Genomic DNA, 144,179 nt, shown 5'->3' with positions numbered 1-144,179 from the left:
CACAAGAATCAGACAAAGGTTTAAGCATCGCTTGTTCTAGATAAAACTGCAAAAAAAAACAACAACCCATAATGTACTTCTTTGCGGCTCTGTTTGCCCAAATCATATATTCACAACGTGAAATTAGAAAATAATATTACGTAACCAAAATCCGCAATATGGAAACAGAACCTGTGTAATTGTTGACAGATGATGTTCTCGTAATATTTTTACAAGACAAACTACAACATTTAAAAAATGACTTGTATGTACTTGATATCTCTAATCAATCCACAGCGATATAGTGAAAGCAGTCCCTGCACAAAACGAAACTAAAACGCCCTGGGCATACCGTTTCGCGCTTCTTATCAGTTGCTCAAAAGTAATTTGACCGTATGAAATGCATAATATAAACCTAGAAACATATACAGTACGTGAGCAGTACTTACGTAATATCGGTGTCAAGACATACCTCTCAAATACTGTAAATCAAGTTAAAAATATCTCAAGACCGATTCTGGTCATAATGAAACCATGTTTCATGTATGTTTTCTTTAAAGTACCGAGACCAGCCATATACTGTATGTTTATGTTCCAAAATTAATATCGTTTATGGCCTTCACACGCGTTGCAGTATGCTCCTATTCTTTTTATGCTCAGCTACTAAGATTTCCCTTCAGTGGTAAAATTAGATATGAATATTCAATACTTAAACGGGCACAGTTAAGACATGAAATATACATATACATACTGTATACATTAGAGTTTTCATACGGTAATATGTTTATGTTCCTAAATCAATCTCTTTTATGAGCATGTGAAAGGCATGGTGAATCGATTCTCAAAAATTACTGTACTTTGCATGATTGGAAACAAATGCGTGATTGCGAAATGCTGTGGTGTTACTTTTACAAAGACGGTCAATGAAAAAAAGAATGTTGACCAGGGCAATACTTTGAGTTTACACTTACAGCTTGTCCAAGGTCATTCATTATTAATACTATTAGTAATATCTTCGTTAAAGACTTTGATGGCCACAGCTCAAACATGAGAGGTTGAGCTTTATTAGCTCCACCTTGCGGAAATTCCGGATACTATTATTTTGCTTGTCGTATTATAGGAGAATTTACGGTAACTAGCGGTATTTACCGGTAACTCGCGGTATTTACCGGTAACTTGCGGTAGACTGCTACAGCGTACCGGAAAATAATGCGGTATCGCCCGCGCATTTTGAATGGCTGCATCTGTAGATAGCTGGGCATTTTTTGCAAGAGATACAGTAAATGAGGTTGCTGGAGGTACAGGATGTCGTCTGGGTGATCTGGAATTGACCTGAGGGCCCTGAATGAGCGTGTTATTAGCACCTTTGCAGGTGATAAAACAAGATCTGTTGCAGGGGAAGGTGCCTGGTGGGGATGATTGCCGAGTGCGGTCAAGGGAGCTGTGAACCACAAGTTTACATAGATTGGGTGGTTGGCAGTATGAGATGATTGGGTGGTTAGAAAAAAGGGTACCGATGGAGGGATCGCCCTGTAAAATGGAGTAGTTATTAATAATGGTCCTGGGGATAGAAAGTGTGTTAGAGTTGTAGTGTCAAACAAAAGACAAAATTCAGGTGTCTGTGAAGCAGAAGTCTCTTTATTCATACTGTATGCATATGGAAGTCTGGCTTGCAACCATCAGACTTAAAAAATAAGTAGCTGAAGATGGTCCTTTATACCTTAAAACACAAAGAGTTTCTATGACATATTCTAAACAAATGATAAAACAGCAACACCTGCCAATTATATCTAAGTTGCAGACTAGGCAACAGTTAGTTCTTTTCATTTTCTGGGCGTACAGCCAGCTTACCAAAATGCTGGCTGTACGCCAAAATGACCGACAGGGGCACTCGTGGTGCATTGGTCGGTAGTGAAAAGATTTAATCATTTAATCTCTTTACTGTGCACATTTTAATCCGCTTAGTATTGAATCTTAAATGGAATTTTACAACTAAAGGGAATTTTTAGTATCTGAGCATATAAAGAAGAGGAGCATAACACATCTGAAGGTCATAAACGATATTAATTTAGGAACATAAACATATTACTGTATGTAAACTTTACTGTATATGGCTGGTCTCGGTAGTTGAAAGGAAAAAATACACGCCAGTATTCCATTTCTCCCTAATCATTTTAAGCATCGAAGTCTTACATGTGGTTATTTCGGAAACATTTTTACGTGCTCCTTCTGACCATATTACTGTATGTTTATTTACTTTGTGAAAATTGATCGTTTTAACCTTTTCTGCGAATATGCTTGTTGTCAGAGTAAACAAAAGCATACTTTTAGAATTTGATTAATAGGGAATATAAAATGGATTCGCATATCTAAAGAAATTAATAACGATATAATTATATTCATGTACTGTTGCAGAAACAGTAGTATAAGACTTTCTATTGATATGCGTATGGCTGTTTCACCACTATGCTATGTCACTGCATCTGTGGCGTAAGAGTTTAAGTGACTGATTTATAAGCGTGAGATCGGTGTTCAAATCCAGCAATCGCTATGAGTTTTCTTTGAACAAATAAACATTTATTTGAAAAACTAAAATAGCAAATATTATGGACACTATATTGACATTTTTTATATTTCTAAATATCACAACATGTTCGAAGCTAAGTCATTTATTAATAACAACGAGTAATTTAAACTGCTACTGATATTATTAATGACAATAAATATTATCGACACTATATTGAATTTGTTAGTCTTTCTAAATATCACAAAACATTCAAAGTTAAGTGATTACCATTTTCCATGAATACTTGTGCTCATTATCACAGTAAAAGTAACTCATACTTTTCAGAATTTAATTATTATTTTGGAAACGTTTTTCCTGTATTGTTTATATACTTTGTGAGAAAAGTGATAGTTTTAACCTTTTCTAGGAATACACTCGCCATAGGAGTAAACAAAAGCATACATTTAGAATTTGATTAATAGGGAATATAATATGGAATCATGTTATCTAAAGAGCATGCTTACCAGCGCGGTGACGTTACCGCTATTCCCTCTGAATAGCTAATCAAATAATAGGCAGTGAAAACATCCGTGGGGGGAAGGGGGACTGTCTTTCATTGGAAGGTACGCCTATTCTACTCTGAGAATGTGGGGGGGAGGAAAAGTGCCCTTGGTCTTTTCATTGATAAAGTTGTTAACAAAAACTACAGTATGCTTAAGAGTTGTTACACCGGTTTTTATTTTTTTTGTCACAGCCAGCCGGCCCGAACCACACAGACACCAGCTAGCCTGCTAGAGCGCCACAATTCACACTCAACCACATCACAGATCTGTCCCAGTGTGAGAGATATTGCTGTTTGATCTTTGATCTGAGCTTTAATAGAGAGCTTATCTCTATTAATATAACTATCGAGTGGTATTAAATGCAACTTTTTTGTATAGATGACACTTTTCTAAAATTTATTTAAAAAATAAAAACGATTACAATCTAATCTTTCCATGTTTGATCCCATGAGGAAGTACTATACTCTCCTGCTTTGTTTAACGATGGTATAAAAATAAATCTAAATGGTGAGAAAGCTATGCTTAAAGTTAATTAAGGGACTTAGAAGGCAAAGATAACGATTTACATTGCATTGTCAGATTGTGAATCAATCAAGGCAATTAATTAAACACACGTTTGCGATTTTAATGAAAATGGGGTTAGACCATTAGACATGCAATACACTTCCTCGTGATCATCTTAGAATCTTTGATAAAGCTGCAAGTTTTTGTTTCTACTTTTGAATTCTACATTTTAAACACTTTAATTTTGAAAATGCAACACACATTCCATACAGATACAGTATAATCACATTCTCTCGTCTCACCTTAGTGTAAAACAAATTAGCAGGTGATTGAGATAACAATGTGGTGCCCACACCGGGGTAAAGTTAGCTTGAAGTTCGAAAATGATTTTGGCACGCCTGTAACTTTTTCACGAAACCTCCTAGAGTTACGAAAACACTTGCTGTGTGTACAAAGTACATTGTGACTGTTTTCACAGCCTTCAGTACGTCATGTTGAAGCCATTTTTTTACCACGTTCGAATATTCTTTTGTTAATATCTTCACAAGGGAAACACAGAAAACCTTCAAACCAAATGCATTTTAAAGACCACGACTTGTGAAAATTTTGAAAATCAGTGAACTAATTCTCTTTTTTTAAACCTCCGGTTTTTCATCGATGCTTAATTAAGCACTAACTGGAACCCGGGGGGACCGCTGTGTACACATGTTCACAACGCGAGAAATACTGCTCAATACGGCTTCATGTGAAAAACCTGTATATCACCATAGGAAGCATAACAGCGCAGCCTCCAATTACCCAGACTGTAAGCACGGGAATAAAGCTTTGTTTGATTTCTGAAACCCTTTCTTTATGTCCTGTTTTCATTCAGGTAAGGGTCAACTATATACACAATACTGCTGACAGCAGGAAAATTCAAATATTCTTTACTCAGCAGCTTATTAAAAACAGCTCCCATGATGTTCAAACTAATTTTTTTACACAGAAGACTGCGTTCTGAATCTCTTTTTCTCGTGCTTTTATTTAATGTGGCACTATGCACCCCTATGAATAGGGGAATGCTGTTCACAAGACAATAACATTTAAACCACAGTACCCACAATGCTGCAAGTAAGTGTTTTACACACTAAGCAGGCCCTCTTATTTTTCACCATCATGATTTCTAATGTGAATCCCTGCCATAATTATTTCTGGTAGATAGCTCCATTGGGCAGGCATTACACTGGGATGGGAGGTGCTTCCAGTAATTTCTGTGTTTCCTGTGTTTTATTTCAGTTTCACATTGGTTCTGAAAGTTAACACTTATGCAAGACATACTGTTTTGGGGGCATATTGAAACTGTTACTTAGCTTTCTTTGTGAGGGGAGTTATCCTGAGAAAAGATGTACTTTTCTTTACTGTTTTCTTGATTTTCCAACATAGCTATTGTGCTATGCTGTGCAGTATGGGGTGGCTGTTTACTTATCAATAGTGCCTGGAATCTAAAACCATTAGAAGGGTTACAAACAACAGGAGGTCATTCACTCAATCTAGCTAATGTAATAGTTGATAATATATTAATCTGAGGAACTTATCCTTCTTTTTTTTTAAAGAAGCCCAAGTAAAATAATCAAAAACACAGTAGGACAGATGTTGAAGTTGACCCACAACCAGCTAAAGAATTGCCCCTTGCTGTCTATATTAAACCTTGTTCACTCAGTAGTTTAAACTAAGTGTAAAGTGCTATGAAGAAGAATGCATGAAGATACTCTCACATTTTTATGAAAGCTATAGTTTTTAAAATCTTTTAAATGATGGGTCCTTCCGTTAAAGGACCCAAATAATCTAAAAGCTTCACAGCTGAAGGGCAAAGTATCCATAGATTTTGCCAAAGCTATTTAAATCAAATGACTTTTTTATTCATTTTTAGGATCATACTGTACTTGAGGGCTGTAAGACCATCATTGTGGGGAATGATGTTGTAGAGAGATGTGATATCTATGGTAGAAATGGAGCATTCTGGACCTTATTATTCAGTATGATTTGGGGTTGTTTTGCATATATGGGGCCTGGAGTCAAGATAGGAGAAATCATAAATGATAATATGTACTAGGATATTTTGGTCAGAAACCATAATCTTTCTGCCAAGAAGCTCAATCTTTGCTGTAAATGGTCATTCCAGTATGACATCAAAGCATATATCAACAATTGACAAAGACATAGTTTAACTACATATTTAAAATCAACTTTTATTACCATTTTGCTACATAAACAGCTAATAAAGATGAAACAACCCATGTCCTAAAGTCAGGTAGAATTGATTGCGGCAAGTATTCCTTTATTCGCTGACATAGCTCTGATAATTAAGGATCAGGCCCGGACTTTGCAGTGGCACAGTATTGATTTAGCTCCACCGGAGATAGTGTTGGGTTTTGTTGACCAGGGCCAATTAAATCTTTGTTGCCTTTAGGATTGTGATGACATCACTGAGGGACATGCCTTAACTTCAAGTGTTGATAAATCTCATGTATATCAGTGCAGAACCTGTAATGTGTCAAATGACCAATAGATTATTTCTTGAGGAAGGGTGTCTGGTCTTGCATTATTATAAAAAAAATAATTGAAACTCCAAATTTAAAAAAAATACATTTTACAATTACAGTACATTGTTTGCATTTAGGTTATAAATTATAGCATACTTTGTATTTAGGGCATTAGTAAACCCAAGCCTCAGAAAAGTATAAGGAACTGCATAGATTGTGGACATGAAGGCAGTAATGGAAAAGGGAATGTTCTAAAGAAAGTAGTGACAACAGCTACCATTTTGGCTCGGAAATTGATACTCACACATGGCAAAGCTACAAAAAATAAAGAACCAATTTACTCACTACTTTTAGTGAACTATTCCCCCAATACTGTTTGAAACATCCAAGAATCTGCATTTGATAAATAAATATAAATAAACATCCTATTATTTTAGCATGCAGTTTTTGAGTTCTGTCAACCAAATAAGTATTTCAAGTTTTTGAGTTCTGTCAACCAAATAAGTATTTCACTAGGAATAAGAACACCCAAGAATTAAACCAGACTATAAGTCAAGAAGTCTAGGAACCCCAGGCAGAGTGAGGAGTGACCAAGGGTCAGCTGCAGAGGTGGAGATGGGGAAAGGAAGGATGCAAAAAACAAATGTAAGGGGGTGAATGGGATTAAATATAATATTTATAAAGTTTAGGTGAGGGAACTACAGTACATCAGGATTAAGAATTACTAACATATGAAGCTGATTGAACTTGGCTGTTTTCATCCCTCCTGAACTTTTGTTATAAACTTAATTTATTATTTGTGATCTACACTTACTGATTTAAATGTTATGATCTTCAGCAGTTAAATGTTTCTATTTCACCATTGTAGAAATAAGTTAATAGTGTTTTATGCCATATTGAAATCTAAATCTTAAAAATTCTGGTAAGCATAATTTTACAAATACTTCACTCTTAGTAAGCAGGTAGAATCTCGTTATAATGTAGGCATAACAAGACAAGACCATTCAGCCCTTTTGATCATTTAGAGGCTATTAGCCTTTCAATATAAGACTTTCAGCAAGCTGTTTTTTATGTAAGCTCTCAGGAAGTCAGCTTCTACAACCCACCAACAGTTTCACATCAAACAGTGATTCATGTGTTCTTTTACTGAAGTGCCTACATACAGATTCCACTTGATTGTTTTTCAGGACCACTTATGACAGCTGAATCTTCTCTGCTGGTGACAGAAAGTTTTGGTTCCTTTTATCTGCCTATGTCTGATATAATTTTTCTGTCAAGGAATTCATTTTGCATTATTATTATTATTATTATTATTATTATTATTATTAATATTATTAATATCATCATTGTTAATAATAATAAAAATAATAATAATTCCTTTAACTTATATGGCACTTTTCTGGACACTCCACTCAAAGCGCTGTACAGGTAGTAGGGACTCCCCTCCACCACCAATGTGCAGCATCCGCCTGGATGATGTGACAGCAGCCGTAGTGCACACAGTACACTCACCACACACCAGCTATCAGTGGGGAGGAGAACAGAGTGATGAAACCAATTCATAGACGGGGATTATTAGGAGGCCATGATTGGTAAACGCCAATGGGAAATTTGGCCAGGACACACCCCTAATCTTTTTGAGAAACACCCTCAGATTTTTTTAATGATCACAGAGAGACAGGACCTTGGTTTTACATCTCATTCGAAGGACGGCACCTTTTTACAGTGTGGTGTCCCCATCACTATACTGGGGTATTCGGGCCCACAGAGACCATGGGGTGAGTGCCCCCTACTGGCTCCACTAATACCTACAACCTTCCAGCAGCAACCTTAGTTTTTCCCAGGTCTCCCATCCAGCTCACACCTGCTTATGAGTTGCAGAATGATATGGCATAACATTACTCTTTGTTAAATTATCTTGAATATTAGCAGCTTTTTTGCTTTGACCAAAAGAGTCACAAAGAAATCCAATGACTGACTGGTTTTATTTTAATTGTGTGCGTTTCGCTATAAATAAAAAAAAGTTTTTCCAAGATCTTCCCCCTATTATTTACAAATGGAAAGTAATGTGTCAACATAAACCTCTAATCTTTCTCAAATGAAATTTTTGTTTTAGTCCCAATATTGTAATGCTCATAAAGTTAATAAATTAGACATAAATTTGGATTAAATTAAGTCTGCCATGTGTTTAGAATTTTATCATGTATGACCAGATACACTATTTTGTTTAAATATTATATACACCAATTAAATATTATATACACCATGTTGTTTAAATAACATATAATGCTAGTGATGCCCCTGCTAAATTATTTGCAACCTCATCCTTTTCGCATACACACACATGCATTACATACTGTACGTCATCTATTTGACCATTGTGCACATCTAGTTTTCAGTTCAGGTGCTTAGATACGTACATAATACTGTACGTTCAGTAATTACTATATATTAGGAGCAGCTGTGGGCCTACAAACTGATCCTTATGGAGCACTCCAATTTTTTTGGCTTTCTGTACCTTTTTGTACTTTGCCTTTTATTAAATGTCTATAATCCCCTTACACTTGTTTTTGTTGCTTCTAAAGTTATATGCAAGTTATATGGCTATGGCCAAGACTTGCCTTATGTAAATCTATTGTATTTACTTTTTTTTTCTCATGCTATGATATATAGGTGAGACCACTTATTTTATTGTTAAGGAACAATAGGTTTATTTCATGCTGCAAAGAGAAGACAGAAAACCCAACATTTCGGCTGTGAAGCCTTCTTCAGCTTTTTGCAAACATTCCCGATACATAACAACGTTATGTACTCTGCATTGTTCTATTTTATACCATGGCAGGAGAATACACTGTATTAATTATTGTTGCTGCTGGGCTTCGAGCTTTGAGTCGCATACTTAGTTCTTCGACTAGCTTGCAGAGAAAGTCATTGCCCTACTTTTTGTCTATCCCACTGCATTCTGGGGAATCTGGTTTTGACAAGAAACCTCCATCTTGTCTCCATCTATCACTCTCTCACAATTCAACATGCGTGATTGAGTCAAATTAAAAATAAAATGTGTTTACAAAGAAAGTGGATTACAATGATATACTACCAGCTATATAAATAGATATATTTAGATCCTTAAATTAATATCATTATTAATTTCTTTAGATTCCATATTATATTCCCTAATAATTAAATTCTAAAACGTATGCATTACTTTTACTGCGATAACGAGTGCAAGTAGTCATGGAAAAGGTTAATCACTTAACTCACTTAATTTTGAACTTTTGTGATATTTAGAAATGCCAACAAATTCAATATAGTGTCGATATTGACTATTTTAGTTTTTCAAAGAAATGTTTATTTGTTCAAAGAAAACTCATGACGATAGCTGGGTTCGAACCCCCGACCTCAGGCATGCAAGGCACACACCTAAATTATTACACCACACATGTAATCGAGTGGGAATGAGTTAAACTAATGCAGACATTTCCAAAGAAAGTGTATTACTTTGATAATTTGAGCTACAGTACATGAATATAATTATATTATCATTAATTTCTTTAGATGCGCGATTTCATATTATATTCCCTATTAATCCAATTCTAAAAAGTATGCATTTTTTTACTGCTATAACAAGCGCAAATATTCATAGAAAATGTTAAAACATTATAACTTTTTACGAAGTTTATAAACTTAATATAGTCAGAAGGAGCACGTAAAAACTATTCCAAAATAACCACAGTATGTAATCGAATGAAAGACTTTGATTCTTAAAATGTTTAGGAAGAATTTGGAATACTGGTGTGTATTTTTTTTGGAGCAATCTCTGGGAAACCATTATAGGCATGGTGAATCAGAGATTCTCAAAACTTACTTTGTATGATTGGAAATGAATACGTGATCAGATCAACGTAATGCTTAGAAGAAAGAGGCGCTCTTTTCCTCTGGTTTAACAGTCTGTGCAGCAACAAAACAATTCGTTTAAACAAGATAGTGTGGTGTTACTTTTTGTCGATGAAAAAATAAAGTCTTTTTGTGTCGCAACAGTTAAACTGATGCAGACAGTTACAAAGAAAGTAGGCCACGGTAATTCTTTGAGCTTACATTCTGTCCAAGGTCATTCATTATTTATACTATTAGTAATATCTTCCGTAAAGATTTTGATACATAAAATATTTCTGCATAATTAAAATATTTAGGATAAAGGTGGAAGGTTGTGTACTTTTGTCCAACTGAGCAATCTTGCTTTTATAAAATATGCCGACTTTTTAATGTTTAATGATTAACATGCTGAAATACACAGTTTATAATTATTAAAAGTCTAAAGAGTATACAACTTAAATTCATAATTGGAAAAAGATTGTTTCTCAGCAGTGACCAGGATTCGAAACCGGACGTTTTCTGGTGACAGCTCAAATGCTGTATATGAGACAATAAGCTTTATTAGCTCCACTTGGCGGTTTCACAAGGTGATTCCAGATACTATTATCATAACATGCGGTATGATGTGGTATGACGCGTTATGACGAGTTGGGACGCACCATGCCTACCACATTTTAACACAGCGTACTCCACGCATTTAGATTGGCTGGATATGTACATAGGTTTAAATGATTCTTTTATTTTAAATATCTTACTTTCTTTAACTTACTTATTTTACTATGTGTGAAGCACTTCTCCCTTTGTGTCAGATTTTGGTACGGAGACACCTCCTGTTTTCGTGTGAAGGACCCAAGCCAAGCCACAGGCTTTTAGACTAACTATATCCTGACTGAATCAGGGCACACATGCGCATTACTGCAAAATGGAAGTGTAGTGGCAAGGCTTATTAATAATACAGGAATTAAGTTTGCTGCTCCCTTTTCAGTCTTTCTCTCTTAGTGGTGCTGGACACAGAGAGGCAATTCCATTTGGTTCAGATTTAAGGTGTTTTTCTAGCTGATAGACTTTCTTGATAAGGAACAACTCCCAAGGTGGAGATTCTTCAGCTACCCTAATAAATGGTAATCTCTGGCGCCTTACTGTCTGGGAGACTCCAAGGGAGAGTCTCATCCCAAGGTTTACAACCCTAAGGTCAGAAAGCATGGTTACTCATCCTCGCACCTTGATCAGCCAATCAGGAACTGGTAGGGCAGGGTAACCCCACGTGGGTCTCGAATGCCCGCGGAACTTTCAACCAATGAACAACCGTAGTTCCTCCAGATAAAACAGGCAGCACAGGTCCCAGAAGGTGCCCCTAATGGACATTCTCAGACTCAACTTGGACAATCACGTGACGGCCAGTGTGTCCAAGTGCCAGGACTTTACTTTGTTCTAAGAGTCGAAAACAGAGGTCACCCGAGCGTAACCAAAGGATCCACCTGAGGTAAGCCCAGCAGCAAGCCTCGTGAACCGCCGGTACCCCAACGCGAACGCTCGCCTGATCAACAAGTGAACTACGGTCAGAACTGTTGACAGCTGAATCTCGGTATTCAGGACTAAGCGCTACATAGGGAACGAGCTGGTCTTCTTCCCGTCTAAAGAGCATGACTTGCTTGGATCCGCAGTCACTTTTCATGTGCACAATCTCTGCTAGTTCAGCCAGTACTAACTAGCCGGTCTTCAGAGAATCACTGCCAGCGCGCCGCAGCAGGAATCTCTCCCTCCCACACCTCACGCCGCACCAGGACTGCCTGGCACCAGGCCAGAGGACGCCAATTGGACGCAGCAACAGCCTGACACTGTTCCTTTGTGTCAGCGGGAGATTTGAATCTGAAATCTACATAGATTGGATTCAACATTCAGCATTACAGCTCAAGAATTCAATTGTTACCTCAACCGCAGTTGATATCAATTTAATTCCTATGAGTGACATACTTGCTTTTGAGTATCTAGTGTAGAAGTTGTAATCAAAGCTCATTAACGAAATGGTATAAATTAATGGTATACTGAATGTATGTCTCTCTTAGTATTTGTAACTCTTCGTTATTGAATATATACGTTTTGTATTCTTCTAACCCTCACTATAAGATTTGTTATGTTTATATGCACATTTTATGTATTAATAAATGTATTGTCGTGTATTAGTATCCATGTGTGTGCACTGCTTAGTTATTCCGCAAGGTCGGTTTTCTAATAGCCATTAAAGAATCATTTTGTGACTTACTGCTACAGCTAATAATTATCCCAGTAAATGCACAAAACCCCTGCAGAAGTAACCATTTGGAAGTGGAAGTGCATGTTACCACAAATGGAAGTAACCATTTCTGAATTTAATATAAATTGTATATTGTTTAAAAACACAGTTACAACTAGTGTTCTCTAATAATTATGTAATTAATTATGTAAATAGGAATATATTTTCTGTTATGAACTATGATTCTGTTATGATTTGTTCTCTGTGTATTTAGGTGTTAATTATTTTAGACCTTATTGGTATTGTCCAAAGTGGGAGAGACTTCCAGTAGAAAGGAGCCCACCAGCTCCTTAGTGGTAGAACAATGGCATGTGATTTAGTGAAGTTCTGTCAATTGTTGTTATATAGTTTTCTTATTTACACAAACTGGTGAGTTTTGGTTGTGTCTGGATTAAATATCTTGCACAAATGTGCTTTTTGGCTGAGCTATCCCTTTTTTACCCTTTTGAAGAGGGAGATCCCAAAGGACCCATATAGGCAACATTACCTTACACTGGAGCTTACACTTAGAGCACATACTGTAGAGACATAAACACACACTCACACCAGCACTAAATTTCCAAGAAGCCAATTATCCTACCAGTATAGGTCTTTGGACTGGAGCACGGTATCGGTTCCCCTTTAATTGGAGCTCATTAGCTCAGTGATGTTGTACAGTATTTTGACCACATTCTTTTTGATACTTTGTCTGTCTTTTGAACTAACAACTTCAATTAGTGCTACTCACAAAGATACCCACAGCCATTCAAAATACGCAATGTATGCTGTACTAAAACGCGGTGGACTATCCGCAATGAACTGCAAAGTACCACGTGTGTTTTTTAATTAGGGTGAAATACCTTGTAGAACCACCAGGTGGAGATGGGCTTTGCTGAGCTGAGCTTAATGTCTCATGTGCAGCATTTGTGGCTTTAGGCAGAAACCGCCCAGTTTCGAATCCCGGTCAATGCTGAGGGACAATCTTTTGGCAATTACAGAATTTAAATTGAATACTGTTTAAATTGAAGACTTTTAATCATTTTATACTGTGTATTACAGCATGTTAAACATTAAACTGATTTAAAAGTAGGTATATTTTATCAAAGCAAGATTGCCTAGTTGGACAAAAGTACATAACCTTTCACCTTTTTCATACTGTAAATATTTTAATTAAACATAAATATTTTATGTATCAAAGTTTGTAACTTTGTGACTTACATTGAGTTGTGGTTTTAACATGGTTGTTCTAACATTATAAAGCTTATATACTGTACTACATAAAAAGTTATAACGTTTTATCCTTTTCTAAGAATACGTGGTAAGAACACCACTTGCTGTTATTGTAAAAAAAAGTTAGACTGATTTATTACCTCTTGATAGTAATATTAATATGGAGTTGTGTAAATAAGCAGCTAAAATATCACACAGGGACATTTTGGAACCATTTGACGTTCGTTCTAAAAAATAAATATATTATTGTCCTTATAGTGGTAATAGGCAACGGACTGTCATGTAGTGTGCTGCACTCAGGCAGTTCAAAGCCCAATCAGAGAACTATTTCGTTTCTTACATAGCCGAATATATAAAAATAGTCCACTATTATACCTTGTTGTTGGCTACGGAGTGAGTGTGATGGTTTCATGATTTATGATTTCTTCATGGAATTCTTTAAAGTAGGGAAAAGGGTTATTTTTACACATTGCGTATCGCCTCTTATATTTGTAAAAACATTCCAATTTAAATGCAATACGGAATATATTATTAATAATATCGTAACAAATTCAGATTCTTGGGCTTGTGCCCTCGCTGCTCCTGCCCCAGTTCACCATTCACCACATGGGCTCGAACCCAGGTCTCCTGTGTTACTTAACAGAGGTTTTGCCAGCTGAGCTACAGAAGAGCTCCTTCAGCACCAGCGGCCAGCAGCCCTGTTATGTGCAGGGGAGCAGAGGGCTGTACTGTCACCGCGCTGCACCCGGCTTGTACCATCTGTATACCGGCTGTTTGTTACAATAATTAATAATGAATGACCATGGACGAGTTGTGAACTGAAGAGTTAGAGCAGTCTTGTCTTTTCAGCTTGGAATTTAACTTTTACAGCAATCCTTTTGGCTATATATTTTTTTTTTTACATAGCCGGATGAGTAAAACTAGAATGGATTAATAACTGGAGTAAGAAAAAATATTTCACACATACTTTGAAACCATATGGCTTTGGAACAGTGGGAGGCGAGACCCGGCTGTGGGGAGAGGGGTATTTTGATTCTCCTGTGTGAACTGTATTAGCATTAGCTATAATACTATAATGAGTCCCTGAGGCATATTTTTTAAATTTCAGAATTATAAAAAATAAACCTTTGTTGAGTTTGTACTGCTTGTAAGTCGTGTATTGCTTGTAAAGTAGCTGATTTTGATCAATTTAAAATCTGTCTGTACTGTAGCTTTATTAAAATGAGCAGAAAGTCACCTTGCTTTTACAAGCAGCTCTGTTAAGCAGTTTGTGTTAACACACCGCACCCTTTTGAATGAGTTTTAATTGAGACAACTTTGTCTGTCCAGGGGGGTTGGGCAGCGTGATGGAGAGTGAAATAAATGACTGCTGGCACTTTTCCTTCCCCCCTGGTGCGAGGTGATAATGTGGAAAACTGTTTTTTTTTAATTTACTGGGAGTGTGAACATTGAGTAAGCACTAGGGTGCACAGTGAGATTAACACAGTTTGATTACTGGCATGGATAATTTTAGTAAATATGTTGGCAAATGTCTGAATTTTTGCTTTCACGAGGTAAGATAAAATTGTATCCAGCTGTGAATCAGCTACATGACTTTGCCTCCGTTAAATTTTTGGGAAAGGGGTTTAGTGGACAGCGTTGCTCACAGTGTAGAGTGTTACTCACTCATAGAGTGTTAATTTTAATACACTGTACAGTATAACAGTATAAAGCAACTACGTGTTTTCAAAATGTTTGTAATCACTATTCTTGCAAGTACATTTTGTATTCAGTTTGTTTCTGCATGTTAGCTGGTGGGCAAACATTCGAGGTGAAAATTCTTCCACATGGAGTGTACCTTAAAGCGGAGAAGACCACACCAAACGTTTTCGGCTATGTATGTCACTTAAGCCATTCCTCTTTGACACTTTCTTTAGTCATAGAGGTGGGAAGATGCCTCCCCCTTCCCCTTACCCTCTGCCTTCCTGACCTGTCCTCATTTTTAACCATTCTGTGTCCGAATCGCAGGGTGTGAGAGAGAGTATGGACAGACAGGAAAAAAGTGAACCCTGGTCTAATTTTAAATAAGATTTTGCCTTCATTTTTTATTTTATAACTATGAATTTTACTTATTTTCTGATAGTCAGATTTAATGTATGTTTGAACACAGTCTTGTAAGTTAATGTTTTTACAAGATGTGGAAGAAGTGCAACAATTTATCACAGTGCGAATTTTAATACTAATTATTGATAATACTTTATAAACCTGACACATTTCTTTATTTAGATATATATAAAATAATGAACTAAGTGTGACATAACATTCAGAAATACAATCGAAAATAGCCTGTAATAACTGTACAGATGAAACTTTTCTAAAATGTATTTTTAAAACATGATTAAAATGTGTAATCTTTCCAAAAGTCATTAGAAAGTACAATAAGCCACTGCTTTGTTTAATGGTGGTTTCAAATATAAAACTGATTGATGAGAAAGCTATATTAAATGAGAATTAAAAAGAATTGTTAAAATAAATTATTTACGTTCTATTATTAAATTTTAAAGGCAGATAGACACGCTCAGTGTAAACCTGCAATACGGTCTTGATGTACTGCTGAACTCCACGCCTCCTCTCAGGTCTGCCTCTTTGACAGAGCTGGTAGGTGGTTTGACAACCTGCTGATTGCTGATTGCTTCATACATCAGGAAGAGTTGAGAAGGAATAGAGTTTTGTCTGTACGATATGCGTGTTGCATTTACAAAATCAAAATGTTTTAAATGTTTAGTTAAAAAGTTAAATATACATCTTACACAACGATTCTAAGATGATCATGCATAAAAAGTGTCAATAACTATCTAAACCCATAAATAACTATCTAACCCCATTTTTTCATGGATTTTAAAATCATGCAATTTTAGGTAGGGACCTTATTTTTTAATTTTTGATTTTCTTTCAATTTAAAAGAATCAGTTGTCCATCGTACCAGATAATGTAATATTTTTATGTTTTGATAATTATTTATTGAACACGTTGTGATATATAAAAATAAAACGGCAATTTAATGTACATAATCTTAACTACTTTAAATGCGTAGTTGTTAAAGGAGAACTCGTCCCCTGAGGAGGATTCAAACCCCACCCACTTTCCAGAATGTGAGTCACACACTGAAGCCATTATGCCAACAAGCTGCTCGGCAGCTTAGGCTATAGCTGAAAAGGGCAGGCAAAATGTTTCCATGTAATCAGTGAGTGAATGAATCTTATTGATGCAGAAGTTTACAAAGAATGTGGACTACGGTAATAATTGGCGCTATATGAATATAATTAAAGGAACAAGTAATAGGTTTATTCCATGCTGAAAAGAGAAGAAAGAAAACATAACATTTCTTTCTTTATTTTTCAGCATGAAATAAACCCATTACTTGTTCCTTTGCAGCCTACGCATGCTGACACAGCTACCCACCTGAATATAATTAAATCCTAAAATATCATTATTAATTTCTTTAGATATGTGGTTCCTTACTACATTCCCTATTAATCAAATTCTAAAAAGTATGCAAGTACTTTTGCATTCATACAAAAGGTTAAAACAGGGAATACAGAGGGTGTTTCAGAAGTTAAACAGAGGTCTGGGACACCCTATCTCAAAAATAGACATTTAATAAATTGAAGGTTGTGAAAACAGTGACAAATCACCCTGAACAAAATACAATTTTAAAATACAAGCAGTTTGAAATTATTAGTTGTTATTAATAAATCATTTAACTTTTAACATGTTATACTTTTTAGAAATACCAACAAATTTAATATAGTGTAAATAATATTTACTATTTTAGTTTTTCAAAGAAATGTTTATTTGTTAAAAGAAAATTCATGCCAAGAGCTGGGCTCTTACCCCCAACCTTCAGCATGTGAGTCACACACCAAACCCATCACACCAATGTGCCGCTTAACAACTTAAGCTATCGCTGAAAAGTGCAGGCAAAAAAGAAAGTGTACTAAGATAATAATTTGAGCTATATGAATATAATTATATCCTTAAATATCGTTATTAATTTTTTGATACTTTATGCGATTCCATATAATATTCCCTATTAATCCAATTCTAAAAAGTATGCATTTATATAAACTTACAGTAATATAGACAGGAGGAGCACGTAAAAACTTTTCCAAAACTAACCACAGTAAGTAACCGAATGAAAGACTTTGATGCTTTAAATGTTTATGAAGAAAGTGAAATACTGGTGTGTATTTTTATTTAAACTACTGAAGAAAGATACAAGATGTGAAGAAGGGGTTAACTGATTCCTTTCTGCATGAGGACTGGACTTCTAAGTAACAGGCTAGAGTTATGGCAGGAAAGGGGGATAACTGATAAGGATTCCAGATGCCAGCTAGGAAGCCCCCCAGGGAAGGTAATCTAACACTGACCCTTTGGTTAAAGTCTATAAACTGGCCGAACACCGTGACCTCTCCCCATTACCATAGTACTGAGCTACATCAGAAGTGGCAGAAAAGGGCTATATAAACTGGATGTTTTGTACTGGCACTTTGAACAATACTTCGGTTTTATTGTTCCTTGCGGGAACAAGACTTCGGTTTTATTGTTCCTTGCATGCAATAAAACTCATCTGTTTAACTTCATCTCAGGATCCAGAACTTATGTTTCTGTTACAGCAATTTTTGGCGTAGTCGGCAGGGTTCTCTAGAAGGCGCAGAGCTTTCCATTGGCAGGAGAGACGGTCAGCACGCATATTACTAAGAAGTAAGGACTCCTCTTTTATTAAAAGTCCCGACTCTCTTGTCTGACCGATTGGGAAGTCTCTGCTCCCTGCGTGGACCGCCGGAGATGATGGAGTAAACGTGAGTTCCGGGATACCTCTGGCCCAGGGAAGACACCGGTGTATGTAATGGGTGGATGGCTGTAAGCTCAGAATTTGGTCTGGCAGGCGGTGATCCGCGGTATTGTGTGCAGGCGTTCGATACTGGTGTATACCTTAATTGCGCGTGGAGTTTTCTGAACGAGTTTGGACCCTTACCGTGAGGCTCAGAACTGGTGTGGGCCTTAATTGCGCCCGGGCTTCTGAAGCTTGAGTGATGCTTTAATTGCACATATAATCCAGGACTGGTGTGGGCCTTAATTGCGCCCGGGGTCCTGAGGCTCAGAACCGTTGTGGGCCTTAATTGCGCCCGGGGTTCTGAAGCTTGAGGGGTGCTTTAATTGCACGTATAATCCAGGACTGGTGTGGGCCTTAATTGCGCCCGGGGTCCTGAGATTAGCTATGCCTTGATCGTGCACAGATTGGCGTGGGGTGGTTTTTTTTTTGTTTTAAAGGGAACAGGACAGATGTAGATGATATATGTATGTATTTATGTGTTTTCCTTGTTTGTGAACATATGCACATGCACAACACTAAAATAAACACACCTCATAATAAAAGAGCAAAGCACTAAGTAGCAGGATTTAAAGGACATTGAGATCTGAGAATAGCTCTGACTGGAGCCCAGTGATAAGTCCACCCCGGGGCAAAAGCAGCAATGCTGGCGTTCTGGGGATGGTGAATTACTGATCCAGAAAGGGAGTCCTCGAGGTCTCGTTTCTTGCCTGTGAACAGTGCTGTGTAAGTCCTCTCTAAAGACTCTGAGAGGCATTTAGATCTGGAGGTAACAGACGGCCGTAGTTGCATAAGTGCAGGAATGCACAGGATTTCCAAGTGAAAGCATCCCCCTATGAGCTGTTACCTCACACACGACAAAGTAACTCTTCAAGAAACCGAACGTGTGCTAACTGGGTGCTTGAGAAAGTGGTGGAAGTGTCTGATTATATATCGGAAAAGTGTAAGTTGACAGAAAAGGAAATAAAATATAGGAAGAAGCTGAGCTTGTCAGAAGGAGTTTGGGGCGAAGATGCCTGTAAGAAAGCGTATGAGTATTGGTATAAGCACAAGGATTTAGCTGCAGCCCTGGTGCTCAGCTGACACCTGCGGTGGCAGATAAGCATGAAAGAGAAAACAGAATGGGATAAAAAAGAAAAGGACTTCACAGAAAAAATAAAAGCGTTAAAAGAAAGAAAAGATAATTCATTCGCTGCAAAAGAGGAACTAGAGCAAAAGCTAAAAGAGGCAGTACAGGAGAATCAGAAACTAAAAAAAAATTAGTTCCTGGTCGCACTGCACTAGTTAATGTGTTACAACTGTCAACTAAATTATATCCTGCTCTCCCACAGGGGAACAGACAGGCAGGAAATGAAAATAATTGGGATCAATTCCCACAGTGGCCATATGGAGACGGGGGGTCTGATTGGGATGACACTTGGTACGAGTGTGATAAAGACGGATCAGGGACTCCCCTACTAGAGGGAGGGCGCCCTCAGATCTGTACTCTCACCCGAAGTGGGAAAGGACTTGATGTAGCAGGGGCTGGCGCTGCTGATGACAGCGCTACTCAAACTCCGTCTCGCACCTGTCAAGGGGGTCCGCACTTGCACCTGTCTTCCCTGATCCCCCCATACAATCAAATCCAAAACAGGAAGATATTGACCGGTGGGCTAAAGAAGTACCACATCTGAAATTAGGAATGCAGCGAACCTGGAGTGCGCTTTAGGAATTAAGATACTTATGGCATCACTCCCCTGACTGCCGCTATGATCCTCCGAAGGACAGGGGAAAAGCATGTCGGAGAGCTTAGGCAGTTGTGTGAGGATAGCAGCAGGGGAGGGCGATGGGAATGGGTTTGGCGATGGCTTAAACAAAACTACCCACCAATAACAGAATGGAAAAAGATCTCTGCATATCAGCAGAAAGAAAGCGAGGATGTGGCTGACTTCACTGACTGCTTCGTCTGGCTGGAATGCTCGGGACTTAGTGACGCAGAGGATGTGAATAGCGACACCTCTGCTGTAATTAAACAAATTTATTTGAGTGGCCTAAAGCCTGATATAGTCAAAGCCCTTCAGCTGAAAGAGCCCGAAACAGGGCAAAATACGAGTATGCAGTTCGAGGAAATAGTTAGAATGGCATGACAAATTGAAAGGAATATGTACGCTAAAGTGCGGGCAATACAAACAGGGTGGACACCCCCATACAGAAGGGTGGAGCTGGCCCACGTTGTTACCTGACCCCTCAGAAGCCTATCTGTTAGAACACAGCTGTAATGTTTGGACAATGGGAGAAGATGAGGGCATCAAAATAGCCGAGCACCACTTGGGAATGAAGACCTCATCCTCTTCACTGATGGAACCTCATTTATAAATTTCAGTGGGGAAAGAAAAGCGGGGTGGGCTGTGCCTACGGAATATGATATCCAATGTGGGGGATGATTTGAGGTACCAACATCAGCTCAGCGAGCTGAGCTGAAGGCTTTGGTAGAAGCCTGTAAATTGGCAAAAGGCAAGACCACCACGATATGCACAGACTCACGATATGCGTTTGGAGTATGCCATGACTTTGGAAGGTTATGAAGTAATAGAGATTTTTTTACCTCTGCTGGCACTCCGGTAAAGAACGCTGATTTGGTGTCTGAGGTGCTTGAGGCTCTCCAACTCCCAAAGCAGATAGCTGTGGTCAAATGTAAGGGCCACAGCAGAGAGAACACTCCCGAAGCCAGGGGCAATAAGTTGGCAGACTGGACAGCACGTCAAGCCACCCTGGGGCAATGGAGGGAGTGGTTTATAGAAAGACCTCTTCAGATTATTTCAGTTTGCACAGTGAATATCCAGGTATTCCGTGCGGAACAGCTCAGCGAGCTCCAGGCCCAGGCCCCAAGGACTGAGAAATGGACTTGGATGGAACACAATGTGGGGCTGCAGAAGAATGGGACATGGAGGTGTCAACGAACAAGCAGACCCGCCTGCCCCAAGCAGTTAATGCCCTATCTGGTACAACAAATACACTCCACAGGGCACCCAGGAATTAGCCAAATGACTCGACGCTTTGCTCAGAGCTGGGTAGGGACAGGCTTCGCACCCTTCACGTCTGATTTGGTACGACGCTGTGGAGAGTGCCAGAAAGCCTCTGGAGCACCACCGGTTCGGGCTCCTAATCTACGACGCCCTGCACCTGAGGGACCCTTTAGACACTGGCAAATAGACTATACCTACTGGGGATCAAATGGGACCTGCATTCCCCTCATCACCCGCAGTCCTTTGGCATGGTGGAATGGGTGAACCGAACTTTGAAAGACAAATTGACAAAGTACCACCTGGGAGGAATCCCCTGGGTGGATGCATTGCCCGCCGTACCCTGTAGCATCCATGCGGGGACAAATGGAACTGTGGGGCTGAGCCCGTTTGAGGTGATCACGGGGCACCCCATGAGACTGAGTGACTCCCCAGGACATGATGGAGTAGACTTGAGTATACTAACTGATTCTCTGTTACACTATTGCAAGTTGCTGACAGAAGCCACCCAAGGTCCATGTGAGCAGGTCCTGGAGGCGTGGGGACCGCCACCTGAAGGAGGACACGACCTCATCCCAGGAGAGTGGGTGTGGATCAGGAAATTTCCCTCACAGGTTCTCCAGCCAAGGTGCGTCGGACCCTACCAGATCCTGTTGACAACCGATTCTGCAGTTCGAGTAGATGGAAAAGATTGCTGGATCCACGCCCCGCACTGCCGACGAGCCTCATCTCCAGTGTCAGACACAGGATGAAATCGTTAGTGTTGATGATGTTAATGGTTTCTGTAGGACTATGTCTCACAGGGATTAATGAACATCATTCCCACAAAGGAGAACATGGAGTTAATTCCTTTTTAGGCCTCTCATATTTGACAGCCAAGAATACGAACCAAAGTGCCTGCTGGGTGTGTGCCGCATTATCCAAATATGTACAGGGAGGACTTCCTATGGGGGCCATTCCTTGGCGTCTCGAAGAGGTCATAGGTATGATCATTTGGAGAGATGACATAGGGAATTTTAATATGACAAACTATGGAGGTTGCATTGACACAACTTTAACCTGCACAACATTGCGATATCTACAGGAGCGAGGCCTAGAGCCCACAAGCTTCACAGACTCCTAAATATAACAGAAGCCATACACCACCATACATTACTCTAAATAAGGAACGGGAGGGTAACATATGTTTTCAGCACACTGATGGCCTGCACTTGGTGGGGTGGAGTCGTTGCAACCTTACCATCATTGTAGATATATCAACCGTTACCATTCAAATTCCAGGATGGGATCGGCACACCTCACAGTTCGGTATAAGCTTCTTATTTTCAGAGGCAGGGGGAGTGCCAAATGGACATACTTCATTTGTGGAAAGCGAGCCTACCTATGGTTGCCAGCCCAGTGGTCTGGCTCATGTTAATTAGGATATGTGGTTCCTCATATCCATGTTCAATCTCACAGCCCCTTCGGACCTAACCACAGACCACAAAGGAAACTGGCTGATTGGGAGTATTATTTAGGTATAATATTTCCACAGGCCGGCATGAAATCTCTAGGTCGAGAATTAATTCAAATGGCCTCTACTTTAGAGGAATTAACAAATTCTACCTCATCTAGTCTGAAGGCTGTTAATAATGAGATGGTAGCCCTCAGAACAATAGCCATGCAGAACCGACTAGCCTTAGATTATGTACTGGCTGCCCAAGGAGGAACTTGTGCAGTAATTGGCACTGAATGCTGCACATATATTCCTGATAATTCTGAGCACAACTCAGATCTGGCCCAACACATTTTCAATGAGAGACAGAAATATCATCACTATTACACTGCAAATTGGGAAATTGGGTCTTGGTTAAAGTCTGTGTTTGGGGTCTGGGGTGGAACTTTAGTACAAAATTTATTTGTAGGATTAGTATTGTTTATATGTAAAATTGTAACCATCACTTGCACAAAGACATTAATCACATCTTGTTGTAACCGTGGAATGCACAATGTCATGGCAATGCATGCCTGTTCACCTAGAAAGGAAAGATCTGCCCTGACATTGTTTGTGTAAAAAATAGGCTGCACTGACTTATGGCATATTTTAATAGGGGAGAATGAAGAAAGATACAAGATGTGAAGAAGGGGTTAACTGATTCCTTTCTGCATGAGGACTGGACTTCTAAGTAACAGGCTAGAGTTATGGCAGAAAAGGGGGATAACTGATAAGGATTCCAGATGCCAGCTAGGAAGCCCCCCAGGGAAGGTAATCTAACACTGACCCTTTGGCCAAAGTCTGTAAACTGGCCGAACACCGTGACCTCTCCCCATTACCATAGTACTGAGCTACATCAGAAGCGGCAGAAAAGGGCTATATAAACTGGATGTTTTGTACCGGCACTTTGAACAATACTTCGGTTTTGTTGTTCCTTGCGGGAACAAGACTTCGGTTTTATTGTTCCTTGCATGCAATAAAATTTGTCTGTTTAACTTCATCTCGGGATCCAGAACTTTGCAGAAATTTGAATGGCTGCATCTGTAGAATATTTTAACTGGGCACTCATCTAGACTATATTGAATTATTTGATTCACCTAAAATACACAATGCACACTCTGTCAGTGAAGTTGTTAATACTAATGATGAAGATAAGAGAGATGCCCAGGAAGTGTGATAATAATATAATTTTCTTGTTTTTGTATGTTTTTGCAAACTATGCAGTCTAGTGGCTTGACATAGGCTTTGTGCTCAAATATATATATAAAGATGTTGCCTGTCCTTGGTCACTAAGATAAGGAGCATGTATTTGGTAAGCTGGCTGTATGCCCAGAATATGAAAAGAACTGTTATCTAGTCTGCAACTCAGATATAATTAATTGGCAGGTGTTGCTGTTTTATCATTTGTTTAGAATATGTCATAGTAACTCTTTGTGTTTTAAGGTATAAAGGACCATCTTCAGCTACTTATTTTTTAAGTCTGGTGGTTGCAAGCTAGACTTCCATATGCATATGAATAAAGAGACTTCTGCATCACAGACACCTGAACTTTGTCATTTGTTTGACACTACACTAATGACATCATTAATGAATAATTAAATTGACTGCAAATCTGCAAATTAAGTGCCAGCTCCAAAGAAACACAAAACAACAATAACATGGTCAATTAGGGAAAGCCAATCTAAATTTCAGTATAGGTACCCAGCTGCTTGTGTGATGCACACTTCTAAAATAGTCTTTTAAAACAATTTTCATGTTCAGTTTCCAATAATCTTTGGTTTAACTTTTTTTATAGGAAAATTATCTTCCATCAGATGGTGTGAGTGATGCTTCTTTTCAACCAAAATAAATTGGTTGACACCATCTTGAGGTGAGTCATAACAACTTAAATTAATCTTAATCTTAAATTAAAGTTAATCTCTGTATATTTTCAGGTAAATACTTCAATGTAATGTACAGTATGATGCATAAATACATTACAATTATTTTTAGTCAGTTGTATAATTTATATGTTTGTAATCTGATTACAAAGAGAACTGTTGCATTCAAAAACTACATGCTTGCAATCAATAAACTTTTTTTTTAATTTGGTAAGCCTTCCATAAAGATTATGTAAAATGTTAAGATTTCTACAGTACTAATCAGTATTTTCTATTCCATATTTTGAATTAGGTTTTATTAGTAATATGTAAACATTAGAGAAAAAAAACAGAGCCTAGAAACTGGTAGTACTTCTGGTGAAGTATCTAAGGGTACTGAGTGAAAAAGTCAGAATAATGTAAATCATGTCATTCACTAATATTAGCTAAGTTGATAAAGATTTCTGTTTTGTTGTAATGGGTCCACTATCAAATACTAGTTAAATTTTTGACAAACAAAAAATAAATAAAAAAATCCAAAATTAGTCCATATTAGTTTTACTAATATAAGTGCAAATTTTTACTCTTTTGCTCCACCTAGTGGTAAACATTTAATCAGTTACAAGCTGAAACTGGAAGATCCTTTATTACCTGTTTCATCAGTCTATGGAGATACATTTCTAATGTGTGGTTGTTAAATATTTTGACAACAACTTCTTAATTGTTATAAATGGCACGATAAACAGATCCAAATCCACCTTCACTAAGTGGGGCAAACAAAGCACAGATCTTATATATTAATATTCAATCTAGACAAAATACCAGATACCATTTAAAAAAAAAGAATCAGATCTGGAGCTATCTGGGAAATGGAAATTGATCAGGTTAGGTCAACCTAACCTTTACCGAGTTAAAATGCACTCTAAGAACAGAGAAATCAATTAAAACTTTTATTTTGCTCCCCACAACATTCAATACATAAAATCTATTAGAAAATTCCCTCCTTTAAGAAGTCTCAACAGTAAATCAAAATAAATCTGAGACAGGTGTATTGAAAAGCACCAATTATCAGAGGAATGGTGTAAGGAAATTTCTAAGCATTATATATCTCTCAAAGTACAGTAAAATCAATTATAAAAAATGTAGAGAATATGGGAAAACTGTGAAACTATGAAGAATATAAACTGAGTATCCGAGCAAAAAGAGCACCAATGAGTCTCGAATAAGAATGAAATAGCAATCTTTCACCTTGATTGTTCTTTTCTCTACTGAGTTGTTGCTGAAAAACATTCAGAGAACTAAGGAATACCTAAAATGCAAAAGATATTTCAGCACCCCTATCTAGAGGTCTAGGGTAAGGGGTAGAGAATCACTGATCCTAAATGTTTATAAATGTGGTGAATGTGTTCTTAGTCCAGGTAAAATTAACGTTTTAATGGAAACTTTGAGTTTCTTTGACATTTTTTTTTACTATTTCATTTGAGACATTAGGCATTAGACTATACACTGCTCCAGAAAACAGTATATCAAAAATTTCCAGTCGGGGCCATAAAGACATTGAAACTCCCTTAATTTGGCCCATTTAAAGAAATTGGTCAGCTTCTTTTCATTCTAGCTTTGGTAGAAATGTGAAGCTTTACCCTAAGAAGACCCTCCCTCCTACACTACTCTACTATTCCAAAACAAGAACAAAACAGCACTCCTACGCCTTGATTGTTGTGTTCTCTACTGATTTGTTGATGAAACACATTCTGAAAAATAAGGAATGTCTGAAACGCACAGTGTATGTCAGCACTCCTGTCTATCAGGCTAGGGTTAGGATTAGAGTCCAAGCAGAATTAATGTTTTAATGGAAACTTTGAGTTTCTTTGTCATTTTTATTTTTCAAGTATTTCCTGTTAGTAGCATCAGGTATTAGAGGATGCACTCCCACCAAAAAAAAAACACTATATCAAAAATTTCCAGTTCTGTCTGTAGAGACATTGAAACTTAATTTGGCCCATTTAAAAAAAATGTTATGCATCTTTTCATTCAAACTTCAATAAAAATATTAACCCTAACCCTAGGTCGACCTTACCTCCTACACTACTCTCACTACTGCGACTATAATGATTTGCATGTCAGGAAACATAGAACGTGAAGTCATCACTTGGCCATTCCAAAACAAGAACACAATAGCACTAGACATCCAGGCACCAGCAGTGGACATCCATTTTAAAGGAGTATAGACAATGGATCTAGACTCTCCTGGGAAAGATCGTTATCCAGAAGAAGCTCTTCCTACTGACTTGCTCACACCCAAAGAGCACAAGGTCAACCACTAGGTCAAATCACAGAGAGGGGATTCTTTCACTACGTTCCTGTGACAGGCAACAGGCCGCTTGGTCCAGGGTCACAAAGACCAATATCACTTTAATTCTAAGTGAAATAATAGGCCTTTTCTCAATAAATGATAGGCTAAATTTTTAAGAGAAAATATACATCCTTTATTCATTACTACTGTAGCTCAGAACTGTAAAAAAATAAAGGTAGTATTTTGAGGAATTTTTCACAATATGCAGTGAAACAGGATTGCTGTAATTGTTTCAAAATGATAGAGTGTGCAGAGTATTTAACCTTTCATACAATAAATTCTGGAAAGTTTAAAAAGGGAAGGTGAACCTCAATATTGTGTATTTTGAAGTTGATTAGATGGGCATTGAAGTAATAGCTACAGATGCAGCCATTCAAAATGGGTGGGGTATTTCGCGGTATACCCCAGTGGGCGTGTCGCATCAAAACGCAGTATCACGCAGTATCACGCGGTGTATCGCGTCATTTGACGTCATACCGGAAAAGTATCCGGAATCACCTTGTAAAACCGCCAGGAGGAGCCAATAAAGCTTAACCTCTCATGTACAACATTTGAGCTTTTAAATTTAAACTGTGTATTACAGCATGTTAATCATCAGTCATTAAAAAGTTGGTATATTTTATGAAAGCAAGATTGCTCAGTTGGGCAAAAGTACACAACCTACCTTTATCATAAATATTTTAATTATGCAGAAATATTTTATGCATCAAAGCCTTTACCGAAGATATTACTCATATTATTAATAATGAATGACCTTGGACAAGCTGTAAACTCAAAGTATTACGCTGGTCCACATTATTTGTAACCGTCATTTTAAATGAAAAGACTTTATTTTTTATCGACAAAAAGTAACAACACAGCATTTCGTTGATCTAACTAACAAGGACGGGACATTAGCTAGCCAATATGATAAAGGAATAAATTACTTTTTTTGTTTATTTCTTTAGCACATTTATTTGAACATTTCCATCGATTGTACAAGCACTGAAAAACTGTCCAATCCCTAGTTCGTCGGGCATTTTCTTTTAGTATAAAAGACATAAAAACTCCCTTGCTTTTAACAGAGCGTTTCATAATTTCTAACAACGAAAATTATTTAAACTGCGACACTTATCATTCAACCAGAGCTCAAAATATCACAAGGATCCTCAAGAGCACAACAAAGACTGTTTTAAAAGATACTTGTACCAGATACATGAGAATCCAAACTTTTTTATCTACGTCTAAATTTATTACACAGTAACAAGTCAAATTTCAGGGGCGTCCGTATACCAGAGATTATGGTACCGCTTCAGAAGGGTGTCAGCCAGTCAGATTCCAGGACCGGGATTTATAATCGAGAATATGTAAGCACGTATCTAAATAAATTAATCATGATATTAATTTAAGGATCTAAATTTCCAAATCTATGTATCTATATAGCTGGTAGTATTACTGTATTTCACTTTCTTTGTAAACACGTTTTGTTAACACCCGAATCACAGGTGGATTCTGTTTTTTGGTCTGTTATGGTCTGTAGCTCAAATCCTGCTTAACTAAAAATTAGACGCGAGAAGAGTATTATTGGACAATGTTGTGAGGCTCTGGCGGAATTTCTCTGTAAACTGAACAGTTATAGAGGAGACAGGTTGTGTATCGCTTCTTTTGACACTTGTAAAAAAAAACATTCCAATGTTAATGCGACACAGAAGATAATGTGGTGTATTGATCGTTAGTGAAAAGATTTAATCATTTAATCTCTTTACTGTGACATTTTAATCCGCTTAGTATTGAATATTTATATGGAATTTTTTCCACTAAAGGGAAATTTTAGTAGCTAAGCATAAAACACAGAGGAGCATAACGAAGGTCATAAAGGTCATAAACGATATTAATTTAGGAGCATAAACATATTATGTAAACTGTATGTTGCTGTTATTGGTATTTTAAAGAAAAAATACACACCAATACTCAATTTCTCCTAAAGTATATTGACATTTTTTATATTTCAAAATAACACATGTTCGTACTGTATGTACAGTACACAGCGGTACCGCAGGTTGAACTGTAGGGCGCAAATCCACCCGAACCCAAAAGCCCAACATATTAATGTGCGTTTGCCTGACGCTGTGCGGTTTTCATCACTCTCTGCGGGAGCAGTTTTTAATTCAGTTTGAATTATAACTGTACGTACTGTCTTCATATTTGGCCAGGGCTTTAAAGAGAGGGCACGCCAAAATTTTTCGGTGCCGTCATCTGCGCTTTAAAGGTACCCCTGTCGCAGAAGAATTTGACCTTGGAACGTTCACCCAGCGTAATTATTGTTTCATTGCACTTTGACAGATTGTCTTTAAATCAATTGTTGTCAGAATATCCCCACCTCCAAACAAGAACAAAATTTTATTAACTGGCTGTTTCAGTAACCTAAAGTATATATCTAAAGTAATAATTTAACAATATATGTAAATGTTTTAAGATATGTTTATGTTGTGAATGTCTGTGGATTGTATCTTATTTTTAGTTTTTGTTTTGTTTCAAAAGGCAGCAGCGTTGGGCCAACCTTGCCCGGAGCAGTCCCGGTGCCTCCCCTCTCCTGCCAAAACGCCTCCGGAAGGCCGACGTCAACGCCGCGTAGTTGTACCGCTGGTCCCCGGGTACATCCAGCAACGCCTGACAGGGCTTCCCCTCCAGGACGGCGGCGAGGTAGCCCACCATCTCCACCTGAGACCAGCCGTTTGCCCAGGCCGCCATCTGGAACTGGGCCTCAAACATTTGCCATGGGATCTCCCCATTATAACGGCTCGGTCTCACTGGCGCAGGCTGGAGCAGGGGTGGCGGGCTGGACCCCGCTGGTCTGGCGTCTCTTTCCTGCCACATGGCCTGAGGCGACCCGGGAAAGGGCCCCCCTTCTGCTGAGTAGGTCACCGTGGGGTAGCCCTGATAAGGGCTGTGGCCACTGGCGGTGCTAAGGGGTCATCCCGGCCCCTGGCAGCTGCTGCTCGCCCCCAAAAGGCGTTTTAGGGGGTCACTCGGCTGCTGGGGGAACCGGCGCTTCTCTGAGTCCGACATGATCGGCCATTCACTGTCCATCCTCCCGCTTCTAACACCAATGTAATGAATTTGGGTTCGTTGAGGACGAACACAGAGACTCAAACCTGTGGAGTTAAAAACTGCGCTTTATTTCTTCTACATCACCACCCGCCAGCAGCACTCCCGCACCCAGACGAGAGAGAAGCACAAGACAAGCCAGCCAAGAGTGCAGGCCCAAAAGAGACAGAGAGAGAAAGAGATAGACAGAGAGAGAGACACCAAGGGGTGCGGAACCAGGGAACTATTTACATGGAAAACGAGCGATCTCCCCAGACTGTACGCCCGTTTCACTGTTACCTGGATACCTCTTGGGGGATATCCTCTATATCCTCTTGGGGGGAATATCCTCTTGGGGGATATTCTAACAACAAGTGATTATAAGACGATCTGTCAAAGTGCAATGAAATACAATATGCTGGACAGTATGCTTCTCAAAGCGCTTTACAGGATAACAACAATAACAACAACAATTTTACAAGTCCTGGGAGGAAGAATATCATCAATATTAATAATAATAATAAACTTTATTTTATATAGCGCCTTTAAAGGTGGGTTTTTTTTAAAAAAAACTTTTTTTAAATGCATTTGCATTTGCACACAGAGCAGTGTTTACTTGAACATGGAGATGTCAAACTGAATAATTCCTGCACACAACCATTGCAGCGGAATTTACATCATTTGGCAGGGCTGTGATTCATACAAGTGGTGGTGGATTTGGAGACAAAATGTATTTACATTGGGTTGCTATAAGTGGAGCACTAATAAGCCCAAAGCTCTACTTATTATTTTACAAAAGAATGCACCTGACAAGCTGGACAGTATGCTTCTCAAAGCGCTTTACAGGATAACAACAACAATAACAACAATTTACAAGTTCTGGGAGGAAAAATATGATCAATATTAATAATAATAATAATAAACTTTATTTTATATAGCGCTTTTAAAGGTGGCTCCTCAAAGTGCTTTACAGGATAACAACTGATGAAACAACATTGGTTGGGGGTTGAAAATACCTGTGAAACCGGTTTGTTCACAATGTACTGTAGACACAGAGTGTTACACCAACGCATTAGCATGTTAAAGCGATTCCATTGAGGAGCCGGGCGCGATAATTGTTTTGTTCCTTGATACAGTATCTGCTCTGCAAGGCCATTTGAAACAAAACAAAAACTAAAAATAAGATACAATTTACAGACATTCACAACATAAACATATCTTAAAACATTTACATATATTGTTAAATTATTACTTTAGGTATATACTTTAGGTTACTGAAACAGCCAGTTAATAAAATCGTTGCAATTTTGTTCTTGTTTGGAGGTGGGGATATTCTGACAACAATTGATTTAAAGACAATCTTTCAAAGTGCAATGAAACAATAATTACGCTGGGTGAACGTTCCGAGGTCAAATTCTTCCGCGACAGGGGTACCTTTAAAGCGCAGACGACGGCACCGAAAAATTTTGGCGTGCCCTCTCTTTAAAGCCCTGGCCAAATACGAAGAAAGTACGTACAGTTATAATTCAAACTGAATTAAAAACTACTCCTATTTGGCATTTTAGTTATGGAGGCGGAAAGACGCCCCTCCATCTCTGGGTGCCTGAGTTGTCGTCATCTTTAACCATTCCGTGTCCGAGTCGCAGTAGATAGAGACACGTTCGAAAAAAAGTTCATCCCAGCTACAATACATTATTTTTAATATTTTTGTGGTAAGAGGGAGCAAAACATCAGTATTTACTGCTAGTAATTAGTGTATGATCTATAGTTGAAATCTGAGCCTAAATAAAAAGAAAAAGCATTTTCAGAGAGCAGTTACGCTGTGTTTATGTAGAATAAGTGATTAGGTTTATGAGCAATCTAATTACTTATTCGTTTAAAACGCTATGTAAAATAAAGTTTATTATTAATTTGCTGGACAGAGTGGTGAACATTATTATGCAGAAGACAAAGATAACGATTTACGTTAAAAGACATTTAATTAAACATGGGTTTGTGATTTAAATGGGAATGGGGGTGACGGGAACTCTTTATCTAAATAAAAATAAAATAAAACAGGTTTCGATAGTTAATAACCACTTTTTATGCACGAAACACGGGTGATTTTTCTTCCTCCTGATCAGTTTAGAAATCTATGTACACTGTAAGGTTTTTACTTCTTAATTAAACTTTTTAAAATACAAAAAAAGTAATGTTTATGTTCCTAAATTAATATCGTTTATGACCTTCAGATGCGTTATGCTCCTCTCCTTTTTATGCTCAGCTACTAAAATTTCCCTTTAGTGGTAAAATTTCATATAAATATTCAATATTAAGCGGATTAAAATGTGCACAGTAAAGAGATTAAATGATTAAATCTTTTCACTACCGACCAATGCACCACGAGTGCCCCTGTCGGTCATTTTGGCCAGCCAATCACTTACTGCGGTGCCCTGCGGTGGCTTGTGGGTAGTTTCCCGTACTGCGGGTTTGTACTGTGCATTTTGAATGGCTGCATCTGTATGTATTTATTGAATATTAATAAAACCTATCCAAGAGGCAATCCAGATAGGAGCAATACCCATTCTAGTTTATTTGAAGGTAGAAAATGAAGTACAAAACAAGCTGATGCAATTGTAGAGATGTGACCTGGCAGAAGCACCTGAAGCCTCCTAGGTGAGGACTGACAAAAGGCTTCAAAGCTGCTCAGGAAGAACAGACTATCGGCTAGAGTCATCTGGTGGGTGACTGGAAACTAAACAAGACTGCCAGCACCGGGAAGAGAAAGGAAGCAGAACAGGACTGGAAAATGGAACTCGCAGATCAGGATAGAGAGTGGATGACACTCCGCTGCGGGGCTTAAATACAGCACTAATCAAGGTTAGCGAACAGCAAGTGGTTGGGACAGCCTGCCCAATCTGGGTGGTGTTGAGCTTCTTGTGCGAATGTGACCAGTATCCGAGGAGACAGAGAGCTGAGAGCTATAATCTGCGTAGGCGTAACACTTTCTTTCTAATGATCTTCTCGCTGCTGAGAAGGAACTGAGGATAGAAATGTCTTTCTCCCAAAATATCACAGTAATAATGAGAATGATGGGTGTTTTGTGTCAAGTACATACAGGTATGAACAGCATTAAAATAGAATTCAACTATTAAAAAGTTATATGGGTTAAATCTAACTCTTTCAATAATTTTCTTATTTTCTTATGTTCTTAAAAGGTACTTTTATGGCTCATAACAAAACACAAACATTTTCATCTCTATTTTTTTCCCAAAATCAGAAAAATATTAGTTGTGTTTTCCAACACATTTATGAACAAAATCACTAATAAAAGTTAAAACAAATGTTTTAATGTCATCTTAAAAAGATTGTTTGTAACTAGTATAGATTGACCTTAATGCTTTCCAGCAATTGAATGCACTAACTTCAATATACTGTACAGACACTGTAAATGATGCAATAAAATATTTTATTTTAATTTTGAAAGAAACAGTTATACAGTAGTTCAACTAAAATAGATTCCCCATGAGGGTGTTTGTGATTTAAAGATCCAATAGAACAAATTTAAACAACACCTGAATAAATTTTTAAGTCTGTTTTGAACAAGTTAATGAACCTTTAGCTTTTAAATGAACAAATTATTCATTACAATTATCCCAGAGTACAAGAACATTCAAACTTCTTGTATGAATTACATATAGATGAAAGCTGTTGATAAAATGTATTAACAGACTGAAAATTACAGTGAATTTACCTATTCCATTTTTTAAGATTTGCATATTAAATGTACTGTAATCAAGTTATAGTAGGAAATATACAATTCTAGAAAAATAAATCACTAGAAACCCATTTAGAAAACTTGTAAATTTAAAGTTTAAGCATATGGAAAAATCATTATTTCAGAAGTTGTATTATGACGTGGATGTACTCTAAGTACAAGCTAAACACTTACAACCAGTTATATACTTGTAACTGTACAATTTAGGAGTATTACGATCACAATTCAGAGTTGCATTTCTTGTTTGGATGGTAGTTTCCAGACAACAGTGACATGTTTGCTTCATTCTGAAAATACCTCCAGCACTTTCCAACCTATATTGAAAAGAGATAAATAAAATGATTAACTTTTTCACCTCCCATTATAACAGAATACAACACATGAACTGCAAGGAAGCCACTGTTATAAGACCTACTGAGAATCAGATCCTAGCTTTTGAGGACGTAAGAAAGAATATGGGCTACTGCTAAATGTCAAATCCACTGTCATTTAAATTTTGGCATTCTTTAAACTATGCATAACTGCTTTTTACATTACTTTGATAAATTTACATTAATTGGATTTTCCATATCCATTCCTTATCCACCAAAACAAGTCCTGGGTCTGTGCTGCTGTGAATCTGGACATGGTGGTTTGATAAGGAATCGGGATAGAGCTAAGACGGTACAATGAGCAAATCAAATGACATGCAATACTATCCCCCACCTCTAGTGACTTGTCTATACACATCTTTAAATGACCAGTTATACATGACATATTACATCATTTCTGTGTTGTTGGAGCTACTGGTATATGGCATATGGTATGTTGCTTAAGCAGAAATTGTCTGTTAGATGATGACATAAAATATTATATTGAAATCAAAGAATATTGCAAACGGTAATGTAGGAAATGTTGCCTTTACCCAGATACTAAAAATCAATCGATTATAATTAATTCAAGTGTCATGGTACTTTCTACCTTCTAGCATGAAATGCTATTAAAATTATTAACAACAGAAACTTAAATACAGTATGTAGAGGGTTTCATTGTACTGTGATTTAAAAGGTTCTACAAATTGTATGGTCTATGTTGTGCATGATAAGCACAAAGCTTTTTACCATTTTTCTTTCAGATAAAATTAATATTTAATAATATTCAATCTATCATATAATTTTCTAATAAAGAATAATAGATATTTGGAAGAAATTTCATTTTCTTGTTCAGTATCTAGGTTTTAAAAAGAATGACCATAAACATTTTCATACTGAAATATTTTACGGAATTTTAAACAGATACAGATACTGTATGAATTGAATGCACTTCCCCAACTATAAAAAGTTGCATTGGTTTCTTCTCTTATATTCAACAAAATACTTGTATTATTAAATGTGTTTGATGTCAATTCAGATTGACCTGGTTTTGAATATGGCTAAACACAGTGTTCTGTTTGAAGCAAAAGTAAAAGCAGTAGCTTACTGAGGCTGAGATTCACAATGGCCTTCACATGAAGTCATTTCCACCTGACCGATGCAGTTATCAACAGTTACATTCACAGTGGACTTCTTTGGATAACATGTTTCATTGCCTATAACAAGAGTACAATTGTTAATGCAGGTAATGTGTTATATGTATTTATCTCACTTTGTTTTTGCTTTATTACTTATGCAACTGTTCATCAGTCTCAACTTACACATGTAGCAGCACTTGTCACTATCCAAAATTCGTTGTTCCTAGAAACAAACAAATTCATTAATACATCCCATACTCTTATTTGAAAGCCATTTTAAGAGAAGGATTATGAAGTTTATTACCTCAGGGCAGTTTTGTGCTGGGCAAATTTTTGTTTTCGTAGTAATACCGGACTTTTCACAGACGTAAGAATTACATGGTTGAGAATAATCTTTCCATTCATCTCCAACCTATATTTAGGGAATAATGAATAATGTCTATTAAGGATTTTATATAAGCTATTACAAATTTTCAGAGGGATATTATTTTTTATAGAAACTACTTCTACTTTGTCCATTTGTCATTTTCTGCCAAATCAGTTTGAATAAATACAGATGGATATACTGTATTTGAAATGGTTTAACGCAAAACATGACTGACAGAATTTAAAAAGAGTAGTGTAACGTTGAAATAACAGTTGATGACTGATAATGTAAAATGTTGCTTTTTACAGTGGGTGATTTTTAATATCCCCATTTAATTAATTCATTATCAGTTTAAAGTCGCACAAAAGGCAATGCAAAGCATCTTTTACATATGAATGAAAATAAGTTTTATGTAACTCAATGCTGTACCTTATATTTGGCTCCTCCATACTCACAAGTCTTCTCAACTACAAAGAATTTAAACAGATAATTGATTGAATTTTGGGGATTAAGTTTATTGGAAGCATTTTAACTGTACTTTATTGTAATTCTCTTTTACACGCAATATTACAGTGTCTTTTAAATGACAAGCTTTACGTGGTGCTAACAAGCTCTGTGTTAATTGTAGTATTCTCAAGACAAGAAATGGAATATTGTGCTTTTTGTCAAGATACACATACTGTATGCAATGGCGTTCTGTATTTTGTCTGCCTAGTGACCTGCTTCTACTGCTACAGTACATGCCCTTGTATAGGAACCAGACACATACTGTAGCACCACAAACAGACTGCGGACATAGGCATGCCAAAGAGCAGATAATTGTCAAAACATTAATTGTAAGCATTTGTAAAAAATGATAGCCTGCCTATGTTACACTATCAGTATACTTTTCTGCATTACATTTTAACAATGTTCACAATACTTACCACAGTACTGCATCTGGCAGTAGCCAGTGGCATTGTATGTCACCAATATTTCATTGTCTTTGCAGGCTGGAGGTGGTTTAATTTCTTTAGGTGTACATTCTTCTGTATTTGTGATGTTGCTACAGGTACAGATATGACAGTTGGTTTCCCAGGTCTCACCAGTCTAAAAGGCAAGGAAAGGGTATAGTAAGTGTCAAGTGAAGCAAGTGATATAAAGACAATAATTATTCCAATCACACAGCAGCTTTATAGACAGCAGATTAGGTAGAGAAGTGAGGAATTGCTTCACCAACTTAATTTGTGGTTATAATCCCTACTCTAGTGAATGGTACAGTGGGATTTTATTGACCTTGTAGAATGGACCTCAGCCATATCACTCTGCAACTCACAACTGGCAACCCACTGAAGCTAAGCAGGTGTGAGCCTGGTCAGTACCTGGATGGAAGACCTCCTGGGAAAAACTAAGGTTGCTGCTGGAAGAGGTGTTAGTGGGGTCAGCAGGGGGCACTCACCCTGCAGTCCATGTGGGTCCTAATGCCCCAGTATAGTGATGGGATGAGATGTAAAACCAAGGTCCTGACTCTCTGTGGTTATAAAATCCCAGGGTAGGGGTGTAACTGGCCAAATTTCCCATTGGCCTTACCAATCATGGCCTCCTAATAATCGCCATCTATGAATTTGCTTCATTACTCTGCTCTCCTCCCCACTAATAGCTGATGTGTGGTGAGCATTCCGGCGCACTTTGGCATTGCATCATCCAGGTGGGGGCTGCACATTGGTGGTGGAGGAGGGGAGTCCCCATTACCTGTAAAGCGCTTTGAGTGGAGTGTCCAGAAAAGCTCTATATAGGTGTAAGCAATTATTATTATTATTATTATTAAATAAATCGTTATTGTGAATTACTATAGATAATACTTCAGTTTATAAGGTGTAAAAATAACCTAGTTCAAGACTTGATGACAGGGTCAAGTGCAAAATAATATGTACTTAATTAAACAGCAATCTCCCTAGGTAGAATATATATGTATGTGTAGAATATGTAAGATGGTGACATAACCCATTGTCAATACGGTTCATCCAAAATTCCAGGGGATTTTTTGTGGTTAATGTTTTTCAAATGACAAAGTTTATGTGGTATAAAAAAACATTTGAATGCTACTGGTCTGGATACTCAAATCAAATCTAAGCTGATACTGTACAAGTGATTATAACTTATTGTTTACAGCATTTAGCACCTTTAAACACAGATCTCACAACACAATAAAAAAGTTTAGCACTAACCAACTGCACAAGCTTACAACAGAGAATCACAAACCTTGACACTAAGTATTACTGCTGATCAAAAAGCATCAGTAACTAATACTCACTCATTGCACATGTACCTTGAATAACTAAATTGCAAATGGCAACAATTAAATGCTGTCAACCGTTGGTGCCAAACTATGTGTGGCAGTACAAGGGGTGTGTTCAGTGTGAAGGCGGAGCCCTGAATTAAGGGAGATGTGTTGCCTTAGCAACCACAGCTGACCTGCCTAGTTGTGGATGAGCTGTAGCTGTGAAGGCCTTTTAAGAACACACTGAGCATCCTGGAGGGATGAGCAAGCAAGATTCCAGTATAGTCCTGCAAGGGGGGGAAGAGGAAGAGGAAGAGGAAGAGGAAGAGGAACAGGAACAGGAACATTCCAGTGACATTCCCTGAGGGGCTTGTGAAGAGAGCGTTGAGGCTGCGGTTTTGCTTCTTTTTATTTTCTTTTACTTTTCTCCTGTCCTGCTGTGATGCAGCACTGGGGCAGGTTGAGTTTTCTTTTGTTTTTGGCTTTGCTCCTTTTCTTCCAGGCTGGACCCTGCTAAATAGGGATAATCCAGACTGGATGCAGCTGTTTCAAGCAGTCTCTCTTTTTCCCCTAGACTGGGCCTCACTAGATATAGTCCAGACTGAATACCACTGTGCAAAGCGGTGTGCTTTTTCTTTTTTTCTTTTTTTCTGGTTTGTGCTGACCTTGCACTAGTGCCTTCACACCCTCAAATGGGGTGCTGACTTTTACTGGTGTTTGCCGTGACTCCTCCCACTCCTGCATTGTTACATATGGTTGTTAGAGATAGTGTATATGGAATTGTTTAGTTTATGTGGGAAAAAAAGCACGTGAAACCATTTTGGATATTACCTAAATTAATTTTGAGAGATTTTAACAGTTACACTCCAAAACATAGACTTGTTGTTATGCTGCAGCTGCTGATAAGCTGATGATTGGTCGAAGCCCAAGCACGGGTTTCAGTGCATTGCTAAAGATGTTATAACAGAAGCTGTGAATGGCAAGATCAGAAATTATAAAGAGGATTTGATGCAGGCAGGTGGAAGACAGTATGTAAAGATCTGTCTATAGAAACAAAGAGAAAAAGGTTGGCTCTGTAAAAAATGATTCAAAAAAGGAAAAACCGAAAAGGCCAGGAAAAAATATCAAAATGACAAAAAAGGGGAAATAGATTAAGAAGGATTTCACTGAATTGTTGCGCAGGAAAAAAGAGAATAGAAGGTAGTAGTTTGCTAGCAAGAGAGATGCAAACGCTCACTCTAGTGTTGAGGCTTTAATGACGGAGCAATGATATAGAGGTTCAAGGTGACTTAAATAAGGCGTCTAAATAATGTGATTGAGAACTATATCACAACCCTAATTGTTGATTGGAGCCTGATAGTTGGCATAATTGAAAAGTGTCCCGAACTAGTTTAAGTGGCAGGTTGAGAGCTCCTGGGAATGTTGCCCCTGGCAATAGCAGAACATGAGTGGGTCCTGGCTTGGGCATGACACTTATATAGTACTTGTATTGTAGAACTTATTATCCATTGCAAGATCTCTGTTGGGTAGGACTGTTCACAATACAGTGCTTCACAAGCCAATTTATCAATTACTCTTCAGAAGTTAAAAAACAGAGACCACTTAGGTAAATGTCTGTGACAAAGAAATCTCTGAACAATGATAAGGTTATTTTGACTGTACATAATGGGACATGTTTAAGAGGAGTTGACTATTATCCCATGTAAATAGAATTACAGATGCAGCCATTCAAAATGCATGGTACAAACCCATACCGCATGCAACTACCCACAAACTTGCGGCGTACCGCGGTTCGTGATTGGCTGGCCAAAATGACCAACAGGGGCACTCGTGGTGCATTGGTCGGTAGTGAAAAGATTTAATCATTTAAACTCTTTACTGTGCACATTTTAATCCGCTTAGTATTGAATATTTATATGGAATTTTACAACTAAAGGGAAATTTTAGTTGCTGAGCATAAAAAGAAGAGGAGCATAATGCATCTGAAGGTCATAAACGATATTAATTTAGGAACATAAACATATTATGTAAACTTGTATATTGCTGGTCTTGGTAGTTTAAAAAAAAAATGCACACCAGTATTCCATTTTTCCCTAAACATTTTAAGCATCAAAGTCTTACATGTGGTTATTTCGGAAACGTTTTTACATGCTCCTTCTGACCATATTAAGTTTATATTAAGTTTAAGTGCCTGCGGGCACTTTTCCTGTCCGTGGGGGGAAGGGTGGACTGTCTTTCATTAGAAGGTTAGCCTATTCTATTCTGAGAATGTAGAGGGGGTAGAAACTGCCCGCGGTCATTTAATTAGTATTAAAATTCACACTGATTCCCTTGTGAAGATATGAACATAAGAATATTCGTGCGTGGTAAAAAAAATAGCATAAAAACAACAAAGTGAAGGCTATGAAGACATTCACAATGTACTTTATACACAAAGCAAGTGTTCTCACAACTCTAGGAGGTTTCGTGAAAATGCTACAGGCGTGCCAAAATCGTTTTTGAACTTCAAGCTAACTTTACCCCGGTTTGCATTGTCAGATTGTGAATCAAAAAAGGCATTTAATTAAACACGCGTTTGCGATTTTAATCAAAATGGGGTTAGACCATTAGACATCATCTTAGAATCTTTGTGTAAGCTTTAAGTTTTTTTTACTTTTTAATTATACACTTTAAACACTTTAATTTTGTAAACGCAACACACATTCTGTACAGATACAGTACAATCACATTCTCCTGTCTTCCCGTGGTGTAAAACGAATTAGCAGGTGATTGAGATAACAATGCATCGCCCACTGAGTGGAATGTTCTCATTTGTTCTCAAGTGTAAAAAGAGGTGATAAATCTTAATAATTCCGTGTCGCATTAACTAACTCTTCAGTTTATTCCACCAGACAGTACATTAATATAATTATATCGTTATTAATTTGTTTAGATACATGATTCCATATTATATTCCCTGTTAGTCAAATTCTAAAAGTATGCTTTTGTTTAAGCTGATAACGAGCGAATTCACAGAAAACGTTAAAAGACTATCACTTTTCACAAAGTATATAATCTTAATATGGTCAGAAGGAGCACGTAAAAACGTTTCCAAAATAACCACATGTAAGACTTTAATGCTTAAAATGTTTAGGGAGAAAGTGGAATACTGGTTTGTATTTTTTCTTTAAAATACCAATACCAGCCATATACAGTTTACATGATACGTTTATGTTCCTAAATTAATATTGTTTATGAGCATGTGAAAGGCATGGTGAATCGTAGATTCTCAAAACTTACTTTGTATGGTTGGAAACGAATACATGATCAGATCAACGAAATGCTGTGGTGTTACTTTTTGTCTATGAAAAATTAGTCTTTTCATTTACAAAGACAGTTATAAGGTAGGTGGACCAGGGTAAGACTTTGATCTTACAGCTTGTCCAAGGTCATTCGTTATTAATACTACTAGTAATATCTTTGGTAAATACATTGATGCATAAAATATTTCTGCATAATTAAAATATTTATGATAAAGGTGGTAGGTTGTGTACTTTTGTCCAACTGAGCAATCTTGCTTTTCTAAAATATACCAACTTTTTAATGTTTAATGATTAACATGCTGTAATACAGTTTAAAATTAAAAGTATAAAGAGTATACAGCTTAAATTCTTAATTGGATAAAGATTGTCCCTCAGCAGTGATATACATGAGAGGTTAAACTTTATGATTCCGGATACTATTAACATAATCTAATTTGCATACGATACAAATGCGCGGTTTGACGTGAAAGGACGCGTTTATTTGCGACACGCCCACCGCAGCATACCCTGCTCATTTTGAATGGCTGCATCTGTAGGAAACTGTTTGATCCCTGTGCAATTTCATTTTAGAATCATGTGAAATATTTTTGTACATGCCTAAAATATGTGATGTCCTGAACTCTTTGTTTATGATGGTTGTTGGTTGTTGTGTTGTATTGTCGTTTTGGATTTACATTTGTCTGCAAATTTCTCTACAAAATAATCAATTTTGAATCTAATTGAAGTGATTTGAATCAAATCATAAAAGAACTTTCCCAGCATCATATAGTGGTTCTTACTTATAAATTAAAATATTTATATTAATCCGTCCTTCATCCCGAGTAGGGGTGTAACCCTGGCGTCCTGGCCAAATTTCCCATTGGCCCTTACCAATCATGGCCTCCTAATAATCCCCCTCTATGAATTGGCTACATTACTCTGCTCTCCTCCCCACTGATAGCTGATGTGTGGTGAGCGTTCTGGCGCACTATGGCTGCCGTCGCATCATCCAGGCGGATGCTGCATATTGGTGGTGGTGGAGGGGAGTCCCCATTACCTGTAAAACGCTTTGAGTGGAGTGTCCAGAAAAGTGCTACAGATGCAGCCATTCAAAGTGCGCGTTACAGACACGTACCGCAGGTGACGTCGCTCAGTATGACGCAAGATGACGCGGGGCACCGCAGTACGTGATTGGTTGACCGACAGGGGCACTCGTGGTCCGTTGGTCTGTCGTAGAAAGACAGTAAACGTCTTTGCTGTGCCCGTTGTAGGTATTGAATTTTACCACTGAAGGGAAATCTTAGTAGCTGAGCATAAAAAGAATAGGAGCATACTGTAACGCGTGTGAAGGTCATAAACGATATTAATTTTGGAACATAAACATACAGTGTATAGCTGGTCTTGGTACTTTAAAGAAAAAAATACACACCAGTATTCCATTTCTCCCTAAACATTTTAAGCTTCGAAGTCTTTAACTAACGCGATACCGGAGTCAACAAGCATACTTTTAGAATTTGATTAAAAGGGAATATAATATGGAATCGCGTATCTAAAGAATTTAATAATGGTATTCGTGTGCTGCGACAGGGCTGTGTAGGGCTGTTTCGCCTGCCTGTTCATGTGAGCTGTCTTGTAGACGTGACTACCAGCTGACAGGTTGTGTTTTCGAATCCAGCTGGTGCTGGTCTTTTCTTTTAACAAACATTTCTTCGAAAAAATAGAATAGCGATATTATGGACAATCAATTGACTTTTATATTTCAAAATATCGCAACATGATCGATATTTGCGATATTTTGAACATATCTTCCCTTCTGACAGCGGTGCCTGCTTCTATTGTGTGTGTGTGTGCAACAGAGTAAATTTTTAATAGCGTTTTAAGCGAATAGGTAATTAGATTGCTCGTAAACCTAATCGCTTTTTCTACATAAACACAGCATGATTACTCTCTGAAAATGCTTTTCCTTTATTTTTAAAGTAGGCTCAGATTTCAACTATAGATCGTATTATTATAAACTTTCTTGGAAAAATGTATTTTATGTAAACCATGTTTGCTATTAATTCATTTAGGGCTAAAATACGTTCATTGTCTTCCAATCGAGTCGAGTTGACATTGGAAGCCTGCCACACCCGGACTGTTAAACCAACGCATTAGCACGTCAAAGCCCATTGAGGGTATTGAGCCAGTATTGGCTTTAGTATTCCCCCCCTCTCCCCTCAATTCAATTCAATTCAAGGTGTTTTATTTGCATGACAGATGGGTACAAGCAGTGTTGGGTATGTATATTGTAACGCTTACGGCAGACAGGCACTGTGTAACAGCCGGCGCACCAGAGCAGCGCACCGAGGGAGCGTCTGCATTTATAACTTGGTTTTTAAAATTAGTCAAGCAATATGAAGCATCTTCTTTTACTTTTGAGTCCCTTAAATACATTGAACACAGCTTTCTCACCACTTAAGATTGCTCTTGATACCATCCTTACACAAAGCAGAAGGGAGATTTTAGTGCCTGAGCATAAAAAGAATAGGAGCATACTGCAACGCGTGTGAAGTCCATAAACGATATTAATTTTGGAACTTAAACGTTCAGTATATGGCTGGTCTCGGTACTTTAAAGAAAACATACACACCAGTATTCCATTTCTCCCTAAACATTTTAAGCATCGAAGTCTTTAAGTAACGCGATACCGGAGTCAACAAGCATACTTTTAGAATTTGATTAAAAGGGAATATAATATGGAATCGCGTATCTCAAGAAATTAATATGCAATAACTGAGTCAAGGGACTCAGAGGATCCAAGGCTAGACTGAGTATAATAGGCTTCGGGCTTCTATTGTGACATCTACTGTAAATTACAGAAATGTTAAAAGTAAACAAAATAAAGTAACTAAAATGTGGTCTAAAATCACCCCTTTAGACACCCCTTTTACTTCACTGGTGTCAGATATGAAAGGCAATAGTCTCCCGTTCTGTCTGCTGTGTGTTGCAGCAGAGGGACTCCCTGCCGCTGAAAGGGGCAGAGTAACTTGCATGCCCTCTAGTACAGTTTACACATGCACGACTTTAAAAGCTAGCAAGACAGGTTTCGATTCACATTAGCTGGCGAGCCTTGTTAAAAAAACGAATGATAATGTAACATGCCACTGTTCATGAACAAAGTTATACTGAGATTTCCTAAGATACGCGATTAAAAAATAAATAAATAAAAATTTGAATCTCCCGCGGAACACATTCCATAAGAATCAGTGGTTTTACAGTATATATCGCCTTTAAAGGTGGCTTCTCAAAACGCTTTACGGGATAAAAACAACCAGAACAGCAGCAACAACAATATTGTATTTCGTTGCACTTTGAAAACCAAGTAATAACTTAACTATACAGTACGTGCAAACGTTTCGTATGTTGCTGTCGTGAATGTCTGCGTACCCATAAGTATCTTATTTGCCTTGAGTCTGTCTACAGTATCTCTGTCCCACTACCCCCATCTCTCCCTCAATTCAATTCAAGGTGTTTTATTTGCATGACAGATGGGTACAATTCTTGTTGGGAATGTATACTTTGATATTTACACCCGGCGCGGCACCGAGGGAGCGTCTGCATTTATAACTTGGTTTTTAAAATTAGTCAAGCAATATGAAGCATCTTCTTTTACTTTTGAGTCCCTTAAATACATTGAACACAGCTTTCTCACCACTTAAGATTGCTCTTGATACCATCCTTACACAAAGCAGAAGGGAGATTTTAGTGCCTGAGCATAAAAAGAATAGGAGCATACTGCAACGCGTGTGAAGTCCATAAACGATATTAATTTTGGAACTTAAACGTTCAGTATATGGCTGGTCTCGGTACTTTAAAGAAAACATACACACCAGTATTCCATTTCTCCCTAAACATTTTAAGCATCGAAGTCTTTAAGTAACGCGATACCGGAGTCAACAAGCATACTTTTAGAATTTGATTAAAAGGGAATATAATATGGAATCGCGTATCTCAAGAAATTAATATGCAATAACTGAGTCAAGGGACTCAGAGGATCCAAGGCTAGACTGAGTATAATAGGCTTCGGGCTTCTATTGTGACATCTACTGTAAATTACAGAAATGTTAAAAGTAACCAAAATAAAGTAACTAAAATGTGGTCTAAAATCACCCCTTTAGACACCCCTTTTACTTCACTGGTGTCAGATATGAAAGGCAATAGTCTCCCGTTCTGTCTGCTGTGTGTTGCAGCAGAGGGACTCCCTGCCGCTGAAAGGGGCAGAGTAACTTGCATGCCCTCTAGTACAGTTTACACATGCACGACTTTAAAAGCTAGCAAGACAGGTTTCGATTCACATTAGCTGGCGAGCCTTGTTAAAAAAACGAATGATAATGTAACATGCCACTGTTCATGAACAAAGTTATACTGAGATTTCCTAAGATACGCGATTAAAAAATAAATAAATAAAAATTTGAATCTCCTGCGGAGCACATTCCATAAGAATCAGTGGTTTTACAGTATATATCGCCTTTAAAGGTGGCTTCTCAAAACGCTTTACGGGATAAAAACAACCAGAACAGCAGCAACAACAATATTGTATTTCGTTGCACTTTGAAAACCAAGTAATAACTTAACTATACAGTACGTGCAAACGTTTCGTATGTTGCTGTCGTGAATGCTTGCGTACCCATAAGTATCTTATTTGCCTTGAGTCTGTCTACAGTATCTCTGTCCCACTACCCCCATCTCTCCCTCAATTCAATTCAAGGTGTTTTATTTGTTTGACAGATGGGTACAATTCTTGTTGGGAATGTATACTTTGATATTTACACCCGGCGCGGCACCGAGGGAGCGTCTGCATTTATAACTTGGTTTTTAAAATTAGTCACGCAATATGAAGCATCTTCTTTTACTTCTGAGTCCCTTAAATACATTGAACACAGCTTTCTCACCATCCTTACACAAAGCAGAAACTGTCCGATGACTCACAGTACAAGTGGAAAGATTACAGATTTTAATCGTCTTTAATTTTGTCTTTAATTTTGCCTGTGGAGTGTATCTTATTAAGCTCTAAATTGCATTTTGAGCGCGGTTTTTTACTTTTTTTTAATTGCATTTTGGGCGCGGACAGCACATACAAGGGTTAATGAACTGCGCCAAGAAATTTAAAATAGTATTCTTTAGGTGTGAGGGTAGGAGTGGACCGCAGCAGGCATAATCAGCAAACCAGGAAAACAAAGAACAGGACAGGTGAGATGTGTATCCAGAAAGCGAGTGATCAGAAAAAGGAAATGGAAAACGCAGAAAAAGAAAACGCTTTACAGGATAAAAACAATAACAACAGTAGTGGCTGGGCAAACGATTTTTTTTATCGAAATACAAATTGAGATACTGTACTGTATAATGATGTGCATGAACAAAGGTATACTGCAATTTTCCTTAGATACGCGATTAATGCTTCGTAGGAGGAGGCGGTCTTTTCCTCTTGTCTAACAGTTTGTCCACAAACAAAACATTCCTGTTAGACAAAAGGAATTGAAAAAAAACAATTTTGTCAATGAAAACCGGTGTGTGTGTCTCTCCCTGCTGGATGTTCCTCTCACAAACTGCTGAATGAATAAAATAATTTTATTGAAAATGCGTTTGCGATTGTCTGGTATTTAATCTGGTCCCTTTTAACTGTTTTTCGATCTACTGTATTGCTTTGAGATGCCACTTTTAAAGGCGATATGTAAAATAAAGTTTTTTTTATTATTGTTATAGAGAAACATGATCAGATTTTCCCTGGTTCAGAAAAAAGATCTAAAGTGCTACACATAACTTTCTTAATTCGATGTATTTAAAGCAGTGAACTACTGTAGGTGTCACATAACATTCAGAAATACAATCACGTATTTGACAAATAAAAACGATTATAATCTAATCCTTCCACGTTTGATCCCAAAATCCCAAGAAATATAAATCTTGACGGGTAGAAAGCTATGCTGAAAGTTTATTAAGATGCTTAGAAGACAAAGATACTGTATCAATTTATGTTGCATTAGCCTGATTATGATTAAAAAACACATATAATTAAACACGCGTTTGCGATTTAAATCAGAACACGATTTAAATCAATATCGATTCCATATTATATTAGCAGAAAAGCTTAAAACTACCACTTTTTCACACGCTATTTCACATGCTAGTTAAATACTTCGATGCTTAAAATCGTTAGGGAGAAATGGAATACCGGTGTGTATTTTTCCTTTAAAGTGCCGAATCCTGGAATCTGACTGGCTGACACCCCTCTGAAGTGGTTCCATAAAATCTGGTATACGGAAAAGAAAGCGTTGATAAATACAAGTGTCTTTTAATACACTCTTTGCTGTGCTCTTGAGGATCCTTGTGATATTTTAAGCTCTAGTTGAATGATAAGTGTCGCATTTTAAATCATTTTCGTAGTTAGAAATTATGAAACGCCCTGTTAAAAGCTAGGAAGTTTTTATGCCCGTTGAAGTAAAACAAAATGCCTGACAAAGTATGGCTTGGACAGATTCCAAGTGCTTGTACAAATGTGCTAAAGAAATTATACTTTGAGTATACAGCTTGTCTAAAGTCATCCATTATTAATACTATTAGTAATATCTTCAGTAAAGGCTTTGATGCATAAATATTTATGATAAAGGTAGGCTGTGTACTTTTGTCCAACTGAGCAATCTTGCTTTCATTAAAATAAACCAACATTTTAATGACTGATGATTAACATGCTGTAATACACAGTTCAAAATTAAAGGCTCAAATGCTGTACATGAGAGGTTAAGCTCCCCCTGGCGGTTTTACAAGGCGACGCCGGATAGTTAACCACGTGACACCACGTTAACTGCGTCATACCGCGTGATACTGTGACACGCCCACCGGGGTATGCCGCGAAATACCTCACGCATTTTGAATGGCTGCATCTGTATATAAGTGTAAGCAATTATTATTATTATTATTATTATTAAATATACTGAATGCACGGTTTTCAGTAACTTTTAATTAAATGTAGCGGTCTCACCTTCTTAGGTTCTCCGAGAGGTCCTTTACAGTCTGAAAAATAGGAAAAAATGTATTACGATTGCCTCAAGGAACAAAGAAATCCTCAATTTCAAATTACACTAAACTACCTCAGTATAGATTTTCACATAATCCTGATTACATGTCATATGCAGCACTTTCTACACCTTAATCAAAGTGGACCAATTTATGCACTACTATCATTCTTGAAAACATTAATCTTTACAAGTCACCTTTTTTGAATCAAAAGATATTCAGCGTGTCTAAGATTGTCAACATTTTCCATGTTTAACAAAAAACTGTGATTGCTGTTTTCTCATCTCTACACCTATTCATAGCCACACAACCGAGCAGAATTCATTAAAGATACAGATATTTGACATGTATTATTACCTAAAGTAATCGGTTTGTCCTGACCTTTTTCTAGCAAATTTAACTGTCAAAAGGTGCATTTAACTAGTCAACATTTGATTTATATATCAGTTATTGTTTTAAACAAGTAATTGTGTGTCAACTGAAAGATTTTTGTTGACAAACTATGTATGATGTTTTAATGTATGTATGTCTCCCCTCAGTTTCAGTATTTACTGACAACTAGATAAAAATGTAAATCTGAAGTGATGTATTCTTTGCACCAATATAAATGGAGGAAGTCACGTTTTACTTCCTTGCATTTTCCTACAGTAATTTCACAGTAATAGAGACAAGTAAAAAAATTAACTTCTGACAGTGAAGCTTATCTCAATAAGTGTTCTATGACAGTACCTGAAGTGTAACATGGTATTTATAGATGGCTGTATTTCTTACAATAAGCAAAGCCATTCTGAAATTAATAAGACACTGCAAAGAGTAGATGATAATGTAATTATTTGGTTTAATAATCCACTTACTGGAACAGTCTGAAACACAAATGTCTTTATGTTTTTCTGCATGAAGCATATTGTCAGGGCAGAAACATCCAGATACAAATTCTTTCAGATACTCCCCAGATTTACGTTCTCTAGAAACAGAGTATATTTAAGATTAAATGAAAAATGTAAGCAACATGGCAGTAATGCTAATTAGACTACGTGGCATTTTATATCAAATAACATATAAACTGTGACCTCTAGTAGTTCAAGAAGGTAGCTGCGTCAGCATGCGTAGGCTGCAAAGGAACAAGTAAAGGTTTATTCCTTGCTGAAAAGAGAAGAAAGGAAACACAACTTTTCAACTGTGGAGCCTTCTTCGCTCACACACGAAGAAGTCTTCACAGCTGAAACGTTGTGTTTCCTTTCTTCTCTTTTCAGCATGGAATAAACCTTTACTTGTATCTGCGAACTCTGTTCTCTCCAGCCAAGTCAAGTTGTAGAGCATCAAAAAGATGTTTGATTATATGGTAACCTTCAACCATTTTTTTCCAGAAACTTCTAGCTTGCTATCTCCAATATCTGTTTTTTTATTTAATGTCTTTGAAATTAAGTAACTCAATAATGAGCACTTGATTGTTTGAAAATTATTTTCCATGAATGATCCCTAACCAAACTGATAGATTTTAAGCATGGCTGCATAATTAAAATCACCATTTTGTTGTGCAACATTTGTAGAGAATTTTCCAAAATGATTCACATACTGTACCAAATGTAATTTAAAAACATATTACTCAGGTAGGGATTCCTCATGTAATAAACATATTTAAATTTTGGATTTTTCTTTGCAGTTTTTGCTGACATTTAATTTCCTAAACACAACTGTTCAGTTTGAGCATTTTTATTGAAACTTAAATGAAAAAATCACTTTAAATAAATTTGTATTTCAACAAATGTGGACATTATTGTAAATACTTTTGCAATTCACTGTAATTATTATAAAACACTTACTGTAAGAGCATGCTTATACCTGATGATTCAGCAGCTAGTATCACAGAGTGAAAAAACGGGTGTGGGGGAACCAGGTGTGGGCTGCATTGATTTTAATAATAAAAATAATAATTGCTTACACTTATATAGCACTTTTCTGGATACTCCACTGAAAGCGCTTTACAAGTAATGGGGACTCCCCTCTACCACCACCAATGTGCAGCATCCACCTGGATGATGCGACGGCAGCCATTGTGGGCCAGAACGCTCACCACACATCAGCTATCAGTGGGGAGGAGAGCAGAGTAATGAAGCCAATTCATAGAGGGGGATTATTAGGAGACATTTTTGGTAAGGGCCAATGGGAATCTTGGCCTGGACTGTATTACGGAATTTAAATTTTGTTGATGGGCCAACAACACCCTAGTGTAGTTTTATACCTTATTGTCTGTGCTTCTTCTTCTGATCAAAGGCCTTCTTAGCACAGACACTGGGCACTTACCACACCACTCAGAAGTTGACATGTTGGGGTTGCTAAACAGGTTTGAATGTGCCTGTTATCAAAACAGGAGGTCCTAGAAACAAGGTGTGATTGAACAGTGCATCGTTACACCTGGTTATTTGTATACTGCCATTTGCTGAACAATCCCTGGGCAGTTATCCCTGTCCACACCCAAAACATCACAGGTTCACTGCATTTCCCCTAGAGGAGTCAAGACCCTTGTTAAGAAGGCTTCAGAAAACCCAGAAGGGCTCAAAATTTGACACCAGGGACTGGGAGCATCAGAAGAAGAACCCAGCATCGTCATTCCCCCCCCCACACCAGTATTTCCCCAAGTCCAGTTTTGGGTAGTCCAGGACATATTGTTCAGGATGCTGGGACTGAAGAGGATGCCTGGAACTTCATTGTTTGTTCACTGTGGCATGAAGAGGCATCACAGGTTATCAACTGAATCTGATTCCATAAAATAATGCTGCTAGTCTTTTCCTCTGTGACATTTGGATTTGGTAACTGGGGTCCAATGACATACTTGTGCTTGTCTTGAACGTGTGTCCTTTGGAGTTATCTTAATTCCTTAATTGAATCCCTGCCTATATTTGCAAAGGTAATTTTGACACAAACAACTGATGTACTTACGTCCCTTGACAATAACCATCCGTTGTATTGCGACATTCATGGAGAACTGTTCCATTTGGGCATTTAAGATCTGAAACAAAAAAATGCTTATTAGAACGTACTAATATTATAATAAATCCAATAAATAAAAGTTAATTTAACTAAATTAAACCATTTGGAAATAGGGGCTATGCATATATTTGGTTACTGCCATATATTTAGTTATTGCTTATTGGTTCTTCTATGTATGAATAATTAATACATTCATTTGCACAAAAACACATTTTTTCAAATTATACTTTTGTTGAATTCCATGCAATGATTAAAAAAATAAAAACACTCTGGGCATGGATTACTGTATATAAAATAGCACATTCACACAACGTTATACCTTATAAGGCTTATTATGTACTGTATATGTACTGCATAAAGATTATTGAACAGCTGCTGAACATTCAGAACACTATTCAATTAATCATTACAGGTCAGTTCTGTTAGTCAGGTCTGTATGACAAGAACTGTGGGCCAGGGTACAGTAGGCCACATGCTGACTTGTGTTCTTAGATTTCTATATCAACCTTAGGTCATGCAACCCCAGAAAGTAACTGGGTTATTCCAAGAAAGGATAACGAAACCACTCTTTATACAGAAGTTACAGATACTGTAAGAAGACAACCCATGAAACATGTTCAAAATCATGATTAAATACCAGTAACAGGTGAAGGATTGGTCAAAGAGATCTGCTTGCTGGAGGTTCCCTCTCTTTTACCCAGACAATGAAAGCATATCCTGTGGGTGGATCTCACCTTTTTATGGGCCAAACTACTGCTTTGGTGCATCTCATTGTTGAACAGAAACTTGATCCACCAGGCAAGTGAAACACGTTTGTTGTATTTTGGTGCATTATTTAGTAGAGGAATAATGGTTCTGGTTTAGCATTAGTTTAGAGAGCAGTTTTGGTATTGTAATTTATAAGAAATGGCTTCACAAGTCTTGATATTTTATAAAAGGCTGGACTCGGGTACTCAACCTTAATGCAAATATCAGTCTGCGTGTTTAGTTCATTTTGAGAGACAAGACAAAGAAGCCATGTCCAACATTTTCTTATGAGTACAGTGTATTACTGTGTAACATTTTAAAATGTGTTTGCTAAGCAAGCAGGTATAAGGACTCACTTTCTAGATCTAATTTTAATCTAATTTATTTACACTAGACTTTTCCATCCATCTATGCATTTTGGTTTGATTCCCAGCCAATGGTCAGGTTAACCTTTTAACAAATTGCCCTTGGGGATAATAAAGACTCTTTCTCTTATAAAACAATATGTATACTATATTAACATTTTTATTAATTTCATATATTACAGTATGTCATGTCATGTCATTCGCCAAACCGCTTTATACCATACGATGTCGCGTGAAGGAGGAGTCTACCCGGCTGGAGTTGCTCTAGCAAGCAATGAGCGCAAGGCAAGGTACAACCTGGATGGGGCGCCAGTCCATCGCACATTTTACAGTACGTTAAAGATTAAATTAATATTATTGATAAAAGTAGCAGTAACACAGATGAACCTTCATAGAGTTACTGTAACAAACGTGACACCCTGGAACTATTTCACAAACCAAGATTATTCAGTGGGATATACTAAAAGTAGTTCATTGTATAGTCTGTTGTGAATGAATGAATGGTTAACATATACATTAAAATAATTTATATCTTGTCTTAATGCTAATTTAAGTAACAATGTTACTTAAAATATGCAATAATATATTCCATTATGCCAAGAATATATACAAATATGCATTAGATTTATTATAAAGTCATCATTGTCCGATCATTTCCCTTCTCTGAACTCAAAACTCAGAAGGTGTTTTTATAATGTAAATCAACCTAGAAACCAAATTTTCTCATGGACCATTGGCTGACATTAAAGTAGTTGTCAGCACGGGCATATCATTTTTTTTATATTTGAGATGTCAGTGACACTAACATAAAACAATGATGCTAAGATTGCAGCCAAAAAAAATAATGAAAGCTGGAACTCTGGCTATTTGACAAAGCAACTTAAGTGCAAAACTCTTCAGTCATCTGAGAAGAATATGGTATTCTAATACATGTGCTCCTCTACTAATGTACTGTATTTATGATGCTCCTTTCAGCGTCACTAAATGTATCACTGCTGCAAACCAGGGCAACCAACCAAATACAGCTAACACATTTCTCTTAAAGAAATACACCACCTATTTTTGGAGATAACAAATGATACAATGCATGTTGGTTACACTATACCAAGATACATGTATGACATATTTCATTGCAAAATGTTGATATTACAATTGTTAGAAACAATAGCAATTGTGTTCGTATGAAAAATACTTTTGAAAAGTAACCACTTGACATAATAACAAAGCTTTATGTTACATACTGGGCAGATGTCCTTTATGAATCCTGCCATATACAAGAGGAGAATAAAAAGTAAGTATAGGAGTTAATTAAGTCCTAATAAGAAGAGGAAAAAGTCCTAATCCTACATATAAGTTTATTTTTTAATATTTTTTTCCTCATGACACCACAATGCTGTTGCATAGAGCTAACAATCTTGGAGAAATATTGTTTAAGTTAAAACATATGTACAGATGCAGCCATTCAAAATGCGTGAGGTATTTCGCGGCATACCCCGGTGGGCGTGTCACAGTATCACGCGGTATGACGCAGTTAACGTGGTGTCACGTGGTTAACTATCCGGCGTCGCCTTGTAAAACCGCCAGGGGGAGCTTAACCTCTCATGTACAGCATTTGAGCCTTTAATTTTGAACTGTGTATTACAGCATGTTAATCATCAGTCATTAAAATGTTGGTATATTTTATGAAAGCAAGATTGCTCAGTTGGACAAAAGTACACAACCTACCTTTATCAGAAATATTTATGCATCAAAGCCTTTACTGAAGATATTACTAATAGTATTAATAATGGATGACTTTGGACAAGCTGTATACTCAAAGTATAATTTCTTTAGCACATTTGTACAAGCACTTGGAATCTGTCCAAGCCATACTTTGTCAGGCATTTTGTTTTACTTCAACGGGCATAAAAACTTCCTTGCTTTTAACAGGGCGTTTCATAATTTCTAACTACGAAAATGATTTAAAATGCGACACCTATCATTCAACTAGAGCTTAAAATATCACAAGGATCCTCAAGAGCACAGCAAAGAGTGTATTAAAAGACACTTGTATTTATCAACGTTTTCTTTTCCGTATACCAGATTTTATGGAACCACTTCAGAGGGGTGTCAGCCAGTCAGATTCCAGGAATCGGCACTATAAAGGAAAAATACACACCGGTATTCCATTTCTCCCTAACGATTTTAAGCATCGAAGTATTTAACTAGCATGTGAAATAGCGTGTGAAAAAGTGGTAGTTTTAAGCTTTTCTGCTAATATAATATGGAATCGCGTATCTAAAGAATTTAATAACGGTATTCGTGTGCTGCGACAGGGCTGTGTAGGGCTGTTTCGCCTGCCTGTTCATGCGAGCTGTCTTGTAGCCGACTGGTCTAGGTGCGTGACTACCAGCTGGCAGGTTGTGTGTTTGAATCCAGCTGGTGCTGGACTTTTCTTTTAACAAACATTTCTTCGAAAAAATAGAATAGCGATATTATGGACAATCAATTGACTTTTATATTTCAAAATATCGCAAACATGATCGATATTTGCGATATTTTGAACATATCTTCCCTTCTGACAGCAGTTCCTGCTTCTATTGTGTGTGTGTGTGCAACAGAGTAAATTTTTATAGAGAAATGGAGGATGGACAGTATGCGTTACAATATAAACATTTATTAGGTAATTAGATTGCTCATAAACCTAATCGCTTTTTCTACATAAACACAGCGTGATTGCTCTCTGAAAATGCTTTTCCTTTATTTTTAAAGTAGGCTCAGATTTCAACTATAGATCGTATTATTATAAACTGTCTTGGAAAAATGTATTTTATGTAAACCATGTTTGCTATTAATTCATTTAGGGCTAAAATACGTTCATTGTCTTCCAATCGAGTCGAGTTGACATTGGAAGCCTGCCACACCCGGACTGTTAAACCAACGCATTAGCACGTCGCCAGTATTGGTTTTAGTATTCCCCCCCTCTCCCCTCAATTCAATTCAATTCAAGGTGTTTTATTTGCATGACAGATGGGTACAAGCAGTGTTGGGTATGTATATTGTAACGCTTACGGCAGACAGGCACTGTGTAAGAGCCGGCGCACCAGAGCAGCGCACCGAGGGAGCGTCTGCATTTATAACTTAGTTTTTAAAATCAGTCAAGCAATATGAAGCATCTCCTTTTACTTAGTGCCTGAGCAGAAAAAGAATAGGAGCATACTGCAACGCGTGTGAAGTCCATAAACAATATTAATTTTGGAACTTAAACATACAGTATATGGCTGGTCTCGGTACTTTAAAGAAAACATACACACCAGTATTCCATTTCTCCCTAAACATTTTAAGCATCGAAGTCTTTAACTAACGCGATACCGGTGTCAACAAGCATACTTTTAGAATTTGATTAAAAGGGAATATAATATGGAATCGCGTATCTCAAGAATTTAAAGACCAGACAATCGCAAACGCATTTTCAATAAAATTATTTTATTCATTCAGCAGTTTGTGAGAGGGACACCCAGCAGGGAGAGACACACACACCGGTTTTCATTGACAAAATTGGTTTTTTTCAATTCCTCTTGTCTAACAGGAATGTTTTGTTTGTGAACAGACTGTTAGACAAGAGGAAAAGAGCGCCTCCTCCTACGAAGCATTTCGTTGATCCGATCACGAATTCTTTTTCAGTCGTACGCAGCAAGGGTTGAGAATCTCCGATTCACCATCGTACTAATGGTTTCCCGGAGATTGCAAGGCAAGGCACTTTTGCCTCTGGACCCATCGAAATTTACAGACGTGGTCCACCCCCAGTAAATTTCAAAAGTCACAAGATTTATTGTAGATATATTATAATATATAAGATATATTGTAGAACCGCTGATTCTTATGGAATGTGTTCCGCAGGAGATTCAAATTTTTATTTATTTTTTAATCACGTATCTAAGGAAATCTCAGTATAACTTTGTTCATGAACAAACAGTGGCATGTTACATTATCATTAGTTTTTTTAACAAGGCTCGCCAGCTAATGTGAATCGAAACCTGTCTTGCTAGCTTTTAAAGTCGTGCATGTGTAAACGACAATTGAAATAGAGAAAAAAAGACCTGACTGACAAGCCGATACATACTCTTAGAGTTTGATTAATAGGGAATATAATACAAAAATACAGTAAGGGACTTAAAAGTTAAAGGAGATGCTTCATATTGCTTGACTAATTTTAAAAACTAAGTTATAAATGCAGACGCCCCCTCGGTGCCGCGCCAGGTGTAAATATCAGATTCCTGTTAGACAAGAGGAATTGAAAAAAAACAATTTTGTCAATGAAAACCGGTGTGTGTGTCTCTCCCTGCTGGGTGTCCCTCTCACAAACTGCTGAATGAATAAAATAATTTTATTGAAAATGCGTTTGCGATTGTCTGGTCTTTAAATTCTTGAGATACGCGATTCCATATTATATTCCCTTTTAATCAAATTCTAAAAGTATGCTTGTTGACACCGGTATCGCGTTAGTTAAAGACTTCGATGCTTAAAATGTTTAGGGAGAAATGGAATACTGGTGTGTATGTTTTCTTTAAAGTACCGAGACCAGCCATATACTGTATGTTTAAGTTCCAAAATTAATATTGTTTATGGACTTCACACGCGTTGCAGTATGCTCCTATTCTTTTTCTGCTCAGGCACTAAGTAAAAGGAGATGCTTCATATTGCTTGACTGATTTTAAAAACTAAGTTATAAATGCAGACGCTCCCTCGGTGCGCTGCTCTGGTGCGCCGGCTCTTACACAGTGCCTGTCTGCCGTAAGCGTTACAATATACATACCCAACACTGCTTGTACCCATCTGTCATGCAAATAAAACACCTTGAATTGAATTGAATTGAATTGAGGGGAGAGGGGGGGAATACTAAAACCAATACTGGCGACGTGCTAATGCGTTGGTTTAACAGTCCGGGTGTGGCAGGCTTCCAATGTCAACTCGACTCGATTGGAAGACAATGAACGTATTTTAGCCCTAAATGAATTAATAGCAAACATGGTTTGCATAAAATACATTTTTCCAAGAGAGTTTATAATAATACGATCTATAGTTGAAATCTGAGCCTACTTTAAAAATAAAGGAAAAGCATTTTCAGAGAGCAATCACGCTGTGTTTATGTAGAAAAAGCGATTAGGTTTATGAGCAATCTAATTACCTAATAAATGTTTATATTGTAACGCATACTGTCCAGCCTCCATTTCTCTATAAAAATTTACTCTGTTGCACACACACACACAATAGAAGCAGGAACCGCTGTCAGAAGGGAAGATATGTTCAAAATATCGCAAATATCGATCATGTTGCGATATTTTGAAATATAAAAGTCAATTGATTGTCCATAATATCGCTATTCTATTTTTTCGAAGAAATGTTTGTTAAAAGAAAAGTCCAGCACCAGCTGGATTCGAACACACAACCTGCCAGCTGGTAGTCACGCACCTAGACCAGTCGACTACAAGACAGCTCGCATGAACAGGCAGGCGAAACAGCCCTACACAGCCCTGTCGCAGCACACGAATACCGTTATTAAATTCTTTAGATACGCGATTCCATATTATATTCCCTTTTAATCAAATTCTAAAAGTATGCTTGTTGACTCCGGTATCACGTTAGTTAAAGACTTCGAAGCTTACAATGTTTAGGGAGAAATGGAATACTGGTGTGTATTTTTTTCTTTAAAGTACCAAGACCAGCTATATACTGTATGTTTATGTTCCAAAATTAATATCGTTTATGGCCTTCACACGCGTTACAGTATGCTCCTATTCTTTTTATGCTCAGCTACTAAGATTTCCCTTCAGTGGTAAAATTCAATATCTACAACGGGCACAGTAAAGACGTTTACAGTAAGTCTTTCTACGACAGACAAACGGACCACGAGTGCCCCTGTCGGTCAACCAATCACGCACCGTGGTATTTTGCGTAATCGCGCGTCACGATGCACGACGCCGTAGCCAATTACCTGCGGTACGTGTCTGTGCCGCGCACTTTGAATGGCTGCATCTGTATGTTGTCACGGTGAAAAGCAGAGCTCACAAGCTGTCCTAGGACTAACCTCCTTAGTTTACATTAACATGTACTGTAAGCTCACAGTCCAAGAAAAAACTCTCTCCGCACCCCATTTATTATCCTTGATGTGTGAAGAAGCATAAACCTAAAAAGCAATAATTAATTTACCACCAGATCTCACTGTTTTTATTGCTTTATTTGTTGTACTGAATCCTGCTTTTCTAGTTTAAACTGTGTAAATCTGCAAATGTATGTTCATGATTAAGAACATAATGGTCAGGTAAAGTATAACGTATACTACAGCATGAACTGATTCACTGAAATTCTCAGCCTCCTTGTCCTCAAAAGGGGGAACGCAGAGGAGGGAGATGTGAACACATTGTTTCATAATATTACTAATTTTAAATGCTTGTACTTTATTGTCATTTTAATGCCACTTTGTTATTTTAGATTCTAATCCTAAAAAATATATTATACATAGTGGCTTTAATGATTAGCATTTAAAGGCAAATGTACACATGCAAACCTGATTTGTTATTTCTGTTTAATGACATGTTTAAATTCCCTTACTCTCTCCAAGAATCCAGGAGATTGTTGGTCTGACTAGTAGCACTGGTTTTTAAAGTATTTGTACATTTGCTAACTCATTCATGTTCATTCATGTTATAAATCTATCATTGATATTATTTTAATATTTAACATACTGTATATATAAAAATAATAAAATGTCAATATAGTATCCATATTATTTATTATATCATTAGAGAAAGAGTATTTATTTGTTAAAAGTACAATTTGTACTGGGAATCAAACCCAGACCTTCCAGGTGACAGATGAGAATTCTACTTTTCATTAGCATTTAATGCACCACACTCCCCACATATCAATCTTCTTTGGCCAATAAAGATTCTTTGTGCACTGTGACAAATCACATTGTGGTATGGAGTCACTTTACAGTGGCAATTAGCTGATGCACAATCTGAGTGGCTGCATCTATAGTAAGTCTGTGACACTTTAAATTATATGATTCTACCAAGTTAGCCCATGATAAATTTTAAATGTGTGAGATATTAGACCAAGCTATGAGTAACCAAAAGTATGAAATAGGCTGAATATCCCTTTGTTTTTAACCTTTTATTATGTTCTTATATACAGTATGATAAATTCTGGTGAGTTTAAAGACTGTGCTTAGCCTACATAAAATTTTAGATTTATCTGTTTTGAGATTGCCAAATGACTAACAAGGAAACAATAGCCATACCTCTTTTGTTTTTATTTGAATTGTAATGCATTATTTCAGATATCTTAATTTGCATGCCAATAACATTAAAATTAACCCATATCATATGAAAAGCATTACTATAAATCAGTGGTCTTCAGTCATGATTTTATTCCTTTTGAGCAGTCAGCTGTTACACTGAGATATTTGGGCACTTAGTCAATATTAGCACAATCTTTGCTAAAAGGTTAATAAGACTTGTACCATTCAGATCTGTCATGATTCAGTGCCTACGATATTTTCTTTACAGTCCCTGTCACATTGACATGACATTATCTTGGTTCTGGCAGGTTACTTTGAGGTGAAACTTCAGAAGTATTAAAAATTTAGTTTTATTTATCTATGTTTTACATTTTGAGACAGCTAATCATTGCTAAAGCTTGGGTTCAGACAGCTACACACAAATAAATTTTAACTGTGCCAAAATGCTACAAATTGACAAATACTAACCATTGTCTACAATATTTAACTTGCCAGATCCTAATAACTGTCTCTAAACATGTGTTATGTTCCAACAGAGATCACAATACAGACAGACGGTTATTTCTATGGATCAAAAAGTGATATTCTTACCACAAACTCCTTTAGTAAGGCCTCTCCAGTCCACACAAATATTTATGTCCTTACAACGTTTTGCTGCTTGTTCAAGTGAGGAGCAGATAATGGTTCTATTTTTGGACTGACAATAGTCAAATCTGCAGCTGTTTTCATACATTCTTAGGTTCACTTTCTTCTGACATTCATTGAAGATTCTAAAATCAGATTATTACAATTAATTTTTAATGTAAATATTAGAACAATATTAGAAGAGTCAGTCAGTTGTTGGCGTTGTCTGACCGGAAGGTGCTACAGGGGGTGATCAGGTCAGCCCAGTCCATTGGAGTACAGCTCCCCTCTGTTTCAGACATTTTTACAGCTCGCTGTCTCAGGAAGGCTGAAAGTATCACTGAGGATACCAATCATCCTTGTTTTCTCCCTCCTTCCCCCGGTAAGTGTTATAGGAGCATAAAGGGATATACGTCCAATTTCAGAGACAGTTTCGTCCCACAAGCTGTCAGATTACTGAGCTCTACCACTACCACTGGCTCACACTGATGTTTTATTTTCTAAGATGTTATTTAACTTGTTGTTGTTGCTGGTGCTGTTCTGTGTCTATGGTTTTGGTGTTTCCTTAATGTCTTTGTATTGGAGCATACATGCAATAAGCATTTCGTTGCACTTGTGCATATGACAATAAACTTAACTGAACTGAGTCTTCATAAGTAGTCTAATATAAGTTTCAATAAGCTTCAATCTTCAAACTTACTCATGATTAAGTATTTCACATGTGTTTTCAGGTGGGGAACAAATAGTTGGAGGAGGTTGAGGTGAAGGTGTTGTACAGGATATGTTTTTGGGAGCAGATTTACAATAGGGTTTCTGAGGATCACTGTACAGCCAGTCATAGGCAGTCTTATCACAGCAGGAATCACTCTCTGTTTCACCATGTCGACGTACACAGGAGCTTCCACCACACACACCTTGAAAATGAAGAAAACAATGTCAGTGCTTATCCTGTGTAGATAAATAATCTGAATTATTTTATTTCATACATTTGGCTAGAGTAGATGTCAGATTTTCAATTACTGATAATTACTAATCTACTTTTTAGTGCAGTTTTCTTACTGATGTGCTCAAGTGTAAGATTAATAAGTACTGTTTATTCACCTGATAAGAATTTGTGTTAGTTCATTAAGAAATCTAAATTAAGGAATTGCAAATCCATTATGACTACTAATTATATTTGTTATAGATCATGCACAGTAGTGAATAATAGCAAGTGGTCAACAAATCTTTTTTGTGTATATTGTACATACCACATTGTCCTTGTGTATTGTTTTTAAAATACTGCATTGCTACTTTCACTTCGACCCTGTTGCGTGGAGTTAGTGATACTGTTGATCTAATCTTGTCAATAAAAATCATAACTATGTTTTCTGTTGTCAGAAGTCTTATTCCATTGGATTCATATGGCGGTTTCACAGTAGCTTTGTTAAATGTAGACTGGAAAATAAAAAGGCAACATATAAATAAAAATAATAAGGCAACATATGACTAATTATACATTATTTTTGTGAATGTCAGCAAATTAGAAGTCATACCGGGAAGGTTTATAGTCTCAGTATTTTTTTAGGTCATGCTAAACAAAGATAATTAAGTGATCTATCGTACACTGTTTTACAATTAGTTCATTTCTGAGATTTCTGTAATTTAATCATTTTGGCTCAAACAGGTTAACCTCCAGTCGAAAAAGTGCTTCAGCATCATACTGTACATCATCCATTTTCAAAGTACTTCATCCAGTTAATGGTTGCAGGAAAGTTGGAACCTATCCCAGCAAGCAACAGACAAAAGGCAGGATACACCATGGAAAGGTTGCCAGTCCATCGCAGGATGTACAAAGACACAAACACACACACTCACCCTGGATGCCAATTAACCTCCAAGTATCTCTTTGGACTGTGGGAGGAGACTGGAGCACATATAAACTCTTTGCAGATAGCACCCCAGGATTTGGGTCCAGAGACCCAGCACTGCAAGGCAGCAAAGCTCACCATTGTCCTTAAGGTGCCCACATCATACATTACAAAAGTAATTTTGTCAGTCACGTAAATGATACTTTTACTTAAAATTCAACAGAAAACCAGACCTTCTTTAAATTGTCTTAAAACCCCACCACCAAAACACTCTTAAATTTGTAATAAAAATCTATTTTTTGTCTAAATTACTTACCACAATGACTTTGTTTACTATGGTTAGAGCCACAGTATTTTCTTCATATCTTAATATAATCCCTTTAGCACAAGATGCCCTGCTTCCTGAAATACAGTAATAGTTGTCTACTGCAACAGAAAAATTATATTTTGGAATCTTCTCCTCGACAAGGGTATAAGTACAGTTTTCCAGGAAGGCGTATTGAGTTCCACTAAATGTCACATAGTGAGGGTCTCCAAATACTTCACATAGACCTTAAAGAAAATGTAGAAAACCATGAAGAAATGAAAGAATATAATACATGACACATAATGTTTGAACTTATCTGTTTCTTATGTCCTATGAGCTGTATAAGCTTAATATTCTTTATACTCACAATCACAATCCCATGTCTCACAACAGCCATCAGAGATCTTCTTAGGTTCTGAGCTTCTGGGGCACACAGGTTTCACAGTTTGGGGGCATGAGTATGGTTGTTTTATAATGGTTTTATTAAAACAAGTGTACTTATAACAGCTCTCATTCCAGGTTGCATCACAATTCCATTTCTTCTTCAAAAATGGATCTTCACAATAACATGTTTCTGGTGTAGAAGGATATATGTAGAAAGGGTTAGTAGAACTAGTATCATATCAACAGCAAATTCTCATTTGATAGTCTTAATGCAATTCTGGCTTTTAATAGTTATGACAAATGAAACTAGTTGTCTTGTCACATATGTTAGTTGGAGGAGAAGCATCATCATTGGCTGGCACTGACTGGCATCAACAAAAGCATTTGCTTAGAACTTAGTTCTTTCAAGTCATCTATATTCACTCTCTCCTCCTCTCCCTCACTGTCATGTTTGGGATCTACGTATTATGGGATATATAGGATCTCTGAGAAAGAGAGTTTTGAAAGTGAAAAGAAAACCTGAAAAGCAGCATCAAAACATACTTTAGCACAAAAAGATCTGCAGTGAAAGGAACTGAGTGGAATGGTGAATGGAAAAAAAAAAGATTTGTCTTTCATTGCTTGATACTCTTGAAAAACTAAAACACATGATGTTACATGATTGTGATATTTTAATTTTACACTGACACTGAAACTTAGAAATGGGAATTAAGGATAACTTATTATGACTGGCCCTTACCCTATCAGAGCAGGCACAAAGTCTCAGATAAAAAGTACAGTACAACCCCCCTCTTTGTTGGGGAGGGTGGTAGCCTGCTGATACCAAGGCAGGCTGAAGAGAAACAGGTTAAACAAGCCTCCCTCTTGAGCTGAGAATACAGGGGAATTATCCAGGCGACAGCTTGTACTTTTTCTTCTTCGATTGCTGTTATGGTCACACAGTGTATTCACTTTCGCTCTGATCTAAATGTGATCACCTGAAGACTATTTAGGTGAATGTGAACGCCTGAAGACTATTTTAGATCTTTTCAGGCCATAACAGAACAAATAGAAGAACAAAACTAAAAAAAGCATGCAACACAACTTTTACCCTGTACACCCCTATAGTAAACAAAAGCTGAACTTCATCCATGTGAACATGTGAATTTGTATACCCTTAGCCAATTAACTAATAATCACATTTTGAATCCCCACTGTGGTCATTTAAAAGCAATTTAAATGCTGTTCAGCAGCCTCAAGAGGCAAGTCATTTGCGATTGCAATTGCAAGAAAGAAGGCTTTTTTATATATTCAAACTAAGATGGGTTTTGCGATTTTTACATCCATTCATTTTCAAACCACTTTGTCAAATTCAGTGTTGGGGTGCTGGAGTCTATCTCAACCAGTAATGTGTGTAAGGTGGGGTACACCCTGGACAGGACACCAGTTGATCATAGGGCACACAAAGACACACACATTCACACCAGGTCCAATATTCCCACATGCCAATTAACCTACCTGTAAGCTTTTGGATTGTGGGAAGAAACTAGACCACTAGGGGAAGATCCACATGAACTCAATGTGAACATACAAACTCCAAACAGATAGCGCACCGCGTCAGGGACAGAACCCAGACCCCCAGTGCTACATGGCAGCAATACTAACCACTCCATTGTGCATTTGAGTTAACAAAATTGTTTGTCAAAGTAGAATATTAATTGTGGAAATAATAAAAAATGCTAAAAATGCATTTTGGAAATATACAGTACTGAATGATTTTTAGCAAAAAAACATGCAATGAAAAAATATTAAGCTGCAATATTTTGGATTATACTGTAATTCAGAATGTTTACAGAAACAACTAAACTGTAAAAATAACTAAAACTGTAAAATGTGATAGTGTCACCATTGAAGAACATTACATTCAATAGTGTGACTGTTATCAAATTATAGATCCATGTATAAAAATAATTATTTCCTAGTGATTTTACCTGTCTCCATTTAACTATATTATTACGTCTTTTTCAGAAGCTCCTGGACTCCATGGAGGAGTACCTTCTGTCTAACAGCTATTGGAATGTGAAGGGTGTGTCTAGACTGATTTGTTAAATCAGTAGCAGAATGACCTGTACAACTCATCCTTCACATAAGAATTAATATGTTTTATATATCTAAATTAAGATATGGTTGTGTTCTTGCATGCTCCAAATCAATTTAGTTTCACAGAGCTACTGAAGATATCACAATGTATTTGGAGCATATATTAATACTATTAGACCTGAACACACATTTAAAAAATGTAATTAGAAAGCCAGAAATGTTAAAAATGAGAATTACTAATGAGAGGAAAAAATAGTTTAGTGTACTCTTTTGCTTTAGCGAAATTTAGTAAATGTAAAAATATGAGAGTATTTCACCGCATGCATTGTATACCAACATAAATATTAGATCTGTCTCAAAATTGATATGGTTTTAAAAATAGTGACACAACACCATTAAACACTGAAGGATGTTAGCATCTTAAATTACCTGGTGTTCCAGCTGTGCTTGTGGTTGTTGTTGGAGTTGTTGTTGATGTTATTGTGGTTGATGTTGGTGTAGTTGTTGATGTTGTTGTGCTTGTGGTGGTTGTTGAAGTTGTTGTGCTTGTGGTTGTTGTTGGAGTTGTTGTTGATGTTATTGTGGTTGATGTTGGTGTAGTTGTTGATGTTGGAGTTGTTGTTGTGCTTGTGGTTGTTGTGGTTGTTGTGGTTCTTGTTGATGTTGTTGTGCTTGTGGTTGTTGATGGAGTTGTTGATGTAATTGTGGTTGATGTTGGTGTAGTTGTTGATGTTGAAGTTGTTGCTGATGTTGTTGTGGTTGATGTTGGTGTAGTTGATGTTGTGGTTGTTGTTGGAGTTGTTGTTGATGTAATTATGGTTGATGTTGGTGTAGTTGTTGATGCTGTGGTTGTTGTTGGAGTTGTTGTTGATGTTGTTTTGCTTGTGGTTGATGTTGGTGTAGTTGCTGATGTTGTTGTTGGAGTTGTTGTTGATGTAATTGTGGTTGATGTTGTTGGAGTTGTTGATGTTGTGGTTGTTGTTGGAGTTGTTGTTGATGTTGTTGTGCTTGTGGTTGTTGTTGGAGTTGTTGTTGGTGTTATTGTGGTTGATGTTGGAGTTGTTGTTGATGTTATTGTGGTTGATGTTGGTGTAGTTGTTGATGTTGTGCTTGTGGTGGTTGTTGTTGATGTTGTGCTTGTGGTGGTTGTTGATGTTGTTGTGCTTGTGGTTGGAGTTGTTGTTGATGTTATTGTGGTTGATGTTGTTGGAGTTGTTGTTGATGTTATTGTGGTTGATGTCGGTGTAGTTGTTGATGTTGTTGGAGTTGTTGATGTTATTGTGGTTGATGTTGGTGTAGTTGTTGATGTTGAAGTTGTTGCTGATGTTGTTGTGGTTGATGTTGGTGTAGTTGATGTTGTGGTTGTTGTTGGAGTTGTTGTTGATGTAATTGTGGTTGATGTTGGTGTAGTTGTTGATGTTGTGGTTGTTGTTGGAGTTGTTGTTGATGTTGTTTTGCTTGTGGTTGTTGTTGGAGTTGTTGATGTTATTGTGGTTGTTGGTCTTGTTGTTGTTGTTGTTGTTGTTGTTGTTGTATTTACTATTAAATAAAAGAAATACAGTTAACATTATTATTTATTTCAAAAACAAAATAATTATAATACATGAAAAAATTCCAAAACTTCCCATACACTAAACTTCCCAAGGAAAACAACAACACATATTTTTGGAACCATTAAACATCATGCTGAATTATGATGCTAAGGACAATCATATACATCACAATTTGTTCACACACATATAGATCAGAATACATTGATTTTATTTTTCCATTTTTGCTCTCTAGGTGTACTATGAAAAGAAATAACTAGTAAAATATTTCTATCTGAATTGAAATTGAATTATTTGAGGAAATTTATTTCTGAATTGATTCCAAACTTTGTCTTCTTTCTCATAACATTTACATCTGTGAAACTGACCTAGAACGGGTAATAATAACAACAGATCTTTACCTGACAGCATCACCACAGAAGAAAATGCTTTCATTTGAGTGTGTGACAGATACAGAATTACTAAGACTGTGTATTCCCTGCTGGAAAAAAAATGTTTCCTACTGATTTCAAATGTCTTCTACATACAGTAAAAGATAATGTTACTTATTTTCAGAAGCTCCTGCACTTTCTCAAGTAGGTGCTGTCTAAAAGGTATTTGTTCCAGTTGGTTTTGGCTAGGTTGTTTTTGATAAGCACTACAAAGATTGGATATTTTTGGAATCATTCAGATATGTTCTCCTCTAAAACACAAAATACAAAATACAATTTTTCAGGTGAAATTTCATAATGTTCATGTTCTTTTACTATTTAGAATTTCTCAAAGTGCATGAGTTAACATGGATTTATCAATGTTCCAAGTATCTAAGTATCCATGAAGATTAAATCACATGAATTAATCACACCTGAATGGAGCGATCAAGTCATGGATATCAGAGAACATATCTGAAAGACATATACAGTAACTATGAAAAAGTCCATGGTAAAAATGTTGCAGAGCTGCATGCAGTGCACAATTTTAATTTAACTTTGTATTTAATAAATATAGGATATTATACCCCATCACTTATATATTCTAGAAAACTTTAGTATTAATGATTGTTAAGTCCTTCACAAGAGCAAAACTCTGTATACAGTATATTACAGATATGTTTTTGGACTTTTTACTTTCACCTAGAGAAGACAAATAGAAAATAAGCTTACCGATTTGAGAAATATATTTTGGAGCTAAATAAAAAAAATGTAGTTAGTGCGCTATGACTAAATGAAATGTATATTATTTTTGATTGTCTCTTATTATTAAAGCAACATTTCTTAATTAAACATTTTAGTTGTGCAAGAAGAATAACACTGTTAGCTAAATTAATATTAAAATTTACAGTTTGCAAAGAAGATGAAGTTGGAATTGTGAGGTAAGAACAAGTGTGTTTTCGTTATTTAAATTGAATGTAAAATCCAATCTTGAAATAGCATGAAACACTCTAAGGCATTTTGTGGCAAGCATGCCTTACAGAAGTAAGGATGTTATTAAAAAGCAACCATAAGACAAAGAATTATCTGTTATTTTATTTTTGTGACACTTCCAGTTTAAATTTGCCTTTCTGTTAAGCAGGTTTGTTTCTATATTTCTAACATCACTGGCTCATATTTGGGCTCTGTTTTTAATCTGTGTATTCCGGATTCCCCAGGAGGGGAGACACAGCTGATCAAACTCTGGTTGTGTTTAGGGCTGGTACTGTATTTTAAGTTTGAAACACAAAAGACCTTCCAGGTGCCTGCAGGATAGTCAATGAGAGCTTCCCCTGACCTACTGCTGATGCTATCGCGTACTTGTTGAAGACAATTAACTCTTCTTTTTCTAGTCTGAGTTCTGGTTTAATGATCACAGGTAATTGCTGACTACAGACCGGGAAGATAAAAAATAAATAAGTGGAACTTTGTTTCATGTCTTGTTTTCATATGACTAATATAAAAAAAAAGTTTTTTTTTTCCAGATATCTAAAACTAAAGTTTCATAGCCCAAGGATAGTCCCATACCCATATAGAATTAGTTAATATAAAACAAATATGTAATATAAAAATGTAAATATTCACATATTATGTACTGTAAACAAGTCAGTATACTATATAACCTGCAACCCCACTAGAAAACCCCACAATAACCCCATGGATAACAGCATACTGTAGATAACCCACTAGAAAAATAACTTCCACGGTTTTTATGTTCAGTGTGCAGCACTACATTTCTGTTTTTTGTTGATGCAATGAAAGGCAATTTCAATTTTCTGCAGAAATATTGTTCCAGAAATGTGGATGAAAGATTAATTCATCTTGCATTTACAGTATGTTTTCATATATTTGCAGGAATGAGTAAATAAGCAGCCTTAAATACCTGTAGTGTTGACAGGACCTGTAAATAAAAATGAAAATGTCATAACTACAACTGAAACTTTATAAATAAAATTCTTGTTAAGATTGTTTTTTATATTTTGATTTATTTTTAGGAATTGCCAGTTTAATCACATATCTATCCAATTTGGAGTCACAGGTTGTTTTGGTGAGTCAAAAGCATTTTTTCAAATGATAAAGAATCCATAACAATTAAATTTAATTAAATTGTTGCACATGTTATTGTTCCTGGTAATTATAACTACAAAATATAATTATTACAAAAATATAATTCTAATGTTTTCTATTTCATTATTAGTATCTTGCAATACTGCCAATATTTACTTACTGTATCAAATTACAAAAGGTTTAAAGTGCAATTTGCACTTTAAATTCATTACTCTTTAGCAAGTTTTTAATTTTTTTATCTACTTCAAAATGATTTTAATAATTTTGAAAATGATTCAAAAACGATTGAAAATGATAATATGATATGATCTCATTATATGATTACAGGACATCATCTCATTCTGAAATAAAAGTTTCCCCTTCCCCATCAGCTTGCTTCTCACAATCTATTTTAGGTTGTTAAGACTGTCTTAAAATTGCTTCATGAAAACAGAATGAATTCTCATACAGAGTTCAATACCTTAAACTTGCCTTTTGCACATTTTAACTTTTTAAATCAAAGTTTTAAATTGTGCTTTTAAAAACAGCATAAAATATTTAAATATAATACTGTATGGAGCAAAATTGAAGCTGCTTAGAAACTACCTCCTTATAGTATACAGTATGTCATTACAAAACTTAATCATGTTGCTTTTGTTGGTGTATTTAAAATTGTGCGTTTAAAATTATTTCAATTAAAAATAAAGTGTATGGGATAAAATTACCTGTAACAACTGAAAAAGTTGTACTTTTTCTCCCTATAGAAAAGGTAAAAAAGTTAAATATAGGTTTACAAGATTCACAGCTAGCTTTCAGCATTAGAATCAAAGCATATACACAGTATTAAGTACAGTTTTTTGTGTGTGTGAATTGTTGGAGGTGATTGTTTCTATACACCCCTTAATGTTGATCAGTTAATTAGTGGAAGAGGATACAGAGAAAGTGACTGTTCTTCAATGTCTATATCATCTGGAGCCCTGTGAATATATGACATATTAAGTAGAATATAATTTACATTTTATATAAATGTTACCCTTTTCAATCACACATTATTATATTGTTACAGCTTTAGATGACTGAGAAGTGTCTCATATTTTAAATAAAGATTGTGACACTTGGCAAAGTGAACACTTCTAGCTTCAAAGCAGAGAGAATGTTTGTTGAGATGTAGGGGTCCATTAATCAGAAATCATTGTAAAGTTTACTTTGGTATACCTAAGTAAGTTGTGGGTTAATGATTGTCAATGAGCAGTACAGAAACACACAATATAAGATCACATTAAGAACAAGGAAGGAGACAACAAGAAGCGAGAAGAGCAGGACAAGAACAGAAAGGAGAGAGGAGATGGAACCCGAAGCTTGCGCCAGGAGAGAGAGGCCCTGCATTATGATCATCCAAACAAAACCTGACTGGAGCTAAGTATTTGAACCTTGCTAGAGGGAGCTTGCTATTCTGAGTTTTTAGGGACCTTGGGTTTCCTGGGTAAAGATGGCTTGATTAGAAACATCTTTCCTGCTTGGGGTGCATTTTTAGTATAGGGAGATAGGCTCCCATTTATTTTGTTGAATTCGGGATGCAGAGAGAGAGAGATTGTCCACCAAAAACACAAAGGAAAATTTTTTGCCTGCTTTGGCGATTTCAAAAAAGCATTTGACTCGATTTGGCATGAAAGATTGTTTTATAAACTACCCCAAAGTGGCATAGATGCAAAGTGTACGACATCATTGAATCAATGTATTCAGAGAGCAAATGTGCAGTGAATATTGGAAACAAAAGGACCAAATTCTTCACCCAAGGCCGTGGGGTGAGACAGGGCTGCAGCCTGAACCCAACACTGTTCAATATCTATATCAAAGAATTAGCATGAATGTTGGAACAGTCTGCAGCTCCTGGTCTCACACTACACGACACAGAAATCAAGTTCCTGCTCTATGCAGATGACCTGGTCCTGCTGTCGCCCACAGAATAGGGGCTACAGCAGAACCTGGCACTGCTGGAGCAGTACTGTCAGACCTGGGCACTGACAGTCAATATGGACAAGACCAGAGTTATGGTTTTCCAGAAGAAAGCCAGACCTCAGGGAAACAGGTACAAATTCACACTCAACAACAACACATTGGAGCACTCATCCAGCTACACATATCTCGGTCTCACCATCAGCTCATCTGGGAGTTTTGATCTGGCAGTGAAGGCACTGAGGGAGAAAGCACTCAGAGCATTCTACGCAATAAGAAGGATGCTCTTCAACATCAATCCACCAACAAGAATCTGGCTCCAAATATTTGAAAGTGTAATCCAACCCATTGCCCTATATGGCAGTGAAGTGTGGGGTCCCCTCATAGACCAGGATTACACTCAATGGGACAAACACCCCACAGAAACTCTGCACATGGAGATCTGTAGAAACATCCTCCGTGTGCAGAGAAAAACACCTAACAACGGGTGCAGGGCCGAATTAGGCCAGTACCCACTATTGATAAACATACAGAAAAGAGTATTAAAGTATTGGCTACAACAAAAAACAACAACAAGAAACAGACCCTGACGAAGTACAGGCTCAGTGACCACAGCCTGGCCATAGAAACTGGGCAACACAGGCAGACCTGGCTGCCCAGAGAGGACAGGCTGTGCTCCCACTGCCAGCGGGGAGAAATAGAGTCAGAAGTGCACTTCCTACTGCACTGTGACAGATACTCTGGGATTAGAGAAACATTCTTCCCTAAATTCAGAAATCTAATCCCAGAGTTCCCACACCTGCCAGAATCACAACGGGTCCCAATCCTACTGGGAGAGGGAAGAGGGAACTCAGTGGAACTGGCAGCCCAGTATGTGATCATCTGTCACAGCCTGAGGAACAGTGAGTCTGTCTCCCAATAATGCTTCTTCTGTCTACAGTATATATAAATATTTTATAATATGTCATTGTTGTAAATGTCTGTAATATGGCTGTAGATTTTATTTTACTTTTATTTTTTGTTTTCTTTCATGTGAATTTTCATTATTTTATTTGCTTTGGCAACACTGATTGTACTCATCGGTCATGCTAATAAAGCACCTTGAATTAAATTGATTGTATCACATTTATTTAGAAGGCATTTTGTCTCTTATTTGGCCTCTGTAGGCATTAATTAAGAGTTTCATACTGTGGAATACTGAGTGAGATGAACTCTTGAAAAGGGTCTAGACTGTGACTATGCGCAGGAGAGGTTTTCTGTTTGCACTTAAAACAACTCTTTCTGCTACTAAAGCCTGTGATGTTTCACACCTGTGTGTTTTATCAGAGAGATTGCAGAATGCTAAATGGAATGTTCCTGTCCTGTTTGTGTTTGAAAGACTTCTGTAAGTGTCCCCTGCCTTGTGTATTTCTTTGATATATAAAAGTCTCACCTACATGTACGGTATAAAAGGAAAAGTGTAACTACAGTCGAGCGAGCATATTTAGTAGGTGCCAGAGGAAACCCTGTCTCTGTGCTATGCTACCCTTCAGCTGATTGAATAAAAGATCTCTGTTAGACAATCTCATAACCCAAGTAAAGACTGAGTTTTCTTCCACAATACTTAGTAGAAGTCTGGGGGTTTTCTGGATGGTTAGAATGTTAGGCCTCTGAAACGTCTTTTCTGTACTGTAAATACTGTACATAGAGTAACTTGTGTGTTGCATGTTTTGTTGTCATTATAGTAAATATTTGTTTAACCAAGTGTACCTGGATTAGTATAACCAGCAGCCATATCACCCTGAAACTCACAACTGGCAGGCCACTGAAGCTAAGCAGGTATGGGCCTAGTCAGTACCTGGATGGGAGACCTCCTGGGAAAAACTAAGGTTGCTACTGGAAGAGGTGTTAGTGGGGCCAGCGGGAGGTGCTCACCCTGCGATCTGTGTAGGTCCTAATGCCCCAGTATAGTGACGGGGACACTATACTGTAAAAAGGCGCCATCCTTTGGATGAGACGTAAAACTGAGGTCCTGACACTCTCTGGTCATATAAAATCCCAGGGTGTTTCTCAAAAAGAGTAGGGGTATTACCCCAATATCCCACCAATTTCCCATTGGCCTTTATCAATCATGGCCTCCTTATAATCCCCATCTATAAAAATTGGTTTCATCACTCTGTTCTCCTCCCCACTGTTAGCTGATGTGTGGTGAGCGTACTGGTGCTGTTGCTGCACATTGGTGGTGGAGGGGAGTCCCCATTACCTATAAAGCACTTTGAGTGGAGTGTCCAGGGAAGTGCCATATAAGTGTAAGGAATTATTATTATTATTCATGTGGTTGTAATTCTACCAGCCGCTCGGGTATATTCTGGAGAAATCACTTGTTGGGGGTTATGAATATTTATTTTACTTCTTGACTAAACCACTTGGTCAATTCCTGGTTTTCACCATTTTCGGAACCCCCCATTTGTAACAATATTCATTGTCTCACAATACCCTTATGCAAATTTGCATGTCACCCAGACTTGGCATTATGGGGGAACTGTGTTGTGTGTAGCCTATCTATTTCAACTCATGTTAAGAATTCAAACAATTAAACCCATCCCTTTTACTAAACAAACCTCCCTTAAAGCACAGTGCTACAGTATATGAGATTACCCTACTCCAACCTCAACAAATAAGCACTACATAAGTCACATAAACTGCCAGGTGCCTTTGTGCCATCCACTTTTCCCAAAAACATTAGGAAAGATATGATATGACAAATACATTCTTTGAAAAACTACACCTCTCATGTACTTGCTTATGTAATTGACAACAAATGTTTTTTTAAGGGTAATGATTATATTATTTTATTGTCAATAAGGAGGTTTGCTTGTGCCGTGTTTGTAGTCAGTGTAACATTAAATGTACTTTTAGCAATACAAGGAACAATTAGCAATGAAACTTAAAGTAATTAATATGTGTATGTTTGTAGCCAGGGTATGATGTTTTTTTAGTTAGTCTGCCTATCACAAAACAAATATCTCTTCTCTTTTCGAGGTAGAGATGCAGTCACTCTTGACTGCTTGAGGTGTAATGTGCCATATCACAACAACTGCCACAGTATGATGAAAGGTATAAATATTAGGCAATAAAAAATAGAAATGCAATTACATTTGACATTGTATTAACATTTACAAAAGATACATATTTAAAAACTGAAGTTTTTATCCCTATTTCTCACCTGTGTGTGAGATCACAATGTGCCCAGTGGGTGTTGTGTTTAGAGAGTAAAACAATTCAGTGAGGATTATTTCACAAAGTGAGATTACTGAACCAGATTACATTTAGTAAATATGATGACAAAAGTCTGGATTTTCAGTTTCACACAACAAGATCAAATATGCAGTTGGGAATTAGTTCTGTAAAGATGCCCCCCTACAAAAACCACAAACAATAAAACTGTGTCGGTTTGTCCATTAAAAGTAGTAGTGCTGCTATTCCCAGGATATAACACCTTATATTTATGATAATCACATACAAGTAACCTGACCATTAGTAACATAGTCTGGACAGTTCAGGCACTGAATTACTGGATGAGAGGATTACAGCAGAAAAAAACATGAATACCAGTATTTTCTGTGCATTTGGGTGAACAGTAAAATTAAATCGGTCTCCAAAAACCACAGGAGTTGCTGTTTTAGCCTTAAAAAGGGAACATAAACATATTAACACACAATTACATTTTCTTAAGTAAGGCATAAAGCATGTCATATATTTCATAGTTGTGTCAATATATATTTTTAAACTGAAGACATAATCTAAGCAGTTCCTCATTGTATCCTTTTGAAATAACTGGGCAATTCAAAAAATATTTAAAGATTCAGCCTGTCTTTCAACATCTACATTTAAAAGTTGAGAATGAGCAGCTTCCTGCTTTGAAACACTATGTATTATTTTATGCAAAGCAAATACATACACATGAAAAATTAGTTACATGATTCCATATTAATATTTCATATTGTGTAGATTTAAAGAAGCACAGTAGTAAAGCTGACTTAATGAAGCAATCATTTTAACTGACATCTAATGCACCAGAGGTACCACCTTATCGATTTTCATCTGCCAGTCAAGTTAAATTTGTGTGCTGAATGATATTGCATTATGCTATGATGTGTTTGCCACTGGAAAAAAAAATTCCTGTGCATTCTGAGTGGCTACATCAGTATTTCAGTATGATTTCTCATTTAGAAGGCAAAACAAAAATTCTGTACACATACTATTACATTAAATTTACCTATTAAATTTTTTACTATTGATGTAATTATGCATGGGTTTATAATATATAGTGAAACACAACCCAGAGGATGCAAAGTGAAAAGGTGAACTTAAAACCAATAGCAGGAGACACTTCTTCACACAAAGGGGTGTGGAAACATGGGAGTAAGCTACTCAGCCACACTGTTCTGGTGAAGCTAATACCCTAGCTTCTCATAAGAAATGGCTGGATGAAATGCTTGGATTGATTAGTTGATAACTCCAAACAGGTTAGACAGACCTAATGGCCTCCTCTTGTTTGTAGGCTTTCTTATGTTCTTATGTATACTTCTGACTTAAATTCACAGGATACATAAAAACCAGACACATTTTCCATAGTTAAGTACAAAAAGACCGTAAACCACCTTACACGTTAAAATGTGAAAAAGTTGGACCAATGAAATGTCAGGGGTAATAGAACGAAGTTATTCCATTTCCTTATTGCATGTTCTTCATATATAGTATATAGAAAATGACTTCCTGAACAACCACTAAAAGTATGATTTATTGTTGCTACAGTATGTGGCCACCCCTGGGAATGAATTTGTATTAGTCTAGCATCAGATGTTTTTACTACATTCACAAGGGCTTTCTTTGCTTTCGGAAGTCTAGAGTTACACATGTAAACTAACATTTCCCTTTCCTTTGAAGGAAGTCTCATGAAAACACTGGGAAAATATACAGTATAACAAAGTTTTTAAAAGGACACAACAATGAAGTAACAACAGACAACCTCATCAGTCACAAGGTTCAAATGGCTGTGCAACCCTAATGACTGAATTAACAACACACAGGCAATAAAACCTTGTGACACACACATCTACAATTTTGAGGCAATTCTAAATAGGGCCAAACACATCACCACACCTCTCAAAAACAGTGCCGTGACCCTCCTCAGAAGGGGAATACTGTCCATCTCATAGGCTGGGACTACAGCATCCACAAATCAAAGAGAATGTCCCTGTCTTCATAGGAGTTTACCCTGTGCCTGAACACCATGATACATAAAAAGCCAGTCCAATCTGCAAGAAAGTGATAAACTTTATCCTGTCCTATAAGACCAGTCCTGAACTAGTCCTGTCAAAGTATTAGTTCAAAATCCTTCAGCCTTCCATTTCTTCTCCAGAGGAAAGGGAGGGAAATGAAAAGCCTCTGATTTCACTGACCAGTTCAAGTGAAAGGGTAGGTTTATATTCAATAAAACCCTAGAACTGTGTCATTGATCTTGTCCTGTCTCACTGAAGACTGCACCTGGTTAAGCTGTGTCTAAAAGGATTGGTGATATCCTAATGCAATTCTTCACAGTGAAGATACATTTTGTAAAGGCAACAGATAACTGTAGTAGATGTCAGCTTACAGAGGAACGTCATCAGACATAGTCCCCTTTCCCTATGACATAAGAGTTGAGCAGCTAATCACCAGGAATCATATTTTTTTTTCAGAAAAACATAGAATTTTGGTATTTAACAGAGAAATTTTCATTCTTATTTAATACTAACTATATTTTGAGAAACAAATAGTGTTGTTTCATAATTTTCAAATACATTTTACAGTAGTAAAACCTACACTTGTATTTTACACTTGTATTATGTGGTATTAATAATCACCTGTTGTTGATGTTATTGTTGTTGTTGTTGTTTTTGGTGTTGTTGTTGTTGATACTAGCAAAGAATAAAAGAAGTACCGTTAACACCAATATGTTCAGAAATAAACTATCAATTAAGACACACCAAAATATAAGTAATGAAAATATGTGAAAATATAAATCTTTTTTTTTTCAGAAAAACATAGAATTTGGTATTTAACAGAGAAATTTTCATTCTTATTTAATACTCAATATATTTTGGGAAACAAATACTGTTTCATAATTTTAAAATACATTTTACAGTAGTAAAACCTACACTTGTTTTTTCTGTACAAATTATGTGGTATTAATAATCACCTTTTGTTGATGTTGTTGGTGTTGTTGTTGGTACTAGCAAAGAATAAAATAAGTACAGTTAACACCATTACGTTCAGAAACAAAATATCAATTAAGACACACCAAAATATAAGTAATGAAAATATGTATTGTAATAAATATAAGGTTTATACTATTCTTTTAAAGCATTCTATGGTGGAGTTGCATCTGAAATAGTAATCATTGATGTGACAGTTCCCACATATTGACAACACAATATAGCATGCCTTTAGCTGTGTTAGCTACAATGTTTAACATCTTATGAAACCCTTTGGTTAACAATTGTAATTTTATTCCTTCTTAGACCTTTAATTCAGTACCGCACTATTAAGAAACATTCAGGCCATTCCTTTAAATGGGGGGTAAAAAGACTATTTTATATTCCAGAGGCTTTAACTCTGGAGAAAAAGAAAACAACAGATTTCTGTTTATTGTTAAAGCCGCGTGAAAATTTGCCACTCAAGAACGTGTATGATTCTATGGTGTGATTCTATGGTGGATGTCTTCCCTAACCTGTCTTTCCTAGATTTGTTCTCTTGGACTGACCTTGGATTACTATTTTCAAATGTCAGTGATAACAGAAATCACTTTGGGGTATTTCAACTCCTAAGTGCTTTAACTGTTCTTTTTTACTTTTATTTTCTACTGTTACTCATTTGGAAAGAAAATAATAGGGGCTGGAGAGAGTATGGGCAAGAGTATGCTAGCCCTCCTGCTGTATTAATTTCCCAAGTTAGTCTGTTCAATCCAAAAATGTTTATAAATCATAATAGTTTTTGTCCTACTTCATATTTAAATCAAATTTAGAAACAGATTTCAGGTTTGACTGTTACAGTAATGCTGCTTTTTATCAAATGGTAAAAGATCAGTATGGGAAGATTATCAGTTTTGATGCTTTTATTCATTTCTACATTTAAAATGGACAAACAAAGCTTAGCATGTGATCTTTATTATACTGTAGTCCCCTTTCCCTATGACGTAAGAGTTGAGCAGCTAATCACCAGGAATCAAATTTTTTTGGTCAGAAAAACATAGCATTTGGTATTTAACAGAGAAATGTTCATTCTTATTTAATACTAACTATATTTTGGAAAACAAATAGTGTTGTTGCATAATTTTCAAATACATTTTACAATAGTAAAACCTACACTTGTATTTTACACTTGTATTATGTGGTATTAATAATCACCTGTTGTTGATGTTATTCTTGTTGTTGTTGTTTTTGGTGTTGTTGTTGTTGATACTAGCAAAGAATAAAAGAAGTACCGTTAACACCAATACGTTCAGAAATAAAATATCAATTAAGACACACCAAAATATAAGTAATGAAAATATGTGAAAATATAAATCTTTTTTTTCAGAAAAACATAGAATTTGGTATTTAACAGAGAAATTTTCATTCTTATTTATTACTAACTATATTTTGGGAAACAAATACTGTTTCATAATTTTAAAATACATTTTACAGTAGAAAAACCTACACTTGTTTTTTCTGTACAAATTATGTGGTATTAATAATCACCTGTTGTTGATGTTGTTGGTGTTGTTGTTGGTGGTGGTGTTGTTGTTGTTGGTACTAGCAAAGAATAAAAGAAGTACCGTTCACACCATTACGTTCAGAAATAAAATATCAATTAAGACACAACAAAATATAAGTAATGAAAATATGTGAAAATATTAATCTTTTTTTTCAGAAAAACATAGAATTAGGTATTTAACAGAGAAATGTTCATTCTTATTTAATACTAACTATATTTTGAGAAACAAATACTGTTTCATAATTTTCAAATACATTTTACAGTAGTAAAACCTACAGTACACTTGTTTTTTCTGTACAAATTATGTGGTATTAATAATCACCTGTTGTTGATGCTGTTGGTGTTGTTGTTAGTGGTGGTGTTGTTGTTGTTGGAACTAGCAAAGAATAAAAGAAGTACAGTTAACACCAATACGTTCAGAAATAAAATATCAATTAAGACACACCAAAATATAAGTAATGAAAATATGTGAAAATATGAATCTTTTTTTTCAGAAAAACATAGAATTTGGTATTTAACAGAGAAATGTTCATTCTTATTTAATACTAACTATATTTTGGGAAACAAATACTGTTTCATAATTTTCAAATACATTTTACAGTAGTAAAACCTACACTTGTTTTTTTCTGTACAAATTATGTGGTATTAATAATCACCTGTTGTTGATGTTGTTGGTGTTGTTGTTGTTGTTGGTGTTGTTGGTGTAAATACTAGCAAATAATAAAAGAAGTACAGTTAACACCATTACGTTCAGAAACAAAATATCAATTAAGACACACCAAAATATAAGTAATGAAAATATGTTAAAATATATATCTTTTTTTTCAGAAAAACATAGAATTTGGTATTTAACAGAGAAATTTTCATTCTTATTTAATACTAACTATATTTTGGGAAACAAATACTGTTTCATAATTTTCAAATACATTTTACAGTAGTAAAACCTACAGTACACTTGTTTTTTCTGTACAAATTATGTGGTATTAATAATCACCTGTTGTTGATGTTGTTGGTGCTGTTGTTGGTGGTGGTGTTGTTGTTGTTGGTACTAGCAAAGAATAAAAGAAGTATTGTTAACACCAATACGTTCAGAAACAAAATATCAATTAAGACACACCAAAACATAAGTAATGAAAATATGTTAAAATATATATCTTTTTTTTCAGAAAAACATAGAATTTGGTATTTAACAGAGACATTTTCATTCTTATTTAATACTCAGTATATTTTGGGAAACGAATACTGTTTCATAATTTTCAAATACATTTTACAGTAGTAAAACCTACAGTACACTTGAATTTTCTGTACAAATTATGTGTTATTAATAATCACCTGTTGTTGATGTTGTTATTGTTGTTGTTGGTGTTGTTGTTGGTACTAGCAAAGAATAAAGGAAGTACAGTTCACACCATTACGTTCAGAAACAAAATATCAATTAAGACACACCAAAATATAAGTAATGAAAATATGTGAAAATATGAATCTTTTTTTTTTCAGAAAAACATAGAATTTGGTATTTAACAGAGAAATTTTCATTCTTATTTAATACTAACTATATTTTGGGAAACAAATACTGTTTCATAATTTTCAAATACATTTTAAAGTAGTAAAACCTACACTTGTTTTTTCTGTACAAATTATGTGGTATTAATAATCACCTGTTGTTGATGTTGTTGGTGTTGTTGTTGGTGGTGGTGTTGTTGTTGTTGGTACTAGCAAAGAAAAAAAGTATTGTTAACACCAATACGTTCAGAAACAAAATATCAATTAAGACACACCAAAATATAAGTAATGAAAATATGTGAAAATATGAATCTTTTTTTTTCAGAAAAACATAGAATTTGGTATTTAACAGAGAAATTTTCATTCTTATTTAATACTAACTATATTTTGGGAAACAAATACTGTTTCATAATTTTCAAATACATTTTACAGTAGTAAAACCTACAATACACTTGTTTTTTCTGAACAAATTATGTGGTATTAATAATCACCTGTTGTTGATGTTGTTGGTGTTGTTGTTGGTGGTGTTGTTGTTGTTGTTGGTACTAGCAGAGAATAAAAGAAGTACTGTTAACACCAATACGTTCAGAAATAAAATATCAATTAAGACACACCAAAATATAAGTAATGAAAATATGTGAAAATATGAATCTTTTTTTTCAGAAAAACATAGAATTTGGTATTTAACAGAGAAATTTTCATTCTTATTTAATACTCAGTATATTTTGGGAAACAAATACTGTTTCATAAATTTCAAATACATTTTACAGTAGTAAAACCTACAGTACACTTGTATTTTCTTTACAAATTATGTGGTATTAATAATCACCTGTTGTTGATGTTGTTGTTGTTGTTGGTGTTGTTGTTGTTGTTGGTACTAGCAAAGAATAATAGAAGTACAGTTAACACCATTACGTTCAGAAACAAAATATCAATTAAGACACACCAAAATATAAGTAATGAAAATATGTATTGTAATAAATATAAGGTTTATACTATTCTTTTAAAACATTAAAGTTCTATGGTGGAGTTGCATCTGAAATAATAAACATTGATGTGACACTTCCCACATATTGACAACACAATATAGCATGCCTTTAGCTGTGTTAGCTACAATTTTTAACATCTTATGAAACCCTTTGGTTAACAATTGTTATTTTATACCTTCTTAGACCTTTAATTCAGTACCGCACTATTAAGAAACATTCAGACCATTCCTTTAAATGGGGGGTAAAAAGACTAGTTTTATATTCCAGAGGCTTTAACTCTGGAGAAATAGAAAAAAACAGATTTCTGTTTATTGTTAAAGCCACGTGAAAATTTGCCACTCAAGAACGTGTATGATTCTATGGTGTGATTCTATGGTGGATGTCTTCCCTAACTTGTCTTTCCTAGATTTGTTCTGTTGGACTGATCTTGGATTACTATTTTCAAATGTCAGTGATAACAGAAATCACTTAGGGGTATTTCAACTCCTAAGTGCTTTAACTGTTCTTTTTTACTTTTATTTTCTACTGTTACTCATTTGGAAAGAAAATCTATGGAAAAAGAAATACTTATAATAGGGGCTGGAGAGAGTATGGCCAAGAGTATGCTAGCCCTCCTGCTGTTTTAGTTTCCCACGTTAGTCTGTTCAATCCCAAAATGTTTATAAATCATAATAGTTTTTGTCCTACTTCATATTTAAATCAAATTTAGAAACAGATTTCAGGTTTGACTGTTACAGTAATGCTGCTTTTTATCAATTGGTAAAAAATCAGTATGGGAAGATTATCAGTTTTGATGCTTTTATTCATTTCTATATTTAAAATGGACAAACAACGCTTAGCATGTGATCTTTATTATACTGTAGTCCCCTTTCCCTATGACATAAGAGTTGAGCAGCTAATCACCAGGAATCAAATTTTGTGGGTCAGAGAAACATAGAATTTGGTATTTAACAAAGAAATGTTCATTGTTATTTAATACTTACTATATTTTGGGAAACAAATAGTGTTGTTTCATAATTTTCAAATACATTTTACAGTAGTAAAACCTACACTTATATTTTACACTTGTATTATGTGGTATTAATAATTACCTGTTGTTGTTGGTGTTGGTGTTGTTGTAAATACTAGCAAAGAATAAAAGAAGTACAATTAACACCAATACGTTCAGAAATAAAATATCAATTAAGACACACCAAAATATAAGTAATGAAAATATGTGAAAATATGAACCTTTTTTTTTCAGAAAAACATAGAATTTGGTATTTAACAGAGAAATTTTCATTCTTATTTAATACTCAGTATATTTTGGGAAACAAATACTGTTTCATAATTTCCAAATACATTTTACAGTAGTAAAACCTACACTTGTTTTTTCTGTACAAATTATGTGGTATTAATAATCACCTGTTGTTGATGTTGTTGGTGTTGTTGTTGGTGGTGGTGTTGTTGTTGTTGGTGTTGTTGTTGTTGGAACTAGCAAAGAATAAAAGAAGTACAATTAACACCAATACGTTCAGAAATAAAATATCAATTAAGACACACCAAAATATAAGTAATGAAAATATGTGAAAATATGAACCTTTTTTTTTCAGAAAAACATAGAATTTGGTATTTAACAGAGAAATTTTCATTCTTATTTAATACTCAGTATATTTTGGGAAACAAATACTGTTTCATAATTTTCAAATACATTTTACAGTAGTAAAACCTACACTTGTTTTTTCTGTACAAATTATGTGGTATTAATAATCACCTGATGTTGATGTTGTTGGTGTTGTTGTTGTTGTTGGTGGTGTTGGTGTTGGTGTAATTACTAGCAAAGAATAAAAGAAGTACAGTTAACACCATTACGTTCAGAAACAAAATATCAATTAAGACACACCAAAACATAAGTAATGAAAATATGTTAAAATATATATCTTTTTTTTCAGAAAAACATAGAATTTGGTATTTAACAGAGAAATTTTCATTCTTATTTAATACTAACTATATTTTGGGAAACAAATACTGTTTCATAATTTTCAAATACATTTTACAGTAGTAAAACCTACAGTACACTTGTTTTTTCTGTACAAATTATGTGGTATTAATAATCACCTGTTGTTGATGTTGTTGGTGTTGTTGTTGGTGGTGGTGTTGTTGTTGTTGGTACTAGCAAAGAATAAAAGAAGTAGTGTTAACACCAATACGTTCAGAAACAAAATATCAATTAAGACACACCAAAACATAAGTAATGAAAATATGTTAAAATATATATCTTTTTTTTCAGAAAAACATAGAATTTGGTATTTAACAGAAACATTTTCATTCTTATTTAATACTCAGTATATTTTGGGAAACAAATACTGTTTCATAATTTTCAAATACATTTTACAGTAGTAAAACCTACAATACACTTGAATTTTCTGTACAAATTATGTGTTATTAATAATCACCTGTTGTTGATGTTGTTATTGTTGTTGTTGGTGTTGTTGTTGGTACTAGCAAAGAATAAAGGAAGTACAGTTCACACCATTACGTTCAGAAACAAAATATCAATTAAGACACACCAAAATATAAGTAATGAAAATATGTGAAAATATGAATCTTTTTTTTTTTCAGAAAAACATAGAATTTGGTATTTAACAGAGAAATTTTCATTCTTATTTAATACTAACTATATTTTGGGAAACAAATACTGTTTCATAATTTTCAAATACATTTTAAAGTAGTAAAACCTACACTTGTTTTTTCTGTACAAATTATGTGGTATTAATAATCACCTGTTGTTGATGTTGTTGGTGTTGTTGTTGGTGGTGGTGTTGTTGTTGTTGGTACTAGCAAAGAAAAAAAGAAGTATTGTTAACACCAATACGTTCGGAAATAAAATATCAATTAAGACACACCAAAATATAAGTAATGAAAATATGTGAAAATATGAATCTTTTTTTTTCAGAAAAACATAGAATTTGGTATTTAACAGAGAAATTTTCATTCTTATTTAATACTAACTATATTTTGGGAAACAAATACTGTTTCATAATTTTCAAATACATTTTACAGTAGTAAAACCTACAATACACTTGTTTTTTCTGTACAAATTATGTGGTATTAATAATCACCTGTTGTTGATGTTGTTGGTGTTGTTGTTGGTGGTATTGTTGTTGGTGTTGGTGTAAATACTAGCAAAGAATAAAAGAAGTACAGTTAACACCATTACGTTCAGAAACAAAATATCAATTAAGACACACCAAAATATAAGTAATGAAACTATGTTAAAATATATATCTTTTTTTTTCAGAAAAACATAGAATTTGGTATTTAACAGAGAAATTTTCATTCTTATTTAATACTCAGTATGTTTTGGGAAACAAATAGTGTTGTTTCATCATTTTCAAATACATTTTACAGTAGTAAAACCTACACTTGTATTTTACACTTGTATTATGTGGTATTAATAATTACCTGTTGGTGTTGTTGTAAATACTAGCAAAGAATAAAAGAAGTACAGTTCACACCATTACGTTCAGAAACAAAATATCAATTAAGACACACCAAAATATAAGTAATTAAAATATGTGAAAATATGAATCTTTTTTTTTTCAGAGAAACATAGAATTTGGTATGTAACAGAGAAATTTTAATTCTTATTTAATACTAACTATAATTTTGGAAACAAATACTGTTTTCATAATTTTCAAATACATTTTACAGTAGTAAAACCTACACTTGTTTTTTCTATACAAATTATGTGGTATTAATAATCACCTGATGTTGATGTTGTTGGTGTTGGTGTAAATACTAGCAAAGAATAACAGAAGTACAGTTAACACCATTACGTTCAGAAACAAAATATCAATTAAGACACACCAAAACATAAGTAATGAAAATATGTGAAAATATGTATCTTTTTTTTCAGAAAAACATTGAATTTGGTTTTTAACAGAGAAATTTTCATTCTTATTTAATACTCAGTATATTTTGGGAAACAAATACTGTTTCATAATTTTCAAATACATTTTACAGTAGTAAAACCTACAGTACACTTGAATTTTCTGTACAAATTATATGGTTTTAATAATCACCTGTTGTTGATGTTGTTATTGTTCTTGTTGGTGTTGTTGTTGGTACTAGCAAAGAATAAAGGAAGTACAGTTCACACCATTACGTTCAGAAACAAAATATCAATTAAGACACACCAAAATATAAGTAATGAAAATATGTGAAAATATGAATTTTTTTTTTCAGAAAAACATAGAATTTGATATTTAACAGAGAAATTTTCATTCTTATTTAATACTAACTATATTTTGGGAAACAAATACTGTTTAATAATTTTCAAATACATTTTACAGTAGTAAAACCTACAGTACACTTGTTTTTTCTGTACAAATTATGTGGTATTAATAATCACCTGTTGTTGATGTTGTTGGTGTTGTTGTTGGTGGTGTTGTTGTTGTTGTTGGTACTAGCAGAGAATAAAAGAAGTACTGTTAACACCAATACGTTCAGAAATAAAATATCAATTAAGACACACCAAAATATAAGTAATGAAAATATGTGAAAATATGAATCTTTTTTTTCAGAAAAACATAGAATTTGGTATTTAACAGAGAAATTTTCATTCTTATTTAATACTCAGTATATTTTGGGAAACAAATACTGTTTCATAATTTTCAAATACATTTTACAGTAGTAAAACCTACAGTACACTTGAATTTTCTGTACAAATTATGTGGTATTAATAATCACCTGTTGTTGATGTTGTTATTGTTGTTGTTGATGTTGTTGTTGGTACTAGCAAAGAATAAAGGAAGTACAGTTCACACCATTACGTTCAGAAACAAAATATCAATTAAGACACACCAAAATATAAGTAATGAAAATATGTGAAAATATGAATCTTTTTTTTCAGAAAAACATAGAATTTGATATTTAACAGAGAAATTTTCATTCTTATTTAATACTAACTATATTTTGGGAAACAAATACTGTTTAATAATTTTCAAATACATTTTACAGTAGTAAAACCTACAGTACACTTGTGTTTTCTGTACAAATTATGTGGTATTAATAATCACCTGTTGTTGATGTTGTTGGTGTTGTTGTTGGTGGTGTTGTTGTTGGTGTTGGTGTAAATACTAGCAAAGAATAAAAGAAGTACATTTAACACCATTATGTTCAGAATCAAAATATCAATTAAGACACACCAAAATATAAGTAATGAAAATATGATTTTTTTTTTCAGAAAAACATAGAATTTGATATTTAACAGAGAAATGTTCATTCTTATTTAATACTAACTATATTTTGGGAAACAAATACTGTTTCATAATTTTAAAATACATTTTACAGTAGTAAAACCTACAGTACACTTGTTTTTTCTGTACAAATTATGTGGTATTAATAATCACCTGTTGTTGATGTTGTTGGTGGTGTTGTTGTTGTTGTTGGTACTAGCAGAGAATAAAAGAAGTACTGTTAACACCAATACGTTCAGAAATAAAATATCAATTAAGACACACCAAAATATAAGTAATGAAAATATGTGAAAATATGAATCTTTTTTTTCAGAAAAACATAGAATTTGGTATTTAACAGAGAAATTTTCATTCTTATTTAATACTCAGTATATTTTGGGAAACAAATACTGTTTCATAATTTTCAAATACATTTTACAGTAGTAAAACCTACAGTACACTTGAATTTTCTGTACAAATTATGTGGTATTAATAATCACCTGTTATTGATGTTGTTATTGTTGTTGTTGGTGTTGTTGTTGGTACTAGCAAAGAATAAAGGAAGTACAGTTCACACCATTACGTTCAGAAACAAAATATCAATTAAGACACACCAAAATATAAGTAATGAAAATATGTGAAAATATGAATTTTTTTTTTTCAGAAAAACATAGAATTTGATATTTAACAGAGAAATTTTCATTCTTATTTAATACTAACTATATTTTGGGAAACAAATACTGTTTAATAATTTTCAAATACATTTTACAGTAGTAAAACCTACAGTACACTTGTGTTTTCTGTACAAATTATGTGGTATTATAAATCACCTGTTGTTGATGTTGTTGGTGTTGTTGTTGGTGGTGTTGTTGTTGGTGTTGGTGTAAATACTAGCAAAGAATAAAAGAAGTACATTTAACACCATTATGTTCAGAATCAAAATATCAATTAAGACACACCAAAATATAAGTAATGAAAATATGATTTTTTTTTTTCAGAAAAACATAGAATTTGATATTTAACAGAGAAATGTTCATTCTTATTTAATACTAACTATATTTTGGGAAACAAATACTGTTTCATAATTTTAAAATACATTTTACAGTAGTAAAACCTACACTTGTTTTTTCTGTACAAATTATGTGGTATTAATAATCACCTGTTGTTGATGTTGTTGGTGTTGTTGTTGTTGTTGGTGTTGTTGTTGTTGGAACTAGCAGAGAATAAAAGAAGTACAGTTAACACCAATACGTTCAGAAATAAAATATCAAGTAAGACACACCAAAATATAAGTAATGAAAATATGTGAAAATATGAATCTTTTTTATCAGAAAAACATAGAATTTGGTATTTAACAGAGAAATTTTCATTCTTATTTAATACTCAGTATGTTTTGGGAAACAAATAGTGTTGTTTCATCATTTTCAAATACATTTTACAGTAGTAAAACCTACACTTGTATTTTACACTTGTATTATGTGGTATTAATAATTACCTGTTGGTGTTGTTGTAAATACTAGCAAAGAATAAAAGTAGTACAGTTCACACCATTACGTTCAGAAACAAAATATCAATTAAGACACACCAAAATATAAGTAATTAAAATATGTGAAAATATGAATCTTTTTTTTTTCAGAAAAACATAGAATTTGGTATGTAACAGAGACATTTTCATTCTTATTTAATACTAACTATATTTTGGGAAACAAATACTGTTTCATAATTTTCAAATACATTTTACAGTAGTAAAACCTACACTTGTTTTTTCTGTACAAATTATGTGGTATTAATAATCACCTGTTGTTGATGTTGTTGGTGTTGTTGTTGGTGGTGTTGTTGTTGTTGTTGGTACTAGCAGAGAATAAAAGAAGTACTGTTAACACCAATACGTTCAGAAATAAAATATCAATTAAGACACACCAAAATATAAGTAATGAAAATATGTGAAAATATGAACCTTTTTTTTTCAGAAAAACATAGAATTTGGTATTTAACAGAGAAATTTTCATTCTTATTTAATACTCAGTATATTTTGGGAAACAAATACTGTTTCATAATTTTCAAATACATTTTACAGTAGTAAAACCTACACTTGTTTTTTCTGTACAAATTATGTGGTATTAATAATCACCTGATGTTGATGTTGTTGGTGTTGTTGTTGTTGTTGGTGGTGTTGGTGTTGGTGTAATTACTAGCAAAGAATAAAAGAAGTACAGTTAACACCATTACGTTCAGAAACAAAATATCAATTAAGACACACCAAAACATAAGTAATGAAAATATGTTAAAATATATATCTTTTTTTTCAGAAAAACATAGAATTTGGTATTTAACAGAGAAATTTTCATTCTTATTTAATACTAACTATATTTTGGGAAACAAATACTGTTTCATAATTTTCAAATACATTTTACAGTAGTAAAACCTACAGTACACTTGTTTTTTCTGTACAAATTATGTGGTATTAATAATCACCTGTTGTTGATGTTGTTGGTGTTGTTGTTGGTGGTGGTGTTGTTGTTGTTGGTACTAGCAAAGAATAAAAGAAGTAGTGTTAACACCAATACGTTCAGAAACAAAATATCAATTAAGACACACCAAAACATAAGTAATGAAAATATGTTAAAATATATATCTTTTTTTTCAGAAAAACATAGAATTTGGTATTTAACAGAAACATTTTCATTCTTATTTAATACTCAGTATATTTTGGGAAACAAATACTGTTTCATAATTTTCAAATACATTTTACAGTAGTAAAACCTACAATACACTTGAATTTTCTGTACAAATTATGTGTTATTAATAATCACCTGTTGTTGATGTTGTTATTGTTGTTGTTGGTGTTGTTGTTGGTACTAGCAAAGAATAAAGGAAGTACAGTTCACACCATTACGTTCAGAAACAAAATATCAATTAAGACACACCAAAATATAAGTAATGAAAATATGTGAAAATATGAATCTTTTTTTTTTTCAGAAAAACATAGAATTTGGTATTTAACAGAGAAATTTTCATTCTTATTTAATACTAACTATATTTTGGGAAACAAATACTGTTTCATAATTTTCAAATACATTTTAAAGTAGTAAAACCTACACTTGTTTTTTCTGTACAAATTATGTGGTATTAATAATCACCTGTTGTTGATGTTGTTGGTGTTGTTGTTGGTGGTGGTGTTGTTGTTGTTGGTACTAGCAAAGAAAAAAAGAAGTATTGTTAACACCAATACGTTCGGAAATAAAATATCAATTAAGACACACCAAAATATAAGTAATGAAAATATGTGAAAATATGAATCTTTTTTTTTCAGAAAAACATAGAATTTGGTATTTAACAGAGAAATTTTCATTCTTATTTAATACTAACTATATTTTGGGAAACAAATACTGTTTCATAATTTTCAAATACATTTTACAGTAGTAAAACCTACAATACACTTGTTTTTTCTGTACAAATTATGTGGTATTAATAATCACCTGTTGTTGATGTTGTTGGTGTTGTTGTTGGTGGTATTGTTGTTGGTGTTGGTGTAAATACTAGCAAAGAATAAAAGAAGTACAGTTAACACCATTACGTTCAGAAACAAAATATCAATTAAGACACACCAAAATATAAGTAATGAAACTATGTTAAAATATATATCTTTTTTTTTCAGAAAAACATAGAATTTGGTATTTAACAGAGAAATTTTCATTCTTATTTAATACTCAGTATGTTTTGGGAAACAAATAGTGTTGTTTCATCATTTTCAAATACATTTTACAGTAGTAAAACCTACACTTGTATTTTACACTTGTATTATGTGGTATTAATAATTACCTGTTGGTGTTGTTGTAAATACTAGCAAAGAATAAAAGAAGTACAGTTCACACCATTACGTTCAGAAACAAAATATCAATTAAGACACACCAAAATATAAGTAATTAAAATATGTGAAAATATGAATCTTTTTTTTTTCAGAGAAACATAGAATTTGGTATGTAACAGAGAAATTTTAATTCTTATTTAATACTAACTATAATTTTGGAAACAAATACTGTTTTCATAATTTTCAAATACATTTTACAGTAGTAAAACCTACACTTGTTTTTTCTATACAAATTATGTGGTATTAATAATCACCTGATGTTGATGTTGTTGGTGTTGGTGTAAATACTAGCAAAGAATAACAGAAGTACAGTTAACACCATTACGTTCAGAAACAAAATATCAATTAAGACACACCAAAACATAAGTAATGAAAATATGTGAAAATATGTATCTTTTTTTTCAGAAAAACATTGAATTTGGTTTTTAACAGAGAAATTTTCATTCTTATTTAATACTCAGTATATTTTGGGAAACAAATACTGTTTCATAATTTTCAAATACATTTTACAGTAGTAAAACCTACAGTACACTTGAATTTTCTGTACAAATTATATGGTTTTAATAATCACCTGTTGTTGATGTTGTTATTGTTCTTGTTGGTGTTGTTGTTGGTACTAGCAAAGAATAAAGGAAGTACAGTTCACACCATTACGTTCAGAAACAAAATATCAATTAAGACACACCAAAATATAAGTAATGAAAATATGTGAAAATATGAATTTTTTTTTTCAGAAAAACATAGAATTTGATATTTAACAGAGAAATTTTCATTCTTATTTAATACTAACTATATTTTGGGAAACAAATACTGTTTAATAATTTTCAAATACATTTTACAGTAGTAAAACCTACAGTACACTTGTTTTTTCTGTACAAATTATGTGGTATTAATAATCACCTGTTGTTGATGTTGTTGGTGTTGTTGTTGGTGGTGTTGTTGTTGTTGTTGGTACTAGCAGAGAATAAAAGAAGTACTGTTAACACCAATACGTTCAGAAATAAAATATCAATTAAGACACACCAAAATATAAGTAATGAAAATATGTGAAAATATGAATCTTTTTTTTCAGAAAAACATAGAATTTGGTATTTAACAGAGAAATTTTCATTCTTATTTAATACTCAGTATATTTTGGGAAACAAATACTGTTTCATAATTTTCAAATACATTTTACAGTAGTAAAACCTACAGTACACTTGAATTTTCTGTACAAATTATGTGGTATTAATAATCACCTGTTGTTGATGTTGTTATTGTTGTTGTTGATGTTGTTGTTGGTACTAGCAAAGAATAAAGGAAGTACAGTTCACACCATTACGTTCAGAAACAAAATATCAATTAAGACACACCAAAATATAAGTAATGAAAATATGTGAAAATATGAATCTTTTTTTTCAGAAAAACATAGAATTTGATATTTAACAGAGAAATTTTCATTCTTATTTAATACTAACTATATTTTGGGAAACAAATACTGTTTAATAATTTTCAAATACATTTTACAGTAGTAAAACCTACAGTACACTTGTGTTTTCTGTACAAATTATGTGGTATTAATAATCACCTGTTGTTGATGTTGTTGGTGTTGTTGTTGGTGGTGTTGTTGTTGGTGTTGGTGTAAATACTAGCAAAGAATAAAAGAAGTACATTTAACACCATTATGTTCAGAATCAAAATATCAATTAAGACACACCAAAATATAAGTAATGAAAATATGATTTTTTTTTTCAGAAAAACATAGAATTTGATATTTAACAGAGAAATGTTCATTCTTATTTAATACTAACTATATTTTGGGAAACAAATACTGTTTCATAATTTTAAAATACATTTTACAGTAGTAAAACCTACAGTACACTTGTTTTTTCTGTACAAATTATGTGGTATTAATAATCACCTGTTGTTGATGTTGTTGGTGTTGTTGTTGGTGGTGTTGTTGTTGTTGTTGGTACTAGCAGAGAATAAAAGAAGTACTGTTAACACCAATACGTTCAGAAATAAAATATCAATTAAGACACACCAAAATATAAGTAATGAAAATATGTGAAAATATGAATCTTTTTTTTCAGAAAAACATAGAATTTGGTATTTAACAGAGAAATTTTCATTCTTATTTAATACTCAGTATATTTTGGGAAACAAATACTGTTTCATAATTTTCAAATACATTTTACAGTAGTAAAACCTACAGTACACTTGAATTTTCTGTACAAATTATGTGGTATTAATAATCACCTGTTATTGATGTTGTTATTGTTGTTGTTGGTGTTGTTGTTGGTACTAGCAAAGAATAAAGGAAGTACAGTTCACACCATTACGTTCAGAAACAAAATATCAATTAAGACACACCAAAATATAAGTAATGAAAATATGTGAAAATATGAATTTTTTTTTTTCAGAAAAACATAGAATTTGATATTTAACAGAGAAATTTTCATTCTTATTTAATACTAACTATATTTTGGGAAACAAATACTGTTTAATAATTTTCAAATACATTTTACAGTAGTAAAACCTACAGTACACTTGTGTTTTCTGTACAAATTATGTGGTATTATAAATCACCTGTTGTTGATGTTGTTGGTGTTGTTGTTGGTGGTGTTGTTGTTGGTGTTGGTGTAAATACTAGCAAAGAATAAAAGAAGTACATTTAACACCATTATGTTCAGAATCAAAATATCAATTAAGACACACCAAAATATAAGTAATGAAAATATGATTTTTTTTTTTCAGAAAAACATAGAATTTGATATTTAACAGAGAAATGTTCATTCTTATTTAATACTAACTATATTTTGGGAAACAAATACTGTTTCATAATTTTAAAATACATTTTACAGTAGTAAAACCTACACTTGTTTTTTCTGTACAAATTATGTGGTATTAATAATCACCTGTTGTTGATGTTGTTGGTGTTGTTGTTGTTGTTGGTGTTGTTGTTGTTGGAACTAGCAGAGAATAAAAGAAGTACAGTTAACACCAATACGTTCAGAAATAAAATATCAAGTAAGACACACCAAAATATAAGTAATGAAAATATGTGAAAATATGAATCTTTTTTATCAGAAAAACATAGAATTTGGTATTTAACAGAGAAATTTTCATTCTTATTTAATACTCAGTATGTTTTGGGAAACAAATAGTGTTGTTTCATCATTTTCAAATACATTTTACAGTAGTAAAACCTACACTTGTATTTTACACTTGTATTATGTGGTATTAATAATTACCTGTTGGTGTTGTTGTAAATACTAGCAAAGAATAAAAGTAGTACAGTTCACACCATTACGTTCAGAAACAAAATATCAATTAAGACACACCAAAATATAAGTAATTAAAATATGTGAAAATATGAATCTTTTTTTTTTCAGAAAAACATAGAATTTGGTATGTAACAGAGACATTTTCATTCTTATTTAATACTAACTATATTTTGGGAAACAAATACTGTTTCATAATTTTCAAATACATTTTACAGTAGTAAAACCTACACTTGTTTTTTCTGTACAAATTATGTGGTATTAATAATCACCTGTTGTTGATGTTGTTGGTGTTGTTGTTGGTGGTGTTGTTGTTGTTGTTGGTACTAGCAGAGAATAAAAGAAGTACTGTTAACACCAATACGTTCAGAAATAAAATATCAATTAAGACACACCAAAATATAAGTAATGAAAATATGTGAAAATATGAATCTTTTTTTTCAGAAAAACATAGAATTTGGTATTTAACAGAGAAATTTTCATTCTTATTTAATACTCAGTATATTTTGGGAAACAAATACTGTTTCATAAATTTCAAATACATTTTACAGTAGTAAAACCTACAGTACACTTGTATTTTCTTTACAAATTATGTGGTATTAATAATCACCTGTTGTTGTTGTTGTTGGTGTTGTTGTTGTTGTTGGTACTAGCAAAGAATAATAGAAGTACAGTTAACACCATTACGTTCAGAAACAAAATATCAATTAAGACACACCAAAATATAAGTAATGAAAATATGTATTGTAATAAATATAAGGTTTATACTATTCTTTTAAAACATTAAAGTTCTATGGTGGAGTTGCATCTGAAATAATAAACATTGATGTGACACTTCCCACATATTGACAACACAATATAGCATGCCTTTAGCTGTGTTAGCTACAATTTTTAACATCTTATGAAACCCTTTGGTTAACAATTGTTATTTTATACCTTCTTAGACCTTTAATTCAGTACCGCACTATTAAGAAACATTCAGACCATTCCTTTAAATGGGGGGTAAAAAGACTAGTTTTATATTCCAGAGGCTTTAACTCTGGAGAAATAGAAAAAAACAGATTTCTGTTTATTGTTAAAGCCACGTGAAAATTTGCCACTCAAGAACGTGTATGATTCTATGGTGTGATTCTATGGTGGATGTCTTCCCTAACTTGTCTTTCCTAGATTTGTTCTGTTGGACTGATCTTGGATTACTATTTTCAAATGTCAGTGATAACAGAAATCACTTAGGGGTATTTCAACTCCTAAGTGCTTTAACTGTTCTTTTTTACTTTTATTTTCTACTGTTACTCATTTGGAAAGAAAATCTATGGAAAAAGAAATACTTATAATAGGGGCTGGAGAGAGTATGGCCAAGAGTATGCTAGCCCTCCTGCTGTTTTAGTTTCCCACGTTAGTCTGTTCAATCCCAAAATGTTTATAAATCATAATAGTTTTTGTCCTACTTCATATTTAAATCAAATTTAGAAACAGATTTCAGGTTTGACTGTTACAGTAATGCTGCTTTTTATCAATTGGTAAAAAATCAGTATGGGAAGATTATCAGTTTTGATGCTTTTATTCATTTCTATATTTAAAATGGACAAACAACGCTTAGCATGTGATCTTTATTATACTGTAGTCCCCTTTCCCTATGACATAAGAGTTGAGCAGCTAATCACCAGGAATCAAATTTTGTGGGTCAGAGAAACATGGAATTTGGTATTTAACAAAGAAATGTTCATTGTTATTTAATACTTACTATATTTTGGGAAACAAATAGTGTTGTTTCATAATTTTCAAATACATTTTACAGTAGTAAAACCTACACTTATATTTTACACTTGTATTATGTGGTATTAATAATTACCTGTTGTTGTTGGTGTTGGTGTTGTTGTAAATACTAGCAAAGAATAAAAGAAGTACAATTAACACCAATACGTTCAGATACAAAATATCAATTAAGACACACCAAAATATAAGTAATGAAAATATGTGAAAATATTAATCTTTTTTTTCAGAAAACATATAATTTGGTATTTAACAGAGAAATTTTCATTCTTATTTAATACTCAGTATATTTTGGGAATCAAATACTGTTTCATAATTTCCAAATACATTTTACAGTAGTAAAACCTACACTTGTTTTTTCTGTACAAATTATGTGGTATTAATAATCACCTGTTGTTGATGTTGTTGGTGTTGTTGTTGGTGGTGGTGTTGTTGTTGTTGGTGTTGTTGTTGTTGGAACTAGCAAAGAATAAAAGAAGTACAATTAACACCAATACGTTCAGAAATAAAATATCAATTAAGACACACCAAAATATAAGTAATGAAAAGATGTGAAAATATGAACCTTTTTTTTCAGAAAAACATAGAATTTGGTATTTAACAGAGAAATTTTCATTCTTATTTAATACTCAGTATATTTTGGGAAACAAATACTGTTTCATAATTTTCAAATACATTTTACAGTAGTAAAACCTACACTTGTTTTTTCTGTACAAATTATGTGGTATTAATAATCACCTGATGTTGATGTTGTTGGTGTTGTTGTTGTTGGTGGTGGTGTTGGTGTTGGTGTAATTACTAGCAAAGAATAAAAGAAGTACAGTTAACACCATTACGTTCAGAAACAAAATATCAATTAAGACACACCAAAACATAAGTAATGAAAATATGTTAAAATATATATCTTTTTTTTCAGAAAAACATAGAATTTGGTATTTAACAGAGAAATTTTCATTCTTATTTAATACTAACTATATTTTGGGAAACAAATACTGTTTCATAATTTTCAAATACATTTTACAGTAGTAAAACCTACAGTACACTTGTTTTTTCTGTACAAATTATGTGGTATTAATAATCACCTGTTGTTGATGTTGTTGGTGTTGTTGTTGGTGGTGGTGTTGTTGTTGTTGGTACTAGCAAAGAATAAAAGAAGTATTGTTAACACCAATACGTTCAGAAACAAAATATCAATTAAGACACACCAAAACATAAGTAATGAAAATATGTTAAAATATATATCTTTTTTTTCAGAAAAACATAGAATTTGGTATTTAACAGAAACATTTTCATTCTTATTTAATACTCAGTATATTTTGGGAAACAAATACTGTTTCATAATTTTCAAATACATTTTACAGTAGTAAAACCTACAGTACACTTGTATTTTCTTTACAAATTATGTGGTATTAATAATCACCTGTTGTTGATGTTGTTATTGTTGTTGTTGGTGTTGTTGTTGGTACTAGCAAAGAATAAAGGAAGTACAGTTCACACCATTACGTTCAGAAACAAAATATCAATTAAGACACACCAAAATATAAGTAATGAAAATATGTATTGTAATAAATATAAAGTTTATTCTATTCTTTTAAAACATTAAAGTTCTATGGTGGAGTTGCATCTGAAATAATAAACATTGATGTGACACTTCCCACATATTGACAACACAATATAGCATGCCTTTAGCTGTGTTAGCTACAATTTTTAACATCTTATGAAACCCTTTGGTTAACAATTGTTATTTTATACCTTCTTAGACCTTTAATTCAGTACCGCACTATTAAGAAACATTCAGACCATTCCTTTAAATGGGGGGTAAAAAGACTAGTTTTATATTCCAGAGGCTTTAACTCTGGAGAAATAGAAAAAAACAGATTTCTGTTTATTGTTAAAGCCACGTGAAAATTTGCCACTCAAGAACGTGTATGATTCTATGGTGTGATTCTATGGTGGATGTCTTCCCTAACTTGTCTTTCCTAGATTTGTTCTGTTGGACTGATCTTGGATTACTATTTTCAAATGTCAGTGATAACAGAAATCACTTAGGGGTATTTCAACTCCTAAGTGCTTTAACTGTTCTTTTTTACTTTTATTTTCTACTGTTACTCATTTGGAAAGAAAATCTATGGAAAAAGAAATACTTATAATAGGGGCTGGAGAGAGTATGGCCAAGAGTATGCTAGCCCTCCTGCTGTTTTAGTTTCCCACGTTAGTCTGTTCAATCCCAAAATGTTTATAAATCATAATAGTTTTTGTCCTACTTCATATTTAAATCAAATTTAGAAACAGATTTCAGGTTTGACTGTTACAGTAATGCTGCTTTTTATCAATTGGTAAAAAATCAGTATGGGAAGATTATCAGTTTTGATGCTTTTATTCATTTCTATATTTAAAATGGACAAACAACGCTTAGCATGTGATCTTTATTATACTGTAGTCCCCTTTCCCTATGACATAAGAGTTGAGCAGCTAATCACCAGGAATCAAATTTTGTGGGTCAGAGAAACATAGAATTTGGTATTTAACAAAGAAATGTTCATTGTTATTTAATACTTACTATATTTTGGGAAACAAATAGTGTTGTTTCATAATTTTCAAATACATTTTACAGTAGTAAAACCTACACTTATATTTTACACTTGTATTATGTGGTATTAATAATTACCTGTTGTTGTTGGTGTTGGTGTTGTTGTAAATACTAGCAAAGAAAAAAAGAAGTATTGTTAACAGCAATACGTTCGGAAATAAAATATCAATTAAGACACACCAAAATATAAGTAATGAAAATATGTGAAAATATGAATCTTTTTTTTTCAGATAAACATAGAATTTGGTATTTAACAGAGAAATTTTCATTCTTATTTAATACTAACTATATTTTGGGAAACAAATACTGTTTCATAATTTTCAAATACATTTTACAGTAGTAAAACCTACAATACACTTGTTTTTTCTGTACAAATTATGTGGTATTAATAATCACCTGTTGTTGATGTTGTTGGTGTTGTTGTTGGTGGTATTGTTGTTGGTGTTGGTGTAAATACTAGCAAAGAATAAAAGAAGTACAGTTAACACCATTACGTTCAGAAACAAAATATCAATTAAGACACACCAAAATATAAGTAATGAAACTATGTTAAAATATATATCTTTTTTTTTCAGAAAAACATAGAATTTGGTATTTAACAGAGAAATTTTCATTCTTATTTAATACTCAGTATGTTTTGGGAAACAAATAGTGTTGTTTCATCATTTTCAAATACATTTTACAGTAGTAAAACCTACACTTGTATTTTACACTTGTATTATGTGGTATTAATAATTACCTGTTGGTGTTGTTGTAAATACTAGCAAAGAATAAAAGAAGTACAGTTCACACCATTACGTTCAGAAACAAAATATCAATTAAGACACACCAAAATATAAGTAATTAAAATATGTGAAAATATGAATCTTTTTTTTTTCAGAAAAACATAGAATTTGGTATGTAACAGAGAAATTTTAATTCTTATTTAATACTAACTATAATTTTGGAAACAAATACTGTTTCATAATTTTCAAATACATTTTACAGTAGTAAAACCTACACTTGTTTTTTCTATACAAATTATGTGGTATTAATAATCACCTGATGTTGATGTTGTTGGTGTTGTTGTTGTTGGTGTTGGTGTAAATACTAGCAAAGAATAATAGAAGTACAGTTAACACCATTACGTTCAGAAACAAAATATCAATTAAGACACACCAAAACATAAGTAATGAAAATATGTGAAAATATGTATCTTTTTTTTCAGAAAAACATTGAATTTGGTTTTTAACAGAGAAATTTTCATTCTTATTTAATACTCAGTATATTTTGGGAAACAAATACTGTTTCATAATTTTCAAATACATTTTACAGTAGTAAAACCTACAGTACACTTGAATTTTCTGTACAAATTATATGGTATTAATAATCACCTGTTGTTGATGTTGTTATTGTTCTTGTTGGTGTTGTTGTTGGTACTAGCAAAGAATAAAGGAAGTACAGTTCACACCATTACGTTCAGAAACAAAATATCAATTAAGACACACCAAAATATAAGTAATGAAAATATGTGAAAATATGAATTTTTTTTTTCAGAAAAACATAGAATTTGATATTTAACAGAGAAATTTTCATTCTTATTTAATACTAACTATATTTTGGGAAACAAATACTGTTTAATAATTTTCAAATACATTTTACAGTAGTAAAACCTACAGTACACTTGTTTTTTCTGTACAAATTATGTGGTATTAATAATCACCTGTTGTTGATGTTGTTGGTGTTGTTGTTGGTGGTGGTGTTGTTGTTGTTGGTACTAGCAGAGAATAAAAGAAGTACTGTTAACACCAATACGTTCAGAAATAAAATATCAATTAAGACACACCAAAATATAAGTAATGAAAATATGTGAAAATATGAATCTTTTTTTTCAGAAAAACATAGAATTTGGTATTTAACAGAGAAATTTTCATTCTTATTTAATACTCAGTATATTTTGGGAAACAAATACTGTTTCATAATTTTCAAATACATTTTACAGTAGTAAAACCTACAGTACACTTGAATTTTCTGTACAAATTATGTGGTATTAATAATCACCTGTTGTTGATGTTGTTATTGTTGTTGTTGGTGTTGTTGTTGGTACTAGCAAAGAATAAAGGAAGTACAGTTCACACCATTACGTTCAGAAACAAAATATCAATTAAGACACACCAAAATATAAGTAATGAAATTATGTGAAAATATGAATTTTTTTTTTCAGAAAAACATAGAATTTGATATTTAACAGAGAAATTTTCATTCTTATTTAATACTAACTATATTTTGGGAAACAAATACTGTTTAATAATTTTCAAATACATTTTACAGTAGTAAAACCTACAGTACACTTGTGTTTTCTGTACAAATTATGTGGTATTAATAATCACCTGTTGTTGATGTTGTTGGTGTTGTTGTTGGTGGTGTTGTTGTTGGTGTTGGTGTAAATACTAGCAAAGAATAAAAGAAGTACATTTAACACCATTATGTTCAGAATCAAAATATCAATTAAGACACACCAAAATATAAGTAATGAAAATATGATTTTTTTTTTCAGAAAAACATAGAATTTGATATTTAACAGAGAAATGTTCATTCTTATTTAATACTAACTATATTTTGGGAAACAAATACTGTTTCATAATTTTAAAATACATTTTACAGTAGTAAAACCTACACTTGTTTTTTCTGTACAAATTATGTGGTATTAATAATCACCTGTTGTTGATGTTGTTGGTGTTGTTGTTGTTGTTGGTGTTGTTGTTGTTGGAACTAGCAGAGAATAAAAGAAGTACAGTTAACACCAATACGTTCAGAAATAAAATATCAATTAAGACACACCAAAATATAAGTAATGAAAATATGTGAAAATATGAATCTTTTTTATCAGAAAAACATAGAATTTGGTATTTAACAGAGAAATTTTCATTCTTATTTAATACTCAGTATGTTTTGGGAAACAAATAGTGTTGTTTCATCATTTTCAAATACATTTTACAGTAGTAAAACCTACACTTGTATTTTACACTTGTATTATGTGGTATTAATAATTACCTGTTGGTGTTGTTGTAAATACTAGCAAAGAATAAAAGTAGTACAGTTCACACCATTACGTTCAGAAACAAAATATCAATTAAGACACACCAAAATATAAGTAATTAAAATACGTGAAAATATGAATCTTTTTTTTTTCAGAAAAACATAGAATTTGGTATGTAACAGAGACATTTTCATTCTTATTTAATACTAACTATATTTTGGGAAACAAATACTGTTTCATAATTTTCAAATACATTTTACAGTAGTAAAACCTACACTTGTTTTTTCTGTACAAATTATGTGGTATTAATAATCACCTGTTGTTGATGTTGTTGGTGTTGTTGTTGGTGGTGTTGTTGTTGTTGTTGGTACTAGCAGAGAATAAAAGAAGTACTGTTAACACCAATACGTTCAGAAATAAAATATCAATTAAGACACACCAAAATATAAGTAATGAAAATATGTGAAAATATGAATCTTTTTTTTCAGAAAAACATAGAATTTGGTATTTAACAGAGCAATTTTCATTCTTATTTAATACTCAGTATATTTTGGGAAACAAATACTGTTTCATAAATTTCAAATACATTTTACAGTAGTAAAACCTACAGTACACTTGTATTTTCTTTACAAATTATGTGGTATTAATAATCACCTGTTGTTGATGTTGTTGTTGTTGGTGTTGTTGTTGTTGTTGGTACTAGCAAAGAATAATAGAAGTACAGTTAACACCATTACGTTCAGAAACAAAATATCAATTAAGACACACCAAAATATAAGTAATGAAAATATGTATTGTAATAAATATAAGGTTTATACTATTCTTTTAAAACATTAAAGTTCTATGGTGGAGTTGCATCTGAAATAATAAACATTGATGTGACACTTCCCACATATTGACAACACAATATAGCATGCCTTTAGCTGTGTTAGCTACAATTTTTAACATCTTATGAAACCCTTTGGTTAACAATTGTTATTTTATACCTTCTTAGACCTTTAATTCAGTACCGCACTATTAAGAAACATTCAGACCATTCCTTTAAATGGGGGGTAAAAAGACTAGTTTTATATTCCAGAGGCTTTAACTCTGGAGAAATAGAAAAAAACAGATTTCTGTTTATTGTTAAAGCCACGTGAAAATTTGCCACTCAAGAACGTGTATGATTCTATGGTGTGATTCTATGGTGGATGTCTTCCCTAACTTGTCTTTCCTAGATTTGTTCTGTTGGACTGATCTTGGATTACTATTTTCAAATGTCAGTGATAACAGAAATCACTTAGGGGTATTTCAACTCCTAAGTGCTTTAACTGTTCTTTTTTACTTTTATTTTCTACTGTTACTCATTTGGAAAGAAAATCTATGGAAAAAGAAATACTTATAATAGGGGCTGGAGAGAGTATGGCCAAGAGTATGCTAGCCCTCCTGCTGTTTTAGTTTCCCACGTTAGTCTGTTCAATCCCAAAATGTTTATAAATCATAATAGTTTTTGTCCTACTTCATATTTAAATCAAATTTAGAAACAGATTTCAGGTTTGACTGTTACAGTAATGCTGCTTTTTATCAATTGGTAAAAAATCAGTATGGGAAGATTATCAGTTTTGATGCTTTTATTCATTTCTATATTTAAAATGGACAAACAACGCTTAGCATGTGATCTTTATTATACTGTAGTCCCCTTTCCCTATGACATAAGAGTCGAGCAGCTAATCACCAGGAATCAAATTTTGTGGGTCAGAGAAACATGGAATTTGGTATTTAACAAAGAAATGTTCATTGTTATTTAATACTTACTATATTTTGGGAAACAAATAGTGTTGTTTCATAATTTTCAAATACATTTTACAGTAGTAAAACCTACACTTATATTTTACACTTGTATTATGTGGTATTAATAATTACCTGTTGTTGTTGGTGTTGGTGTTGTTGTAAATACTAGCAAAGAATAAAAGAAGTACAATTAACACCAATACGTTCAGATACAAAATATCAATTAAGACACACCAAAATATAAGTAATGAAAAGATGTGAAAATATGAACCTTTTTTTTCAGAAAAACATAGAATTTGGTATTTAACAGAGAAATTTTCATTCTTATTTAATACTCAGTATATTTTGGGAAACAAATACTGTTTCATAATTTTCAAATACATTTTACAGTAGTAAAACCTACACTTGTTTTTTCTGTACAAATTATGTGGTATTAATAATCACCTGATGTTGATGTTGTTGGTGTTGTTGTTGTTGGTGGTGTTGGTGTTGGTGTAATTACTTGCAAAGAATAAAAGAAGTACAGTTAACACCATTACGTTCAGAAACAAAATATCAATTAAGACAGACCAAAACATAAGTAATGAAAATATGTTAAAATATATATCTTTTTTTTCAGAAAAACATAGAATTTGGTATTTAACAGAGAAATTTTCATTCTTATTTAATACTAACTATATTTTGGGAAACAAATACTGTTTCATAATTTTCAAATACATTTTACAGTAGTAAAACCTACAGTACACTTGTTTTTTCTGTACAAATTATGTGGTATTAATAATCACCTGTTGTTGATGTTGTTGGTGTTGTTGTTGGTGGTGGTGTTGTTGTTGTTGGTACTAGCAAAGAATAAAAGAAGTATTGTTAACACCAATACGTTCAGAAACAAAATATCAATTAAGACACACCAAAACATAAGTAATGAAAATATGTTAAAATATATATCTTTTTTTTCAGAAAAACATAGAATTTGGTATTTAACAGAAACATTTTCATTCTTATTTAATACTCAGTATATTTTGGGAAACAAATACTGTTTCATAATTTTCAAATACATTTTACAGTAGTAAAACCTACAGTACACTTGTATTTTCTTTACAAATTATGTGGTATTAATAATCACCTGTTGTTGATGTTGTTGTTGTTGTTGGTGTTGTTGTTGTTGTTGGTACTAGCAAAGAATAATAGAAGTACAGTTAACACCATTACGTTCAGAAACAAAATATCAATTAAGACACACCAAAATATAAGTAATGAAAATATGTATTGTAATAAATATAAAGTTTATTCTATTCTTTTAAAACATTAAAGTTCTATGGTGGAGTTGCATCTGAAATAATAAACATTGATGTGACACTTCCCACATATTGACAACACAATATAGCATGCCTTTAGCTGTGTTAGCTACAATTTTTAACATCTTATGAAACCCTTTGGTTAACAATTGTTATTTTATACCTTCTTAGACCTTTAATTCAGTACCGCACTATTAAGAAACATTCAGACCATTCCTTTAAATGGGGGGTAAAAAGACTAGTTTTATATTCCAGAGGCTTTAACTCTGGAGAAATAGAAAAAAACAGATTTCTGTTTATTGTTAAAGCCACGTGAAAATTTGCCACTCAAGAACGTGTATGATTCTATGGTGTGATTCTAAGGTGGATGTCTTCCCTAACTTGTCTTTCCTAGATTTGTTCTGTTGGACTGATCTTGGATTACTATTTTCAAATGTCAGTGATAACAGAAATCACTTAGGGGTATTTCAACTCCTAAGTGCTTTAACTGTTCTTTTTTACTTTTATTTTCTACTGTTACTCATTTGGAAAGAAAATCTATGGAAAAAGAAATACTTATAATAGGGGCTGGAGAGAGTATGGCCAAGAGTATGCTAGCCCTCCTGCTGTTTTAGTTTCCCACGTTAGTCTGTTCAATCCCAAAATGTTTATAAATCATAATAGTTTTTGTCCTACTTCATATTTAAATCAAATTTAGAAACAGATTTCAGGTTTGACTGTTACAGTAATGCTGCTTTTTATCAATTGGTAAAAAATCAGTATGGGAAGATTATCAGTTTTGATGCTTTTATTCATTTCTATATTTAAAATGGACAAACAACGCTTAGCATGTGATCTTTATTATACTGTAGTCCCCTTTCCCTATGACATAAGAGTTGAGCAGCTAATCACCAGGAATCAAATTTTGTGGGTCAGAGAAACATAGAATTTGGTATTTAACAAAGAAATGTTCATTGTTATTTAATACTTACTATATTTTGGGAAACAAATAGTGTTGTTTCATAATTTTCAAATACATTTTACAGTAGTAAAACCTACACTTATATTTTACACTTGTATTATGTGGTATTAATAATTACCTGTTGTTGTTGGTGTTGGTGTTGTTGTAAATACTAGCAAAGAATAAAAGAAGTACAATTAACACCAATACGTTCAGATACAAAATATCAATTAAGACACACCAAAATATAAGTAATGAAAATATGTGAAAATATTAATCTTTTTTTTCAGAAAACATATAATTTGGTATTTAACAGAGAAATTTTCATTCTTATTTAATACTCAGTATATTTTGGGAATCAAATACTGTTTCATAATTTCCAAATACATTTTACAGTAGTAAAACCTACACTTGTTTTTTCTGTACAAATTATGTGGTATTAATAATCACCTGTTGTTGATGTTGTTGGTGTTGTTGTTGGTACTAGCAAAGAATAAAAGAAGTACAGTTAACACCATTATGTTCAGAAACAAAATATCAATTAAGACACACCAAAATATAAGTAATGAAAATATGTGAAAATATGAATCTTTTTTTTTTCAGAAAAACATAGAATTTGGTATTTAACAGAGAAATTTTCATTCTTATTTAATACTAACTATAATTTTGGAAACAAATACTGTTTCATAATTTTCAAATACATTTTACAGTAGTAAAACCTACACTTGTTTTTTCTGTACAAATTATGTGGTATTAATAATCACCTGTTGTTGATGTTGTTGGTGGTGTTGTTGTTGGTACTAGCAAAGAATAAAAGAAGTACAGTTAACACCATTATGTTCTGAAACAAAATATCAATTAAGACACACCAAAATATAAGTAATGAAAATATGTGAAAATATGAATCTTTTTTTTTCAGAAAAACATAGAATTGCAGTGAGGCACTGCAATTGCTAATGCAGTGAGGCACGAACTAGGGTGGGAGCGGCAAGGGCACAAGCCCTAGAACCCGAATCCGTTACAATAACAAAAGGACAGACAATGAAATATGGGCTATTTCGAAGTCGCAAATCTGAGATATAAAGTTGGAATTCTGAGTTACTAAGTCGGAATTCTGAGATACTAAGTCGGAATTCTGAGATACTATAGCGCGTTTTTTTTTACTCCCTGGTGGAAATGGGCTTCCATATAAAGTAAACAGTAGAGCAACAGCAGTAAAACAACAGATCACTTTGTGGGGGGCGCGTAGTGTTTTTGAAAATCTCAAATATGATTTTTGCTGTTTAACTGTTTTCTGAGATTTTGATTAAAACTGTGTTTTAAAAAATAATTGAGAAGACCTCTATTGTTTTAATTAAAAGTTGTTCTTTTTTACTTACTGCAATGGAGTGTTCCATTCAGGCAATAACTGCAGACATAAAATAGACATATTAATCAATCTCAGAAAAACAAAAAATGAAGGCGTCTTATATTAATATATTCTTAAGGTTATTGGAAGTGCCTATTGAGGTCTCTCACGAAAGGGACAAAATTAACATTAGTAGTTCTCAGGAGCTTCAAAGCAAGAAAGTAACTGAAGTGTTTACTGACTTGTACTGGTACTAGAGATAAACTGTTAAATGGAATTGTCTGGTTTATCCTTGTTCTGATCAGATTTTAAGGTCAGATCCAGGTTAAGTATTTGAACCCTGGTAAATGAGCTTGACATTCTGCTGTTTTTAAGAAACTCTAATTTACTATATAGAAAACCCCTTAGGTTAAAAATGATCTCTCTTGGTTAGTGAAAGCAGTTTTAGAATAGAGAGATACCTGTAGGTTCCCTATTCATTTTAGCAACATCCCCACATTTATATATAGAGAGATTTAAGTCTAAGTTGTATTCTGTTTAGTGCAGATGGCAGGTTTATCTCTATTTTTTTGGTCTGTTAGGTGTTATATAGGATTCAAACTTTGGTAGGTGTCTGGGTTTTCTCTGCCTGTTCAGGACTTAGGCCTTTGAGACACCTGTTTCGCAAATAGTATAACTTGTATGAGGTATGTTTATGTTGTGTGTTGTTTAGTTTGTGTTGTGTCATTAGTAATAAATATTTAATCCAGTGTGCCCGACATATTTTTTATAAACATGAATAATCTAATATGCTGATCTAATATCCTTTAGTAATATAAAATATGATTAAATTTAGATTTTGACACTATTTTTACAACATGTGTAAACACACAGATTTCCACACAGATTATACACATCTTAAGAGAGTTTTGTAGATTCATAACATCTAGGAAAAATAAATTAGAAAATTAAGAAAAATAGACCTTTTTTGTGCTATTTTTAGAGATGGGCTAACAAAATTATTGATTAATCTGTGGTAGTTTATTTGCTTTTGAAATGACAAGAATGAAGTGATTGATAAATCTCAAATATGATAATAAATGCATTTATATTAAAGCTTGGAAAAGTAGAGCATACCAACAAAAAATAGCAAACTAATATGCTCTATATAAATCCGGTAAACAGGTAACAGAGAATGAGGCAGAGTAATATTAGCATGAACTGAGAAAATACACAGGGGCACATCAAGCATGTATATTTAGCTTGAGTAAATGCACAAATGTTCTATTAAAAAGTCTGCATCCACGTATAGTCCTATGTTTGCCACGCAACAGTTCCTTTTTGTTTTGTAACAATGAAAGGATTTTCTTTGATAAAGTAACATTTCTTTTTTTTCTATTTTTAAAGCTTAGATGAAGCAAACAGTATTTTGTTGTATAGACTGTCTCTATTTTAATACATCCAAATGATTAAACAGGATTCTACATAACTGAGAAAATGAACTCCTAGGTTGTTTTGTATTCTTGCATATTTAAGACTTAAAATTAAATCTTTATTTAAGATGAAGATAATTTGATTATTATGTAAAACAAACATATTTGAATTATTTAATGAACCAGTAATCCAACAGTAAATATCTGTGTGTAAATAAGTATGTAAATGTCTCCTGTAACTGTTATCAGTCTTTCATATCAGCTTTTAGGAATTTTGAACCTTTCTTCCTTACAGAACTGCTTCAAGTTAGTGACATTTAAGGGTTTCCATGCACAAACCGCTCACTTCAGCTCACATTTCAATGGGGTTTAGGTCTGAACTTTGTTTTGGCCAATCCAGAATCTGAAGCTTATTCTTCTTTAGCCATTTGCTTGTAGATCTACGAGTATGCTTAAGTTCATTACCTTGCTGCACAGGCAAATTTCAACTCAGATTCAGTTGACAAATCAATGGCCTGAGATTTTCATCCATAATTTAATGATGACCATACCAAATTAATGGATTCGTCACTGTTGGCAAACCACCCCAGTTGGGAGGCAGCAAAGCAGCCCCAAACCTTAATACTCCCACCTCCATACTCGATGGCTGGAATGCCTTCTCTTGTTGCAAGGGTATTTTTTTGTTTGGTTTTCTCCACACAAAATGTTTCTAATTGTGGCCAGAAATGTAAACTTTGAAGTCGTCTTTCCATTCTTCCAGTACTTTATGTCCACTGGGTTTGTCCAGGCGCACTTTGGAGAACTTTAGATGGGCAACATTTTTTGTTCTGGCATTGTTCCTATGTAAACCACTTGTATTCAGTATTTTCTTAATCAAGGGACGAACATCAACATTATCTGCAGTGAGAGAGGTCCTTAGACGTAATTCTAGGTGACGTCTAGGGTGATTTTCTGAATTGCTCTTAGTGACATCTTCAAGGATGATCAGTGACCTTGAATATTTCCCATTTGTACTGTATATTTCTGGGACAATGGATCGATAGAGCCCCCAAATGTTAAGAATTGGTTTTGTATTCCTCCCTAGTCTTAATGAGCATCAATTACTCTTTTTCTGAGGTCCTCTGAAATCTCTTTTGAACATGGCAAGACATGTTTCCACCATTCTGTATGGTGTACACCAAACTCACAAAGTTCCTGACCATTAAAGGGGACAAGGTTGCCCAAATTAACCAATTATTCTAATGACTAATTCTAATCAATTATTCTAATAATTGAGAGAAAGGTGTATGTTAGCTGTATTGATACCTGGCTATATATTGTAAGAAGTGATTTGCTCAGTAGAAAACCTTATTCTGGTAAGTTTCTTATCTTACTCTGGACTGTATTTGTTGTTTTTTCCTGTTATATTGAGGAATTTTAGAAAGTCCTAAAGAAGGACTGACACTTTACCCTACACCTTAATATGCTCTGTGAACCTAAGCCTACTATTAATGATGTTTTCTCTCTCATTCTCTATCATCATAACTTTTACATGGTTCTGTCAGTGTAAACAAGTGACTGCAAGTATTCCACTTGAGAACTCCCACTTTTCCCACTGGAGCAAGACATGCATCTTAGAGTTACTTTAATTGCCATAGTAGAGTAAATACAGAAAGATAATCATGCTTTTGCAGATTTTCTCCAACCTCTCTTTTTAATATATAGTTCATTTATCTCCTAAAACACAACTTGAATTTCAGTGGGACAGTACTATTAAAAATGTATAAGACATAATTCAGTCCTCTATTAAAATACAGTACATTTGGTGTATCACCCAGCAAGTCTCGGTCCTTCTATCAAAAGAATGTTCACTGAATATTAATAAATTATTATGATGCAGCAATCATTATGAGTGATTTTCACATTTTAAAAGGATTTAAGGTTATTTAACAAGACAAGGTTTATTAAGGTCACAATTTTAGTGTTCTTTAAAAAGATATTAGTGCAGTCATTGATATACCAATTAAGTGTAAACAAGAAATGCTAAAACAGGATCAGCTATTGAGATTAGGTTAATCAGGATTCATTACAAATTAAAATTAAATAACAGTTTAAAGCTTAGGTTATTTGTTAATAAGAAAGAGGGAGACTGAGTTGAGTCTCCCCTTCCCTGAAAGAGGGTTGTGATTATAACCCCTAGAAGAGTGTTATAGTGTAATGTTAGTGTAAATCCTGGAGGTGGTTTGAGTTTTGAGGATTACAGACCCTATAGCTGTATGTGGAAATGAAATCTGTAGCTGTATGTGGAATATAAAACAGGCAGCTTCAAGGAACCACTATAGGTTAAAAGGCTGCTGAGGTGAGGAGGTGAATAACTCTCTATTTGGATATAATGGGAGTTGTAGCCAGAGAGCATTCCAGATGATTAGTTTCCTAAGGAAAAAATGTTGTTCCTTAGTGTGGTTATTGAGAGTCTTCTCCAGTGGGGAGAACGGTGTCTTCTTGTTGCAATACTGAGGCATTGATTTGGGAAATTCTGAAAACATTCAAACTACTGGCCCACAAATGCAATGTACGGCAGCGATTACATTACAATGTAATAAGTAAGGTTTATTCCAATTTATTAAAATATTCCTCTCTCCACAACTCCACAACTGAAACAATATTTCTTTTCTTCTCTTTTCAACATGGAATAAACCTTTACTTGTTCCCTTACAGCCTACACATGCTGACATAGCTGCTTATTTGAACTATGGTACAATGTACTTACCATGTCTGACCACAGATTTCCATGGTTTGATTAGGTTCAATTATGTTTTCATTGTAAAAACAACTGCAGTCTCCCAAAGTAGTACATTTCATTGTGTTTTCATCAAAATATGGTGCATCATCTGGACACCTTGGATAACAGCCTACATAGAAATATATACAGTAGAAACAGTCAACAATTGCATTTATATATATATATTTCAGTTAAACTTTATTTCCATGAATAAACGTGCATCATAGTAGTACATCATGATGCAGTACATCAAAACATCTAGTGAAATATAAACTCAAGCTTATTAAAGAAACCTTTCCTGTAATGATCCTTGTCTTAAACAAAAAAAACTTGCTTTCCAAAGAATTGAACTATTAATAGAAAACATTTATAAAATATTCTCCTTTGCATTTTAAGACATTGAGAAAATAACTAAAATATTTTGTGGGTAAACACTTTGAGCAACAGAAAGTTTTTTGGTTGAGCATTGTAAACATTTTTTTAGAGTTTAGTTCTGAGCCTACTGCTGTCTTTTAAACACTGAAATCATACAGAGTGCATTATCTGTAACATATTGGACACATTTTCTGATGATGCAACCTATCTAGAGATATGATTAATTTAGGATTTAGATAATACGAAGAGATGAACCAGAGGACAGGGACACAAATGGAGAGCAGAAAAAGTATTTCAAACACAGAACAAGAGGCACTACTTCACAAAAAGTTTGAAGAGTCTGGAACAAGTTTCCCAGCCATGTTCTTGAAGGTAATCCCCCTTTAAAAAATGGCTGTATGAGATTTTTGTATCATCCATCCATCCATTTTCTAACCACTTCTTCCAATTCATTGCCACTGGGGAGCCGTCAAGCAACAGGTAGAAGTGTACACTGCTTGGGATGCCAGTCCATCATAGGGCACACACAAACACATACAGAGACATGTACTGTACACACTCACACCAAGGGCTAATTATTCTAGAAGCCTAACCATAAACTGGAATACCCAGAGGAAACCCACATGAACAAGGGGAGAACATACAAACTCCACACAGATAGGGCCTTTGATCTGTAATTGAACCCAGGGCCGCAGCGCTGTGAGGCAGTAATGCTAACTAATGTAACCAATCATTTAACCACTAACTACCAAACAGGCTAGATGCTGTAGGCAGAATGCCCTTCCTTATAACCTTTCTAAAAATGAATTTCTCAAATAACTGCAGATTATCAACATATATAAGCATAAGAATCATACTATAATAATAATAATAATTGCTTACACTTAAACAGTATAGCGCTTTTCTGGACACTCCACTCAAAGCGCTTTACAGGCAATGGGGACTCCCCTCCACCACCACCACTAGCATCCACCTGCAATGGCAGCAATAGTGCGCCAGAACACTCCCCACACATCAGCTATTAATGGGGAGGAGAACAGAGTAATGAAGCCAATTAATAGATGGGGATTATTAGGAGGCCATGCCTTGTAAGGGCCAATGGGAATTTTGGCCAGGATGCCAGGGTTTCACCCCTACTCTTTTTGAGAAATGCTCTGGAATTCTTAATGACCACAGAGAGTCAGGACCTCAGTTTTATGGCTCATCCAAAGAACTAGTGAAAGAAAACTAAAAAAATAACTAAAAATAAAAAGTAAGCTGAAAACTAAGCAGAAAAGAGGCAGCCCAGACGTGTAACTGAAACAATTGGAAGTGTCACTCTTACCTTCAAGCTTTCCAGTGAACTTATTGTTTTTTCCACATGTTTTCACTTTACCACAAGGATCATAATGCCAGCTACATTCTCCAGGGTTATTATAATAATCACAATATACAGCTAGAAAAATAGAACAAAGCATTTTCATATATCTAAAAATTAAATATAAAAGGATATTTCTACATCAATTTAAATAAAAAGACTTTAAGTGTTGTTTTTTACTTCTTTATAAATCAGTTTAATTCCTAGAAGAATGGAGTTTAAGAGCACAGCTGTTGTAGACAAATTCATAATATCATGACGACATGAAACAGCATTTGATTTTGAAACAGTTTAAAATGAATAAACATAGGTAGATAACTTTTGCTACTAGTATCATGTACTATACATTCTATGTTTAAGACAAACTTTGCTACTTATATTTTAATAAGTAGATAATCTTAGACAAAAAACTGAAATAGCTGAGACATACGGCACAAGTCAGGGGTTCTCCACTGGATGCAGACACCCTCCTCACTGCACGCTTCAGCATACGCAGCCACAGCTGTGCAAAAACCCAGGAATTTGCCTTCAAACTCACAGGAACATGACTCTTGCAAACACACATCATAATAGTACTTGGGGTCCACCTGAATTTAACAGATAAAAAGGTGAAGACAGATTTGGATATGTATGTTAGTAAAATTGCCATACTGCAAATACTACAGCAATGCTGAAACGTTGGAAAATGTTCATAAATGTTGAGTAGGGCTATAATATTGCTAATTGTTTTTCCTTATAATTCTTATGTGCCTAGTTCTTATTGATCACAATTCTTTTCATTAGCATCTTAATAAAGAGTGCTTCCAAGTATTTCACTGATAGTGTATGAAATATTGTGTCTCTTTACAATTTGTCTGTGAGAATACCTCTCCCTATTACGAGCAGTACAATTTTTGTCTAAAAAAATCTTTCTCTAGACTCCATTCATGCCCCTTAATTTTAGTTCATTGTTTATTTTTAACTTTAATTTATTTTTGGCCCTTTGTTTAGAAAATGAGATGCAATAGTATTCACAAAACACTAAGCAGCTGGTTGTCCTACAATTTCACATGGCTCACTCATCTGAAGATGACAGATGAGGACAGCTATCCGGAAAACCTCACACCAAGCTGTAGGAAGTAATATACCTCATTTTCATTGATAGCCACTGGAGTGTTTGAGTTGCTGTGGAATTACTAAGAACTTGAGTTGATAAAGATCTCAAACCTGTTAAAAATAGAGGGCTCCTTGTTCAAAACGCCTAGATACCTAGAGAATGCAATGGGTCTTAATCTCATAAGTGTGAATATAGGGGGCATAGTGTTTTCAGTCTCAAAATAGTTTCCAGGTGCTTTGAGAAGATACTGTACCATAGTCAATCTAAAAGGGCGTACCCCCTTCTGGTTTGGGCCCCCTTCTGGTTTCGTCTCATACAGTATATTGGATAAAGACTAAATTTCTGTTCCTACAATATGAACTTCCTGTGTTAAACAGTACAATATATATTTATTTTACTGCATGAAGAAAGTAGGAAGCAGTTAAGTCTCTGTTGGACAGATATACTAAATGGTTTAACCTGTCTAGATAGTTCTGAAACTCTCATAAATGTTCATGATGTGTTGGATAAAGTAATTTTGTTCCTCTGCCTTCAACACATAGGACAATGAAGTATGAAGACAAAGAGTTTGTTAAAAGCAATTTTCACAGTTATAATTTAAAAATGATAAACTTCCAAACACTGAAGATGTATCAGTCGCTGAAATAAACTTCTCTGGTAGAGATGTTATATACAGTAATAAATTTGCGCAATATTGACAAGTGATTGAATCCTCAAACGTTGCACAGATCTCTCTGCACAAGGTACATTAAATGAAAAAAAATCTACTGTCACTTTCAAACAAGCACAAATGACTTGTTTGAATATCCCAGAAAATAAATTTCCTAGTATACCCCAATAATCATTGCCAATTCCTTAGGTTTTTTTCATGCTTGCAGTTAGCAGTTTTAGCTTTTCTATTTTGGAAATGTTTCGTTTGGAGATCTGGTAAATTATATGCATTCAAACAGTTAATTTCGAAATTTAAAAAAATCTTGAATACATTAATGGATAATGAACAACATATTACCCTTAATTCAATAAAATGTACAGGTGTTTGCATTCAGTATATGAACCACTTTCATCTTGACCAATAGTAATATTCTCTTCTTTATACTGTATATATAATGTAGTACTTATACCCCAGTTAAACAAACATGTATGCATTATTTTACAGTACCTTGCTATGACATTTTTCAAATGTTTTCTCTAGAATAATTCTGCATCTCCTTTCAGCCCATGTGAAACAATAAGAGTGTCTCTCACAGGGGAATGTCTCATTCACTGTATCAGAACAAGCAGCACCAGATGTTTTCCAGCTGTTACCAAATTCTAGTTCTTTGGTCACTGAGAGCTTTGATCTGGTCTGGAGGTCATTTTTTGCATTTGAGTCAAAGTTTCCACAGAGACCACACACTTTATTCTGCAAATCAAGCAATAATAATTAATGTGAAAAGGGGAAAAATAAGTATTTGTAGTTGTCACTATTTTAATATTAAATATAGATTGAAGTGACCCATATGAAAATACATATTAATAGTTTGTAATGGTCAATTTAAAATTACTATTTGGATCTATGATTTAATTATAATTTCAAACAGATTTCCATATTTAGTTTTCACATTTTTGTATTAAAAAGAAAGAACAAATTAAAAAAGGAAGGAAGAGTGATGCAAGTCAAAATCATTAACATCATAACTATAAATACATTAACATTCAATAAAAATCAAACTATCATTTATAACTGATATTTTTGAAGACCAAACTTTGATCTTTCAGAAACCACGTCATATGACAATAAAATACTCTGGTATCTTCAAATAACACTAATCATTTATTCATAAACTGACATTTTTTAAATAGTGACTGAAATGTTTCTACTACGTTACTGATGATGTTTCACCAGCAAAACAACAAAAAACCTTATTATTAAACAATGGATTTTCAGCAAGGAAAACACACTTACAATCCACTTAGATGCCAGAAGGATGGTGACTCTGGTATGTTTGTCCCACACCAAGGTAATTCCAAGTTTAGGAACTGTGATAATGATGTAAAGCCCCACTGTGTGAACTGAGTATACAGGCTTAATCTCACAGAAGTTTGGATTTTGTGAATTTATGGTCACATTCATGTCACTTAATTTTAAAGTAACTTGATCCTGTTGAAATTAAAAGAAACATATTTAAGTTACAAATTAAAAATAGTAGAGACTAAGGGCTGAAAATCAATAAATCAATTGTTGACACCTTGATATCAAGTACAATAGCCCGAGAACATGTCAGAGCCTCATCACAGCAGGGAACACTCTCTGCCTTGATTTCAAAAGTTCCATTCCCATTACCACAGTCATCCTGAAATGAAGAGACATAGAAGGATAAGCAAACTCATCTGTGCATTAAAAAAAGTGTAAAATGTGGAAAATACTCACATCAGTACTAAATCTTAATTCTGAACATTATCTTTTTTTAAAGAGCAAATCTCAAAGACATTCTTATGTGATACATACAACAGATACCCCAAGTTCTAAATGTCTTGAGCTCATTGACTTACCTCCACAAGAGTATATTCACAATTCCCATCAAATCTGTATGATTTTAAATCAAATGTCTGATAGTGCCCATCTCCATAAACTTCACATTTCCCAGGGCTAGGAATCTTAATGCAGTTCCACTTTCCCTCCTCACATGTGCTGCAATAAGTAATATACTGTATGTGACAATGAGCCCTGCATTGTAGGTTTTGACAACTCACCTTACAGTTTTCAGTTCCACCTATGATACTCTGTTTTATACTTACCAAGTTCCATGGCGTCTTTTTATGTCTGTTCCAGGTTTGAACACTTCACCACCATATGTACATGTGCAGCCTTCACGAGGAACACAATTTCCATTATGGTCTTCATATTTTCCTTCTGGACAGTAACAGCCACTCTGACATTCTTCGCTGGTATGCTAGAAAAGAGAACAATATTAAAATATACTATTTTTAATTTTTTATCACTGCAATAAAAATGTATGATACAAATTTAATGAGATCTAAGAATGTTTCATACTGTGCAACGTAATGCTAAGCTACAGTGATAGTTGAAATAACCCAGTTCACCACTTAAGTGCAGCGGGCATTATGTGCCAGCAGGACCACTATATATCATATATATATAATGTATTTGATAAATGTCATGCTCACACCGATCTCTTTGGCAATGTGCACTTTGGCAGCCAGCCACTGCTCCACCCACCTACATGTTCAGTTGCCATGAACAACAATTTGACAGGAGACATGAATCACCTGGAGACTGTTTTGAACTCACCTGATTCAGGTGATACAGGGATGTTAAGGACTCTGATGCTGATCATGACTCTGTGATCAAGTTCTGTCCCTGGGTATCTTGAGCTTGTTTTCTCAGAGTCTCTATCTTGTTTTAATTTCTCTGTCCTATTTTACTATGTTGGATTCCTGACCTTTGCTTTGTTTCAACCTCATTCCCGGATAAATCCTTGTCTTGGTATCTCCACATTGTTTATCTCAGCTTGGACCCTGGTTTGCTTCAACTTTGTTTCATAGAATTTTCCCTTTGTGCTTTTGGATTGTAGCGGCAAGGCTTATTAAAATACAGGAATTAAGTTTTCTGCTCCCTTGCCAGTAAGGCCCCATCTCTCTCGTCATCTCTGTGGTGCAGCCACAGAGAAGCTATTCATGCAGGCTGATTTAAAGATGTTTTCTTTTGATAAGGGACAGCTCCCAAATGGGGATGCACTTAGCTAAGCCTGGCTATCATGATCAATGGTCATCCATTGGCACCTAAAAGTTTGCAAGATTCCAAGGGAGAGCCTCATCCAAGTGGTTTACAACCCCAAGGTCAGAGGGCATGGTTACTCATCTTTAGCCAATCAGGAACTGGTAGGGCCGAGTAACCCACGTGGGATCTGAATCCCCAGAGATTGGATGAGTATTCAACTTCACTGCATTACACCTCGAGAATTCAATTGTTATCCCAACCAGTTGATATCAATTTAATTCCTAAGAGTTATGTACTTGTTTCGAGTATCTAGTGTAGAAGTTGTAACCAAGTTCAATTACGAAACGGTCTAAATGAGTGATATACCGAACGTATGTCCTCTTGGTATATGTAACTCTTCGTAACTAAATGAATATATATCTTTTGTATTCTGCTAACCTTCACGATAAGATCTGTTAGGTTTACATGCATATTCTATGTATTAATAAATGTATCTTCGTGTATTAGTACCTGTGTGTGTGCGTTGTTTGAGTTATATCGCATGGTTGAATTCTAAGGCCATTAAAAGAATCATTTTGTGATTTTCTGCCACAATTAATAATTGTCCCAGTAAATGCCCAAACCCCTACAGAACTGGTGCCTCGTGAGAGCACACTACAGGATTCACCAGCTTTGACCCCAGCCTTCTAAACCACAGATCTGAACTATCGTCTCTACCTGTCTGCAGAACTCTACTACTTCAAGGAGTCCAGAGCTCGTTGCAGCACCACACCACCTGTGTTCTCAACGTTCCCAACTCTCCTGCCATTGCACAGCCTGCGGCTAAGTATGTATACTTTCAGTATCCAGTATGTACTGTATACTTTCAGCACAACCCAGTACATTTTTGCACGCAGCAGTGCTTAACTTTCCCCTGACTGTGTGCTAACTGTGCAGTTCCCAGCTGTGCATGCTTCCTGTACAGTTCCCAATTCATCTTTCTCTCATGCAGCATGTGAGTTCAGCTTATGACTTTCAATCTGCTGCAGGCTTCACTGGGCAGTGGGATCTTTACAATATATTTTTCTGATAGAATTTAAATGAAAAAAGATATGAAAGTATTTAAATTAAATTGAGAGGATAAATTTGAGCACTATTTTTCATTTGGAAATCCTAGACGGGATCATGGGGGAGCTCGATCCTAACCTAGCAGCAATAGGGGGCATAGAAACACACATACGCACACCAAGACAATTTTTTACTGATGCCAACTAACCTCCCACCATGTGTTTGTACTGTAGGAGGAAACTGGAGCATCCAGAAGATACCCAAGCAATCACAGGGAGAACATACAAACTCCATGCAGATAACACCCCAGGAATTGAACCCAGAGACATAGCATTCCAAAGGTGAAGTATTAATCATTGAGCCATCATGCTACCCTCTAACTTTATATATATTCTTAAAAGCAGCATCATACAGTATGTTAACATTCCACTGATAGTAAAATAGAAAACAATTAAAATGAATCATCCCCACTGTGACACAGTGGAAGGAAACTTCACCTTTTCACTACTGGAGAGCCACTAACACCACTAAGGTTACCCATCTAAATTATTTCTCTTTCCCTGATTGTCACGTGAGAATGTCTCTCATGAGCACCACCTGAGCTTCAAATTAAGAGCCTTGTATTACATTGTCATGTGACTCCCCTTCATTCATCCCAGTACCATGCCATCAGCTATAGAGCTAAGGCGCACGTGTTTCGTTTCATTTGAATAAAAGATTATTCAAAATGTTTCTCTCAAGCCTCAACACTCACCTTATCTCACTTAAGTTGAGAACCCTAAGTTTTTAGCGACTGCAAACAAGCTCTCTACCTCAGTTGACACTCAAGCATGTGAAAACATAGTCCAGAAGAACTTCACTGTTTCACCACCTAATTTGGCTTTACCAGAACTTACCTTTGGCAGATTTAAACTATCACATGTCTTTTGACTTGTGCTTACAGAAGAATGAGCACAGTAAACAAAAATTTTCTCCTTTGTACAATCTGCAAAAAATAACAGTAGAAAGTATAAAATACATAACATGCATTGATATATATTCAGTATTGCAATATATGGAACATTTAACCTGACTAGGAGAAAGACTTGACTTTCATGAACAAAGTTTGTTTTACAATGCAAGATATTGTTACAATCCATGAGCTTATCAGAAAATGTAGTTTGCATTTTACATCTTATACTGTATTATTCTTAAGAACAAGTTAGATTTACATTTAGGATTATGAGTTCATTAACATCCTGTGCTACTTTATTGGTTACACATATGTCAAATGAATTTAGTTTGTATTTTAGTTTAGGCTTACTTGTATTATTCTAATTATTTTAACATGCTGTGTCATCTGCATAGAGTTTTTAAATCGAAATTTAAAGTATTTTTTATGACTATCATTTTATCTCAGCATCAAAGGAAATCTACTCAACCAAATTCAGGAATACTGACTGAGTATCAAGTAGACAACTTACTACATTTAAACAATCACACTCTGCTGTTTTATCAATACAACCATTGGTCATCAACTGGTTTATAAAAATAATAATATTATATTATACAAGACAAGATATTGTTCAATATGATTCAATTTGATAAAATATGAAGTTCAATTGTGGTTTGCATTCTGGCATTTTGAATTCCTGGCGTGCTATCTCAAGAGCTATTGAATATATTTGCATAGGTTTCTTCAACTTGTTCAGATTTCTTTGCTTAGTCTGAGGGCTAACTGGTTATTTAGCTTCTAGGAAAAACTGGCCTAGTACAGAGTAAGTGTGTGTGTTTATCTGTTTGTTCCCCGAGATGGACTGGTGTCCCATCCAGTGTACATCTTGCCTTGTGCTTTGTGGATTAGGCTCTAGCTCCCCTGTGATCCTGTGCTGGATAAAGCAGTTAAAATGGATGGATGATGTTTAAATATTTTTTTTTTATTTATAACTTTTCAGTAATTTTATTTTAACTTGAATTACATCTTACTTTGTTTAGGACTGCAGTCAAGTATCCCATCTTCACAATTGCTGAAATTACATTTAAAATTAACATTAGATTTCTAGCATATATGTACAGTAAGTATTAAATATATTAATACTACTGATAAATGTAAGCATATTTTCAAAGTTCACTAGATACAATTATATTTATATGGTATCTGTACAAAACCCTTTCAAAGGCATGGTATGGTCCAAATAATTGGTCAACCACAGAAACAACCTAAAGAGCTACAGTATATTATATTTCAGTTCAAAGAATAGCTCAGCTTGTCTTTGATGATCCCTCCCTCTCCCGCCATCTTCTCTCCCATTTTCAACTGTTGCCTTCAGGGAGGCGTTTTAAATGCCTATGGCCAAGAAAAATATATACAAGAAATAATTTGTTCCCTCTGCAATTGGTGTGTTAAACTCAGTTCTTGTAAGTGACTGTATGCTGTATGAAGCTGTATCAATATAGTGTAATACATGGGCAGAGTGAGATGTATTGTCTACTGTACCTTATTATGCGTACTGTATGTATTGTTGCATGTTTTGGACTATTGTTTGTTCTTAAGGTGTATTTCATTTATGTTGAGTGTTATTTATTTTTTGTAGTTTTATTAGGGTGAATCCAAAGACAAAGTTCCACCTTTACAGATGGACAATAGAGTTATATAAATAAATACAAAAATGCACAATTGAAAGTCTCTGCAAAGAGTTTTTATACTAAAGGGACAATTTGATACACTGGTGACAGAAAGATTGCCTTCACATTAATGATTGGAAAAAAAATAACTTATTTTTTTTGCTTTTACAGTATCACGTGCTATAGATTTATAAATAGTTTAATAATTAAAGTGCTTAGTGTTTTTGTCATAAAATCAGATTTTTTTTAAGCTGTGTAAAAATATTGTATATCTGTCATCAACATATTACACAAAGAAATATTTCTCAAAGTCTCTTAAGAGATGCAACACGAATTTAAAATCTGACTTTCTCTCCCTGTGAAGAGACTCACCAGGATTGATATCCAGCGATATCAAAAGTCCCCCGCTTATAAATGTCATTTCCATGGTAACACGGACATTGAAATGTTGATGTACAGGTCTGTTCATCGTCCATGTGGGAGCCTTCTGAACATCCACACCCTTCCACAGGGTCGTCTTCGACTTCACACGTAAAGTCGTACACAGAGAGGGAACGGCAGGTACGATTGCAGGCTGTCATGATGTATTCAAATTTCTGGTTCTTGGGACATGGCACAACTGAAATATTAAACAATACCACAAGAGATATACAGTAAGATATAATATGATGACTAGCTCCCTATCACATAAGTTAAATAACAATGGTGATTTTATGCATCCCAGTAATAGGTGATTTTTAATGGTAATTAGTCCTTGTTATGGTATGAATCAGGTAATTGTTTATTAAAATTAATAACAAAGAATTGAACATACTGCAATCATCTTTTCTCCATTCTTCCACAATTATTCCCTGGGCAGCACAGGCTTTGGCATAGTTACCAAGAGCAGTACACAAGCAATCTTGAACATTTTCAGCACATTGACACACACTTTCTTCACAGGTCTGAAAAACAAATGATGCATATTATTTATTAATGCCTTATGTCATGTAGAACTACATTTTTTATCTTTTAATGCATAAAACTTTGCTTTGTTCCATAAGAACATTTATCCTATCATGAAATGGATAAGGACTACTGTGTACTGTAGCTCAATCAATAGCCCATATAGATCCAATGATTTCATCCAGCACTCTCCCAAGAATCCCATTTGGTCTATTTTGACTATTTTTAGTCATTATCTAGAAGAGGACAGAGGTGAACTTCTAGACAGATATACAGGATAGAGTAGGCAAGTTTAGCATCTTCAGTGATTTATTTAGGTTTACCAAGTACTGTATATTTGGATTTTCAGAAGGGTCCTTAAGGTTCTCATAATATATTCTCAGATGGTATTCAGCAAGTGTGAGCCCGGGGTCCATAACCTTGTTGTTAACTGATAGAAGCCTTAAAGTACAGTTAGGAGTTAAATGCTTAAATTGTGGTGACATAATTAGTAGACACCAAAGTGGTGTATATTAGGATTACTGCTGCTTGTAAACTTTTTCAATAATCTAAATCTAGGTTCTATTATATATTTTGTTTTATTTTACATGCTTTGTGTATGACCAAAGCATCCAGGACAACAATGTGTTGCTCAAGAACAAACACTTTATTCTATAACTCTCTGTGACACCTCATTCACATTCCTGCCTCTACCCATAAACTTACATTATGTTGTCACATGGGAATATTACAGTATAGTTAGTAAACTAGTCAGGTTATATTGGAAACACTGAGATTCTAGAAGATGCTTATCAAAAAAGCTTAAGATGTCTGTGTTGACATCATTTTCATTGTCTACACAATGTAAGGAATCATAATATAGGGAAATATAAAAAACAAACAATTAATGATTGTAACGATATGGCAGTGGGAGGAGCCGTGGAGAGCACCAGTATTTTGTTGAAGCCCTACTGAGGGACAGAAGCACCGGTGTGTGTAACACAAAAAAGAGCAAAAACAAGAATAAAAAGGGAAAAAGAAAAATGCACCGCTGTTCACCATGGCATCCAGGCTGGGCTTACCCTATTCAACAGAGTCCAGTGTGGAAGAGCGAGGAGGGGAAAAATCATCTCTTTTGGGAAAAAGAAAAAAACAAACGAACGCCACCTTACTGCAGGGTCCAGGCCAAAATAATAAAAACGTCTTGTGAAATCCAGGTCTAGACTGGACAGAAAAAGGGGAACTGCTTGGAACAGTGGGGTCAGGGAGCATTGAAACCACTCGGGCCAGCATGGGACCACTTGAAACAGCCCAGAACACTGGGGGGGAGAGAAGGGACAGCTTGAAACAGCGGGATCCAGCCTAGAGAAACAGACCTGAACGCTGAAGCAGCCATCGTGAGAATACGCTTCGCAAGAGGTTTGCTAACCTCTTCAACTGCGGCCCTATGTTGGGCGCCATGTGTAACAATATGGGAATGGGAGGAGCTGCAGCAAGCACCGGTATTTAGTCAACGCCCATACTAAGGGACAGAAGTACTGGTGTAAGGTTAACAAGAACTGAAAATAACACAAAAAGCGTAAAAATAAGAACAAAAAGGGAAAACGAAAAATGCGCCGCTGTGCACCACAGTGCCAGCCTGGGGTTACCATATTTAACTGGGGTCCAGGCTGAGGAAAAAAGTACTACTTAGCACAGTGGTAACCAGTCACCTTGTATAAATATAAAACAAGTCACTAGATAAATTGATTCTAAAAAAATATTTATCTAAATTATAATTTTTTTTTGCTTATCTGCTAGTTTTGAATAGGGACACTCTTCCACTTTTGTCCTGCCTTTCTTCTTGCAAAGCTGTACACCTACTAATGTATTCCTCACCAATATCTTCTGTTTGTTATGTTTAAGTGACTCTAAGACCTTTGTAGGTGAATGCAGATGCAATAGCCACTGTTCCTTTTGGGTTCCTGGCAGAAAGGATCAATCACTTACTAGATATTTGAATTGTGATATTTCCTGTTCAGAATACCTGCTAAGTTACTTCATTGTCTTAAAAGAGTGCAAAGAAAAAAAAAACTCACCCTGATATAGTTGTCATACTGCACATAATCATGGCACTTAGCAAATGGCCCTGTAGGGTCCTTGATATAGTCACAGTTTTTTTTTCCATATAAGTCTGTTGCATAAAATAAAAAGTATATAAGACAAGAATTCCATTATATTTTAGTAATGAGATAGTCATAGATACAATATAGTTCAGGTGGGTAGCTGTGTCAGCATGTGTAGGCTGCAAAGGAACAAGTAATAGGTTTATTCCATGCTAAAAAGAGAAGAAAGAAAACACAACGTTTCAGCCGTGGAGCCTTCTTCAGGTTACTTGTTCAAAGATACTGTATGCATATTGACTGAAATGTTTATAGTACTGATGTCAATCAATTACACACATCTCAAAATCTTTTGTTTTATTCATCACACATGGGACTTAAATAAATATGCTGCTTGAAAAATCCGACCTGATAAAGTCAGCACATGTTACAATCCATTGATTTGCTTCTGCAGCATACAGAGGTATCAGAAACCAGTAGCAACCTCTTTAGGTGTATGGTGTTCTAAGTCTTATCTACCTCTGTACTATTTTTTATGTATATTTCCATCCTTTTTCTTTATTTGCTATCCTAGTGTGTTATGATCCCATTCTATTATCCTTTTATCAATATTGTTATTACTTTTCTTACTTTTAAAAACATCTATTTCTATATTATTTTCATTTGCTAACTGTTTCACCTTTCTTTTTTCATATTTTCATTATTAAACAATATATTAGGCATCTATTCAACCTAAAGTATAACCCACAAGTAACAAGAATAAATAGTATATTTTAACAAAAGGGAGGAGAGCTAATCTTGAAGAAGTTACCTGTAAAAACTATTGGTGATTATGTTAATAAATTATAGTCTGTAACACTAGATAATGTACTTGTATAACCACACATATTAGTAAGGTAAGTGTGTTAGAATGTAGTGAAAGAATCTTTCAAATTGACTCTATTTTTAAGTAGAGAATACACCAGTGAAATTTCTGTTGACCTTCCAAAAGCTGGAAACCTCTACATATACAACAGACATGTTATGTTAACATGTTATGTTTGTCCTGAATCAAATCAAATAAACTGTTACATTTTAACAATATATAAAATAATATTTGACTGGCCACAAACAGATAACTGTCCAACTAAGTTCAGTTATTCTTGCAAATGTAGGATGGTATTACCATTTGGTGTATTGGTGCAAATCGTTGGTATCTTGTCTTCACAGGTTCCTGCCACCCAGGAATTCGCAAATTCATCAGCTGAATTCTCAATAATATGATTGCTTGCAGTAAATTCATTTTTAATGTCATCATCATAGTTCCCACATAGACCTGATAAAATAAACATGCAAGAATAGAAATATAAGTCTTCATATCTTAAACTAGCAGCAGATACAACATTTATTATATGTTTAACATGTATTTGTAATGTATTTATTACAATATGGGTTAGATTTTGGTAAAATGTTAATGAAGTGTGTCTTTATTTGTGTTGTTAAAAGACTGAGAAGACATTTCTTAGTGATGGTAGTGTCTTTATATCTGCAGGAAAGGAAATGTTCTTTTTTACTGAACATACTCAGAAATTAATTTTTAAATAATTTAGTTTCATGAAATAAAAAACAGAGCTCTTAGGACAATCATTTGACATATTTGATTCTCTTTAATGTTCTATATGCAGTATGTATATTTCATACCATTCGTTGTCCCTTTGAGTTTTTCAGGTAATGTTAGGTACAGCTGCATTAAAGGAGACACCTGAATTTGCATCTTCAACCCGAAAGATGTCTCTACTTGAATGTACATTGAAGACTGTCGGAAAGTTCTCAGATGTTCTAAGACATATGTAAATATATATATATATTATGCACAGATCAATAAAACATTCCAAACAGAAGATCAAAATTTTAAAACATTGATAATACACATTTACCGATTAAAGCAAACTGACTAGGTATTCCTTATCATTAACATAATATGTTCTCGAAATATCAATGAGTCTTAAAGGCCATTTTCCTTCCTTCAAATTTCAGGTGTATTTGTATTGACTGATGGTTTAAACAAAATGGACAAACATTTCAGATTTCACCACAGAAAGCTGTTTCTGCATTAATAAAAAAGTGAAAAGAAAGGAGCAATAAAATTGTCTAATGTTTTTGTACAGCAGAATAATAATAATCATTAGTTTTAATAAAATATAATGAATCCATGAAATATTGGAGGACTGTTAGTACTTTTTCTCACTGTAAAGTGCTTTGTTAAAAAAGTTTTAAAGGCAATAAATAATATAAAGTTTGTTATTATTTATACTCCACAAACTCTATTACAATGTAGTAAAACTCAAGAAAATTCCTACAATAAATGGTCGTAGACTGTGTATCAGAAACTCTGATTTATTGAAATATTAACCATATTATATCATTGTGCTATTGTAAACTCACCTGATTTGTAAAATTCATATTTTTCAAGATTGTTCTTGTCTGATATGGAGAATTCATAGAGTTCCTGCAATTTTGAAGAATTTTGAAGTATCAAGTAAATCTTTCAGAAATGTATGTGGTGTAGGTTAACACTGTACCAATATTTATGTCAACTACACTATGGATGTAACAACACAATAGTCAGATTGTTAAAAATAGTATAGATTAGTGTTTTTTGGTACCTTGTTGTACTGTTCTTAAATCCGGAATTAGCCAGGCACTAAAACTTTTCTAAAAAAGTTTTCTAAAAAAGTTTTAGAACTAATAGCAATTAATGAGATTTGTAATCATTAATTTAAATAATGTGAATAGTCACATGCAACAAAAGTGGTAATGTCCTTCTGTATTTGTGTATGGAAATAAAATTATTTAGATTTGTGTACGAGATTAGATATTCATGACTGTAGCTGCTGTTCAATATACAGTAGACATATACAGACATATACTGTACATTGTTTCTCATACTGTACATACAGTATATGCATAAAATCTTAATAATATACATACATGCAATACATATTTATAAAAAGGCAGTAACATGCTATTGGTTACAATACTTATTTATTGCAATTGCAATGCTTCTCAGTACAGACTTGTATCAATAATTTAAAAAAATCTTACCTTGTTAATTTCAAGTTTAACACTGCTTAAATAGATTTGTTTTTTAGAAAACTCAACAGCAAGAGTCCAATTAAACCCCTGTAAGTGAATAGAATATAAAAAATTTAAAATAATATCTTATATTTGATTGTTGTTTTTATCAGTGTCATTGTGACTGAGAGTAAGGCCTAAAAGTTTAATCAAACATTCAAATTCCAGCACAGAAATATATAAACAAAGCACCATCAAATCTTAAAATAGAAACATACAGTATACAGTACCCTCATCACTGTAATCTAAATTCCAGTGCATTGAAATGTATTCAACAATAATGCAGTAATTTGTATTGACCTGTTCTTTATTACTTATTTTTATATTTTTACATTGGTGTTGATGTGTTTATTTATTGCTTAACTATTGCTATAGTGTTTAACTGCATGCTTTCAAAAGGTGCCCTTGGCACCTTCAGTCCATTTCCTGAAACATTGAGATTTTGAGCAGATTTATCTCCAATCCTATTCATATTTTAAACTAAAGCAAATTCAATAAGATACTACACATAAAATACAAATAGTACTTCATTAAGTGGAACTAAAACTCCATGTTTAAAGTGTTGTGCACCTTTCTAATGATGTAGAACTTAAAAGTGAGATTTGAGGAAAAGAATCATCTTAACTTTGCTGCTTAGCAATAAAAAGGACATCTGCAAACCAAAAAAAATGGTAAGAAATCCTCCATTCATCACGCAAATGTAGATACCCTGAATAATTTTGTACCAATAGCCTATTCTTCTAAACTGCATGATATTATACCCTGCTGAATAGTGTAGGAAATTAAGACTTTCTTCTGAATAGTACTAGAGCATTATGTTATGATGGCTAAGCACCCCTGGTGGAAGCCACAGTCTTAAATGGTCATTGACTGCAGACCTTGTTAATATACTATCTATATTACTGGAGTAATATACTTTCTCCAAGATTATGGATTACAGAATCACTGAAATTCAAAATAACTGGAACAAAAGAGGATTAAAAGAAGAAGAAATCAAAGCCTGTTGTTGTTCAGCAGGATTCAACAAAGGGCCTCATGGTGTTTAGTGTTTAATAAGATTTACTTTACCAGCAAACACCAAAGACATGCCAAAGATTGGTGTCAAGAGGCATACTGTAGTTTTTGATCTATGAGAGAAGTAGCATGATTAATGGTGCCATAGTGAAGGGAACAATCCAAGATGGAAATCTGACTGTTAATGCTAGGAAGAGAAGAGTTATTAGGTGTGGATAAGTCAATTATCTAATGCTTTTCTTCAGAAAATGTGCAAGTAGCAGCTTCTAAGGGCCAATGTGCTATACAGATGAAGGAGGAGAATCAAGGGGACTGTTTAGAAAACCTCTGTGAACATCCGTCATTAAACAAGTCTATCAAACGTTTGAAGTGTGAGATAAAGAAGAGTAACTTGATGGTCGAGATGAGGATTGGACACAGGTCAGATCCTGGTCTGAGAGAATAAAGTGTGGGGGGGGGGGGGGCAGCAGTGGCTGACATTCAAGGAACATGGACCTCCAAAAAAATGTTGATTTTGGGCCACATACTATATTGCACCATCAATTAGCTGTTTGGAAAAGAGGATTGAACAGAACCAGAAGGAGTAGGATGATCATGTAAAGGTAGGAATAAAAGGGGATGATTAGAAATCCATGTACAAAACTTGATTTTTCATGTTCGACGTTATGTAAAAACATCCTGTAATATACATTCAAATATAAATTCAATATTATGTTGATTTCTATAAAGCTTAAAAAAATGGGAAATAATTTTAACTACCTGAGCAACAAAATATTGGCATGTTCCTGGAATTCTGTAGTCTTTGCCATCAAATGTAGTCACGAATATGCCCTCAATTTTACATCTTGAAGGGCAATTTTTCTGAGAGCAATCCCATTTCCCATCTTTGCAAACACTGTAAAGAAACAATATCTAATCATTTAAAAAGGTAAACGGAGAAATATAACAGATGTTAAAAACAGATGTGCACCATTTCAATTCTTTAGTTCCTATATGAAACTCACCATTTCTGGCACTTTGTTGCAAGGTTGTAACCAGCTTGATACACCTTTCCAGCAAATACACAAGGACAGTCTTCCAGTTTCACACACTGGTTTTTTCCTACATGATCATTAAGGACTTTGCCTATAATGTTAATAATACAAATTACAACATTATAATCACAAATAATGTTTTGATACATGTAACTACTGTAAAAGGATCACTGGAAAGAGTTCAAAGTGACCAATTCCACATGCTACAGGAAAGTCATACACATACAGGTTAAATTGAAGTGACTCTTTAGGCTTTAAATGAGGAGGATAGTACACAAATTGATTCAGGTTTTTACAATCTTTTGTAAAGTACAGACAAAGATAGCCCAATAGACTACTTCAGCTACAAGCAGCTAAATAAGCAAAAAATAAAACGGCTCCTTCTCATTCGTTATACTGTAGTTTCTGCATTCTTAAAATAACCCCGTTAAACAGGTGTGCCCAAAATCTGAACATCAATGTCACAGATGCTTGTTTGATTTTGTATCCAGCTGATTTAATTATTTACACAATCACAGATAACTGATTAGTCTGACTATTGGAAAGTTTGAGCAAAAAAGATGTGGTTAAACTGCAAATGTCATTACAGTCAAACGTAATCCTGTAATCCTCATACTAAAATATTTTACTAACAATTTGTATAGATCATTCATTTACATAACCTTGTTCCCCCAAACTCCTTCCTCACCAACTCACATGGATTTGGCCTGGTACAAATCAACCACTGAAATCATATGCCCACGTTGTGGCAGTATGTTACTTTATATTTCTAACATAGAGGAAATTAATTGCTGAATTAATTATATTTGACTTAGAACATAAATGCAAAGACACTTAAGAAGTAAAGAAGGAAACCAAACAAATCAGAAAAACAATCAAATTTTACTTAAGAGTACTACCACAAATTGTCCAAATCTAACCAATTTATTTCCCCATAGTTCTGGTGATGATTTTGCAGCTGGGCTGGTGGTTGGCACAGGATTTGAGATTAGAAAAAGCAAAGCACTGAGGGAGAGTCAGAGATGTTTGCTGAGTTTGCTACAGTAGATCTAGCACAGAATGTGAAGGTAAGGAAATATATACACTGCCAGGAGTCTTTGTCGACATTGATTTAATTAAATGTTGTTATTTATATAATGTGGTAAAAAACTGATAAAAGAAAGTATTGCAAGTGAAGTAAGAGAAGTGGGGATGTTTTCTGTCCAATTAGACACAACCACAGACATAAACTCAAAACACCCTCAAATCTGTTACAGATTGCATTCATAAGAAACAATACAGGTTATAAGATTGAAAATCCTCATCTGGGGAATACTTTCTTCAGTAATTAATGCAGACCTTCAACTTTTAAAACATCAACAAAACAAAATGCAGTTTCATTCAGTTTATGATGCAGTAAATATGCAAGCTATACACATGTATTTTTTTCTGGTGTTAGTGGCACAGAATGAAAAGGGTGGGTGTTAGGGCATGAGAGTTGTATGGATGTTCAATTTCATTGATGGTCCTGTGACAACCTCTGCGTTTCCTGTCCTGATCAAAGGCCCTCTTAGCACAGATGGCAGGCAATTACCACATCATTCAGGGATAAAACTGGGAGATGTTTAAGAAGTTTTGTGCCTTTAATTGAGGTGGGAGTAGTGGAAGGATGTTTTGGAACAGTGCGTCAGTACACCTGATCATCTGCGTATTGCCATTTCCTAAAGGAGCCTTTGCAACTAGTTCTCCTCACACAAAGTATCAGAAGGAGATATTCACTCCTTGTGGGAAGAATCAAGAGCCTTTGTTAAGAAGGCTTGAAAAAGCTCCAGTCACACAGAACTGGAATCTTTAGGAAGAAGGAACGGTTGTGGAACGGATCACAGCATTGGACCCAGTAGATGACTGACACCAGGCACTCTACAAATAGCAGCTGAGAAAGGCTCCAGCATCATCTTCCTCTACCCCTACCTGAGATTGGACACATTGAAATTAAGGTGGGGGTACGCATAAGGGACCATGTTGTTCGGGACAGTCACAACTACAGTAGCAGTGAGATATGACAGAGAAGATGAATTAGAGCTACCAAAGGCACTTGAGACAGAACTGTTGGACTGCATTATTTTGGTATATTTATTTGGTAATTGAGGTCCAGTGGGATATTGTCTGTTTTGGAATGTGTGTCCTTTAGAGTTGTTTTTTTAATATGTGCTCTGGATGTTGAGTAGACAGTGTTGAATGTTGTTAACCATCTAGAAAATAAAAATAGCACTAAATGTACTAGTGTCTGTTGCTGATCTGTACATGCAGTGGTGATTGTGGGAGATGATTGAACATGTGACTTGGGTGTGATTGACTAGCACCCTTTATAATTGCTAAGTGGACTAGTCGTGACCAAAGCTCTTTTTTGAGGGGTCACCTATTCATGACATTAGCAGACAATACAGGAGTTGTGACTACAAGTGCATCATTATTCATTCTTATAACTGATGTTGCAGTGTTTATTCTGTAGTTGTATAAACATACAGTATGTGAGTGTGTATCAAAGCTCTCAGACTACTACTACTTTTGATAAAGGATACTGTTGTACTGTTGATAAAATGGTACTATTGGCCAAAGGATCTAAAACTGAGAAAGGTTGTTCTCAAAACTTTGTGACATTGACCAAGATTCAAGAAAATATGAGACCAATCCTGTAGTATTAATACAAAACACCTTACCAGTTGGGCATGTACAAGTCTTTGTATATGGTACATTAGATGGTGTCCTTGGGTTAGAACAAGTTTCCATGAAGGCTTTTCCAGATTTGATGAATATTAGATCTCCAGGACAAGTTGGTTCACCTGTATTTAAGAACAAAAAGCAAAGGTTTTATATTGTTACTCAGATATCTTAAGAGAGACCTATACTGTCCAACAAGATCTATGTACAAGGACTCTTCAAAACTGGGTAATGATAAAATCAAGAAAATGACCCCTGTAAATAAATATTTATGATGGATTAAATAGAGTTACTTGTTTATCCTACAGGGATAGCTTATGAGCCTTATTTTTTCTCAGCTATAAAATGTTCTTCTACAATGTTACAATCTTGTATATAACATTCATTTTATTAATTAAATATCTTTTTAGACATCTGCTGAAACGTAGATACAATAGCTGTACCTTCTTTAGGCACAGTGGTGAAAGAAAAAAGAGCGAGTGAGAATAGGTGCATCAGGTAAGAGTGTCTAGACAAATGGAGATTTAGAGGAGAGGTATGAAAAACCGATGTCTGTAAATTAATGGAGAGGTTCTAAAAATAATTTTGTGTATTATTGAGAGAAGGGGGCATGTGATCCAGGTGTATGGATTATCTTGGCTTCTGATGTCTTTCAGTACAAAGACAAGAAGATGAATGTAATCATGTCCGGGAGAGGTTATATGGTGAACTATTAGCTTGGAAATATCTTTGTTCCTCACTGTTCTGACATGTTTTTGAAACAATTGGCCAGTTCTGCCTATGCACAGTAAATGGCAGTACATTTTATGCAACAGATGCATGGCTAGAAACCTATGAAGCTCTCTGGGTAATCTTGAAATAGTTAGAGGTGCATCTTATACAGTATATACTGTGTGTGTGTGTGTGTGTGACACTGCCTGGCATGTATAATGGCTTCTGTTTTTTTATTCTAATTTCCAGTTTTGAAATAACCTCTGTTTAATCTCAATAATCTAAAGAGAAATCTCAATTTATAGGGCAAGTCAGAATACATAGTCTTTAAAACCTAATTATCCTATTTATAAATGAACCATATGAAGCTACTGTACATGTTTTAGATCTACAGCACCATTTTACCCCAAAAATTATAAAACTAATCAACATATTTTTGAGACACTACAACAAACAACACTTTGTAGATATTAGTACATATTCCTTCTATTAGAACGGAACATTGCGTCAGATCCCACACAGAATGGACACTCAATATGATTGGGTAAAATATATAATGCTTCTGCAATCTCCATTTACTAGTCTTTCTCCTGCAGACATGCCTTTACAGAAAATGTCCATGTCCCACACACACTGAGCTAAGAGATGGTTCTGGAGATACCAATCCTACCATTCATTGAACCTGTCTTGACTTTTACTTTGCTCTCCCTTTAGGGTATTAGGACAGATTGCATAATTACATTTCTGATTGTTTTTTATAAAAGGAACCACCTGAAATGTCCACTCTGCAAATCATCAATACTCTCATTTTGTAAGACCTATTTTGCTTAATCTTAATGTTCCTCTAGTTTGGATTGCAATTAAAAGTCTGGTCTTTTAATATAGACTACAGAATATACAGTATTTCTGCATAATAGTCTTCCCCTTAGACACTATGTATTGTGTTTTGTATAATTACAACTTCTGGAAATCTCAGAAGACAAGGGATGTCTAAGGTGACCATATTACTGTTTGGTTTAGGGCTCAGAGGTGCCTGTGAGATGGTGTTCAAAACCCAGTAGGGGACAATTCACCGCACACTGAGTTCTTGAGGATGTCTAATGATATATTTAGCCAAATGTTTGTTCATACTGTTAGAGCTATTGGTGGCTAGTGTTTGTAAAAGTATAGGTCAAGTGTGTAACACCTAGCAGTGTAAACATTTTCACTTTTCCACTTTTAAAGCAGATGGGATGTGTGCTGAGATGTAGTGGGTCCAGATCCTGCGATCAAAAGCAATCATAGTTTATCTTGATTTACCTTAGATAATTAAGTCTGTGTAAATTATTAAGTGTCAATCAGCAGTCTGGAAAGACACCATATAAGATCACATCATGACCAGAGGAGAGAGGAGGAAAAGAAGGTCAAACCACAAGAGAAAGGAGGGGTGGAGTTCGAACTTGTAGCTTGCTCCAGGCAAAACCCAAGTGGAGTCTTTTGAACCCTGCTAGGGAGAGCTTCTGTGTTTTCGAGAACTTATATTTCCTAAGTCAATAATATTTTTGGTAAAGATGTCCTTTCCTGCCTCAGTGTGCATTTTTAAAATAAGAAGATAGGCTCCCATTTGTTTTGTGGCATCCAGGTATGCAGAGAGAGATTTAACTGCAGGTTGTATTGCAATCTATTTTTTTTAGAAGGCAGCTTATCTCTAATTAACCCAGAAAACCACTGTCTGGAGGTTTCTGGGTGATTAGAACCTTAGGCCTCTGGAACACCTTATTTTTAAATTTGTAAATACAGTAACTTGTGTGTTGTTTGTTTATGTTTTATGCAGTGTAATGTTTGTATTGTCATTGTTAATAAATATGTTTTTAACCAAGATTATTACTCTTTTCACCAAACCTGTGCCCGAGAACAAAGATATCACATGCCTCTAACTATACCAACTGCTATTTTATTATTTTTTAACTGTTAATTTTATTATTTATTAACTGTTTATTTTATTATTGACTAATCCGCTCAGTCATTTCCTGGTATTTTCCATTTTCATAACCACCCATTTTTAACAATATCTATCCACAGTACATTCTGTTCACAAAGAAAACAACAATACTTTTGGAGCATGGATGATAAAAGTAATGTTCCTTGTATACTGTACATTGCGGGAAATTTTGTATTGACACTTTGACCAGTTAAAGAATATCGTTACATTTTGAATGCTGTTCTTAACTTAGAAGGATTATTGGACAGACATCTGTGTTACGCACCATAGCTGTGTATGTTAAAGGATTTTTAAAGGTATTTTAAAAATACGGTATGAAATTATTTCCATGTCTGATTTACTTGACAGAAAGGGTACAGTTTATATTTTTGGTGATTAAATTAAAGGGAATGTAATGGAAAAATTCATTACTCACCACACCCTGTGTATGTATTAAAATATAGATTTTCCTTGATACAATTTTGTGTTAATTCTTCATAAACTGAACATTCAAATTTGGTTTTGTTTTTGTAGCCACAAGCATTGTTTGCACAAAGATCAATAAAGGTGTCATAGTTATCCACACAATCCATGAAATATTCTGATATAACTTCTTGACAATGCTGACAAAAAGATAAAAGAAATGGTGAAAATGTAACATCAACGTAATTGACAGAAAATCATTAGACCCAGGTGCTCATATGCTGGAGCAGACTTGCAATGTAATGTGATGGAAATACAGGTCTTAACTACCCTATACTTATATCTTCCCCAAGTTGTAAAAGAGCATTCTACCTATACTGAGTTATAAATAGCCTTTATCATCGTTGTTTTACTTTCTTTGTTACTGTATTCTTTTTTGTTCTTACAGTAGGGTTTCCAGTCATAAACCTTTTGCTGTGTTAAATCATTTTAACGTGTGGATTAATTGCCCTGTACTTCTGATTGTTTTCTGTGAATTAAAAAATCAAGAAATTAAATTATTAAAAAATATTTACCTCCTTGTCACAGTCTGTGTTTTCATCCTTGGTTTCACATTGATCTCCATGAGAAATCTGATATTCAGAAATCAATTTCTTGCTGTCATCTAATTTGGAAAATATATTTCTTATTACATTAGAATGCAAAAGCAAAGCATATAACAGTGGCTAAAATGTGGTGATGGCTTTGGAAAAAAAGGTCTTACCTGGAAGATCATAGCTGCCACACAAACCAACTGACTCCTTACGACGTTCTTCATCTAGTTCCAACTGTCACAGTTAGAAAAACAATCTTTAAACATTATGTTACAAATATAATGCATATTAATTTTAATTGCATGCACAGTCATATATAAAATATATATTCTATTTGTAACATGAAAGGCTGTTTTAAATTAAACCCAAAGATTGTTGTGTAGGAAAGGAATAGTATTCTAATGCATTCTTCCTCCATCCCCCCAAGATTCACTGTGTGAGGGGGTCCTAGCCTCCTCACTCGATGGCCTAGGGGATGCCCCTCAGCCATTCTTAAATACTTTTTATTCTTGGGTGTTGTTTGTCCTTGTGAAATAGTTATTTGGATAATTATGTACAGTAGTCAGCATGGCATGTGACAATCAGATTTGTTGGAGAGAGCATGTTGTGTGTTTTACTGTGATAAGTGCAGTACAGTATGTGTTTTGGTTAAAAAACAATCTGAATGAAGAAGACAACTAGAATCTGGAAAGGACTATATTACTGTACAACCTAAATGGTATGAGCTGCTATAATTTAGAGACATATCACTGAAATGTTCCATAAGCACTTGCAACAGCACAGCATTCAAAATTAAACATCATCACTTTTAATGAAATTAAAGACCACAATTCTGAAAGTGGAAGAGCAAAAATAAAATCGAATATATTGAGACAAAAGATATATGGGGCTTTATTTTGCCTTGAGTGAATTGACATGACAACAACCTGCTTATTAAAATTTCTGGACCCCTGATGGGGGGGTCCCCTCACGAAAAACACTAAATTAAAAGATGGACAAATTTTCCTAGTTCTCTTCAGTTCCTCTTGAGTTATCTTCAGTTTTCCTAGTTCCTTCATGTCTCCATAATAAAAATAGATTTTGTTTGCTTGAATCTTTTTTTAGTTCTTTGATTTCTTTTTCTACCTCTTTAGGGTACTGTGATAAACTGCATACTCAAATTTCTGAATGCATATAGGAAAGTAACCATTAATCAAATTTGCCAGAATTAAAGATCTGCAGGTAACTTTGCTCTGCAGACTTTAAAATTTCATTTGTACTGGTTTTGTGAGCTCTGTCTTTTTGGTTTAATTCTGAAACTCATAGTATTGGACTGAAAAGAAGAAAGCTGTTTCCAAAACAACCAAATCTGGGAGCTCAATGCAGGTTGAAGTTTGAAGACATGCTCATTCTCCTATTTTCCACAATCATTCATTTTGTACATGCTGGCCCAACCTGTGGTTTAGGCGAACTAGGCAACTGCCTAGGGCCCCAAGGCCACCAGAGAGACCCCTCAAAAACTGTGCAACAAAACATTTTTATTTTTAGGTACTTTCAGAAATGTGAAATAAAAATTCTGACCAGTTGCTCTTTCTGTTGCTGCTATGCTAATCTAAATTGATACAGTTTGTTATTTATAAATTATAATATTATTAGCTGTGAATGTGTTTTCAATGAAGTAAATGACTACACCGTAAGATGACAACATCAGTGCAACTGCAGCTGCTGCTATACTGAATTGTTTAATTTCAGAAAGTAGTAAATGTTGTGATGATTCATTTTATTAATCTATCATGTATTGAAACATTGCAAGTGACCTTTTACTTGCATTGCAAACTATGTTATTATGTTATTATGTTATTATAAATTATTAAATTTAAAGTATGTAGCTGCAACTGGTTAACACACATTGTCCTCCAAAAGGACGTACCTATGGGGACTGCAAAAAAGGAAGCACAGAAAAGAAAAGTAAGACAAGCGATCTCAAAACAGAGGTATGCCAGATCAAGTCACTGTAATAATGCATTTATATTTCATTTGGTTTTGAGTTGATCAGATCCATGCAAACAGTAGAAAAGCCATATTTACTACCTAGACACATAAGACTGCTTGAGGTGTTTTACTAGAAGCAAACAGATTCATGTACAGTATCATGTTATTACATTCAATTGGACATTATGTTATCTTTTTAAAATGTGTACCTATTGTTCCTGTTTGTAAGCTATTTATTATGTGTTTTTCAAAGCTATTATTAAATGACTATTTTTTTAATTAATGCATTTAATTCTTCTAAATAGCCAAATGAGCTTGGGGTGGGAGCTGATAATAGTAGTGTATGCCCAAATTTTAATCTGGAGGGGCCCCTTTCCAGAATCTTGCCTAAGACCCCCCAAAACCTAGGGGCGGCCCTTGCATACAAGAAAATCCCTTTTCAATTTCCCACATGGAGAAATAAGTGGAATTTCATTGTAGGAGACATTGTTAATAAGAATGATCTTGGTGAGATGGAAGGATGTCAGATTTGTTTATGGAACACTACGGACACCTTATTTACACATGCTTTGAGAGCTTCCAGATGTGGTTAAATTTTGGAAAGAAGTTTCTTCTTCTCAGTTCAATACTATAAACAGGGTTTTCCCTGCTCTCACCTGCAGTAATACCTTTATTAAATGATAACTCCAGCCCTGGGCTCTTGAAGCAGAAGAAACTGATCAGCTTGGCTAGTCTGACTGCAGCTTAAAAGATTTTGGTTTTGGACTAAAAGCCTTCATATTCCCTCTCCTGACATAATTGGATCCTGGCCTGTCTCAATGCTGTCTATACTGTATATAGCAGCACTCTATATACAGTAGCTACTGAAACTGGTAAATCATATATAGCAATAATTATCTGAAAATATGAATTTTTTGTTGTTTTATTTAGTTGTTGTGTTTATGAAAATTAACCAATAATCAATGTATTAAAAAAACCTGTATTGAGTTAAAGTGTTCTGCACTCAAATTGTGTTTCCAAAATTTTATTTTTGTATTTTAATTTTGAAATTTACTCATATTGACAATACATACATTTACTCATATTGACAAGATATAAAACCTTATACTAAAATTTGGATCGTCTAGTATGACTGATCAGTTTTAAAATTGTATTCAAAATCTGCCATTGGTTGCACAGAATGGATACAACAGGATTATACTTGCCTAAATTGTGCTGTGGAATGGATATGTTAAAAGTCTTTAGACTGTTTAATAGCAGCGATTGTGTGAGAAAATGACATGAACTGTCACTAACAGTGCTTAACAAGATCACAATTTTAATTACTATTTTAAAAGAAATAAGAAATAAGTAACGGCAGGCGGAGTGACGCGCTGGTTGGAGTATTCTCGGTCGCATTTAATGGCAACGTCAGCTCAAAGATTTGGTTCAAACCACCAAATGGAGACAGGTGTGCCGACAAGCGGACCCTGCTGATGTGGGATTAACGCTAGGATGAAGAATAAATAAGTAAGGTTTGCTATAATGTATTTCCATTACCATACTAGTCATACTAGCAATCCCATTACTTATGTTTTTTATCAATATGATTTAATTTACTAACACTTTTATATATCACAACAATGTTATTCAATATTTTTAAACAAAAAAAAGTATTTATAAAACAAATAATGAAAATATCATATCTTACCCAAAGTGAGCTGATATAACCACCCTCATCATACCAAAAGACTGACAGCTTTTTTGTTCTGCTCTCCAGCTGAGTGTAGATGCCATACTCATGGATATGTAGATATTTGTGATCATAAGGAAGATTAACACTATAAATGGAAACATTCAAATAATAAAATCAAATATATCAAGAAGTTTGAATAAAAAGCAAATTTATTTTTAACGTTTAATAATGATAATGTTGCTTTATTAGCCCTATACAATTTCTTGCATTAGGAATTCATCTCTTCACATACCCCAGCTTTTCTCCAGGAGACACAGACAGAGAGAGAAGCTTGGGGTCAGAGCACAAGGTCAGCCATTGTACAGTGCCCCTGGAGCAGTCAGGGTTAAGGGCCTTGCTCAGGGGCCCAATGGAGTAGGATTCCTCTGCTAGCCATGGTATTTGAACCAGCAACCTTCCAGTCACAGCTGCAGATCCTTAACCACAGAGCCACCACTCCACTCTTTTAAGTTGGGCTCTGGCTTCAGGGGTGAACTGTCCGTGTTGAATTGGGAGCCTACACATTCCCTCTCCTGGCATCTCCGGATACTGTTCTGTCTCAGCATTATTTATATTGAACTTTAAAGTGCTATGATCTACCGTTAGAGGAACAATAGCGCCTAAGAGCACTGCTGGACACACAAAACTTCGTTGAAAGGGAGGATCAATTATAAATACAAAATAATAAATTGTAAAAAATAATTGCACAGTAAACCTTCTGGGCACCCTGTCTTTATTAATCATAGTATTTTGTCTCCTGATTTAATATGGTCACTAGCCATTGCTTGTGAACACCATTGTATTTCAGGACTATATTAAATCTTAATATTATTATATGTTATGTAATTTCCACAATAATTTTCCTTCCACAAATAAAGTTAAAATATTTTAAATAGCACTTACTTTTTCCCTTCAACATTTATTTGACCTTTTTCCAAAATGGTTTCTATATTATTAAGAAAAATGATCACTTTCGCCAGAAAGCCATCCTCATCTCTTTGTATTTGTATGTCATAGTCTGTACCCTGTTTGCTGAAAGTAAACTGGCAAGTTGATTTCACGTGGAAATAGGTGCCATTGAAAGTTTGAATGATTCCACTACCAAATGTTTTGCATACATCTACAAGGAAACAAAAGTATTAATTAATTCATTACATAATATACTGTAATATACCTAATATTTCACAATGAAATTGAGCATAATAATGTGTTCCATCATAAATGAATGCTTTCTATGTAATTGCTTTCATAAATAGTAATTTAGTTTATTAACTGTTTTAATTCATACAATTTAATTTATTTTTCAGTTGATCCTCATTGATGGATAATCCTTGTTGATGGTTATTCATGATATAGTCTTATTTCATGGAATTTAAATAGTATACAATCCAGAGCAGGGTCTCCTACTCTCTTGTTGAAGAGCCTTAGTCAACAGGTTTTATATAAATCTTAAACCAAGGACTTGGGATCACATTAAAATTAATGATGAGCTCAGTTATGGAACGAGAACCTCGTCTGGAACGAGACCCATAAAACCATGTAGCTCCACATGACCAAGGTTGTAGACCGTTGATCTGTAGTCAATGGTTATTTTAAACCATTTTACATGGGAAACTGGGATTTCTGGACATTTCCTTTATCTTTCATGATTTGATTCCAGCCTGGATCCCTTGTGGGTGGAGTTTGCATATTCTCCCTGTTTTGTGTGGCTCTTGAGTGTTTCATTTCACAGTCCAAACACAAGATGTCTAGGTCACTTGGTGTCGCTAAATTGTCCCTGGTGTGTGTGTGTGAGTGAAAGTTTAATTGTTCCTTGTGATAATTACATTGAGACAAATATCATGCATTTGCTCTCTGAAGACCTGTGTTATTCACTGAAGTTATTAATATTATTTTTTCTTCATTTAAGGGAAATGTTTCATCTCAGAAGGTTTATGGATGTTTCATAATTGTTAAATATCCAGAATTTTAATCTAATTTACAGACTTCTCAGCATACAGTTAAAGTCATGATCTGTTATACAATGGTTATCAAGTAACAAGTGCATTTAAATTTTGACACAGCGATGAATATTTTTTACTTTAGACTACAAATGTAGACAATAATCCTTAAATATGTGATAATACTGGTAAGGAAAAAACTGTAAGATTGTAAGATATAACATTTGAAAGATTTATTTAATTGTCAAGATTTTTCTTGAATATATCAATTAATAAATCAATTGGTTATTTAATTTAGTTGGACAAACACTAGGGTATTTGGGGTAACCAATTGTTCCCTTTATTGGTTACTTAACACTTACCTCAGGTCTTTTGTAGGTGATTAATTTAACTTAAACCTTCAGAATGTGATTTAGGAAACCCATGTACTAGAAGATTTAATATTTCTATAAAAAATGTTAATTTTAGTAACAGTTACAAATGATGGTGATAGGTCAGTAAGGTTTAAACTGTATAAAGGTGATATACAATATATAAAAAGACCATGGAAAAGTATTAGAAATCTAAAAGACATCTAGTGTTATAATAATTAAGTTATACTTTTCACTTTCCTTAGTAAATTATTAATGCCAGTATTGTACTTATTAATGTTGGTAACATATACTCTCTATAATACTATATGAAAACATTTGTTTTCCTTTTATTCCCATTTCTGAATTCCACAATCAATTGTTGATGAGCAATCATATATTTGGGAAATTCATGTGACTTTCTAACATAATTAGAAGGCATGTGTTTAGGGTGTTATATGAAGATGTGCTGATTGGATGCTGTCTGTTATTGGCTTTATGTTGTATGAACTCACCCAACCAAATCCCATGGACTGTAACTAGTTGTTATGGCAATAAAGTATTGAACTTGAACTTGATAATTAATATATTAAAATAATTACCTGAATATACGTCACTGGCAGAAGAGGTTTTGCCTAAAGACAAGAATAAATCAATTCATATTGATGCCAAAACACATTAAAGACAAACACTCAAGCAGAAACAACAGTTCTGTCAATAGGAATGAAAATACCTCAGGATATACAGCATTATTATTTCATATGGCTGATAGGTAAATGACAATTGACAGAGTACTAAACAAAAAAAACCGCAAAAATGAACATGGTAGGAAGCAGTAATATTGTCTTCCTTATTTAATACCTTGGTTAAATTGCATTTCCTTAAATTCCTTATTAAATATCCCGTGTTCAGATAATTTAGCAGGGTGATGGCAGGTTGACAGTGTTGTGATACAAAATCAATCCATAATCTCTAATGTGAAATTATTAATAAACACCTTAATAGAACACACAGAAGAAAGCATGTAATGCCCAATGAGGAACAGTAATAGGCCATTTTGTGATGTTGTTGTAAATTTAACATATTGGTCATGAATTTATTGAACTTCACTTTTAAACACATCAAACACATCAAACATCACACATCAAAAATAATTAGTATTTCTGTTTAGAGACATCAAACTGATTTAATCAAAGAACATGCAAAAGAAGACTGATAGATTAGAGCATCACAAGATGTACTGCAATGTTGTGCTGGTGCAGACACCTTATTCATACACTGTAGAATATAAAAAAGCACACACTGAAGTTTCGTAATCTAAATTCTTAAAATACATCACAACAAAGTTAAATTCAAAATTAATCTTAATATTTAAGACATTATTCAATAACTTATGTTTTTATTACTTGGCAAGTTATGTTTAAATCATTTTAATTTATCCTCTAAGGTGACATACAGTACAGTACCTGACAGCAGAAATAGCACAGCCACAAGGGTTAGCTCTGAAAGCAGCTTCATCTTCTTAGATGAACAACACTGACAAAGCCATCAGTTGTTAGCAGTCAAATGAAGCACTGTAACACTCTTATATTCTGATTGTCACCTGTTTTAAATAATATGAGGAAGCAAGATTGGTAGACAATAGACTTATCACATCACATCAAAGTGCATTTTACTTACAGACACACCTTTACAAAAAAAACAAAAATTTGAATAACAAAAAAACAATAATTTAGTTGCTACAAACAAAAGGAAGACATTTTAGCCAAAGCACACTTCAGCAATTGTCATGTAGGTGTTAACTTTAACATTATAACCATTTCATACCATTTTTAAGTATAATAAAATAGATATCTTAAATCAAATCATACTTACGGATGCAGTAGATACTACCAATACATTTCTTCATAATAGATTCTTACTGAAAGTGATATTTGTGTGCATTGTTAAGTTACCTATGGGAAGATGTAGAAATATAAGTTTTAGAAGTTGCAACCAGGTTCTATAGAGTTTGAATCATATAGGAAGTTCACATGGTTCTGAGAACCAGGTAAGAGGTACTGTTATCATTTTCAATGGTCTCATGGCTTTTGTAATGATCATCTGTTCTTTGTTTTGCTTTTTGTGACACATCAAAGACCAATTCTTGACAGGGATCAAATAAATCGGGTGTCACTTGATTCTCATCTCATTTTAGATTTATATGACTCATCATTGAATGTTCTTTTCCTAATTGATTCTGATTTTCTGTCTGGTTTAATTTACTTCTCCAGAACACTCAAATTAATACTCAGATTAAGTATGTTATTATTATTATTGTTATTGTTATTGTTATTGTTATTGTTATTATATGGTATTAGCATATGTAACATTTCCAATTTTAATATTCATTCATGTTTAGTCTTCAGAAATTTCATATGTAATCCATCATTACATTAGACAAATTGTTTATAATTAAAAGCACATGATTCAAAAATTACAAACAACACATTTTTATGTTCCCTTTTTGTCTGAGGGAGATCCTGAAATACTTTTTGATTTTCTTATGTGCAGGTTTGTTTGTATTATCTTTTGTTGAATGTTGTGATATGCACTTTATTTTTTATGTTTCTTTGTATTTTTTTCTTCCTGTAATATTCCTGTATATCTCCTTTTTCCACTTATACTTTTTTTAATTAATGATAAATAAATGAAGCGTGAATTTCCTTGTGTTCTGTGAGCACACCTTTTTTTAGTTATTTAATTATCTACAAATATAGACCAGGAAATCCTGCATCCTGTACCATGTTTTATTTTTCCTTTTACACTAACAAAACAAAAAAAGTTAAGCTGACCAAAACTATAGCTATGGTTTTGTTCTTAACTTCACTACAGAGCACTACCACCAACAAAATCTTTACAATACAATCTACTTTAAAACTTTATTTTAAGTTTGTGCTTCAAAAAACAAAAGTGCTATGCAGTATATACAGTATTTCCCTGACATG

At 34.3% G+C, this 144,179-nt stretch overlaps 1 protein-coding gene across 1 annotated transcript; it reads right to left on the bottom strand.

Annotated features, from left to right (window-relative positions):
• Positions 1-32,936: 32,936 nt before the first annotated feature.
• Positions 32,937-140,032, bottom strand: muc5e (mucin 5e; the record flags this gene model as incomplete). Its single annotated transcript, XM_088922604.1, has 38 exons — positions 32,937-33,082; positions 34,008-34,147; positions 35,292-35,400; positions 36,616-36,778; positions 48,249-48,280; positions 49,138-49,247; positions 51,224-51,293; positions 60,260-60,438; positions 60,993-61,206; positions 61,543-61,729; positions 62,459-62,694; positions 62,817-62,872; positions 65,342-66,075; positions 66,234-66,443; positions 82,596-82,643; positions 108,147-108,150; positions 110,431-110,572; positions 112,142-112,252; positions 112,605-112,761; positions 114,430-114,672; positions 115,216-115,410; positions 115,499-115,603; positions 115,803-115,941; positions 116,049-116,203; positions 118,935-119,023; positions 120,004-120,044; positions 121,015-121,261; positions 121,457-121,586; positions 123,645-123,736; positions 124,834-124,983; positions 125,349-125,486; positions 126,093-126,156; positions 128,556-128,691; positions 128,801-128,921; positions 131,530-131,652; positions 135,388-135,451; positions 138,879-139,008; positions 139,806-140,032. Coding segments are annotated over 38 exons (5,637 nt in total), but the record flags the coding sequence as incomplete, so codon positions are not given.
• Positions 140,033-144,179: the final 4,147 nt, after the last annotated feature.

This window comes from Atractosteus spatula, chromosome 8, assembly GCF_055471065.1.
Source record: "Atractosteus spatula isolate fAtrSpa1 chromosome 8, fAtrSpa1.hap1, whole genome shotgun sequence".
In the NCBI taxonomy this organism is placed as follows: Eukaryota; Metazoa; Chordata; class Actinopteri; order Semionotiformes; family Lepisosteidae; genus Atractosteus; species Atractosteus spatula.
The sequence above is the reverse complement of the archived record's forward strand: the minus strand, read 5'-3'. Positions and strand labels throughout refer to the sequence as shown.